This window comes from Erpetoichthys calabaricus, chromosome 4 (genome assembly GCF_900747795.2).
Source record: "Erpetoichthys calabaricus chromosome 4, fErpCal1.3, whole genome shotgun sequence".
Classification (NCBI taxonomy): Eukaryota; Metazoa; Chordata; class Cladistia; order Polypteriformes; family Polypteridae; genus Erpetoichthys; species Erpetoichthys calabaricus.
The window spans coordinates 243,062,130-243,197,865 of NC_041397.2; the positions used below are offsets into that span (position 1 = coordinate 243,062,130).

At 38.8% G+C, this 135,736-nt stretch overlaps 5 protein-coding genes and 1 long non-coding RNA gene across 8 annotated transcripts in view; 4 read left to right on the forward strand and 2 right to left on the reverse strand.

The window, feature by feature from the left end:
* Positions 1–17,771: 17,771 nt before the first annotated feature.
* fam76b (family with sequence similarity 76 member B) lies at positions 17,772–28,364 on the forward strand. Its single transcript, XM_028800502.2, has 10 exons — positions 17,772–18,660; positions 19,760–19,824; positions 20,229–20,283; positions 20,607–20,762; positions 22,805–22,986; positions 23,478–23,525; positions 23,655–23,732; positions 23,913–24,048; positions 26,593–26,694; positions 26,856–28,364. The coding sequence occupies exons 1-10, from the start codon at positions 18,574–18,576 to the stop codon at positions 26,943–26,945; spliced, it is 999 nt and encodes a 332-aa protein (XP_028656335.1). The 5' UTR covers positions 17,772–18,573; the 3' UTR covers positions 26,946–28,364.
* Positions 28,365–37,478: 9,114 nt separating this feature from the next.
* Positions 37,479–55,561, forward strand: cwc15 (CWC15 spliceosome associated protein homolog). Of its 2 annotated transcripts, XM_028800514.2 has the most exons (8): positions 37,509–37,585; positions 37,743–37,832; positions 40,239–40,378; positions 43,500–43,612; positions 51,475–51,569; positions 51,932–52,039; positions 54,790–54,926; positions 55,126–55,561. In XM_028800514.2, exons 3-8 carry the CDS (start codon positions 40,248–40,250, stop codon positions 55,253–55,255), a joined length of 714 nt encoding a protein of 237 aa, XP_028656347.1. In that variant the 5' UTR covers positions 37,509–37,585; positions 37,743–37,832; positions 40,239–40,247; the 3' UTR covers positions 55,256–55,561. The 2 variants fall into 2 exon arrangements, with proteins under 2 accessions (XP_028656346.1, XP_028656347.1); XM_028800513.2 differs by lacking the exon at positions 37,743–37,832 and having other exon boundaries at positions 37,479–37,585.
* A 541-nt stretch (positions 55,562–56,102) lies between these two features.
* Positions 56,103–90,127, reverse strand: LOC114650702 (angiomotin-like protein 1). The gene is made up of 15 exons (XM_028800505.2): positions 90,046–90,127; positions 87,080–87,235; positions 80,692–80,742; positions 77,322–77,459; positions 75,398–76,325; positions 72,996–73,260; positions 70,650–70,794; positions 70,008–70,097; positions 63,764–63,903; positions 63,529–63,678; positions 63,259–63,449; positions 62,846–62,974; positions 61,371–61,585; positions 60,973–61,230; positions 56,103–57,116 (listed from the first exon to the last, which is right to left on the reverse strand). Exons 2-15 carry the CDS (start codon positions 87,165–87,167, stop codon positions 57,022–57,024), a joined length of 2,883 nt encoding a protein of 960 aa, XP_028656338.1. The 5' UTR covers positions 87,168–87,235; positions 90,046–90,127; the 3' UTR covers positions 56,103–57,021.
* Positions 81,835–90,096, forward strand: LOC127527455 (uncharacterized). Its single transcript, XR_007934756.1, has 3 exons — positions 81,835–81,932; positions 85,980–86,115; positions 89,996–90,096. It is a non-coding gene; the product is annotated as an uncharacterized LOC127527455 (long non-coding RNA).
* A 20,686-nt stretch (positions 90,128–110,813) lies between the features above and the next one.
* On the reverse strand, positions 110,814–113,821 carry ankrd49 (ankyrin repeat domain 49). 2 transcript variants are annotated; one of them, XM_028800509.2, is made up of 3 exons: positions 113,750–113,821; positions 112,734–113,010; positions 110,814–112,144 (listed from the first exon to the last, which is right to left on the reverse strand). In XM_028800509.2, the coding sequence occupies exons 2-3, from the start codon at positions 112,992–112,994 to the stop codon at positions 111,686–111,688; spliced, it is 720 nt and encodes a 239-aa protein (XP_028656342.1). In that variant the 5' UTR covers positions 112,995–113,010; positions 113,750–113,821; the 3' UTR covers positions 110,814–111,685. The 2 variants fall into 2 exon arrangements, with proteins under 2 accessions (XP_028656342.1, XP_028656344.1); XM_028800511.2 differs by having other exon boundaries at positions 113,759–113,779.
* Positions 113,822–113,889: 68 nt separating this feature from the next.
* mre11a (MRE11 homolog A, double strand break repair nuclease) overlaps positions 113,890–135,736 on the forward strand; it is a 144,281-nt gene continuing 122,434 nt past the window's right edge. The window contains exons 1-3 of the mRNA XM_028800506.2: positions 113,890–113,977; positions 115,442–115,489; positions 131,532–131,664. Coding sequence (XP_028656339.1) covers positions 115,470–115,489; positions 131,532–131,664 — 153 coding nt within the window. The 5' untranslated portion in view covers positions 113,890–113,977; positions 115,442–115,469. The remainder of the gene's footprint in view (positions 113,978–115,441; positions 115,490–131,531; positions 131,665–135,736) is intronic.

Below are 135,736 nucleotides of genomic sequence, written 5' to 3' on the forward strand. Positions count from 1 at the left end.
ACGGTGTGGCAAAAGTTCAATAACCAGATCTTTGGTTTTGCTAATGTTAAGATACAGACAATTCTTTTTGTACCATGAAACTAAGTTCTCCACCTTATTTCTACAAATGACATGACCGGGTGTTATATTTATAGTCAGAGGTGTACAGAGTAAAGAGAAAATGAGACAGGACTGTTCCTTGTGGTGCTTCAATGTTACTCACAACCATTTCAGAAACACAGTCCTTGAGGCCTGCAGACTGTTCGACAGGTAGTCCATTATCCAGGACACCATAGGATCATCCACCTTAACAGGGTTGGCTGGATGGTATTAAAGGCACTGATGCAATTGGAAAAATATACTCCTCACAGTGTAGCATTGTCCAAATGCAAATAAGCTTTGTGCAGCAGATATATTATTGCATCCTACACTCCAATCTTTGTCCAGTAGGCAAACAGCTGTTGGTACAGCTGATCTACATTTAGAAGACTTGTATAATCCATTACCAGCCTCTTTAAAGTCTTCATGATCTGAGACATAAATGCCACTGGTCTGTAGTCATTAGGTGAAGAGACACCTGTCTTTTTTTTTTTTTTTTTTTTTGGAATACTGTATGAGCATTGCAGGATGTTTTCCACAGCAGTGGCACACTCTGGAGCCTTGGGGACAAACTGAACAGGTGACCGTGGATACCACAAAGTTAGTCGGCACAGGCCCTAAGAACATATGTCCCATTTTGGTTAAATGTGTCTTTATCATTTGATTATTTGACTTTGTACTTGTCTTTGTACTGTCTAAAATTAGAACTACTTTGGTTGACCTTATTGTTCTCTTGTGAAATTTTGCTAACACAGATACAAATTCCAAATGCTCTGTCATTGCATTTCTCTTCGTAACTCTTTGTCAGAATATATCATGGAATGGTCTTCAACAAAGTTTACATTCTTTGATCATTCAAGTTTCAATTATATTTTTCTTTATTACATTCCTAGAAAAAGAAGATTAATAAAGTAAGAAACGTTTATACAGTATATGATGCCATGTTTGATTTCACCAATTTGTGATTCTCCATTACAGCTACTTTCTTTAGAGGCCAATGCTTGTTGTTTATGAAACATGTTACTTAAGTTGCTAATGTGGTATTCCTCTATGGTAAATATTTCTAATGCTGTACAGTTTCGTTTTGTGAAAATATCACCAGATTGCTTTTTGAACTGCACCGGGTTTCTTCTCGGACTGCAGTTTTTCTTCAACATTTTTAAATTTTTTCATTTATTTTTTTAGTCACTATGCATAGAAATAAATTGGACTAGGTCAGTTAATTTACCTGTTCGTTTCCTCTTTTTTCATTTCATCACTTTGATTCCTGGCAGCTTTTAAGGAAAAATCCAAATCTGACTGTAGTTTTTAAAATCCTAACAATTTAACTAAAAGTAAGCCATTGAGGATCTATAATTGGCTTCTGATTAAGAAATTGTCCAGAATTAAAATGAAAATGAGTTTGATCTTTTCTTAGCCCAGTGCACCCTTTTGTTGTTATGTAGAATAGACAACTACTGCCTGTAAAAGACTGGCTTTTGTATTTGTGTTGATTTCTGTGTTAATGTGCTTTCATGCCTTTCCATGAACACACATAAATCAGTTTTCTAAAGTGTGCTGCCAAGGTTGAAGAGTTTGTTTTATACTATCTCTGACTGTCTAGTGGGGGAAATACAAAATGGATTCTAAACCTGGAGAAATGGATTTCTTTTAGCTTCTTCCACTTTATTCAGCCTGAAAGATTCTCAAAGTTCTTGCAACAACTGAGCAGCTTTTTTTTTTTTTAATCCAATCCATTTACATTCCTAAAAATATAAGTTTTCCTAATCTTTTATGGCATGACTTTTTCAGTTATAACATCAATGCATGTGAAATCAGAATAATTGTTCTGCACTTTCAAGAGTATTTACTGTACTTACTGCTCCAGTGTCATTAATTTTGACTTGGAAGAAAGGCAAAGATGTTGATGGCATTCTGGAAAGACTATGCAGTGAAGAGTACAAAAAGGACAGTAGTCATACACTTTCTCCATCTCTGTTCCTTGTATGTCTGGTTCTTTTCTTATCATTTCCAATGCTGTTATTCCTGTTAATAATATGCATTTTCTATTCTTACAATGTAGACCTTTAAGTTTCTGCATTGCCATGTGATGTCTTCTGCATCACTTGTTTACACTAATCTCTTTACATACTTACAGATTTTTTTACAGTCAGTTTGTAGTTTGGTGCTGATTTCTTTATAGGAGTCTACCCTTCTTCTATCTGCTTTGTTTTTATTGGCTCAGCAATTCTGCTTCCATTACCTCATGACATACTAAGCTTACTGTTAAGTGAATGGTGTACTCAGACCATGTTAGTTTTGTACTGTCCATCTTCTCTGTTTCCCATACTTTTTTCTTATTGCCTATCTTGGACACTTTGCTATATGTAATCTGTTTGAGCATCTATTTTAATATTTTATCTATGCCATCACAGAATTCTTAGGGTTCTTATTCTACATTCACCTGTCCTTGTCTAGAGCATCAGCACTGCCTCGTTTTATGTCTAACTTATGATCTCCTTTAATGTCTGCCCCTTGATGGTTTCTATACTTTTCCAGACTTATACGTTTCACAAGCTTATCTTGTCCTTTTTTATATATACACTTTACCACAATTTGTCTTTTCATGCAGTCCTTCTCCACTGTCAGCATATACCTGTTGCTTTCTCTTAATTTTAAAAAATGTGTTCATGATACTGAATTTTCTTAAATGCTTCATCACCAATTATTCATTTGTTATGCATTTTTAATTCAAGACAAGCATGACTCCTCTCTGACTTTTTCTCTTTATGTGCTTATTATTCTGTGATATAAAATCTTGGCTAATAGAATAATGTCTTGGTTAGTGTCATAAGGTCTTTTGTATCAGTTTGGCAAGCAACAGACTACAAATTATGAGTCCTTTTGGTTTGTTTATATTTATAACAAGGCATTCTGAAAACAGCTTAATCCAATTCAGAGTGGCAGGTGTCTAGAGCCATTCCAGGCAGCATTAGGCACACAGCAAGAATCGGCCCCGGACAGGATAGAGTTCCATTGAAGGGCCTAGTCACTTACACACCACATTCCCTCTCATTCTGAGCTAATCTAGCATTGCCAAGCAATCGGCACATCCTGGGGAATGTGGAAGGTAAACCTGAACACTGAAAGAAAACTTACACAGATTATTCATAAATTGTAGCATAGGCCTCATGTTACCTCTCAGCATCTGTTTAATCCCAACCTAAGGTAAATGCTTATGGAGTCTGCATGTTCTTCACATGCTCATGGGAATTTCTTTCATGGACTCCAGTTTCTTGCCATAGTCCAAATATCCCTTTAAGTTAGCTAGTCACTCTAAAATAGTCCTCTGCGTGCGTGATGAAATGGCTTTGCATCTGAGGCTTCTCCCATCTTGTGCAGATTAGTGACAGAATAGGCTTTGGTTACACTGAACGCTGTGCTTTGTACAGTGGATGCAGAAAAATCAATAAGTGAATGGATTACTTTCTGTGAATAAAGTTGGATTAACCTAAAAAAACTAACTCTCCGTATAGAATTAGATGCTAATGTGGACAAGTTCACTTTTGTGAGAAATTAAACTAATGATACTTTGAGAAAGATGAGCCTTATTCCAGAAATTTACTTTTAGTATTTTTTTTTTTATTAAATTGAAATCACAATACATATAGTACAATGAAAGTACCGGCCAGTTTTAAACAGAAAAGTGGCAACCATTGGACACAAACCAGACCTGTACAGTAGGTGTAAATGTGTACTCTACTGAGAACTTCGCTAGAATGGAATCTTAATAACTGAACAAGTTCACTTCGCTCCCACAATTGTATTAAGCAGCATGTTGTTCCTGTGACTTCACTGGTATTGCTTCAGCAACTAAAAGACTTGCATGTAACATTAATAACCTACTTTAACCAATTATCAAAATCATGTTACTGGATTGGCCATTTCTGATAATGATTCAGATTTTTTTCTTTCTTTGTCTCTTTAAAAAAACTTACACTAACTTCCAGTATAAGCAAAGCAGACGTGGCGAAGCCTTGTGTTCTATATTAAAGTCTTAAGTATAAAATAACAAAATGAAACTCTGTAATCTCATTGTTCAGTGACCATAAAAATATGTAAAATTCCCTTAAAATAATACTTTATAACTAGTAAAATATATAGAGAAACTGTTTATCCATAATACATGTGACATTAAAGAAAATAAACTAATTCTCAAAATAACAAGCTGTCATTGTTTAATTTCTCCTGTAATGTACATATCTGAAACAAAGCTGAATTAAAAAAAAAAAAAAAGTAGTTTTGACCATTTGTGTAATAAATATATATGTTTAATTTATATTGGCAGTTACAGTGCTTAAATGTAAACATACATGCCCATGTGTAAGTTTTAATCATTAATTGCACTACAGCTTTTTTTGTGGTTAGAATATACATTTACTATATTTATTTTTTTTCCTGTGTACCAGCTAGATATTCCTAATTTTTGAAGTGTAATTATAAATCTGGATTACCATTTTAATTATGCAGTACTTGTTTCTTACCCAGACTTCTACTGTATGACACACACAAACAAATAATAAACACAGTACAGACCTTTTAAAAAAGCTCAAGCCTTTTAAATATTCATAAGATGTTTATCAAGAAAATGCAAAGCTAACATGCTTAACAAGTTTACAAGTGAAACAGACAAATTTTGCTGTTACGCTAACAATCCTATTGATAACTATGCAGCAGTTTCATATTATTCTTTCTGCTGTACTTAACACAAACATGCTTACTATCTGGTTTATTTGGGAATGCATTATAGAAAAAAGTCAGGCTTCAGTCTCCTTCATCGTGTCTTTGCAATAACACATTCTGCCTTTTCTTAGCATGATTGTAAACATCGATGACAAGTTACATTTGCCTGGGGATCAGTCAAACACCACATAAGCTGGCATTTGATAATGCAAGTGACCAGCAGAAAGGGACAAAAAGGGACAAACCAGCAAAAGCTGAAAAAAAATCCAACTTGTGCAGCAACAGATAGCGATCATTTTAAGGATAGTGAACTACCTAAAAAAATTAGAAACCATGGGTGCTCAGCGTCTGCAAGCAATACAGCCTCATGGGACTACAAATATACTTAAGCGCTTTACATTTTTTGCGCTACGCACTAATCAGGCTACCTTCCTTTAGCCACAGCAGACTTCTTTCTGATGATATTGTCCCTATGTATTGTCCTATATGTATTAATCACCATTCTTACTATCTCAATGGCAATAATTTTAACTGGTCGCTTAACAGCATAGTTTCAGTTATTTTTATGTTAAGAAGGGAAGCAAATTCAATTTCACAATTGCTGGCTCATCACTAATATTAGGCTAAAAGTAGTCTGACTTCTTAAACTGGGTGTCTTTATAAGGGCTAACTTGGGCAATCCCCACATTATTACTTAGCCAAATAATTAGGAGCACAAAAGGATATTAATTCCTCAAGAAAACATGATAGCAGTAAATTTTGTTAATCTAAACTGCATGCTGCTGTTTATTTCTGATTCTTTTGAATAATGAAAGACTGAGGTTGGGACAGCAGCAACAAAGATTGGTCAGGAATGAAGTGAGGAATCTTTGACCACGAACCATAATAAATATCTTCAATTAAGTGTTGAATTATTTTTCCATACACAACAGTCATATATTTGGCCTTTTTATGTACTTTAAATTTTGCATTCATGTCATACAGTTTACTCCGGCTACTATATACTTTACATGGTCAAAAGTGGATCTACAGTAAAGACTGTACACAATACCTTGTTTTTGCTGTGCTGTTCTGCTTTGAGGAATGAGAGGTGAGTATCAGGTTGCAGGTATTGATGTAGTTCTGCTAGGGGGAAGTTGTTGTGCAGGGGAAATGGTAGGCCTCAATATGGCATATGGTCTGTGCCTCTTTGATGTAGTGGAAAGTTATGTCTAGTCATTCTAGTACAGAATGGCTTCCAGAAGAACATCCTAGTGCCCTACCCTTTCTGTGCCAACTCACCTACTGTATATCAAGAAGTTGGAAACAGTACTTTGTACAAAGCAAATTTCCTTATGTTTACAGGTAGACCTAACATGTTGCAGCACCGGGTAAGAAAAATATTACTGTATAAAAATGCTATACAAAATATACAAGTGTTCATCAGTAAGTCAGTGTACATAGTAATTTGATTACATAATTATGTGGCTCCATTCAATACAGCACCAATTTTAAAATTCATTTGAATTGCTCTTGTGAATGCATTTTTATTTATTTTTTTTTACAAGGCAGAGAACGCCAACCAAGTAATTCAGCTGTGCCAGTCTTGCCAGCTATGACACACCATGGTGTAAGACCTTTTAGTTCATTGAAATTAGCTATATACAGGGGTTCCTAGAACACTACCTATGTGCCTGATATAACAAGTTGAGATGAATACTGCCATTAAAAAAAAAAAAATAACAAAATTAATAAAACGCCACCATAATAAGGACATCAATGGCAAACTATTAATGAGTGCTGTCATTTAAAATTAAAGCTTAGTCACTGCACAAGAAAACTTAAATATCCTGGAAAACTTACAACTCCTAGATAAAAGAAATATCATAGCAGTTTACCCAGGTTTGACAAGAATCCTAAAAATGTACATGATTTTGCCAATAACATCCTATGAGGCTGAAAGGAATATCTCTAAACTGTCAGTGATTAAAAAAAGAAAAAAAAAATCCGATTAATCATGCTAGAAGAAAGGTTAAATCATCTTTCTGTATTTTCAGAATAAATTACAAAATTGGTGTGATATGAAGAGCAAGCAAAGAGTATGCCTTCAAAAAATGTTAGAAAAAAGATATTCTAAAAGTCTGTCAGTCAGTTAGTTAATAAAATGAGTTTTGTGATTTCTTTTATTCATTTGTAATTGGTGCTATTTTGATTTTCTCATTGTAAATTAATATTTACTTTTGTTCTTAATTATGTAATTGTACCCACTTTATTTATTTAACAAAATCCTTGTGTCAAATTTGACCCATTCTTGAGTTTGAAATCAGTAAAAGCACCATAAATTTAGTCTGTTTAGAATAAAACATTGTGACTTTTCCTACATTTCCCCCAAATAATCAGAAAAAGGGAAAAGTTTACCATCACATAATTTGTACACCTTCCAATAAATGTTTACCTTGCCATGTCCTTCAGGTTCACTTTGACACACTATTGACTTAAACAGATTTTTTCTCAGCATTTAGGATAGTTTGTTTGTTCAGAACCCATAAAAACATCCCAAATGGGGGGGAAGGAAGGGATAGAAAGAGAGCAAGCTACATCTAATCTATCATTTTAATCCTTACAATTATACCTTCCAATGTAACAATAGGCTGCATGGCAATAACTTGTGGGAAAATTTGAAATTAAGGTTAAAGCTGTTTCACTTCCAGTTAAGACTACAACATGACATCAAAAATTCAGAATCAATGTCTCCACGATGAGACAGTTAACTTTGTGAGCTGGAATGTTAAAGGCCTGAATCACGAATTAAAGAGAAAGAAAGTATTCTCTCACCTAACAGGTCTAAATGCAAAAATAGTATTTTTACAGGAGACTCACTTATTAAGCAAAGATCAGTTCTGGCTGCAAAAAGACTGGACTGGCCAAATGTTCCATTCCAGCTTTACAAAGAAAATTAGAGGTGTGGGAATTCTTATACATAGAACATTTGTCTCATTTGTAGCATCAGATGTAGTATCGGATCCTAAAGGGAGATATGTGATTGTCATGGGCAACTTATTTAACTGTAAAGTGATTTTGATAAATGTTTATGCACCCAATGTCGAATATTAGGGAATTCATGCAAAATGTATTTGCATCTATTCCCAATGTGAACACTCATAAAATTACAATGGCTGGGGACTTTGTGTTTTAAATCCACTCTTTGATAGGTCTCCTGTCACAGGGGGGATGACATCTAACACTGCAAAGACAATTACACAGTTTTTAACTGACCACAACTTATCAGACCCCTGGAGGTTTCTAAACCCAAACTCAAGAACATATTCCTTCTACTCACCAGTGCATCATTGCTACTCAAGTAGTAATCATTTCTTTATAGATAATAATTTCTTGCCTGCGATTAAATCTTGCCAGTACGACGATATTGTTATTTCTGACCATGCCCCTCTGATCTTGGAGCTGAAATCATTATGCCCCACATACTCATCTCGCAGATGGTGTCTTAACCCACTTCTATTAGCAGATGAAAACTGTACAGAATTTATATCAAAACAAATCAGTTTCTTCCTAGAGACAAGTACATCCTCGGAGATCTCTGCAGGAATACTCTGGGAATTCTAAAGGCCTTCATAAGAGGACAGATCATTTCATATCTTTCCCACAGAAATAAATTAGAAACCAAGAAGATATCGGAGCTAACCAGTGAAATTAGTAGAATAGATCAAGAACATGCCAGTTGTCCAAGTGAAGCTCTTCATAAGAAAAGACAGGCTCTGCATTCAGAGCTCAACCTCTTAACAACCAAAGAAACTGAACAACTCATTTTTAAATCAAGACATCATTACTATGAACATGGAGAGAAAGCTAATAAGCTCTTAGCTCAACAAATCCACAAGCAAGAAGTTCACAATACAATCCCAGCAATCACCAACACAAACGGAGATAAAATCATTGATCATAAAAATATAATGCACACATTTAGAGACTACTATAAATCCTTACATTCTACTGAGTTCAAAGAAGACAACACACAATCTAATGCATTTCTGGATACATTACAGATACTACAAATAGATACTTTTATTGCAGAGGAATTGGATAAACCTCTGGTGCTATCAGAATTACTAGAGGCTATAAAGTCATTTCAGAGCGGGAAAGCAGCAGGCCTGATGGCTACCCTGTCAAAGTTTATAAGAAATTCTCCACTCGGCTAGCTCCCCTCTTATTAGCAACATTTACAGAAGCTAGAGACAAATTCTACCTCAGACTTTTTGCCAAGCATTAATCATCGTCTTTCCTAAACAAAATAAGGACTTATTATAATGTGCATCACACAGACCAATTTCACTTCTGAATAATGATGTTAAGATACTCTCCAAGGTCCTAGCTAGAAGGATGGAGAAAGTGCTGCCTTCGGTAATATCACAAGATCAAACTGGATTTATTAAAGGCCGACACTTAGCTTCCAATCGCCGACGCCTGTTCAATGTAAGATATTCACCTGCAAAGACAAACACCCCGGAGATATTATTATCGTTGGATGCAGAAAAACCATTTGATATGATTGAATGGAACTACCTTTTCACTACATTAGAGAAATTTGGATTTGGCCCGAATATTTGTGCATGGATCGAACTACTGTATACCAATCCAGAAGCTTCAGTTTGTATTAACAACATTTGCTTAGACTACTTTAAACTAGAACGTGGTACCAGACAAGGATGCCCCTTTTCACCACTGCTATTTGCAATCACCATTGAACCACTGGCAGTTTACTGTCGAAATGCTTATCAGATAAAGGGGATTATCAGAGAAGGACTGGAACAGAAAATTTCTCTCTATGCAGATACCATATATCAGACCCACAGAATACTATGCCTGCAGTCTTAACAGCACTTACAGAATTTCAAAAGATCTCTGGTCACAGAATAAATTTGAATAAAAGTGTGCTCTTTCCAGTGAATTCTCAAGCATACAATATTAGATTGGACACCTTCCCTTTTATTATTGCAGATCAGTTTAAATACCTAGGGGTAAATATCACAAGTAAACACAAATCTCTTTATCAACAAAATTTCGCCATTTGTATGGAAAAAATTAAGCAAGACTTGCATAGATGGTCAACCCACCACCTCACTTTAGCTGGAAGAATTTAACATTGTTAAGATGTATATCCTTCCTAAGCTTCTCTCTTTATTTCAAAACATTCCAATATACAGTACATCAATAAAACATTCTTTAAGCAGTTAGATTCAACCATAACCTCATTTACTTGGAACCTAAAACATCCACGTACCCAAAGAGCGACCCTACAAAGACCTAAGACAGAAGGTGGCATGGCTCTGCCTAACTTTCAGTTTTACTACTGGGCAGCAAATATACAAGCTATAAAAACCTGGACACACATAGGTGAACATACACAGGCTTGGTCAGCAATAGAAATAAAATCTTGCAGTACTTCTCTGTATTCCCTGCTTTGTGCCCCAATAAATGCAAGTTATCACCAATATACTACTAACCCAATTGTGCTTCACTCACTCAGAATATGGAACCAATGTAGAAAGCATTTTAAGATGGAGAATCTTTTATCTGTAGCACCTCTGCATGAGAACCACCTTTTTCAACCCTCGCAAACATGCAGTTTTTAATATCTGGAAAACATTTGGGATTAAATTGCTTAGAGATCTTTTATATAGACAACACCTTTGCATCCAATGAACAATTACATTCCAAATTTAATTTTCCAGCAACACATTTCTTTCACTATCTTCAAATTAGAAACTTTGTCAAACAGAACCTGCCTGATTTTCCCCATCTCCTACCTTCCTCTATACTGAAAAAATATTGCTCAGTCTCGGACTCTGCCAGCATTTCTGCAATATATAAAAATATTTTACAGTCCCTCCCTTTCAAAGAGCCAAGAGGACAATGGGAAAAGGATCTCTCACTCAACATATCAGAAAAGGATTGGAAGGTAGCAATGCAGAGAATTCATTCGAGCTCCATATGCGCAAAGCATACAATTATTCAGCCCAAAATTATATATCGAGCGCATCTGTCTCGCTTGAAATTGTCCAAAATGTTTCCAGGGCAAGATCCAACCTGTGTACGCTGCAATCCAGTTCCAGCCTCACTGGGTCACATGTTCTAGGCCTGCACCAAATTAACATCATTCTGGACAAAAATGTTTAAGTGCCTCTCAGACAGCCTTGGTGTCCTAATCCCTCCTAACCCATTAACAGCTGTGTTTGGTGTCCTTCCAGATGGGCTTAAAGTGGAGAAGGACAAACAAACTGGGATTGCCTTCACTACACTTTTGGCACGCAGACTTAACTCTCCTCTTTTAAGTCAGTGGGTAACTGATGTTTTACATTATTTGAAATTGGAAAAAATCAAATTCTCACTTAGAGGATCTGTGCAGAACTTCTTCAAAACCTGTCAGGATCTAATTAATAATATTTTAGAATAAGCTCTTAAAGCACTGAGGAAGTAGATTCTCTCCCTATTTCTTTTTCTTCATTTATCTGTATCCGCCTATTAAACTCTTCAATTTATTTATTTTTACTAAGCTTTAGTCCGTTGGCCATGCTCTCTTTCTCAGGGGTGGGGGTGGATTTGTTTTCAATCCTTTTTTTTTTTTTTTTTTTGTAAAAATTGATCTATTTGTATGGAATGATTACAATAAAATCAATAAAATAAAAAAAATCCCAAATACAAAGTACTATCTTTGCAGCTCAGAAAAATGTGTTTTATTAAAGCACCCTGACTTTACAAAAGACAAAACAAAAAAATCAAAATGTCACATTTTTGTACAGCTGCTGCATGTTCTGAACACCACCACATCCTTTGGATCACCATTGACTTTTATGGTGTTTCCACTATTTGTATGGTAGTTTGGCATTAATTGTTTTTTATGGGTTATGAACTTTTTTTTTTTCAGCTCAGAGATGTTAAGACTAAATTTACAAAAAACAATAAAGCTTCCAAATGTCACATTTTTGTACAACTGTTTCATATTTTGAACACTGCCATGTCCTCAATTTTAAACATCATATTTCTATATTTAAGATTATATTTCCCCTTGCAGTATGTATCTATTGTTACTTTAGTGGATTTTACTCTCCATTTAAGGTATAGTTTGGGTATTATGGGTACAACCCATAATAAAAATCTTAATTGTCATTTGTTCTAAACTTTACCACAAGTACAAGGTAAGATGGTCAGTCAATAAAAAAATAGGTTCATGAAAAATCGGTGCACCGAAAAAGGGGTGTCAGACTCTGGTCTCACTTATAAAAAATTCTGTAGATTTAATTGTGAAAATATGCATATGCCAGAAATCAGGAAAATGCATATGCTTAAAAAAAAAAAAAATGAATGTACCTTGATGCTAATCGACCTGATACGTATGCAGTCGTGATGTTGCAGCTATACATTGGCTAGTAGAGCAACCTTCTTCCTGACACGACAAGACCCAGCTACCAGCATTCAAAAGCATATGACTGTACTCTTCAACTTAGAGTGCAAGGTCATGTGCAGTATTCTAGCATTTCTCCTGTGTGTCCTGGGAGTCCGGCAAAGGTGCAAGGTGCCAGCAACTGAGTGGGTAGCCACTATCACCCGACACGTATAATGACATAATTGCTGATACAATGAATAGTAACTGAAAAACGTCACTTAGGCATGACCTCCAAGCTTGGGAGTGTTGCACTGTTTAATTTAATCAAAAACTACTAATGTGAAACTGTTTTTCATCTGCATGTTGACTTTTTCTCTGTGAAAAGAACTGTGAGATACAAGGGGTTACTTTTTCTTTTAAGAGTTTTTGATTTCCTTTTCTCAGCAGCAACAATGAAGCATGGACTTTTATGTATTTTTACATGTTGTGTGTGTTGTACTAGGTACCAATTAAATTACAGAAAGCCACATACAATAGTATACAACAATATGTAGCAAGAATGCAATGCTATTAACGGCCCACCAAATTTTATTTACTTTATATAATGGTGTTAATTTAAAAGTGTAGGTGTCCTAAATAATTTGTTTATATCAACACCTTAATAAAGTGTCATAACTGTCTATATTCTAATGCTACTCCATGATTTTTATTTTTTTTTTGATAGTTGCTCCCACTTTCCATGTACAAAAAAAAAATATCCAAACGTGGCAGTAGAATTGCTTTATGATATCCAGTTTTTGGGAGATGACAGTGTAAAATGAAAAGCTATTCTAGAGGGGAAAAATATTTAAAGTTGAAAACGGTTATAAATCTCGTATGTAATTATCTGAAATATAACAGTCGCTCACGAAAAAGTAGTCACTTAGAAGTCCCCATCACCCCTCCATATAATCATCTGAAGGTGTCCCCTAACATAGACTCAATTAACCCTTCCACTATAATGTCTCTCCATCTGACCGAGGTCCTGGTGAAACTTCTTTCCGTGTTCATCAGAAACCGTTCCTGTGTACTTGTGGAGTAAATCCAAATGTAAGTGTAGGAAATTGTTTTTTTTAAAGATATGTTGCATCCAGTGCTTGGTAAGAAGAGAGACACTCCTCAAATATTTCCTCATGGTTTTCCACCATTGTATTCCCAAGAAAAATGGTTTTCTTTCATTAAAGGATGTGAATTCTTTTACCGTGTGCTTACCTGTTACCTGGGCAAGAGAATAGATGGAAAAACCCAATTGTGCATAATTATGTGCATAAACATAGGAACAACTTTTTCTTCTCTGGGCAATAAATATACAGTACATCTTTTTAACCTTCCAAATAAAAATCCCTGGCTATTTTGAAGGAATAAGATTAGCGAAACAATACTTATTGAGGTCAAAAATGTGTAGCAAATACATGATTTTGAGTTGTTTTCGCATCAACTAACATTAAGAACGAGACAATTGCAATTTTATGCATGACAAATATGTACAGTGCATCCGGAAAGTATTCACAGCGCATCATTTTTTCCACATTTTGTTATGTTACAGCCTTATTCCAAAATGGATTAAATTCATTTTTTTCCTCTGAATTCTACACACAACACCCCATAATGACAACATTAAAAACGTTTACTTGGTTTTTGCAAATTTATTAAAAATAAAAAAATTGAGAAAGCACATGTACATAAGTATTCACAGCCTTTGCCGTGAAGCTCGAAATTGAGCTCAGGTGCATCCTGTTTCCCCTGATCATCCTTGAGATGTTTCTGCAGCTTAATTGGTGTCCACCTGTGGTAAATTCAGTTGACTGGACATGATTTGGAAAGGCACACACCTGTCTATATAAGGTCCCACTGTTGACAGTTCATGTCAGAGCACAAACCAAGCATGAAGTCAAAGGAATTGTCTGTAGACCTCCGAGACAGGATTGTCTCGAGGCACATATCTGGGGAAGGTTACAGAAAAAATTGTGCTGCTTTGAAGGTCCCAATGAGCACAGTGGCCTCCATCATCCATAAGTGGAAGAAGTTCGAAACCACCAGGACTCTTCCTAGAGCTGGCCGGCCATCTAAACTGAGCGATCGGGGGAGAAGGGCCTTAGTCAGGGAAGTGACCAAGAACCCGATGGTCACTCTGTCAGAGCTCCAGAGGTCCTCTGTGGAGAGAGGAGAAGCTTCCAGAAGGACAACCATCTCTGCAGCAATCCACCAATCAGGCCTGTATGGTAGAGTGGCCAGACGGAAGCCACTCCTTAGTAAAAGGCACATGGCAGCCCGCCTGGAGTTTGTCAAAAGGCACCTGAAGGACTCTCAGACCATGAGAAAGAAAATTCTCTGGTCTGATGAGACAAAGATTGAACTCTTTGGTGTGAATGCCAGGCGTCACGTTTGGAGGAAACCTGGCACCATCCCTACAGTGAAGCATGGTGGTGGCAGCATCATGCTGTGGGGTTGTTTTTCAGCGGCAGTGACTGGGAGACTAGTCAGGATAAAGGGAAAGATGACTGCAGCAATGTACAGAGACATCCTGGATGAAAACCTGCTCCAGAGCGCTCTTGACCTCAGACTGGGGAGACGGTTCATCTTTCAGCAGGACAACGACCCTAAGCACACAGCCAAGATATCAAAGGAGTGGCTTCAGGACAACTCTGTGAATGTCCTTGAGTGGCCCAGCCAGAGCCCAGACCTGAATCCGATTGAACATCTCTGGAGAGATCTTAAAATGGCTGTGCACCGATGCTTCCCATCCAACCTGATGGAGATTGAGAGGTGGTGCAAAGAGGAATGGGCGAAACTGGCCAAGGATAGGTGTGCCAAGCTTGTGGCATCATATTCAACAAGACTTGAGGCTGTAATTCCTGCCAAAGGTGCAACAACAAAGTATTGAGCAAAGGCTGTGAATACTTTACAGGTGCTGGTCATAAAATTAGAATATCATGACAAAGTTGATTTATTTCAGTAATTCCATTCAAAAAGTGAAACTTGTATATTAGATTCATTCATTACACACAGACTGATGTATTTCAAATGTTTATTTCTTTTAATGTTGATGATTAGGGCGGCACGGTGGCGCAGTGGGTAGCGCTGCTGCCTCGCAGTTGGGAGATCTGGGGACCTGGGTTCGCTTCCCGGGTCCTTCCTGCGTGGAGTATGCATGTTCTCCCCGTGGGTTTCCTCCCACAGTCCAAAGACATGCAGGTTAGGTGGATTGGCGATTCTAAATTGGCCCTAGTGTGTGCCTGGTGTGTGGGTGTGTTTGTGTGTGTCCTGCGGTGGGTTGGCACCCTGCCCAGGATTGGTTCCTGCCTTGTGCCCTGTGTTGGCTGGGATTGGCTCCAGCAGACCCCCGTGACCCTGTAGTTAGGAATATAGCGGGTTGGAAAATGGATGGATGGATGTTGATGATTATAACTGACAACTAATGAAAGTCCCAAATTCAGTATCTCGGAAAATTAGAATATCAATTAAGACCAATGCAAAAAAAGGATTTTTAGAAATGTTGGCCAACTGAAAGGTATGAACATGAAAAGTATGAGCATGTACAGCACTCAATATTTAGTTGGGGCTCCTTTGGCCTGGATTACTGCAGCAATGCGGCGTGGTATGGAGTCGATCAGTCTGTGGCACTGCTCAGGTGTTATGAGAGCCCATGTTGGTCTGATAGTGGCCTTCAGCTCTTCTCAATTGTTGGGTCTGGGGTTTTGCATCTTCCTCTTCACAATACCCCATAGATAGGTCAGGCGAGTTTGCTGGCCAATCAAGAACAGGGATACCATGGTCCTTAAACCAGGTACTGGTAGCGTTGGCACTGTGTGCAGTTGCTAGGTCCTGTTGGAAAATGAAATCTGCATCTCCATAAAGTTCGTCAGCAGCAAGAAGCATGAAGTGCTCTAAAACTTCCTGTTAGACGGCTGTGTTGACCTTGGACCTCAGAAAACACAATGGACCAACACCAGCAGATGACATGGCACCCCAAACTATTAGTGACTGTGGGAACTTTACACTGGACCTCAAGCAACGTGGATTCTGTGCCTCTCCTCTCTTCCTCCAGACTCTGGGACCTTGATTTCCAAAGGAAATGCAAAATTTACTTTCATCAGAGAACATAAATTTGGACCACTCAGCAGCAGTCCAAAGGCGAGACACTTCTGACGCTGTCTCTTGTTCAAGAGTGGCTTGACACAAGGAATGCGACAGCTGAAACCCATGTCTTGCATACGTCTGTGCTTGGTGGTTCTTGAAGCACTGACTCCAGCTGCAGTCCACTCTTTGTGAATCTCCCCCACATTTTTGAATGGGTTTTGTTTCACAATCCTCTCCAGGGTGCGGTTATCCCTATTGCTTGTACACTTTTTTCTACCACATCTTGTCCTTCCCTTCGCCTCTCTATTAATGTGCTTGGACACAGAGCTCTGTGAACAGCCAGCCTCTTTAGCAATGACCTTTTGTGTCTTGCCCTTCTTGTGCAAGGTGTCAATGGTCGTCTTTTGGACAACTGTCAAGTCAGCAGTCTTCCCCATGATTGTGTAGCCTACAGAACTAGACTGAGAGACCATTTAAAGGCTTTTGCAGGTGTTTTGAGTTAATTACCTGATTAGAGTGTGGCACCAGGTGTCTTCAATATTGAACCTTTTCACAATATTCTAATTTTCCGAGATACTGAATTTGGGACTTTCATTAGTTGTCAGTTATAATCATCAACATTAAAAGAAATAAACATTTGAAATACATCAGTCTGTGTGTAATGAATGAATCTAATATACAAGTTTCACTTTTTGAATGGAATTACTGAAATAAATCAACTTTGTCATGATATTCTAATTTTATGACCAGCACCTGTATGTACATGTGATTTCTCAGTTTTTTATTTTTAATAAATTTGCATAAACCTCAAACTTTTTTCACGTTGTCATTATGGGGTGTTGTGTGCAGAATTCTGAGGAAAAAAATGAATTTAATCCATTTTGGAATAAGGCTGTAACATAACAAAAGGTGGAAAAAGTGATGCACTGTGAAAACTTTCTGGATGCACTGTATGCCATGAAACACTCGGCGGCGTTTTTCACTGAATCCGAAAACATTTGATAATAAAGTTCAAGTTTCCGAAATGGATTAATCACGTGTAAATATTGTAACGAACACCAAAATGGAAAGACTGAGACACACATTGGATGGAACGTTATTCCACAACAAATTTGACGCAGTCGTCTAGTAGAATCAAACTGGCAAACGCCATGTAAAGTAACAGTCACTTCACTAGGTAGGCTGTTCCACTCTCGCAGTGTTCCCACTCGTCGTCCAGCGTCTCGTCTCGTGTCCTTGTTCCCAGTTACTCCGTTATCATCTGCAAGGCTGTATAGCATTTATAATGCCATGGGAGTCTCCACCTGCCTTCTTGACTTGAACGGTATAACGAAAAGGTTCCTGGAACGCAGAGCTCAGCACACCTATGAATACCCTGCACTCAGTCACCTGTGCACAACCCGCCCTTCTCTAGAGCGATAATGCTGGCTGTTACAATATGTTTTTTGTTTTTTTTTTGCGGGATGGTTTTGGTGCAAACCAGTGTATAAGCTCCATTTCATCTGACCAATCGGTGACACCTTCAGCCAATTCCTGTGGTATAAATGTGCCGCATTAACTTTATTACTAAAGGAAAAGTGCGCGCACTCTGCTTCCCCGCTTATTAAATAAATACAGCACGACAATCGTTTTCGTAATTTCAGACTGAATTGTATGAGAAACTTTTTTTTTATAATGCATTTGTTCAGGTAAACTCGGTGAATAATTATGCTAAACATTCTTAAGTAGATAATCTCCGATATTTTACATACGTAAATCTAAATCATTTATAGTAATTTAAAGTAGTCGTGGATTGTTATGTTTTAGAAAACCGCAGTACTGTATGTGTTGCAAGACGAGAATTGTTGTACAACACTCCCGCCTATAGCAATAGCAGTGGGCGTTGTTGAGTTTGTCCCTACCTTCTGTTTGGCTTCCACCAATCTTCGACGTCATCAGCCTCCAAGATGCCCTTGTGAGTGGCTGCCAGATTTCAAATTGTATCCCCCTCCCAACCACCCCAGCGTTCCCTCCCCAAGCCATAGGTCAGGTTGCTCCGCCTTCTACGTCATTGTGCATTAGTTTCCGGTCCGAGTACCGCTAAGGAAGCCGAAAAAAGAGAGTACTCTTTTAAGGATACTAGAATATTTGGTTAAGAAACAGTATTTCGGTCTACTGTGACGGTCATCGGGGTTTACCACGCTTCAAAAGCCTTTGGGCGTCGAAGACGCACACCACGCCTCCAGCTTCCTGTCTGTGGCTGGCCTGCTCTGCTCTTGTTGCTCCTGCTGGGAATGGCGACTACAGCTCTGTATGCGTGTACCAAGTGTCACCAGCGTTATCCGTTTGAGGAACTTTCACAGGGACAGCAGTTGTGCAAGGTGAGTTCGCTCGCCAGACGGTAGAGGTTAAAACAGGGAGATACGCAGAGTGGAACTGAATACCGGTGTGCATAGCACAGGGGGAGGAGGGTGTGTGTGTGGAAGGGGGTTGTAAATTTAAAAGGGGGCTACAGGCCGCGTGCAGAAGGTGCCTCCAGTAAATCTGAAGTAGCGGTTACTGTGCAGCCCGCCGCGTGGTATATTCTCAGTACTCCCAGTAAGTCAACACCTGGCCCAGGAATAATCTCCATGCCAAAAAAAATCTATTCGACCGTCACCTTTATTTAACATATTTTATAATTGAGGAATACCAGATTTTATTTGTATGTAGACATAGATGATATTTACAATGATCGAACTTTTTTATTTTTTTATTTAAAATGTGCATATGCTGGTGTGTTTCAGGTATTTTTCTTGTTGGGTCTTTTCAATTTTTTTTATTTAAGTTAAAGCTTGGATTACTTTTCTGTCTTGTTGCGAAACTATTATCTTTTGAAAATTCGCTGAGTGATAATACTTAAATATGTCTGAAATGGCAAAATCTTGAAACAGTATCAACTGATGAATTATTAAAACAGTGTTAATTGAAACTTGAAATAAAAATCATTTGGAAACAAATGCCTGACCTAGTTATTTTTTTAATATTGTAATATTGCATGCAAATTGTTAATTTTTGTTATACTGATAATCCCATTTTTTATAGTATAAAACGGTTGGAAAATCTAATGTTGGTATAAGAATGTCCGTCGTCAGTTTTGCATTTCTCATAATATTTCTGGCTGTTAACGTCTTACCTTTTTCCTTAGGAGTTTTGTAGTGGTAGTTGCTAACCTTCATATAAAGCTACATCCTTTTTCTATGCATTGAATAATACATTGTTTTAATTTTCAGTAAGATGCAAATAGGAGTGTGTATGACCTATGTTTTGTATGTACATTAACTCTTGTTTTAAGAAAAGTACATTATACTAAGGCAACACCAGAAGAAAAATGAGTTACTTTAAATGTCCACATTTAGTCTGAATATAAATCAAAATTTTCTTTTCTTAATCTGTTTGTTGTTTTTTCTTTGATTTCGATCTACTTGTTGCTTTACTTAGGAGTGCCGGATTGCTCACCCTATTGTGAAGTGTACCTACTGCAGGTCGGAGTTCCAGCAAGAGAGGTAAGTATGACAGCAGTCTTAACTAGAGTGGAAAGTAATCGGCTTCTTGGTTGAAAACTTAACAGGTTATTGTTCTACACTATTGAATCTCCATGGATTTCATTTAGCTTTTCTAACACTGTAATCAACAGAAAAAAGTTTTAATGTCAAAGGTTGATTCTTTAATGTCAAAGTGAAAGCAGATCTTTGCAAAGTGGTTTAGTATTCTTTTTGAATGATAAAGTATGACAACTTCCAAGGATGTGAACATTATTTATAGGCACCCTATTCTGGTTTAATTACTCGGCATGTAGTTGTTTTGGATTTCTGGCTTATTTGTATATTTATAGAAACTGAAGTTGTTTTGTCACCCCCCCCCCCCCCCCCCCCCCCCTACCTTTTTTTTGTTTTAAACTTGCCTACAGTAAAACCAACACAATTTGCAAGAAGTGTGCTCAAAACGTGAAACAGTTTGGAACAGTAAGTGTTTTGATAATGTTTGTTTGAATTTCAAAAAAATTAAAAATAATACCTTGTTCATTTGTGTGTGTTTATATATATATATATATAATTTTAAAGCATTAATAAGTGGGGCAAATTGAAAAGTGAAATGTCTCAAGTTTTGTATCTCATAGTGGTTAGCATTCATGGAAGATGGTTGAAGTGATTTTCTAGTTGTTAGTAATACATTATGTACCTTCTGTATCTTGTGTGCTTATTACAAAGTAGAAACTGATGTTACAATCTTGACACATTCCTTTTATGCCATCTCTTCCCCTTTTCTCTATCTTTTATTTTTGCAGCCAAAACCTTGTCAGTACTGCAATATAATTGCAGCTTTTATTGGGACCAAATGTCAGAGATGCACAAACTCTGAAAAGAAGTATGGGTCTCCACAGACATGTGAACAATGCAAACAGCCATGTGCCTTCGACCGAAAAGAGGAAGGCAGGAGGAAGGTACTGATTTGACACTTTTTTTTTTTTTTTTTTTTTTTTTTTTTTTCTTAATCTATTTATTTTGTCCTTATTTTTGCATTTTATAATTTTCCATCTAGTCCTCTTAATCCAGATTCATAACTTTAGAGAATCTACATCAGTTCCCAACAACATTTGTCACCAGGCAGGAAGCATCTCAAAGTGTGGGAAACTTGTTTGTTTGCAGAACACACTGCCACGCACACAATCATTTGAATTATTTAGTGTCCTTTGTTAACATCATGGATGTAGGGAGAAAGTTGGAGTGTGCTAAGAATACCCTACACAAAGACTGACTGGGTATGGTTCACATCCAGTCTACTGGAGTTGTAAGACAGCATAACTAACTACTGTACTGCCATGTTAACATGCAACCCTATTAAATGTTTTCTGTCAGCATTTTAAGGGCCAGTCAAAGAAATGGTTTTTATGGTAATTGTTCTGTTCCCCCATCTCTTCAATTTTTTTCTAAGAATCTTTTTAGTTGTGTACTTTTAATTTAATTATTCAAATACAGTAGCAAAAACTAGGTCTTGAGCATTTTTATTTTCATGTACAAATAATATTTGAAGAAAAGGTGCCAAAGATACAAATGTGAAAAAATGTATTAATACTGAAAGAAAAAAACTTGGAAGTAGGATTTATCAGCAGTCATGCTTTTTATGTAAAAACTGTAATGTAAAAGAACAAGGGAAATTTATTTACTGTATTTTCTCATTAGACTCTATTTACTGTATTTTCTCATTAGACTCAATTTTTAAATGTTACTTTTCCTAATGAAGACTTAATTCAGATTTCTTTTTTTATAGTCTAAATCTTTGCATAAAGTGTCAGAGCTTTAATTATGAATGGCAAAAGAGAGAACACTTTATTTCACATGTATATTTTAAGTTAACTTCTATCATATGTATACCAAATATATTAAGTGTAAAACCTTACAGCAATTGAAAATGTGAAATGCAGTCATCAGTTCAGTAACCAATTCACAGATTAGTAGCATATAAAGCTGAATGAGGTAAGCAGGGATGTCTCGTGTTTTAAGAAAGCACATCTGGCAGTTGTAGTATGTGTGTTGGGGCCACAATTGATGTGAAACAGGCAAATTGTTACACAATTGGAGTTAATGTGCAGACCACTAATTTCCTTGGAGTTTTAATTATTTACAAAATATTACCAATGTAATCATTGCTTGTTGTTGCCATGACAATTTTATGGTTCATCTGATAAGATCAACAACTGTACAAGAAACTGTCACTGGACTATATCAATTTATGAATGAAAATCACTTGGCATGTGAAATTTAGAGACTGTGCTGACTTTCCAGCATAGTAGAGCTTGCATCATTTTTTGTTTGCCAATAACATGCCTTATAAAGGAGCTAATGCTATACAAAATGTTAACGGGTATGGCAAGTTCAACCTCAATCTCTGCTTTTTCCATTCTGTTATAGTACATAACACATGACAGGTGAGCTTTTCTTCTGTTGGTGCAATCGAAACCACCCACATTTCTTTATTTTCTCATTGAGCATTCATTTGTTTGCAGCTCTCAAGCACACTGAACTCACCCACCCCTACCACTAAAGGCAAAATCAAACTTGTTTGATATTTGGTTGTATTTTGTAAATGCTTTAATTGCACTAGCTCAGCATAGATGTTTATGAAGAGGGATGAGGTAAAAACCAATTTCAAAAAGCAACTTTTAAAAACATTACCACTTTTTCAAGTTAATATATTCCTTTGCACAATTTGAAAACTGCATAAAGTTTACACAATTGATGTGAAATTACTTTTGGAAGCTGGTTCACAATGTGTGTAGACTCAATCTAGCACAAACTTTTTATTTGTATTTTATGTATAAAAATCCATCTGCCTATGAAGTTTTCAGGAGTGCTTTTTTATTTTAATAATCCTGTTGATCATTACTGAAAAACCAATCTCTTTGAAAAATGGGTATAGTTAAACATTTGTAGAGTGGAATCTTGTAACCAGACTTGTTACGTGTCTGAATTTTCATTGGTTCAGGTTGATGGGAAGCTGCTTTGTTGGTTGTGCACTCTGTCGTATAGACGTGTCCTGCAAAAGACAAAAGAACAGAGAAAAGGGCTGGGATCGTCTCATTCCAACTCCTCCTCTTCCTCCATTGCAGAGAAGGATCAACATCATTCCAAACATCACCATCATCGGCACAGCAGTGCTCATTCTAAGTATGTCCTGTTTGCCTCTCAGCATTTTTATTTTTTTTTATTTTATTTTTTTTATATTTGCTATACAGTTTTGTTTTTTTTTTTTTTTTTTTTTTTTTTTTTTATAAAGTTCCCTTGAAATAAGCATGCTAAATGTGCACATATCATACATTCATCAGTCCTTTGCTTTCCTTTCAAAAACTTGTTTGAATAACCACAATGTTCAAAATCTGTTCAGTTTAGTAATTTAACAATTACATTATTGTGACTTTTGCAAATTTAGCTAGTTTACGGACTATTGCAATCTATAAAATTGTTCTTGTTAGTACATGATAAAATGCTAATTGCAACAACTGTTAACATTCTCTCTCCTGAACAATTTTCATATTTCTGCTCCTTTTCTCTTTGTGTTTTAGAGTTTCACTAAAATGTTGTACTCTTCAGGTCGCCTGTTAGGCAGCATGCCTAGTAAGAATATTTTATTGAAATCTGAGTTTTTTTTTTTATTTTAGACTGAGCAGTCTTAGTCCTGAACAAGACCAAGGTCTGTGGAAACCAAGGTAAGCAATATTGTGGCTTAACTGTCCTATTTCAGGATATATAACCCCTTGCAATCAGGGTGAACCCCAAGATTTAGTCAGTTTTTCTCCTTTTTTTCTTTACTAATCTGTTTAAAAATGGTTTTACAGCCATAAATCATCATCTATTCAAAATGAAACTCCAAAGAAGAAGCCAAAACTGGAGACAAAGCCATCTAATGGAGATAGGTAAATGAATAGAATTACTCCAAGCTCATAAACCCCAAACCCCCTGATTGATGTCTGGCAAGACTTCAATCATGAAACACTGCAGTGGAGGTGTGCATGTTGCAGCATGACTGAATTTGAATTGGCTGGGTTAAAAAGGGATATTTGAGCAATGACATTGTGTTTTTGTTTGTTTCACAGTAGCTCCATTAGTCAGTCTATGGATTCTGGAGGAACAGATAATTTTGTCCTCATTAGTCAGTTAAAGGAAGAAGTGATGTCACTCAAACGACTGTTGCAGCAAAGAGATCAGACTATTCTCGAGAAGGAGAGAAAGGTAAGCTTTCCAGTATGCATTATTAGAATTATCAGTGTCTTGTATAAGTGTGTCAACCTCATTTTAAAAGCATTCTCAATAAACTGTGAAGTAAATGAATGCAAGAGTAGGTAATTTGGTGGGCATATCTATTATAGTCCTTGAGGTACAGATAGCATATTTGCTCTTGGGCATTTGAGCAGAAAACATTCTGACCTGTCACATGGTCAAATGATATAGTGTAGATTTATAGTTGAAATGAAAGTTTAAATCATTGAAAACATTTTTTAATACATTGTACATGTAATAGGTTTTAAAATAGGGGAAAAAGCATCAGTATTTGTAGTTTTGAGGTAACTGCAGAAAACATAATTGCTGTGTTGCTAGAACATACATAATGAACAGTTGTCTGTGAACCTCCAACTAAAGAGTTTAGGATCAGACATGGACCTTGTAATTTGTTTTTTTTAATGTAAATCTGGATTGTGTGGTTCTTTTATAGGTCTCTCACACACACACACACACACACACACAAATACACTTGTCCAAATGAGGGTCCTTTTTGTGAGGGTGTGGTGTGGGGTGGGGTTTTTTTTTTTTTTTTTTGTAACAATTACATTTTCTGTCTTTTCAAACCTTCACACATATAAGGACATCTGCCAATTTGTGTTGGTCCTCTTATTAGTCTTAATTTCTTTGTTGGCTATCAATAAAAAAACTAACAAACTTCAGTCTTTGTAGATGTTTATACAGTATTTTGCACTTTTTTGAACTATAAATGTATTCAATCATCTAGGTCTCAGCTTTTGGAAGTGTTTTTTTTTTTTTTTTCTCTCTTTTTAAACCAGTGTGGTCTAGTCCAGCAAAAGCCTTATTGATTTAACTCTATACATGCATGAATTGCAAAGGCCAAAGTACATCTGTCTGGGTCTGTTACAATTGGATTATACATACAGCAGCACTTTGCAAAACAATGACTTTATTGACAAACCATGCACCTTTTTTAAAATGTTACTGTTTTATGTTTAAAAAAAATAATAAGGTGGAAGAGTGCTTTTTAAGTGTCTAATTCTCACACTTGAGTATTTTTGTAGAGCCATTTTCTGTAGGAACTACAGCGTTAATTGTTTTGGGGCATGTGTGTACCCACATTAGAACTGGTCTGCAAATTTTGCTTTTTTTTTTTTTTTTAGGTAAGTTTTGTGAAGTTAGTTGAATCATGCTTGTATAGCACCATTTTCAAACTGATTCTCAATTGGACTGAGTCATAGGACATTTACCTTTTTAATCTTGAGCCAGTCTTGTGGTTAGTGTAATTTTCCTGCTAAAGGATTTATTTTTGTCTGAGCTTTAGTTTTTAGGCAGACTGTAACAACACATCTTGCAGTGTTAACTTGTATTTTTCCACCATTCATTGTGTTTTAACCAGATGCCCACTGTCTGTACTGTGTGACTCCTTCAAAGTAGTTTTTTGGCCATTCTCCGATTTCTTTCACACTTCTGTGTTTGCATGTAGTTTCAGAGGACAGCCTTTTTTTTTTTTTTTTTTTTTTTTTTTTGTAGTGTCTAGATTCCATTTCTTGATAATTGAACCAACAATATCAACTGGGACATCAGCCTTTGTTTTGGACCCTTTCAATAATGTATGCATTTGTATTTTACTTCTAATTTCTGAATGTGATAATGAAGATCAAAGAGCAACTATCCCTAATCTTATCCAGAACATGTGGCAGTCATTTGACTGATTCACTGGTGGAGTCTACTTTTAAGGCAACAGTATCCACTCTAGAAAATGGTTGGAGCTTCCACAACATAGTCGGAATGCTTTCATAAATCTTTTTTTTTTTCTTAAATTATTCTAACAAAACAGCACTGCCAAACCTACTTTGGAGTTTATGTGCTTTGAAATAAAATATTCTTGACAAGTACCTGTATGTTGCAGTATAGAATTAGGTGTTCAGTAAAATTGGTCAAGAGCCTTTTGAAAGGCACTATATCTGACTTTGTTCACAGACATGCTACCCATGGAAATTCAAGGGAATTATGCCAGGGATTGACTGGGAAGACTACCATGTCATCCTTTGTGGGATTCTTGCCTCTGTTTGCATGTGCCCCTTGACTTACCAGCTTTTCTGGTAAATTCCATTGATATCTGAAAGTAGTTATAAAAGGAAAGAGGCATACCTTACTTTAATTTCATTATCCTATTTTTATCCATTATTTCCTTGTGAGTATCTCCATAGAATGTCAAGTTAAATCTCTTTATATGAAATACAGCTAATTGTATTTTTGCATAGTCTAATGCTGGATAGTGTAGACCAAGTGAAAAATATCAGAATGACTCCAGCACTTGCAGTTAATAACCAACTTTAAAATCAATGTTGCCTGAAATATAGCAGGGTATTAAATTCTTGCTAGCATTTCAAGTCCAGGCTTAATGTGCCTATGTACTGTATAATAGAAGGGCAACTGGCTTGATCTTGCAATAGACTATGTGAGTGGTTATTTCTTTGTATACTAGTGTTCGTTACTGTTCTGAATTCATGTGCCTTTTTTATCTTTCAGCTAACAGAGTTAAAGGCTGATTTTCAGTACCAGGAGTCAAATATGAGAGTGAAAATGAACAATATGGAAAAAGCACACAAAGAAGCAATGGAGCAGCAGCAGGTAGGTCTACAAGACCAGAAACTATGGTGGGTGGGATAAAAAAAGTTTCATAACAATTTCATACCTTATGAACATGTCCAGTCTTAAATTTGTTTGTTTGGAATATTATTATTATTTTTTTTTTTTTTTGGAGAGTTAATTTTTTATTTTTGTACTTGCAGGCAAAGAACCGTGAGCTTCTGAAACAGGTTGCAGCTTTGTCAAAGGGCCGGAAATTTGAAAAGACTGGAAGCACATTTTTATCTCCCTAAGAAAAATGGAAGGGGGACAGAAATAAAGTATAAAGATGTTTTAGCTGTCAACACTGTGAAGCTGTGAAATGACCATTCAAATTTGGGTTATCCAGGAGCACAACATCAGTCTGCGCAGTTGAACAGGCATAAGCAAGTTGGACGCCACAAGGCTGGTGTACAATTTTGTTTTTTTTTTTTTTTGTTTTTTCTTCCCACTAAGCAAAGAAACACTATGGCAATAAGTTCACCAGTCACAGCAAATCTACTTGAAACAAGACAGATACCATTTAGAGCTGCCTTCAGGTGTGGCCAAGAAGCAGATGTTCAGCTATCTTTCCACAGTACTCTGCAGGTCAGATTTGGTCATAGCTATATCCTGCGCGTGGTCCTTTAAGGCAAATGTTGGCAGCAACACTGGTTGCACAATGTGAAAGCTGGTCAATTTTAATCTTTTTAATGACTCAAAACAAGCCTGTCTGTCCCCTTTTTTTTTTTTTTTTAAATAAACTTTTTTTAATTTATTGATATGTTTGCACTTCAGTCTTGCCGAACACAAAGTTGAACTTATTCATAGATACATTTATTTTGAGAGAAACCAGCTTAATTTGCTCCAAGTCTCCTTACGTCAAGCCCCCAACATTTTTAATATTATTATACTAATGTATGGCTATAAAACCTAACAGCTCAGTGTTGATCTGTGATAGGAGTTGAAAAAGATGAACAGCAGGTTGTGCAGGCTAAATTGAGAGGAAACACCCTTCACCATCATCTTTAAAAGAAGCACCAAGAACCCAACATCAGTGCAATATTGTTGAATCAGTTATATAATTACCATGTGCAATAATGAGAAATGTTGCGTTTAATCTATTGCCAACACTCTTTAACTGGAATTACAAATGAATGTCCTTGTGTAAAGGGCTGATGCCTCTCATTTTAGCAGTCATGCCTCTCAAATGAAGTGTGAAGTGATGCTTAGGAGATTGAGATCTCCACTGACAGGGAGAGAACTAAAGACTTTAGATGCAGCATCTGTAAAATGTTATGAAAGTCTTCTGCTATGGCTTTCTGGTCATTTTTCTTTTAACCTCGGTTTTCAACTTGAAACCTCCACGGGGGTCCCCCATGCAGGGATGGTGCCTGCTATAAAAGTGCATGCAATCCCACTGCTGGGGCCGTGGCAATTTGTACTGTATTATACTTGTAGACAGAATTTTAATCATGTATAAATGGGATATGTAGGGCCTTTGTGTAAAACTTGTTACTTGTATGGTTTATAGTTGGTGTATGTAAAGAAATTAATGTACCTAGAATCTGCTTTGAAATCTCACTTTTTTTACAGCTCTGATCAGAATGCTGTACCCACCCATTGTACAGACTCACTTTTGTACTTTTTGCAAACCCAGTATTTCAAAATATTAAAACTTGGTAAAATCACAACTGTTGTGCATGTGTGGTGCCATACCTAATATCCTGCATTTTACATTCATGTCCATCTGAATGTCGCAAATCTAACTGATCTTACTGTAATGACTTGTAAGCAGAGAAAATTGAATCAAAATCCATGCTGTTTTGGACATAGTGTGTTTTGGCAGTAAGCTCTATAATGCAATGCTGTTACATTAGAATACAGCATTTTCCTAGTAGCCCCTCAAAATAAGCACGGAGTGTGCTACTTTACAGGATGGGAAGGGGGTTATAAAATGGACTTAACATATTTTTTCATATTTAGTAATTACCATATGTTAAGGGAAAAGCCTGGTATGTGAAATTTGGACAAAGCTCTCTCTAGTAGATCTTGTCCGGTGTGCCTAAAGTTTAAGCAGGAGTGTGAAAATTTAAGTCCCAAAATTTCCAGTAAAGTTCTAGCCCATTTCTGTCATATATTCGCATAGTGCATTTTAATTGCTTTCCATTGTATGTTGTTTTTTTTCCCTTAAACATCATATTGATTTGTGGTGAAGTAAACTTGATTTAAATTCTACATTTTCAGTAATTCAGTTTTATCATATGGTACAGTCTCTCTCTCTCATAATTTAGAGTTGCTAGTTGCCCTAATCTGCACACCTTTGGATGTAATTCTTTTACATTATCCCCAAGATGAATCATACAACCACAGAGAGAATGTAGAAGCTCCACACAGTACTTGGTTTGGGATCTGAGCACTGGATCCTGGAGATGTGAGGCAGTGCCTCTAACCACACTGCCTCAACCTGCAGAATTGAATACTCCAGTTGAATTCACAGTATTTTATCAAATTGAAAAAAGTCACTTTTTTCAAATGGAAAGAGTTACACTAGTTAACTTAATCTAGCTAACACTTTGCACTGCTTATCTGCTAATTTCCAGATGTTTATATAATAGCACAATTTTGGCAAAACAAATCCCCTTTCCAAAGGCAGCATACAAGTACCACACATCAAAATAAAAAAAATAAGTAATTTGCTGCATAACCAAATCTTACAAAAAGGTAGGTTCTGTGTTTCTCATATGAAACCTTTTGAAAATAATCTCTGAAAACTTTCCTAGAGCAGAATTTAAAGATAACTGACTGGTGATTTCTGATGTCTGACAAAGTCCAGTGGTGGTCACCAAACACTCATGCTGGATATTCAGCCATTGTCATTGTCTCAGGGTTTCTATGTTGAACAAGAAACCTTGTTTGTACAATTTAAAAAAAAAAAAAAAAAAACTTTTACTGTAAAACATAATGAAGTGTATCCATATTTTATCTTGTTTGCTTTGGACAACTAGTTATTCAGAGCAATTCAGTTTGTGAGACAAAACACTAAGTCCACGATATCATTCATTATGATTTCAGGCTTTACAATATGATACTCCTACAATATAGCATTTTCTTTAAAGAAATGTACTGTATATTTAGTGTTTAAAGGTGTTACACTGAAACATTTTGGAACTAAAAATATTCTTTTAAGATGTTCATAAATCACTGCAAAATCAAATCTGTGTACAAATACACAAGCTTTAACAAGTTTTTATAAGCCATTTCTATTAACAGAATATCTGTTCTACAGTAACATCCAAATTTTTTTTTTTTTAATTTTATTTTATGAGTTAACATCAAAGATTGCGCTAATAATGGCTGTTCCATAACTTTCTGCCTGAATGCCATTCTGAACTGTTGGTTCTTATTTATCCTCTGTAGTTGTTCACTGGGTATAGATGTACGATTTGGCTTCTTTTTCACTCTTCCATCATGCTAGAGGACTGCTGTTGAGAGCAGTACATCATCTGTTGCTGCCCCTATTTCCGTATTGTTTATGTAAGGTGTACTAAGAGCACTTGAGCACTCATATTCACATCTGTAGTTCTTGATAACTGCATTGTGTGTGTATATGTGAAACAGTCAACCTATTCATGTACAACCATGTCCATGTTGTGCACTGACAACTTACCCCATCACATCATTACATAGACTGAAGAATACTTCTGCCAGGGTGCAGTTGGTTTGTCATTGCATACCTTGGCTCTAGTTTTTCATAATTTTAAATCCTTCAGTTTTCAACAAGATGTTTGTTTTTTTTTTATTTCATTCATGTGGTAATTTCAAGTTTAAGATATGCAATACATGACCAAATTTCATATTGCCCATATGTTGTATCACAAACCTTTGATAAAATTAAATTAGCCTTGTGTCTAGATAATATTCAAAAATATTGTAGGCTTAAGACCATTGAAGAATAAATTCTGTAAAAACGAAAGAATTTGCTGTTACTCATTGATGACCTGATCAAACCCAGTATAGTACTCATAATATCCATCCATCCATTATCCAACCTGCTATATCCTAACTACAGGATCACGGGGAATCTGCTGAAGCCAATCCCAGCCTACACAGGAAACAAACCCCGGGCAGGGCGCCAGCCCACCGCAGTACTTTTAATATCCATCTATTTTTCTGAACCTGATGGAATCCAAAACAATTTTAGGATATATTCTTTTTATATGTGAAACTCTGGAATTGCTGCTGTACAACAGATATCAACTGTCAATTTTTGACAAACTCTTTATTCTTTCCATATTGCACATCACACTTAATTAGGAGACACTATAATGTCAAAATGAGTTATACATGGCTTTTCAATTATGATTCTTCATGGAGCAGACTATGTACGTGCAATTAATTTGCACACTTGATCCTTGTACAGTGTTTGCTTATATGAACAGAAGCACTACATTAAACACATTGAAAATTGCAAAATACCCAGGTAACGGCAGAGGAGAAGCAAACAAAAACTTGAGTCAATTGCATTGCTGGAAAATACAACCCTCGTCACTGTTCTTATGGCCTAGGATAAATTGCTACACTTTCCCTCCTGAAGATTTTACAATGTCATATGCATGCTGAACATTGTTTTTTTTTTTTAAAAAAAAAGATTGCATTCAGTCACTGAATTAAATCCCAAGCTTTCCAATATTTCATAAGCAGGAGCAATACCTGGGCAATGTAGTAGTGGTCCCCAGTGCCAAAGCAGGTTCAGCAGTTGCTCTTAATTTTGGCAAATGCTAAACAAATTACAAACCTAAACACCTGATGGGCAGGCCTAATCATGGTATGCCACAGTAAAGAAATTAATCTTCATCTTGGATTTAGATGTTGAGACTTCTAGCGAATCTCCTATACGAGCAGTCAGATTGTTCCATAACTTTGAGGCCCTGAAGCTAAAAGCCCAGCTTTCCACTGTTGTGGTATTTATCCTTGGATGTCTGACTTAGAAGACCAGCAGCTTGATATTTTTATGGACAGTATTGCTGCTTATGCTGTAGTAGTAAACAGGGCCCAAGCCATTTAAAGCTTTTATATGTTAGAAGAAGAATTTTGAAGTTCGCTACATTACATTAACTGGAAGCCAGTTTAAAGTATAGCAGTTCTGTGGTTATCCTTCCTTGTTTTAATAATGGTCTTTACAGAGGCATCTTAAATTAACTGAAGGGTACAAGTAGTACAACTTGAGCTGCCTGTGAATAATGCATTACAATAGTCAGCTCAACTAGAACCAATGTAAGATTAATATCTGTGTTCTCAATAGTTGGCAAACTTTTTCTATATTTTTTTTAAGCTGGGAAAATGTTAGGGGAAAGTTTTGAGATAGTGCTGTAATGTGTTTTTTAAAACCAGAGTGATGGCAAAGATAATGGCTATTAGTTTGGTAGACTAGTGTTTTATCCTACTGATTTAAAGGAAACTGATGCATCCTTTCAAACGTTTGAGATTTCTGTATTCAAAGACAAGTTATCACTCGACCCGTCTTTAACTTGTTGACACAGTTGATTAATTAGGGATACAACAGAAGAAATGACATATGGTCTTTAAAAAATGATATAGCTAAGCCCCATTTGTAACTGTACGCAGTACACACGGTCTGGGATTTTAAGACCATCCACATTATAACATAAATTTGTTTTGCAGGTGACTTTATGAATCTTGTAATATCATTGGTTGTGTCTGCTTACTCATGTTTTAGTTTCAGCTTTGTTGACTCACAAGATTCAGAAGAGCATAAAGAGTGTGCTGTAGCAGTCAGTCTAATAGCCATACTTAAAATGGGATCAAAATGGATCTGTCATTTGAAACCATTTAATTTATTTTTAATGAAGATGAATCTACACAAATATTTTTTTTTATTCAATATACCGACCACTCCATTAAAAAAGCTTAAATTAGTAATCAATTACAAAAGACCCCAGTATTCTGAAAAATGTTTAAAGTCATAATGGGGGCTAACTAACCAAGCAGTACAGATCACAACTTCATTAACCAATATGTATGCTTTGTATATAAAATCTGTGAAATTTGTAATTGATTACTACTATAATTTTTGAAAATGGTTAAAAGCTCTTCACATTTTTGCTTTTTGGACGAACCACTCGCCTTATTAAAAAAAATCCAGCAAAGTAGCAGTGTGTTCATGATTTTACACAGGGAACACTCAGATAACAATACAGAAAGTGTGAGAATGCATTATGTTCTGTGTGATGTGATTATGGGGGTCTGGACGATCTTTTGGTCTTGGATCCCCACAAATTTATTTTCTCCAACATCCTGTCAACTGGAGTTTTTATTTTTCTGTACTTACTGGCCATCTGACTATAGTGTAATTAGGCTGGATGTTAAAATTCTCTACTGTTATAAATAAATGTTGTTTAGTTTTTACTTTCTTTTTGTAACTATATTAAAATTGTAAGGCACTTTGAACTACTTTTCATGTATGAAAAAACACTATATAAATAAATGTTGTTGGTTAAAGGGTGCAAAGGACAATGTTTCCCCCAAGGAGGCATAAGGCAAGGGAAACCTTCAGAACCCAGTGAGAACCACAGTGCTTTGTGAGAGCACCCATGCATGTCCGTAAAAGACAACATGAGGTGTTTGTGGTGTGAAACCTTGACATCTTATAAAGTTTGAACAAAAGAATCTCAAGATTGACAGGTGATGAAAAAAAGCCAGAAATGCTGTCTTGAAAAAATTAGACAGCAGATGAAACAAATTCATGTCAAATGTATACCAGCCCCCAACCCACAAGAAAAAAAAACTATAAAGAAATAAAAAAAATGAGAGCAGATGATGAGTCAAATAGTTGGCAGCACACGGCCCCTAACTGGGGACACCACAGAGGACTGGCTGATGTAGATTAATTTACCCACCCCTAGAATCCAGTGTTATTTACTTAGCTTTTTGCTGGGCTTCTGTTCCTTTTGTAGCTTTGAATATGTGAAGTGCTTTGAGCATGAGAGAGGACCTATAAAAATAAAATGTACTGCTAATGAGCATGGCTGTGACATCAGTTTAAAATACTTTATATGATTGCTCTACATAATCTTTAGAAACTTTATTTTGATTTGTGTGACATTTTCGCAATGCCATTTCACGGTCTGTTTCCAGTTGCCACTGTTTTTTTTTTTTTTTTTGTTTTTTTTTTGTGAATGCTGCAACACACTTTTTATAGCAATGATGGCAGCATGGTATACTAAATGTCCAAACTTCACAAAGGAATGCATGACAATACAAAAGCATTTACTGACAAAGAAGCTTTCGTTTGTGGGCTGTTTTCAGCTTGTTGTTTTGGCTTTCACAATCTGGGTTTTCAAGTACTAGTTAACAATAACATTTATTTCTATAGTACATATAAGATATGTAGTTCAAAGTGCTCTACAAGAAGTTGAGGAAAAAATCAATTAAAAAGGATAATACATAATAATTAAATATAACTGAACTCGCATAATGCAGATAAACAAAGACCAGTAACAGTTACTTTTACTGAACTTTGCTTTTATGTTTTCATGTTTTTGTTTTGCCTACAATGTAAAAGTGATTTTCATTCAAATACTAACATTTGGAAGAACCAATAAGGAAATCATATCTATAAATAATTATTCTGCTGCCTTGATCCTTGTCCTTCTTGCTGTGTGAGTGTTGATACTCCTGCTGAGTTTAATCAGTTATTTTAGATCTCTTTGACTCCAGGAGATACAAATCCAAGTACAAAAATAATTTAAATGATGTAACAAAGATTGGACCGAACAATTCATAATTGATTGCTGGTTAATATCTAGTGTAATGTAAGAATATTTCATAAATGCTCTATTGAACAATCTACTCTTACTAATTACAAGGTTTTATATACACAAATTCGACAATCTACAAGTCTCCGACTTAAAGTTTAAAGCCAAACAATATCTACATACTTCTTTCATATCACCTATGTCCATATATTCAATCTCTTTTCGCTTTTACCTTATCATCAATATTGCATTGAATTTTGATTCCGTGTTTGGAATTACATCGTGACAATGCAATGTATAACTGCCCGTGACTGAATATCGTTTCTTTCTCTGTACATGAACTGTGTCTGTCAATAGCATTCACACAAATGAGAAATGATTGAACCATGTACGTGGTTGTAAATGTTTTAGATGTGGGCAGGACTTTTCCAAATCTCTTTGCATAAAGTGTTGTCTCGCGGAGCTTGAAATTTTCTCTTGCGGGATTTCACTTTCTCCAAACAACAAATCTTTTAATTCTCGCGGATATGACTCTTCATTGGGAAGAAACACTACATTTCCCTGATGGCAACACGAATTAGACGATCTACAAGTGTCCGACTTAAAGTTTAAATCCCAACAATACATTTGATCTCTTTTTGCTGTTCCGTTATTTCAATGAGTAATAATTTCCGCTTGTTTGCGCTAATGCGATCTTTACTATTGTTTTTTTGAGACTTTTGAATTTTCATACTTCCATTATCTCTAACCTGCTCTGCAGGTGTATCGCGCCAACGTTTTTGAATTCTTTACGACGTTCTACTTTGTCATATACTCTTTGTCTTTTATTTCCAGCCCCGGGCGTGGTTAAATCTCTTGGCACAATGTCTCGTCTCGCAGGACGTGAAAGTGTCTCTGAGAAAGTCACGTCTCTTCTCTCTTCCCAAGATTTTTTTATTGTAAAATAAATATATATAAATTCATTTATTTAAAGCTAATGAAGCTAATTAAAGATGCATCCACTGAAAATTTCATAAAACATTATTACCTGTTCATATTTGGACAGATGATCAAAGCATGTTGCAGATTTGGCAATAACTGAGATTTTATGAAATACTGGCATATAAAACTAGCCATTAAAAACAGAAAAGGAAATTTCAGGATTAGAAAAATGAAACTTAAATGGAAGTCTCATATATTGTTCAGCTGTATTTGAGTGAGCATTTTTCTAACAAAAATTAATGCCATTACAAATTCAAGTTAGATGGCATCTGTGAAGCAGATATTAGAACACAGAAAAATTCCATTTTTTTCATCTAGAGAAGAGAAATCGAATGCAATGAATGGAAAATTATATGGCCATAGAACTTTTTTTTTTAATTTGATATATTATTCATACTTAATGAGTTTTGGCATTTATTCTTCATATGGTATATTCAATGCCCATACACTCCACTCTTTTATTCAAACCTCACAATACTGAACTCTGAAATAAACTATACATAAAATACTTAGATTACAAATATTCAACACAAGTCAAAATCTGAACTGTGTGAGCTAAAACTGAATAAGCAGCCAGCTCTTTTAGGACCTACAGTAAACTTTGCCTTTTGGGAGTATAACCTTCTCAAACAAATTATATAACTCAAGAGTGCTAGGTGTTTATTTAAACCAAATCTCTTTCAAATGTCACCTAAATGCTTAAACAAGCTGTAGTTTTATCTGTTAAATTATTTGATAATTACAGTAGTATCTTTTATGTAATATTAGTCCAAACTGCTAAATATTGATTGAAGCATTAACTTTTTTGCTGATCTAAATTTTTATCTTTGGGTTAATATCTTCATAATGTGCAAAAGTAACTGTTTATTAGTCCAGGGTAATTAGGATCAGAATAGACAATCAGCTTGAGAAAGAAAAGCACTTCGAGATTACTCAGGTAATTATTATTAAATCTGTGGGCCCTTTAAAGTGTTGTATATGCTGCACATCGAAGAGGGAAGAAGAAGAACAGGAGAGAAACAAAGTTTTTCAACTCATAAATCAATTATGTGGGAAAATCTGGGAAAAAGACTCATATTTTAAAAAATATATTTTTTAAATGGTATAATAATATTTGTTGGTGAAGCAATTGTTGTAATAAAAATGGCCAGCTCTATAACAGTTTTGAATTTCTGAACAAAATAGCATACTGCTTATCACAAAAGAATGTACAACTGTTTTTAAATTATTTCAACTGACCTTTTTAAAGTTTTGAAGGGGAATCTGCACATAGAAATGGATGAAGAAAATACAATTAAATACTTTAATATGGCTCTAGCATTAATAATATATGTGATAATCTTAATACGAAAATGTGTATGGGAGTTCTGTCCCATATGCAAAAATCTTTCAGAATTCCTTATAACGATATATGGGAATTTTACCTAGAAATTACCAATAAAATAAAGCAAAAATATCCTTAAAAATTGTTCATTGAATATACACAGTAAATAAAATGATTGCTGGATTTAGGAAAGATGTTGATCAGAAGCATGGGTTGTGTGATACTGAGAAAGAAGTTAAGTTTTTTTATTATTTTGTTTATACTCTTCAAATATTTTTATTTAGAAAAAAATGTGAAGGTAAAATTATTAGAAAGTATTTCTATATTACACACCTACAACAGCTACAGACAGACATGTTTGTTTAATTTTGCTTCGTTTAATTAATTATACGTGAGAAATTTCAGATTTAAATAAAAATGGCGAAATAAGAAACCATTTATTTTGATATTTAAGTTAGAAATAGATATTTAGTGTTTACTTAATAATGAAATACGTGTTAATTCCATGAATTATGTCTTATGTATACATACCTGTATATATCCCTGACTTTGTAAAATACTTGAAAACGTTTTTCATTTCTATGTTTATTTGTTTTCATTATTGTTACTACTGTGATAATAATGATGAAATAGAAATGCATCCAAAATAAGCGCCCTGCTTCCTGATTGGATGGTATACTTTTCTCGCCCGGTGTTATGTGGGATACTGGAAGACGTTTACCGCGCGTTGTTTTATGGGGTGTTGGAGGAGTTGTTGCGCGCGGTGTCTTGTGGGAAGACGGAAGGTAGGCCGTGGTGGTATTTGAAGCGCAATAAACGGGGAGAACCATAAGTAAGATTTACAATTTATTTTTCTAATCACGTATTTTCTTTATCAAATGTATACGTTTGTATCAGTATTGACTCTGACTTTGATTCGCGATTTTTGTAGTTGTAGTTAAGCCTGTTCTGGTAACTGTAACGTCTTCTGCAATTTATCCCATTCTCAGACTCGCCGTATGTAATTCAGGACTCGGGGGGTCCAGTTGAGCATTCCGATTGCCGTGGGTGCATGGCAGGAAACAGATACGTTCAAATAGGTAAAGCTATTTTTAATGTGAATATGTAGTTAAATCCATTTTACCTGAAAAGTTTAGTATTGTAACTTAAATTAACCACTTTAAATAAGATGTAGGAGTCGATAGATGGTATCAAGAGTGCTTTGGTAATTTTGTTTCTAGAGGTTCTATTTTCTGAATTAATTCAGTTTTGAAAAGTCTACCTTTTTACTCTTCATTTCAATGCCTCTTGTGTTTTAAGATGCTTATTTACTTATTTAAGCACATTACTCGTCTTCTAACAATATTGGTAATGGTCTTTATGGCAAAATGATTTTTTTTTTAATTCGAAATGTATTATTGCGCCTCACATTACTACAAATCTGACAATAAATTAAGCATTGATGCCCAGTATATACAAGTATTGTCCTTAAAACATTCATCAACTTCTGGTGCAATTCCTCTACATATGCCCGTAAATTGTCTATGTCTAAGACCGTGTATAATGAAGATTAGGTATGTTATAATATCTGACAGACCTGCAACATTGTGGTGTAGTCGTTAGTCATAGTCACATCCTGAGATTGAACTCTCCACCTGATTATAGCCTGTGTTTCAAAGGGCTTTGCTCACCGGAGATGCTACATATTAGGCAGATTTAAGTAATAAGTCGTCATTTAATGTATCATGGTAGACTTGATTATGAATATATCTGTAGTTTAATATTACAATATAAGCACGCAATACAATATATGAAATATACATATCTGCAGCTTTTGTAGGCTGTTAGATTGTCAAGTATTTGCTGTCCTGTTGAGCAGCTTTCCTGGGTGTACTGGCAAGATTTCATATTGGAGTCTTTTTTTACATTTTTCGGTTCTGTCCAAAATTTAGGTATTCTAAGGTGGCAAGTGCAAGGTGTGACTTGTTTTAGCTGTCTGGTTGTTTATCAAAGAAATCCATGAAGTAACTGGTACTGCTATTGAGTGGAATTATCAAACAGTTCAGATTTTTATTTGTTTGGTTAGCCAGCAGGCATACCACCTGCACTTCAGAATAGGTAACCCACCTGAAACTAAGCATGTTTGGGCCCGGCCAATACTTGGATTGGGGACCAACCAAGTAAGCTTGGGTTGCTGGTGGAAGAGGTGCTTGTGAAACCATAAGGGCTGCTGACCCTGTGGTCTCTGTATGGATCCCAATAGTCCAATGCAGTGACAGGGACACTGTCCTTCGGAAGTGACTTAAAACCGAGATTTTCACTCTCTGTGGTCATACATGATACCTGGACTTCTTTCGAACAGAGTAGGGTGTACCCCAATATACTGACTAAATTGCCCACTATGGCCTGGTCATTCTGCCCCCCCCTATTCATACATTGTCAGGAGATAGTTAGGCAATCACAATCTCTTCATCATCTAATGTGTGATGAGCGTGCTGTTGCATAAATGGGCACCATTGCATCATCCAAATGGATGCTGCACATTGGTGGTGTGGGCAGCACTGTGGCACAGTGGTAGCACTGCTGCCTCGCTGTTAGGAGACCTGGGTTTGCTTCCCATGTCCTCCCTGCGTGGCATTTGCATGTTCACCCCGTGTCTGCGTGGGTTTCCTCCCACGGTCCAAAGACATACAGGTTAGGTGCATTGGCCATCCTAAATTGTCCCTGATATATGGATGTGTGTCTGCGGAGAACTGGTGTCCTGCCCAGGGTTTGTTTCCTGCCTTGTGCCCTGTGTTGGCTGGGATTGGCTCCAGCAGACCCCCGTGACCCTGTGTTAGGATATAGCGAGTTGGACAATGACTGACTGACTGACATTGGTGGTGTTTGAAGGGGCTCCCCATTGTCTATGTAAAGCGGTTTGAGTAGCTAGAAAAGTGCTATATAAATGTAATTGTTATGATTATTAGATTTTTTTGATTTTCTCACCTCTCCTAATGAAAACTTTTTGGTTTGTTAGTATTTTCCATTTGGAATAGGAATGCAAGCTTGTTTTATAGATGGCCACATTGTTTATTATACATTAATAGCATTACCAGATACTTAAAACTGGATATTTTTGGGTCCATATGACACTTAACATTTACATGCTCCTGCAAAACATTTTACTAGATTCTAATTGGACATTTCACAATTTAGACATTAATGATGCCACATACTACATCCACCTCAAATGTATTTTACTTATTTGTAATTGGATATTCATGAGTCATACATTGTCAATATTTTTGTTATTGTTAATCAGACAGACACCAGCCACTCGCACTGAAACCCTGCTAAATAACTCACTTGCAGGCATCACATACCAATACCCGTAAAAAAAGATCATGCAGTTATATTTTATGGGTTATTTCTTGGTACATTCTATCTTAACACATTTTCAGCCAGAACGAGTTAGGTGCTAAACATGCTGTAGCTGCTCTAATTTATTAATTTTTTTTTTTTAGGGTTTCATCATGACAACTGCAGCCAGACCTACTTTTGAACCTGCAAGAGGTGGACGAGGAAAGGGAGAAGGAGATTTAAGTGCTCTGTCTAAGCAGTATTCCAGTAGGGACCTGCCGTCTCACACAAGAATCAAATACCGGTATGTCTGAGTGATCTAGATAGATAGATAGATAGATACTTTATTAATCCCAATGGGAAATTCACATTCTTCAGCAGCAGCATACTGATACAATAAATAATATTAAATTAAAGAATGATAATAATGCAGGTGAAAAAACAGACAATAACTATGTATAATGTTAAATATTAACGTTTACCCCCCCTGGTGGAATTAAAGAGTCGCATAGTTTGGGGGAGGAACAATCTCCTCAATCTGTCTGTGGAGCAGGACAGTGACAGCAGTCTGTCACTGAAGCTGCTCTTCTGTCTGGAGATGACATTATTTAGTGGATGCAGTGGATTCTCCATAATTGATAGGAGCCTGCTGAGCGCCTTTCGCTCTGCCACAGATGTTAAACTGTCCAGCTCCATGCCAACAATAGAGCCTGCCTTCCTCACCAGTTTGTCCAGGCGTGAGGCGTCTTTCCTCTTAATGCTGCCTCCCCAGCACACCACTGTGTAGAAGAGGGCGCTCGCCATAACCGTCTGATAGAACATCTGCAGCATCTTATTGCAGATGTTGAAGGAAGCCAGCCTTCTAAGGAAGTATAACCGGCTTTGTCCTTTCTTGCACAGCGCATCAGTATTGGCAGTCCAGTCTAATTTATCATCCAGCTGCACTCCCAGATATTTATAGGTCTGCACCATCTGCACACAGTCACCTTTGATGATCACTGGGTCTATGAGGGGTCTGGGCCTCCTAAAATCCACCACCAGCTCCTTGGTTTTGCTGGTGTTCAGGTGTAGGTGGTTTGAGTCGGATCATTTAACAAAGTCATTGATTAGGTCCCTATACTCCTCCTCCAGCCCATTCCTGATACAGCCCACGATAGCAGTGTCATCAGCGAACTTTTGCACATGGCAGGACTCCGAGTTGTATTGGAAGTCCGATGTATATAGGCTGAACAGGACCGGAGAAAGTACAGTCCCTTGTGGCGCTCCTGTGTTGCTGACCACAATGTCAGACGTGCAGTTCCCAAGACGCACATACTGAGGTCTGTCTTTAAGATAGTCCACGATCCATGCCACTAGGTATGAATCTAATCCCATCTCTGTCAGCTTGTCCCTAAGGAGCAGAGGTTGGATTGTGTTGAAGGCGCTAGAGAAGTCTAGAAACATAATTCTTACAGCACCACTGCCTCTGTCCAAGTGAGAGAGGGATCTAGCACTGATTGTGAAAATTTTGGGCAGACATAAGAAGGGAATGCTGTTAATGTGTTACCTGTTACAGCATTCACAGAGACTAGGTCAGCATGTGCTCAAGAGAAAACATTGTTTTTGGTTGAATGTAGGAAGTTTCCTACAAGGCTTTCCTACAAGCAAGCCTTGCTACTGAGCTGCTAAGAGGTGAAACTGTGCCTCCAGTCCAAAATGTGGATGTCATTGTGAACCCATCACCAAGAAAAAATAATTAAAACAAGTTACTGTATGTGAATATATTCTTAGCAAAGCAGACATGTAGTACCATCCTTTGTATCTTGTCAGTGCAGAGACTTGGATGAAAAGAAGGAAGAGCAGCTATAAAAGAGCAGTTTAAGTTGTGGGAGTTTGATATTTTCAAAATAACTACCAAACTGAACATTGTACCCTTACTGCTAGTATAAAATAACAATGGATGTCTTAAGATTCCTATTTCTAATTTTTGGAAAAATGCTTCTACAGTGATATCCTTCAAATCAAATAGTTTAAAAACAAAACTCCCTGGGTATGACGTCCTCAGTATGATGTTAATCTGCATCCAGCCCTGCAAGCAGGTCTTCCAACTTACAGGGAAAACTTGGAGGTTGGTGGGAGGATTGGCACACCATCCACTGTTTTTAAAAAAAAAAAAAAAAACAACAAAAAAAAAAAACCTCACACTGTTCCAGTGTGGTGATGAGGTGTCCCCCGCAGCACTCTGGTCCCAATCCAGACGGTTCGTCATGAGGTGGGTGTAGCAACACATACTCCCAACCTTACCCCTGTCTTCTACACTTGTACTGTAAGTTAGTATATTTCATTCATTAACTTACCTCACTGTTGGACTGTTTCTCTGCCCACATTATTTTTGGCTACTCTGTTTACAAATTTGGAGAAAGAACCTGGAGAGATGTTTGCTTCTTGCTGCAACTTTTCCAAAATCTCTCCAAATATATGTCTCATATTTGAAAATAAAATTAAATGATCGCTACTCCCTCAATGGTCAGTCAATATTGCATGCATTCAAAATAATGATATGCTTTGGTCTGCCTGCTTTTGGAAATTCATGGAGATATTCTATAATATTTATTTTTGGCATGAATATTACAAGAAGTCCAACATAATACATGCAAGCAATGAAATCCTTACTAATGTTTTACTTCAGCCCATAGATTTTAAGTGAGGGAAAACCTACTGCCACATGCAGAAAACTAAACAATAGTATGATATGGTTTCTTTAATACAGTAATTAATACATCTAATTAATTGGGGTGGTTGTTCTCCAGAGATCCTAATCTCTTTGCAGACTTGACAGTTAAAATCATTTTTAATTTTTTTTTTTTTTTTTTTGCATGATTAATTCAGTTTAATCTGAGCCAGAATTGGATTATGGGGGAATATAAAAAGTAATGGGCCCAATGTATCATTTGTGCATAAGAACTTATATGCAAATGTCAGAATTTTTCTTTTTTTTCCCATTACAAACTATTCTGATCTACATAAATTTTATAATTTTTGTGTGCCCTTCTCACACATCCTATACCTAAAAAGGAAAAATAGAACAGTAAAGAGGACATTTCTTGCATTGCTCCTGGAAGCTGATATCTTCTCTTTAGAAGATATTTAATGATAAAGTAAGATTCATCATTTAAAAAAAAAAAAAAGTCTTGCATAAAAATATTAGACATTCTCTCAGCTGCTTATATGTGCACTTTAAAGCACCTTCCCATAATGTGTTTGAATATGTTAATAATAGGAGCTAAATAAACAACTACCAGTTGTGTTGTAACTTGACCTTCTTGACCATGCATTGTAGAAAGTGGCTTCAGAAAATTAGTAAATTAATGAGTGGGCAAAGAATTATTGTATGTGATAGCTGAATTGCATATATTTTAAATTTTAAACATGTGTTTGTTACTTAGACAACCTACCCAAGATGCCCCAGAGGAAATTCGCAACCGTGACTTCCGCAGAGAGCTGGAAGAAAGGGAGAGAGTGGCAGTACGTGAGAAAACCAGGGATCGGCCAGCTCGGGGTAAATCTACTTCCCATCAGTCACATGTCTGATGTATATTGTGGATATATCTTTTATGTTAGCATGTCAGATGCACTCAGTGACCACCTTTTTTGTTCACCCATCTATCACCTTTTCCTCAAAACAGCCTGACTGCTTCAAGGCATGAATTCAGCTGCATACTAGAAGCAAACTTTTAGGATTTTGGTCCATATTGGCTTTGTCCTGTTCTGCAGATTTTCCGGTCACACATACCGCACACCTCTGTTTCATACCATCCTAGTGCTCTTCAACCGTGCTGGCTCTCAAAATGTGGTCTGCAATCTTGAATTAAGTAGTCCACAAGGTGACAGTTAATATATTTGATTTAAGTGATGTTTACATGCTTAGGTCAATTAATACTGTATATTCCCACTTACATAGACAACTCCGGAATTCTTGGCATCCGTCATGAAAATAAGATGAACTACACATGCAATAAGTGATATTTTGGACTTAAACAATCATCTTTTATTTTAAAACTTTTATTTCAAAGTAAAATAATTTATTCAGTAGCATATTGTTTTTCTTTATCAAAAAACATACATTTGAAAAATATTAACTACTCCAGTATTAATATTTAGTGAAGCCTCCCAGGCAAAAATAACAGCACTGTAATTTAACTGGGTTGGAGAACACTGGTAGAAATATCTAGGACAACTGCTCCATGTGGTACATTTCCAAATCAACCCCCACCCATGAGAAGGAGAGTTAGGGTAACAGAGTAAAACTTTAATAGTAGTAACAATAAGTAAATAAATAAATGAATAAATAAAAATAAACAGAATTACAAAAAAGAAAGGGAAGAGAATTCGCTTCCTCAATTTAAATTTTTATTCTAAAACGTTATTGATTAGATCCTGCCAAGTTTTGAAAAAGGTTTGTACAGATCCATCCATCCATTTTCCAACCCGCTGAATCCGAACACAGGGTCACAGGGGTCTGCTGGAGCCAATCCCAGCCAACATAGGGCACAAGGCAGGAAACAATCCCGGGCAGGGTGCCAACCCACCGCAGGACACACACAAACACACCAAACACACACTAAGGCCAATTTAGAATTGCCAGTCCACCTAACCTGCATGTCTTTGGACTGTGGGAGGAAACCGGAGCGCCCAGACATGGGGAGAGCATGCAAACTCCACGCAGGGAGGACCTGGGAAGCGAACCCAGGTCTCCTAACTGCGAGGCAGCAGCGCTACCACTGCGCCACCATGCCACCTGGGTTTGTACAGATCCTCCAGTAAAATAATGGATCATAAAAAGGGGCTTCTTTCATTGAACTCTTCCAGAAAGCTTTCCATCATAGAGGTAACTTCTAAAAGTTAAATTAGAAATATTCTAGCATCAAAATTCAGCAAGACCATACAGCTGTGATATTTGGGTTTTTCTTTGCCTAAATTACAATCATTCAAACTGTTTGGAAAGTATGCTGATGTGCTATCTTTCCTGCAGATTTTGCAAACTTTTTATTATGGCCCTGATTGTGCTTAATGTTATTTTCAACTGCCTATTATTTTATAATACCTATTGTATAATTTTAATCATATCTGCGTTAAAAATACTCAATCTTAGTATTTTTTCATATAAATACCTGAAATAAAATATGTGCTGATTGTAACGTGAAGTGTTTGCTTTGATGTGAACCTTGAATATAGTTGTTCCATCTTACCTTTTTCTTTGGAAAAGCAGTCCTTTGTCTGAAACACTTTGAAAATCCCTGCTTCATTGGACACCCTACCTTTTTACCATAGCAGATCAGTTTAAATACCTAGGGGTAAATATCACAAGTAAACATAAAGCTCTTTATCAACAAAATTTTGCCGTCTGTATGGAAAAAATTAAGACTTGCATAGATGGTCAACCCTTCATCTCACTCTAGCCGGAAGAATTAACGTTGTTAAGATGAATATCCTTCCTAAACTTCTTTTTTTTTTTTTATTTCAAAACATTCCAGTATATATGAATAAATCGTTTTTTAAGCAATTAGATTCAACTATAACCTCATTTATTTGGAACTCAAAACACTCACGTATCCGAAGAGCGACCCTACAAAGACTTCAGGCAGAAGGTGGCATGGCTTTACGTAATTTTCAGTTTTATTACTGGGCAGCAAACATACAACCCATAAAAACCTGGACACAAATAAATGAACATACACAGGCTTGGCCTGCAATAGAAGTAAAATCCTGTAGTACTACTTTATACTCCTTGCTCTGCGCTCCAATGAATGTAAGTTATCGCAAATATACTAATAACCCAATTGTGCTTTACTCACTAAGAATATGGAACCAATTTAGAAAGCAATTTAAGATGGAAAATCTTATCTGTGGCACCCCTGCAGGAGAACCACCTCTTTCATCCGTCGCAAACATATCCAGTTTTTAATACCTGGAAAAGATTTGGGATTAAATTGCTCAGAGATCTTTACAGTGGGGCAAAAAAGTATTTAGTCAGCCACCAATTGTGCAAGTTCTCCCACTTAAAAATATAAGAGAGGCCTGTAATTTTCATCATAGGTATACCTCAACTATGAGAGGCAAAATGAGAAAAAAAATCCAGAAAATCACATTGTCTGATTTTAAAGAATTTATTTGCAAATTATGGTGGAAAATAAGTATTTGGTCACCTACAAACAAGCAAGATTTCTGGCTCTCACAGACCTGTAACATTGTCTGTAAGAGGCTCCTCTGTCCTCCACTCATTACCTGTATTAATGGCACCTGTTTGAACTTGTTATCAATATAAAAGACACCTGTCCACAACCTCAAACAGTCACACTCCAAACTCCACTATGGCCAAGACCAAAGAGCTGTCAAAGGACACCAGAAACAAAATTGTACATCTGCACCAGGCTGGGAAGACTGAATCTGCAATAGGTAAGCAGCTTGGTGTGAAGAAATCAACTGTGGGAGCATTATTAGAAAATGGAAGACATACAAGACCACTGATAATCTCCCTCGATCTGGGGCTCCATGCAAGATCTCACCCCGTAGGGTCAAAATAATCACAAGAACGGTGAGCAAAAATCCCAGAACCACAAGGGGGGACCTAGTGAATGACCTGCAGAGAGCTGGGACCCAAGTAACAAAGGCTACCATCAGTAACACACTACGCCACAAGGGACTGAAATCCTGCAGTGCCAGACGTGTCCCCCTGCTTAAGCCAGTACATGTGCAGGCCCGTCTGAAGTTTGCTAGAGAGCATTTGGATGATCCAGAAGAGGATTGGGAGAATGTCATATGGTCTGAAAACAAAATAGAACCTTTTGGTAAAAACTCTACTCGTCGTGTTTGGAGGAGAAAGAATGCTGAGTTGCATCCAAAGAACACCATACCTACTGTAAAGCATGGGGGTGGAAACATCATGCTTTGGGGCTGTTTTTCTGCAAAGGGACCAGGACGACTGATCCATGTAAAGGAAAGAATGAATGGGGCCATGTATTGTCAGATTTTGAGTGAAAACCTCCTTCCATCAGTAAGGGCATTGAAGATGAAACGTGGCTGGGTCTTTCAGCATGACAATGATCCCAAACACACCGCCCGGGTAACAAAGGAGTGACTTCGTAAGAAGCATTTCAAGGTCCTGGAGTGGCCTAGCCAAACTCCAGGGGCCTCATGCATAACGCCGTGTGTAGAACTCGTACTATAATATGGCGTAAGCACAAAAGCAGGAATGTGCGTACGCACAGAAAAATCCAGATGCAGGAATTTGTACGTACGCAAACTTCCACGTTCTTCCGCTACATAAATTCCGATCAGCGTGAAAAGTAATGCACGTGCACGTGCCTTCTGTCCCGCCCCAGCTCCTCCCAGAATTACGCATCTTTGAATATGCAAATCAATATAAATAGCCCTTAAGCTCAGCCTTCTATGAAAAGAGGATGGGAAAAGCACGGGGGAAAATATAAGAATTTCAGCGAATACCACATGGAGGCAAAGGAAAAACGTACTATTTGTTGGTTTAAACAGTGGTATAATCAACAAAATGAAGTTGATCAAGTGACAGAGTGTCACAGAGAAACAGAGACCGAGAAACTCAAGCTCAAGTTCACAAAGTCGCACAGTGCCCGAAATAAAAAATAAATCACATATCAAAGTCGCCGTGAAAAGGCAAGTCGTAGCCCATAGACACAAAAAATAGGCACACAGTGGGGAAAAAATGTCAACTTTAATCTCGAAATTTCCACTTTAATCACGTAGTTTATTTTGCCATTAAAGTAGAACATCATAAACTTCATCTTAAAATCGTTTAATTTACTAGTTTCTCAAATCTCATTGTAACTAAAGTAGCACATTAAATGCTTTGTTCTGTATTTAATCTTCTCTGTGCTCTGTGTGTGAATCACTACCTGCTTCTTAAACGGGCTTTCTTTTTCTCCGACAGGACACAGAATCCATTACATTCGTGATATTACAGCTCTCTGAATAATTAAAATACTGAGATGTATACGTGATATCTTTTTCATGATGATAGGAGTTAAAGCACGTTATTAAACATGGGAACACGGTGGCGCAGTGCTTGTTCATGTCTCATGCAAGAGGCTTACTGCGCCATGCGCAACCTTCGATGAAATAATTTATTGCAGCAGTACTGTCTTTTTCAAACGTACTAACCTGCAATTCCTGTCCTTACTTTTCTTTCTCCAAGTACCCAATCGCCACACAATCAGCTCTGTAATAGACGTGAAGCCATCTGTAAGCTTAGAATGCCGATTCTTCAAAACCTTTAAGGAACATTGAAATATCTTCGTAGTACATGTTTAATTCTATCCGTCTATCCTTCCAGTGTCGCGTCAGCACGAGGAAGAATACAACGCAATGCAGGAACAATCCATGAACTAGCTAGTGCTGCGGCACCGTGTCCTCACATGTTTAATTATTAACAATACAGATTATTTAAATGAAGTTAAAGTTTTATCTGTATAATATAATCAACATATTTTGCTGCATTTCATCTTAAAAATGACATCGTCATCATATGTAAATACGCGCTTTATAAAGTGATGCAGGTTGTGCAATATTATAACTGTATTCCAAGTTTACAGTGAGGTGATTGTACTTATAAGTACAAACAGTTCTACAAGGAGCACTTGATGGACTGATTTAGTGCTTTATAGTTCTTGGAATGAAACTTTTTCTAAACCGCGAAGTCCATACAGGGAAGTCGCTGAAACGTTTTGCTGTGGCTGAGTCAGCATCTGCTTCATGCTGTATACCGATAATTCTCTTTCCGATCAGCTGTGGTGCAGTGAGAGTAATATGGAAAAAGATGATCTGCTGTGGCAACCCTTAACGGGAGCAGCTGAAAGAAAAAGATGCATTGAGAGTAACAACGCTAAAGCAGTTATGGTATTTGGAATACTACCGCTATTCCCTGGACCATTATATTGCTGCAAGTTAATTACAATCGGATGCATTACACTAATAAACAATATGCAGTTAGTTTCAGTGTATTTATAAAGCCGCGTCAGGAATGTGGGTCTAAGAAAGAAAAGGTAACCACACAGGAACAGTAGCACTGCTTTGACGCTGGGTGCCACCAGTCTGCAAAACCGAGTGGAGAAATTGCGTACGCCAGGGCATGAGGTACCGTGGAAAAGTGTGTGGCTTTACGCCAAGTTTAGGTTTTATACATCGTGATTTGAGCGTGGAAACGTTCGTACGCAACATTTCTGTGCGTACGCACCATTTATACATGAGGCCCCAGATCTCAACCCCATAGAAAATCTTTGGAGGCAGTTGAAAGTCCGTGTTGCCCAGCGACCACCCCAAAACATCACTGCTCTAGAGGAGATCTGCATGGAGGAATGGGCCAAAATACCAGCAACAGTGTGAAAACCTTGTGAAGACTTACAGAAAACGTTTGACCTCTGTCATTGCCAACAAAGGGTATATAACAAAGTATTGAGATGAACTTTTGTTATTGACCAAATACTTTTTTTTCCACCATAATTTGCAAATAAATTCTTCAAAAATCAGACAATGTGATTTTCTGGATTTTTTTTCTCATTTTGTCTCTCATAGTTGAGGTATATCTATGATGAAAATTACAGGCCTCTCTCATCTTTTTAAGTGGGAAAACATGCACAATTGGTGGCTGACTAAATACTTTTTTGCCCAACTGTATATAGACATCTTTGCATCCTTTGAACAATTACATTCCAAGTTCAACCTCCCAGCTACACATTTCTTTCACTATCTTCAAATTGGAAACTTTGTTAAACAGAAACTACCAGATTTTCCTCATCTCATACCCTCCACCATGCTGGAAAAAATACTGCTCAATTTCGTGGAATTAGACACCATTTCCGCATTATATAAAATTTTATTAGAGTCCCTTCCTTTCAAAGATCCAAGAGGACAGTGGGAAAAAGATCTCTTAATTAATATATCAGAAAAGGAGTGGAAGGTAGCATGGCAGAGAATTCACTCGAGCTCCATATGCGCAAAGCATAGAATTATTCAACTAAAAATTGTATATCGCGGTCATCTGTCTCGCTTAAAACTGTCCAAAATGTTTCCAGGGCAAGATCCAACCTGCGAACGCTGCAACCAAGCTCCTGCCTCATTGGGTCACATGTTTTGGGCATGCACCAAATTAACTTCATTTTGGACCAGAATTTTTAAGTGCCTTTCAGACAGCCTTGGTATCACAGTCCCTCCTAACCCATTAACAGCTGGGTTCGGTGTTCTTCCAGACGGACTTGAAGTCGAAAAGGACAAGCAAACTGTGATTGCATTCACTACACTTTTGGCACGCAGACTTATTTTGTTAAATTGGAAGAATCCTAACTCTCCTCTGATAAGTCAGTGGGAAACCGATGTTTTATATTATTTGAAATTGGAAAAAATCTAATTCTCAGTTAGAGGATCTGTACAGAATTTTTTCAAAACCTGGCAGGATGTAATCAATAATATTTTAGAATAAGAAGAAATAATTATTTCCACACTTCTTTCCCTTCTCCATTTTTTATTTATACATATATATATATATATATATATATATATTCACGGCATTCGTAGTCTGTGTCACAGTCTGATTGTATGGGTGGTTACCTACCAGGTAACGCTTGTGGTTGGCCAGCAATCTGCTAACATCCGCCACGGTGCCCTCAGTTTGTGAGGAGCAGATCATTGAATGGTTGAAATAGTTTACTGTCATATATATATATATATATATATAAAATATTCCTTTCTTTTTTGTTTATTTTTGCCCTATTAAAAAGCCCTAAGAAATTCTCCTTTGGCCATGCTCTCCTTCTCAAGGGTGGGGTTTGATTTGTCTTCAATTCTTTTTTGTATAAATTGATCTATTTGTATGGAATGATTACAATAAAATTAATTAAAAAAAAATCCCTGCTCTAGTAGATTGATGGAGTCCCCTTCATTTTGTGAGGCCAGCTTGAGATGATAAATGATTTGTGGTGGTGTTCATTATTCTAATGTAACTGTTCAATCAAATAAAGTGTGAACTGCAGTAGAGTTTAAAACATTCCCATTACTATCATCAGCCTGCTGGAAACACTGCATCTGGCACAGTCATGTCAGGGTCAAAGTCTCTTTGATCACGTGTTTTGTCCAGTCATGTGTGGTTGAATGACTAAAGTTACAACTACATAAATACATGTTTGGACTGGTAGGCTCTTTTTGTTAAAAAGGTGATCCTAATAAAGTGGCTACTGTGTGTGTTGTGGAAGAAATGGTGGTTTCACATTGTGAATGTTGAATTTCTGCACATTTGGTATCTTAATTTTGTATTCACACAATTCTAACTAAAAAAAACTGCCAAGCTGGCATCATGCTGTTTGCTTTAGGCAGCTAACGACCTTTTTGTTGTTTTAGAGCACACAACATCTTCTTCCTCTTCTTCCTCCAAAAGACCTAGACTAGACCAAATTCCTGCAGCCAACCTAGATGCTGATGACCCTCTAACAGATGTAAGTCTAATCATTACTTTTTTTGCTAATCTGAACCTGACATGCAGAGGTCTGAAGTACACAGAAACCATTATATGCATAAAACCTTAAGCAGTTCAGGATACATGGTGTTGGAAGTGAACGTTGTCCTTGCACTTGTTACATCTCAGATGATTAATGTTGCTGTTTGACAGATTTAAAGCTTAATTTGCTATGACGGAGAACATTTACATGTTGTGTAAAACACTTCCCTATAGGGGCCTGAGTTGCCTCGAAAGCTTGCATATTGTAATCTTTTTAGTTAGCCAATAAAAGGTGTCATTTTGCTTGGCTTTTCTCTACATGCAATAGTAGTGAAAACACAGGTTCTTGGTTTATTTTAGGATGATGAGGAAGATGAAGACTCTGATGACAGTGATGATGACACTGCTGCTTTGTTGGCTGAACTGGAAAAGATCAAAAAAGAAAGAGCAGAAGAGCAGGAACGCAAAGTAAGTGGAATGGAACATATGGAAACTTGCGGAGCTGACATCTGCAGTTTTACCAAGCTAATAAGGATCAAAAGGCAGATATACTTGGTATTGTGGGTTTGTTGCTTACCCTGTTAAATACGTTTGGACCCTGCTTTGTCAGGTTGAGCCTATTGTTTCCCAGTCCTTCATGGGTCACTTGGGTAGTTTTTCATTTATTTCTGGTGATACCACATGTTAGCTTTAAAAGAGTGGAATACTGTTTTTGCAGTTAAAGCCAATGTAGAGAATAAGAGCGTGAAATTGCATCTTAATGCAGTTAACACTGCCAAACACCTGAAAGCCACACTGGATAAAAATATACTAGTAGAGCACCACGTTTGAACCATTACATCTGCAGAAGGAATTACAAAGAGCTTTTAGACTAAATTAAAAAAAAAAAAATAAATAATAGTAATTTCAGGGCTGTAGTTAGTGTTTTTTGGTAGAAAATTGAAAAGAAGTCCAGTAGTTTTTCATAGGACACGTATTCCTCCCACCCAGACATGAAAAAGGTCTAAGGGTTTAGTTAGTCTGTTGAATGTGTGGTCCTGTTGACCTCATTTATCAACATTCTTGAACTCTTGGCCTTTCAACAAATGATGATAATTCAATGAAGAGTATTTACCAGTTGAATGAGAAAGACCTTTGCCCTCTTCTTTGAACTTGCCTAAATGACTGGTGTTAACATCTATCAATATGTACATGTTTACATGTGGTAATTTCATTGGGAATTCAGTCTAGACATGCCCTTCAGAATTCGTCATTCGTGATGAAAGTATTGATTGTCAGTTTATAATGTTGTATTTTACTTGCAAGGTAAAACTGAAGAGTTAAAGCTTGGGGAGGTGAGAGTGTGGGGTACCCCACACTATGTGAAGATAATACAATACAATAAATTTATTGTACTTGGGTTACTCCAGATAGGAGATAAAATGAGTAAAATTGACACCCTGATCAAAATATTTTATATTACTTATATGTAGTATACAGTATATACATATATATGTATATGGGAAATCGAGTCGGCACAGCAGGTTTTGCAGTTCCTTAGCAAACCATATGGTGGCAGCAAAAACAGTAAAGAACTGTTTTGCTTTTAAGGATCCATCCATTTAATGCACCTACGGAATTATACCAAGCATGTTTGGGTCAAGTTGGGCCAGAGAGTAATTTTAAAAAGATGTATCTAGTTGATAGCGCTCCGCCTCACCCACCAACTCCAGGTGCTTCCCCCAAAGAGAGGGTTGACACTCTGTTCCATGAGTCAGTTTGTGTGTCTGGGTCCCACTTTGCCAAGGCCTCTGTCTTCAACCGCCATCCAGGTCACATCGCACCAGGCCCCTATTCCTCCTGTAAGTGGTGGGCCTAGAGGAGTAGTACCACATTCATGGAAGCATTTTGAGGTCTTGTCTTGTAACACAGGGGTCGCCAACTCCGGTCCTAGAGGACCACCTTGACTGCAGTGCATATCCCAGCAACATGGGATTCAAGGAAAGACCCAGCCCTGTTTTATGTCCATACTGGTGCACTTATTATGCTGAAAAGAAGCAAGCATGTGAAATAATAACATTCTGCAGTGTTAACGCAGTCAGTTGACTACATTCTCATTAAAACCCCATTCAAGAGCTGTGGACCTCATTCTCCCTCTTCTCTTAGGTGTCAAGAAGTCATAAACTGAAGTTCAGCTTTCTGTGTATTTTACATGTAATACTTCTATAATTTAATTCAGTTTTCAGAAGTTTGGGTTGTACCAGTCTATTTCAGTAAAGTGAATTATTCTGTGATTTACCACATATTTTTTTAAAAATAAAAAAAGTAGGTGGCACATGTCTAAGATGAGACTTGAAACGTTAATCATTAATAGAAGTGTTTTTTGAGTAGCTGATATTTCCACACTGAAATGCTACTGCTGGTAGAAGGTGTAGCTAAAGTGAGGAAAGTAGATTGGGTGGTTCAAGTGATCTTGTTGAGTTGAATTGAAGCTGAGGTAGTCAATCTCTTTTCTAGAGGTGTTCACTTGATGGAGTATTGTGACGTTTGTAACAACCTTGTCAAATACTGTCACCAGAATATGCAGTGACTTTATCTCTCTTGTTGCCTCTAGAGTGTACATTTTATGTATATGAGGGATTAATAAAGTATCTAATAAACAACATAGGCATAAGGACTGCATTTCTTTAAGTAAAATACAAACATGATATACATTGGGAGCTGGCCTGGCACTGAAACCGGAAAATGGCAAGTTTTTCTGACTAGGTATTCTACCCTATAGCAGTGGCATGCAGTGCAGAATCGAGTAGTAGCCTTGAAATAGGAAAGACCTCACTAAAATGATTTACTTGAAGAAACTGGATAGCAGGTAATTATGAAATACCATTTAACAAAACCCAGTACATGCGTGTTTGATAATTGGCTGTGGAGTGATTGAGATGACAGTGGTGCAGACAAACCAAAGGGGGCAGCAGCATCTCAGTGCATGCCTCAGTGTTGCTGTGATGCACCCTGCACTTCTGAATGCTAAAAGTAAAACGGGTGTTAAACAGTTCAGTTAATTGAGGGTTTGTGCATACTTATGTTAACTCAGAAGCCAGAGACGAGTAGTCTGGGTATTTAAGAAGGTAGGAAGCCCAGGATTGGGAGTATTTATTGATGCAGGAGTATTGTACATCCTTTTGGATGTCAGATAAAACAAGCTTAATGACAGACCTTGAAATGGTGACTATTTGCAGCAACGTGAGCAGAAAGCTGAAGAGGAGCGAATTCGCATGGAGAACATCCTTAGTGGTAATCCACTTCTGAATCTTGCTGGCCAGCAGCAGCAGCAGCAGCTCATTCAGGCACAAAGCACTTTCTCTGTGAAACGAAGGTAAGTCTCCTCCGTTTTCCTCCATCTGTTCTTGTGGATTCACTTTCCTCATAATAAGAGTATAAATTTCAGTGTCTAGTAGCAAGTCATTATCCTTCTGATAGCAAACATCTGCTAAACCACTTCATAACTGGAATAATGAAAGTAGGGCATGAGATGATTAATATTCATGTTTTGAACATTGCCTCTGTCTTGGCAGGTGGGATGATGATGTTGTGTTTAAGAACTGTGCCAAGGGCGTGGAGGAGTCCAAAAAGGAGAAAAGATTTGTGAATGACACCTTACGATCTGAATTTCACAAGAAGTTTATGGAGAAATACATCAAGTAATGGGATGTGGTTGCCTCAGAGACTGAATATTAAGCCAAGAGGAATGTTGTGCACCCCCACGATAAACCATTTTCCTGTGGTACTTGGTTAGTGTACCAAGTCTTTGTACAGCAAATACAAGACTTCTGGTGCCAAGTCACAGCTGGACACACGTGAACTTTTTTTTTTTTTTTTTAATGAGTTCCACAAATGTGTGAATACAAAAGTAGAGGGAAGTACTGTGAATGGTGGGCTGGGTAAGGCTAGGGGGAGATCTGTAATTATGTTGTACATTGCGGGTATTGTATTAAATGTCAATGGACTTTTGCTGTTCTGGATCTTATTTTGGTGTAGATATGTGTCTGGGAGACTGACTGTTGATGGGTAGAACTGGGTAATGTGACCTGCGGCTTTTATAGCTTGCAATGAGTTGTTACTTCCCGAAGCACAGCTGGCTTCTGCAGCGGATGTGAGCCTCTGCCTTGACTTGCCTGCTGTTTGTCTGAGGTGTGCTGGAATGTTGCTGACGAGTGTTGAAACTTGACGTGTTGGGGCCTGTTTGATGCACTTAGCTTGGGCCGCAGCAGTATAGAGATGGAGTTTTTAAGAGGGGCAGTTCAACATTGCCACAGCATAAATACAAAATTGCAACACCTCTTTGCCTGGGATTCAATTTGTAACTGTAAAAAAAAAAAAAAAAATCTGAAAATACTGCTTTCTCTATCACTCACGGCAGCTGTCACAACTACTTGTCTCCTTTTAGAGACCAGAACACGTTTTAGAGTGATTTGCTTGGCCTGGTTTAACATGCTTCTGCTCATAGGATGCTTAGCATGCAGCAGCAGCACCTCATTAATCAGTTCACTACTACATTTTTAAATTTTAATATTTCTTCCATGTTTATATAAAAATATTATAAAATCACCTTTACCCACAACAGTCACTAGAATGAATTTTGTCAAACTTTACACCTTCATGTGAATTAACAGTATAGTCCGTACATGGCTTTCTGTAAAGATTACAGTGAGATGTAACTCCCCATGTGCACTTAAGACTGCAGCCATTGGACTTGATCATGTAATGTGACGCTTGGTACCCAGTTGTTTTTCCAAATCCTAGTGCTCACACACACACACACACAGTGGCTAGAGCTGTTGATGCCCAGTATTATTGCTATGACACAGACAGGTCTTATGCATTTCGAATCCATTCGGTTTCCTTTTAAGCAAGTATTGCATTGGGCATTTTGTAATGTCTTGTTTGAAGTGAAAGTACTAGGTATGCATGTGTTGAGCCATGGAAACAGCAATTGTTTTTGATTGACTTACAAGCTGGGAAATGTGCAGTATCCATAGATAAGCTCTAAAGTGATTGCAGTGAGTAATCTCTTTTCCCAAACTGGTCCAAATACATGGATGGAATAGTCCCGAGTCCTCTTACGACTACCTTTAATACATCCTTCTCTGATGATCAAACTGCTCTCACAGTAGTCTTCTGTTATTGAAATTACCCCACAAAACTGGGAAACTTAAGACTGCACATAAATTCAAATAAAATAAAATAGTCAAGCGATTCTTTGATTGTCATAAAATACCAATGTCCTGTTTCTTTCTACTCCACCATATAGCAGGGGTCTTCTTACTGTCTGAATCCACTTAAGTTTTGCTCCTCCATGCACCTTCCTCATCATTACCCCAACCACACCTTTACTCCTCTGACTGCTACATCCTCGTGCTCCAGCTTTCATTTACTCAGTCCCTTAAGGAGCTGCGTATCCACTTGGCTTCCTAGATGAGAATCTCCACAACTTCTGTGTCTGGCAGATCAGGTCGTGTGCCTAAAGGCTTACTGTTGGCATACTTCATGAGAGATGGAGAAGCATCTGTTGGGTGCAAAGAAGAAAACATTATACATATAATTTTGACTTAGGGAGAAAGTATTTTTGTAACAATGCTGTTCTGATTCTTTCAGGATAGACATGCACCCCAAAGAGCCTCAAGTTTGACTATGTTGTATTAGGAGATGAAGTGAACACAGTTGAATATGCTTTTAAATGTGTCTCGACTTCTTCACGTCATATGCATAAATGTACATTGACAAGAAAATAAAGGTTAGAATGTTTTTGTACAAGGGTAAATCAAAAAGTAAAAGGAATTAGAAAATTATGTGTTAACCTCAACAGATAAAAGCTGACGGAATAAGTTCGCGATGGCTTAAGGGTAGTTTGACCATACACGGTGCAGCACTCTGCTGTTAGCCTAGGTGAAGTCAAAGTTCAAAGAACATGGACGTTCTGCTACGGGATTGTACCAATGTTCAGCAGCAGCAACAACATTTATTTATATAGCACATTTTCATACAAATAATGTAGCTCAAAGTGCTAGCTGTAGTCAGATTTCTTTGGGCAAAAGAAGTGAAAACTGCTGAAATTGACCTTACTTTAAGATTTACCCTAGTGTAAATATTCAGCAACCACACGTGCATCTTCAATAGGCAAAGATATTTACTATGGTTGTGGGCCTGGCGGAGAAATAGGCAGCATACATTAGCTTGAGCTGCACAACTCTTAATTAAAAGCAAAAATGACCTTTGTAACAGTAATTTTTTTATTTTTCATATAAAAGACATCTGATGATTAAATCTGTAATGGGGATGTGATGTGCTGTTACAATAGGGGAAAAACCAAAAGAATGAAGTGGCAGTGGTTTTTCAGAAAATATGTCCAGTTTTTCTTTTTCTTTGTTAAACTAAAAACTCAGTAGCTTACACTCACCCCATCCGTATATTTAATTATTCTCCAAACCCACATCCACAACTGTCAAAATTTGGAGATCCACAAGCAACAACCAATCTTGGAGAGGGAGCCACAATTTATGGCGACCATGGGCACATTCTTTGGATGTGGAAATGAAAAAGGAAAATAAATCAATAGCAGGGCAACGATTGGAGAGCAGGGGCCTCATGCATAATGCCGTGCGTAGAATTTGCACTATAACATGACGTAAGCACAAAAGCGGAAATGGGCTTACGCACAAAAAAACCCAGATGCATAAATCTGTGCAAATGCCAACTTCCACGTTCTTCTGCTCCATAAATCCCGTTTAGTGTGAAAAGTAACACATGTGCACGCCTGCTGCCCCACTCCAACTCCTCCCAGAATTATGCCTCTTTGAATATGCAAATCAATATAAATCGCCCTTAAGCTCAGCATTTTATGAAAAGGCAATGGCAAAAGTAAGAGGGAAGTAAGAGGGAAAATAGAATTTCAGCGAATACCAAGTGGAGGCAAGGAAAAACTTACTATTTGTTGGTTTAGACAGTGGTATAAACAACAAAAGGAAGTTGATCAAGTGACATAGCGTGTCGGAGAAACTCGAAAGCTCAAATTCACAAAGTCGCACAGTGCCCGAAATAAAAAAGAAGTTGTCACATATCAAAGTTGCCGTGAAAAAGCGAGTCATAGCCCACTGTCTGAGTGTCATATGAAAGCTTATTAGGGTACAGAGAAAAAAAAAAGGCACACGGTGGGGGAAAAAAGCACGAAATGTCAACTTTAATCTCTAAATTTCCACTTTAATCATGTAGTTTATTTTCTCATTAAAGTAGAACATCATAAACTTCATGTTAAAATTCTTTAATTTACTAGTTTCTCAAATTCCATCATAACTAAAGCAGCATGTTAAATGTTTTGTATTTGATCTTCTATGTGCTCTGTGGGTGTGAATCACTATGTGCTTCCGGGCTTTCTCTTCCTCCGACAGGACACAGAATCCATTACATTCGTGATATTACAGCTCTCTGAATAATTAAAATACTGAGATGTATACGTGATATCATTTTCGTGATGATAGGAGTTAAAGCATGTTATTAAACATGGAAACACGGTGGCACAGTGATTGTTCATGTCTCACGCAAGATGCTTGCTGCGCCATGCGCGACCATCGATGAAATACTTTATTGCAGCAGTACTGTCTCTTTCAAACGTACTAACTCCCAATTCCTGTCCTTACTTTTCTTTCTCCAAATACCCAATCGCCATACAATCGGCTCTGTAATAGACGTGATGCCATCTGTAAGCTTAGAATGCCGATTCTTCAAAACTTTTAAGGAACATTGAAATATCTTCGTAGTACATGTTTAATTATCCTATCCATCAACCCTTCCAGTGTCATGTCAGCACCATCAAAAATACAGCACGAGGCAGGAATAATCCATGAACGAAGCGCCAGCGGCTCGTTAGCGCTGCAACACTGTGTCCTTACATGTTTAATTATTAACAATATAGATTATTCAAATTAAGTTAGTTTTATCTGTATAATATAATAAACATATTTTGCTGCATTTCATCTTAAAAATGATAGTCATATGTAAATAAACGCTTTATAAAGTGACTCAGGTTGTGCAATATTATAACTGTACTGCAAGTTTACAGTGAGGTAATTGTACTTATAAGTACGAACAGTTCTACAAGGAGCACTTGATGGACTGATTGAGTGCATTTAGAGTGCTTGGGATGAAACTGTTTGTGAACCGCCAGGTCTGTACAGGAAAGACTCTGAAGCATTTGCCTTATGAGAGCAGTTCAATAGACAGCATGGCTGAGGCAGCGTGTGCTTGATGCTGTATACCGATAATTCTCTTTCCGATCAGCTGCTGTACAGCTGTGATTCACACTCGGATACAGTGATATAAATACTCCGAGTGGTGCAGTGAGAGTAATATGGAAAAAGATGATCCGATGTGGCAACACCTAACAGGAACAGCTGAAAGAGGAAGAAGAAGGTGAAGTGAGAGTATTCACGCTAAAGCAGTTATGGTATTTGGAATAGTTTTTACCATTCTGTGGACCATTATATTGTTACAGGTTAATTACAATCAGATGCATTAAACTAATAAACAATATGCAGTTCATTTCAGTGTTTTTATAAAGCCGCGTCAGGGATGTGGATCTAAAAAAGAAAGGGAAACCACACAGAAACAGTAGCACTGCTTTGATGCTGGGTGCCGCCAGTCTGCAAAACTAAGTGGAGAACTTGCATACGCCAGGGTATGAGCTACCGTGGAAATGTGCGTGGCTTTACGCAAAGTTTAGGTTTTATACATCGTGATTTGAACATGGAAACGTAAAGGGAAACCACATAGGAACAGTAGCACTGCTTTGATGCTGGGTGCCGCCAGTCTGCAAAACCGAGCGGAGAACTTGCATACACCAGGGTATGAGCTACCGTGGAAATGTGCGTGGCTTTACGCAAAGTTTAGGTTTTATACATCGTGATTTGAATGTGGAAATGTTCTCACGCAACATTTTTGTGCGTACGCACCATTTATACATAAGGCCCCAGGACTGTATCCACTGTGCCACTGTGTTGCCCTACAATACATTCTCTCCATCTTTATGGAACTCAGTTGTGTTTTGGGGTGCTGCAGCCTAGACAGACAACATGAGGCACAATTCTGGAACCTACCCCAGATCCTAATATCCATAGTGCTGTGTATGGTCAGCGTCAAAATGACAATTTGTCATTAAGTTCTCCCTGCCTTGTGTCTACTGCTGCCAGGTTTTGTCTCAATGCACTGCCAAACAGGATTTAGTAGGTCAAAAAATAAGCAAATTACACTGTTTTGTGGCCATGGTGAGAGACCAGCAGAATGATCAGTACTCCTGATTTCTAAATTAATTGACTTAAGATGCCAAAATCAGACCTTCTGTACAAGGCAGCAACTGCAAATGCACTTACCCAGTTTTTCTGTAGTCAATTTACCAAGCTGGTGCCTCAGAACTGGGCTTCCTGTAGGTGTGTTGCTGAGCCGAATTCTGCTAGCCATATGGTTGCTCCTGGGGGCTTCAGGACTTTTGTCTGTCTGTGTGCTGTTGTCTTTACTTCCTGTTTTCACGTGAGTTGAAATGAGTGGGCTGGGAGGAAAGGTGGAGGAGAGAGTGGGCAGCTGCGGAACTGGGTGAGGATGATCAGCATTCTCCTTGCCCAGCAGACGACCTATGAACACAGTCACAGGTAGCAATGCTTAAGAAAGTGACAAATAACATCCCTCCACACCCCTCGTGATGAATGGAGTACAATAATAGGCTGGCAGAGCCTGTGCTGCACAGGCCACCTAGCAGTGGCAATTTGCTCACCCACACTGCCCTTCCAAGTCCGTTCTTCTTTCTTCTCCCCAGGAATCTGGCTGCTGGTCTGGGAGTTTTGTCGTAAATGCTGGCCTGCAGCTGCTGAAATGGAAGGAACAGATCTGGCAGGACGAAGAGTAGCAGCGTCTATCTTCCTGGAACGCTGCTGAAGCACCTTGATCATAGCATCCTTCTCAATAATCTGAGCATGGAGGTTCTTGATTCTGCAGTAGAGTAAAGCAAAAAGAAATATCTGAACAATTTTAACATACAGATAAGTACAAAGCTGAGCTTAATTGGCCTGTGACAAAGTGGTAATCTCTATTGAAAACCACCTGGACTGAATTTCTGTATTCACAGGGTTACCCAAGAAAACAAGGATATGAAACCACTTTGTCTGAAATTATGAGTGAGGTGATCAGAGGACAATGGCTAAACCTGAAAATGGAAATGTGTTCCTGAATTGCAAGGCAAAACTTAGAATAAAGCCACACAAGGGGATTTGAATCAAGTAAGTGTCTAGACTTCGATAACCCCAGATGGACAGTGAACAAAGTGAAACTGGGAGTAACTTCTCTTTTCAGGTACTTGATTCAATTCAGTTCAGTTTTTGTAAAGAACACTGTCATTAAACATAAACTTAGTACAAATAAACACAGCAGTGAGCACTTATTGTGAAACATTAGATCAAAAAAATTAGTCATAAAATGAAATCAACATTTAGGCTAGCCTAATGTTTGATGCAAATGAGAGAGCTGTTCATCCCATGCTTGAAGCCTTAACTTGAACCTTGGGAGATAAATGTCTAGTGCACCCTAGGAAATAGGGTTTGACCAATGGATCTTGGTTGACCGAGTTTAGTGGAATACTAGGTAGATATTAGTTCAGCATGAAGTTAAGATGAATGAATGCATAGGGAAGGAAATAGGATGCTCCAGAAATCACACTGAGAAGTGGCGTGAGTCTTGAACACATTAAAAGTCAGTAACAAAACAGCAGGCAGGCACTGGTTGAAGTGGTATGGTCTGGACTACAGAGTAAAATTACTTTAATTTGAAATGTTTTATCCATTAGCCCTTTGGAGGACACAAGGTGAGGTGATATGTCACAATGTCAGGATATGCCATGGGCACAGCTTGTATTGATGGCACTTGTTAAAGTCTATTTAAATTCTGCTCGACTCACTGGCAATGTGCAGTCTTATAGGAAGCATGATTTGAGGATACCCATGAAATCTTGGTAGTAGAAAAGCAATATAATAATAATAATAATTCATTACATTTATATAGCACTTTTCTTAGTACTCAAAGCGCTATCCACACAGGGAGGAACCGGGAAGCGAACCCACAATCTTCCACAGTCTCCTTACTGCAAAGCAGCAGCACTACCACTGCGCCACCTGTGAGGACTATAAATATGAATCATTTGTGTTACAGTCATTATCACATCAATAGGCCAAGTTGGCAGCTCTGGTCCTCCCTTACCTATGCTCCATGTCCTGACAACGGCGGCCAGCCAATGAGATCTCTTCCTCTTCTTGCCAGATGCCACGTGCTTCTTGACAGTTCTCGCTGTAGCTGCCATTCCGAGAGTGATTAATGATCGTTGTGTCCCTGCACAAACACACACACACACATCCTCATTTCAAAGTAGTTTATACTTGTCCCAAAGCTGGTTAGAGCAAGCAGTACAATGAAACTGCAATCTACCCAGAGGTTGGGCCCAGGCTAGGAATAGTCCTGTGGCCAGAAAAACCTCCTGACAGACAAGTCAGCATTTGGCAGAACTACAGCAGGAGCTGACTTAATGTTCTATCTGCTAGTAAAGGCCATAACATAATTGAAAGGGTCGCATTATACATTTCTCAGCCTCTCTCCCAACCCACTGGCAGATGTACCTCTCAGCTGCTGCTGTGGCCGCTGCGTCCATGGCAAAATGCCTCATGGCACTCTCCTCCAGATATTTCTGCTCCCACTTGGTCATGTCAGCCTCTAGTCCTAGGATCCTCTCCTCCTTCTCCCTCAGGAGCTCCATAAGGGCTGGTGCACTGACCTCAGCCGAAGGGAGTGTTGGGGTGCCACCCTGTCGCTGTGTGAACAAAACATGAGCTATTATACTACCACCCTGCACTGTCCACGGACTTGCCAAAGGCTCCCCTGTTCCTCACCTGCTGGGCCCTCAGTGCTTCCAACTCCCTCTCCAGTCGTGTGCGAAGCCTCCTCTCCAACTGCTCCCGCTTCTCACAGGCGGCCTGTAGTTGTGTCAATGCTTGCTGTAGCCTCTCCACCTTGTCCACATACACCTGCTTTTTCCGCAGCTGAGGAGAGATGTGAGTGAGACATAAGCAACCACGTGACTGCTCACTAAGTTTTCTGATTGAAAATGCCCGTCCCCCCTCACACCTCATCCTCTAGCCTAACTACGTTGGCTTGGGCATTGTTTAAGGCCTGGTCAAGAATCTCGATGTGACGCCGCTGGTCTTCATTAGCTGAGCGGAGAGAGGCCACTTCCCACTCCAGCTTCTCCTTGCTGTTGTCCCGGCCTGTAAGACCAAGAAGGAGAAAGAATTTTAGGCCATCTGTTGATGTGTTAATCCAGGGGCATCATTTCTGACAGTGTGGCTCAATCAGACGTCAGGAATAGTGTTGTTCAGAGGTACTGAAATAAAAGTTAGTAGAGTGACCTAGTCATTAGTGTCACACTATCAGGTCATTAATGTGGGGTATAGGCCAGTAAGATCATTTTCTGTATCATTGCCACATGAAAATGATGCCTAGGCATCCGTCTCGACTACCACAGTTTTTGCATTTCAGAGACGCCAATGCATGGAGCAGCTCTATCCCTTCAAAGGGAGTTTCAGTTCAGGGAGCTAATTATAGGCTGTCAGTTCAGAGGGGTGTCATTACGTGCCATGCTGACCACTTAGCTTCCCCCTTGTATATTTAGAGGAAGAATGCAGTGCCATTCTCTGCCTGAGTGTCCAGAGTGCAAAGAAAAGACAAAACACAGGTAGAGCAATTTAGTGGTTGACACCAACACTGCAAAGTCCTGGAAAGGGGAGTGTGACCAGAGGACAGTGGGCAAAGAAGGATAGTATTGTCAAGTTCATAATAAATATAAGTTTCTGAAGTGGAAAATTCCATGTGAACGCACTATGCACTTGAAGCCTCCCAAATTCTCCAAGTTGTGACACAGCACTGATCTTTCAACATATAGTCAATTGTATTAAAGAAAATGTATAACCTAGTCAGCCAGAAATTATATTTTTTTGGTCGAATTGCATTTAAAATTAAGTGATGCACATTTATTATGTTTATTCTGTTCTTTATTTCCACAAAAAAATGGTGTGATTTTTTTGCAGACTAAAGAACTAATCAACAATGACCTTGTGTTTCTCTAAATAGTCCAACCAGAACCCCATGTGTTCTTCACTAAAGTCGGAGGGTGAAACGTCACTATGTGGAGCACTGAATATATTCCAACAACACTGGAATACAAGCTATTTTCCATCTTGACCAAAGGAGTGTCATTGTTATTGTATTATGAACTCAACGGTTCTCAAGCACAAAATCTAAAATAACTCCAAAAATTCCCACTAGAAGGGGAAAAAAACATCAAAACCAGGCTAGTAACAACAGCAAAAACACAGAATCTTTATAAACAAAAAATGCTCTTGGCGAAAATACGCTCCATGGAGTACAAAAGGCACAAAGGAGTTGCCTGAAAACATAAGGCAATCCAAACAAACATGTCCCAAAACAGAATCCACAAAGCAAAGTCAAATGGTCAAAACGTCCAATAATACACCATAAGCCCCCCCCCCCCCCCCCAAAGAAACAAGAATCACTCGCCAATTCCCAAGTACATTTGAATGAATCGCAGAGGACTGTGGGTTGTCCCCACCTTTATAGGGCTGAGGGAAGTCCCTTGCAGTGTTAGGCAGGTGGCCCTAACTCTTGGGGAGCCACTCACAAAACACAAGGAACATAACACAGGCATAGGGAATAAAACAAATAACAAAAGTAACCATTACATATATAAACGACTGGCTGAAATATTAACATATTGTAGGCGTGGCTTACTGGATGGTGAATGGTGGTGTGATGAATTTTCAAAGCAAGGTCGGGGATGGGTTTTTGATGCGGTCATGTGATACTGGACGGTTGGGAAACATGAGCTTCCCAGTTGGAAGTTACATGTGAATTCTATGAATCGGTGCTCACATTCAGACAATTCAGAGAAGACAAAGTTTCCCAGACACTGTCAATTGTGCAGTAACAATGACATTTCACTTCTATCAACAGAAAAATGCAAAACTGTATTTAGAGCGATGTTATGCTTGCCTGTCATATTTAGTTTTGAAATTTATCTTCATGAAAAATACAGCTTATCTTTAGCTGCTTTTTGTACAGACCAAGCTGCAAATCCACAGTCACCTTCCAGAACAATGACTGGAGAGTCATGTGAATACAATGCAATGGAAAGGTGAGAAATCACAGATGATGAGGTTTGAAATGTTCCGCAGCATGGGAACACAGTATTTTTATGTTGTAGCAGTAGGTTTGGCTAACTGACAAGAAGATTGGAGATGAAGTTTTTACTGACCAAGTGATCATCTACCCAGAAGCACATAGCATCAGGGATTTTTAAGTTAGGCATTGTGCATGATTTGCATTGAGTTAAAAAGGAAAGGATGGCCATTTTAATGTAACATTCTCAAACTCAATTCAGGGTCAGGGCAGCTGAAACCTATCCCAGCAGTAGTAAGCACAAGGCCATCACAGGGCTCACTCAAGCACACAGTCTCACACTAATCTTTTGCTTTAGAGAGAGAGGTTGGGGAGCATGCACTGATACAGCGTGCTGTGGTGCCACCACACAGTGAACCACCTGGATTGGGACCTGAGTGCAGTGGGTGACACCTCAGTACCACACTATAACAGTATGAGGCTTTTTACGGTGACTGGAGTTCCAATCTTGCCACACACCCCCAGGCTTATTCATTAATCCTCTTTGTCACTTATGCTCCTTAAATGTCCCTGGAACATTCCTCCAAATGTTTTTGAACCGCCCCACCATCACACCCTGTTGGTTTGCTGTTTTGAATTTCCTCTGTTCAATGCTTTCTGTCCAGATTCATCTCTCACCTCGTATTTTTCTTCTAACTGACCTTTCCACACTCTCTCTCAGCCCAATCCAAATAAGATTGTTCTCTGTAATTATCATCACTACCAAAGTGGCACTAGCTTCTCATTGGACATCCTCCTGTTCTATTTCTCTTGACTCTTGGATATCTTCTTTCTATAATCTAACTCTTCTTGAGCGCTCAACACTGTTAAAAAAATGAAGCATAAACATGAGAAAATGGCTTTCAATTACCAAGCTCATGGGTGATTACCTATCTGGTGGCTCATGATGGTGGGAATTCATCCTCAATGCTGTCTTTCATTTCCAATTTGGCTGTGACCACTGCCATTTTTGACAAGTCATGCAGAATCCATTTAGTCACTTCCTCCATTTATGTTTTACTAGCCATGGTATCCATGGAAGACAGGAAATAAAATAATTACAAATATTTGCTATTTCTTGCCTTCATGAACCTTCAATGCCTTTCCTCTGTATTCACATTTGTGTGAACGGTCCCTCTTTCGAGTACTTTTCCAGTAAAGCCTGCTTCTCAGAAGTCTGTCATTATTTTTGAGGTTCCAGTCTTGCCTTCTGTCTGCTTTAATACTTTCCGTCTTTGCAGGCGACTATCTCAGCATGCCTCCTATGCCATTTCTCCTCCTTGTGTGTTTCACAAACACGCATCCTCTTTCATCATGTCACCGACACCAAACTGACCAATCATATTAGAGCCAAACAGATCAATTAGATTGCCCTGAGGGACTGGACATACAGATCTTGGTGTTTTATTATGTAGTGGAAGATTATTGTTCTTCACATGGCTGCGGCGCGATTTTATTTTTCTCTTATAATTTCACCCATCATGTTTCTTTTTGTAATTTTTTATTCTCATCAATAAAAATTTGTTCTTAGAAAAATAAACACAATAAAACAATTAATCTAACCTGCACATCTTTGGTGATTTGAGAGAAAGAACAGCCACTATACACCCCTAACCCTAACTCAGTCTGGTCAGTCTTTGTGCAATATACAGAAAAATATAAAGCCAAGAGGTTTGGGGTCATCCACTTCACCACATAAACCAGTTAAAAAAGGCCTTCATTGAGAAAGGAGCTAAGTCATACACCATCAGAAAAATAGTCCCTAGGTAGCCCTAAAATAAACCACTACAGCCACCCCGAGAGGCAAACGGTTGTAAAGGCTTACCCCATAAACCTTAATGAGTGAAGTCCCCCAAAGAGAGTTGCCACTTGGTTCAATAATGACAGAAGCTACACAGCCATACAGCAGGGCCCATGGATAGGAGACCCCACAAAGCATTCTGCTTTATCAAGGTATGGGTTAGATGCTTAGTACTAAATGAGTAAAGGAATGTTATTAAGCGACGGCAAAAAAGAAACAAAAATCCCAGGCTGAGACCTGCACTAATTTACAGATAGCAGTCCAATATAATGGACGGTGAGAGACAAGAGAAACTAACATGTTGGTAGAGAGTGAAATCACCTTGCCTTTGGGCAGGTGGGGGGATTGGGTGCAAACCCAGAGATGTAAAGTCCCTTTTCCCAAAGCTAAATAATCCTAACCCAGAAACAGCATGCAAACGCCCCACAGACAATGGCCAGAAGAGTGGATGTGTAAAGCAGCAGCGCTACCACTGTGTGGCCATACTAAATCTTTAAACTGGAGAGTATATGACTAGATAGGCGGAGGTCGCAGGGTGCCACAATGGTACAGTTACAGAGTCTTGGGTTTGAATTCCAGCTCTGGTGCTGTCTGTGAGGAGTTTGCAGTTAATTTATCTTTTACTTAATTTCTGTTCTAATTTTTTCTTAAATTGTGCTTGTCTGTGATGGTGATTGGTTTTTATCAAAAATATCTCTGTGGAATAATCACTGCGTTTCTGTTTTCTTTTACCAGTACGTAGCAGTTGTACCTGGCAGCACTTGCCATCAGATCAAAGTATGTAAACCCGACCTGTGAAGCTAGGAAGAATTTAATGGATAATGGCATTCTAATATCACTGAAACCAGTCATTTATGTTGGCTAGAATAACCAGAGTGGACTGGGCAGTCTTTTGGACATGGGACCCCTATAGCAGGATTCTTGTTCAAACTTAATTAGAAGCCAATCATGGCAGATAAACAGAACTTGCTACTTACCTCTATGGCTTTCAATCATCCATGCTGGGTAATACTTAAGATTGTAGGGTTTTCTTTCCGAGAATATCATCCAACTAATTTTTTGCCTGGAGCAAATTTGTAAATCTCAGTTGTTCACTTTTTCTCTTCTGTTTCTTTACAAATATTTTATTCAAACAGATACTTCATGACAAACGAACACAAAGGCGTAAATGAGATCAAGTTAAAGCTGTGTCACATTACGCAACTAGCTTTCATTTAAATAATCTTAGTGAGTCAAAGGCAATTCGCATAATGTGACTCAGTCCGTCTAGTCTGCAATAAAACCAAACACCACAGGTATGGGGTCTGAGTGTTTCACAGCAGACAATCAATGAATGCTCATCCAGAAATATAATGCATAGAATATAGGAACATGAGTATATTGGACCTCACAAGCCGAAGAGAAACTTTGACTGTTTGATATTTCGTGTTTTGCATACAGTGACAGAATGGAACAATGAAAAAAAAGGGCCGAGATTGTGGTTGAACTCACTGTAGCTCTTAACTCGTTCATACAGCACCAGCTCCACTAGGAGGCAGCACATTATTTGCTATCGTACAAAAAGAGGCGAGCACAACTGTGCTGGAAGGTTTCCATGTGATCACTAAGTGTGACATGGCCAACAATTTTCAGTAATTTAAACTGTCATGGTCTGGCAAGGAGAACAGCGATAGCAGTCGCCAAATGTGACATACCCCAGGACTGGAAATCGCATAATGTGACAGTGGCTTTAGATGGTGTGGCTGCTGGCTCCTTCATCTTATTGGTAAGTGGCCACTGGTTAAGAAAACAAGAAGCAAATAAAAACTAATGACTAAAAGTAAGGGAATCTTAAAAAGCAGGCAATCTAAAATGAAGCACAAAAATGTTGGTTGAGAAATAATTGGGTTCAGTAGCAATTGCTGGCTTCTAATTTAGCAAAATCACTGGAACAACAACATACAGTGACTGTGGCCCTCCAGATCTCTGCCCTAAAGGTTTACTTCTCCAGTATCCTGTCGGCTTGCAATTTTGTTTTCCTCTCATCCATGTCCATCTAACGAAGTATTTGTTTATTAAGCTGGACATTTACGGTGTAATTCTTATATTCTTAAATAACTTTTTATATAATTGCTCCTTAGTTTTTTTTTTTTACTTTTTTTTTTATCCCTTCCTGATGTATCTACTGTAATTGTAAAGCACTTTGGGCTATTTTGCTGTATGAAGATTTGCCCTTTAAATTAATGTATTCATTCCTTTGTGTGTGTGGGTTTCTCCCCACATTTCAAAGACAGGCATGTGCAGCTCTCTGGCTGAGCGTGCCCAGAAGCACCTTATTCATGCTGACCTTGCACTCACCCTGTGAGGGACAAGGACCATCTGTCCACTGGCCATCACTCCCATCATGATCCTTGTTGGCCAGCTGTCTGTTAGCTGTCTCCAGCCGATCTACGAGAGAATTAGACATTGGTTAGAAACACAGCAAGTGACACTGTATACTCTCCAAGCTCTTGATCTAACTTTCTGTTTGAGATGAGGCCACTACAACACTGTTCTGTATGGTGAAGAAGGTCAGATTCTGAATATGGTGGAAGGGACTATCAGTGCTGATACCACATCTCTGTGTGGACGGGATGGCTCTGGAATGAACAGTTCCATTATGGATGGATAGCTATATTGTGAATATCATTTACAGACATTACAGGGAGTGAGTAGCAGAGCAAGACTTCTCTGAGACTCTCCATGGGCTCATTCCTCCGCCTCCTTCTCTTCCCTATCTCTGTAAGCCTGCAGGTCCTTTCCTTCTGCTGTTCTTTACACAGGCAGTGTGGCATAGTGACTGAATCATTGGACCTTAAAACAGAAAGTTTGGCCCTGAGCAAATCACTTAACCTGCCTGTGAAAATACTGTAAAAATGTATGTGAACTATTGTATTCTTTACTTGAACATTAAATGATAATAATTCTCTCGTAAAAACCCTGCTCCTCCAACCACTTTACCTCGCAGGTCCCTGTTGAAATCAAGCAGCCTGCGTATCTCGCCCTCCAGCTTGTTCTTCATGGCAATATCCAGCGACTCTCTCCTGGATGTGCTTCTCACCAGGTTGTCATAGGCTTCAGAGATCTTGGAGATCTCACGTTCAAACTGCAAATGGAAGGTAAGAAATTTAGAGCATCCATACAGCAACAGGAACCTGACCAACTGACAAGGAATTAAAGATGGGGTGACATTATAGAATGTCTGGAGACACACGTGAAGATCTGGCAGGTAGGTGTCTATCTCTGTCTGCACTGTTAGTCAACTGTCATGTTTTTCTTCACTGGTGAACTTGCCTTTTTCTTTTTGGTCACTTAACATACTGCTTTTACTTTTATTTATGTAAATTTGTATTGTTAGTGTTTGAAGTGATAACTGATAGTGTAAGGCACTATATGCATTATGGCAAAACCATGATGATAATTAGAAGAACAAAGGTTTTACATAGGCTGTAGAGTACAAATAGGAGATGATCATGGATGGTGACACATTCCTATAAAGATACAATAGAGACAACCTTAAATCCAGTTGCTCCACAGAAAACAGTGGCATCCAAACCAGGTCCCTAACCTGTACACGACCACAGCTCTGACAGTCTGCCTATAACTCTCAGTATGGGAAAAGTCAACTGGTTACCATGCTGCCTTGAAACTTATACAGTGGTGTGAAAAACTATTTGCCCCCTTCCTGATTTCTTATTCTTTTGCATGTTTGTCACACAAAATGTTTCTGATCATCAAACACATTTAACCATTAGTCAAATATAACACAAGTAAACACAAAATGCAGTTTTTAAATGATGGTGTTTATTATTTAGGGAGAAAAAAAATCCAAACCTACATGGCCCTGTGTGAAAAAGTAATTGCCCCCCTTGTTAAAAAATAACCTAACTGTGGTGTATCACACCTGAGTTCAATTTCCGTAGCCACCCCCAGGCCTAATTACTGCCACACCTGTTTCAATCAAGAAATCACAGCTGCCTGACACAGAGAAGTAGACCAAAAGCACCTCAAAAGATAGACATCATGCCAAGATCCAAAGAAATTCAGGAACAAATGAGAACAAAAGTAATTGAGATCTATCAGTATGGTAAAGGTTATAAAGCCATTTCTAAAGCTTTGGGACTCCAGCGAACCACAGTGAGAGCCATTATCCACAAATGGCAAAAACATGGAACAGTGGTGAACCTTCCCAGGAGTGGCCGGCCGACCAAAATTACCCCAACAGCACAGAGACGACTCATCCGAGAGGTCACAAAAGACCCCAGGACAACGTCTAAAGAACTGCAGGCCTCACTTGCCTCAATTAAGGTCAGTGTTCACGACTCCACCATAAGAAAGAGACTGGGCAAAAACGGCCTGCATGGCAGATTTCCAAGACGCAAACCACTGTTAAGCAAAAAGAACATTAGGGCTCGTCTCAATTTTGCTAAGAAACATCTCAATGATTGCCAAGACTTTTGGGAAAATACCTTGTGGACTGATGAGTCAAAAGTTGAACTTTTTGGAAGGCAAATGTCCCGTTACATCTGGCGTAAAAGGAACACAGCATTTCATAAAAAGAACATCATACCAACAGTAAAATATGGTGGTGGTAGTGTGATGGTCTGGGGTTGTTTTGCTGCTTCAGGACCTGGAAGGCTTGCTGTGATAGATGGAACCATGAATTCTACTGTCTACCAAAAAATCCTGAAGGAGAATGTCCGGCCATCTGTTCGTCAACTCAAGCTGAAGCGATCTTGGGTGCTGCAACAGGACAATGACCCAAAACACACCAGCAAATCCACCTCTGAATGGCTGAAGAAAAACAAAATGAAGACTTTGGAGTGGCCTAGTCAAAGTCCTGACCTGAATCCAATTGAGATGTTATGGCATGACCTTAAAAAGGCGGTTCATGCTAGAAAACCCTCAAATAAAGCTGAATTACAACAATTTTGCAAAGATGAGTGGGCCAAAATTCCTCCAGAACGCTGTAAAAGACTCATTGCAAGTTATCGCAAACGCTTGATTGCAGTTATTGCTGCTAAGGGTGGCCCAACCAGTTATTAGGTTCAGGGGGGCAATTACTTTTTCACACAGGGCCATGTAGGTTTGGATTTTTTTTTCTCCCTAAATAATAAAAACCACCATTTACAAACTGCATTTTGTGTTTACTTGTGTTATATTTGACTAATGGTTAAATGTGTTTGATGATCAGAAACATTTTGTGTGACAAACATGCAAAAGAATAAGAAATCAGGAAGGGGCAAATAGTTTTTCACACCACTGTATATACCCTCAAACTTGAGTTTTACTCCTTCATTCACTCACCTTCTGCAGCTTCGCAGCTTTCTCGTAGTGCACCTCCAGTTCCTGACGTAGAGCCCGGTTCTCCTCAGATAGAATCTCTACCATTTGTTGAGCTCGTGCCACCACTGCAAATGCATCTCCAGGGAGGTGTTGATTGGCTGGCACCAATAATGGAGATGGGGAAAACAAAGAAGAAGGTGGGAGGGACCCCGACATGGAAGAAGCTGGAGATGGCATGGGGCTATGATGACGGAGTGTGACAGTCTGGTACGGGGGCTGGCATGCTCTAGGGTGCAGAAAACCAACTATTAGGAGGCAACAAGTGATCTTTATTGTGGGTTGTACATAGACAGCTGCCAATAGAGAGCCCAGGGTATCACTCTTCTCATTTTTATACTATTCTTACCATTCTGTACAAGTTAGTTGTGTGTGCACATTGGAGTTGTGTGTGTGAAGCCTATTTGTATATGTGACCATGTAAGCACGCCTATGTGTGGCAGAGAAATTCTGAACAGGCTCACACTTCTGTGAATGTGTGTGCATTTGAATGTGTGTCTGTGTGTGTGCACATCTTTGTGGGTATATGAGTCAGTGAGGCTAATGTGTTTGCGTGTTTAAAATAGTGTCTACAAGACTCTATACTTGTGTTTGCCTGTGTACACAGATTAAATGTACCTGTGTGTGAGAGTCTGAATTTGCGTGTGTGCATGTGTGCAAGTGTGAGCCCATGAATGTGTAGGTTTGTGAATTTTAGTGAGACAGTGTATGTGGGGAAGTATGTTTGTTTGGACATGAATGTACAGCATACAAGTACAAGTCTGTCTGAATCTTTGAATGTGTGTATGTCTGTTAAAGTGAGACTCTGTGCAAGCTCGTGGAGAGTCACATATATGTATGTATTTACTGTATATGTCAAGAGACCTGAAAATCTCTCCTGTAAGAGCAAGAAAAGATGTGCATGAATAAGGAAAAATATGTTTCCATATGTGAGAAGTGTGAATTACAAAAATCTCATTGCTTGTGTGAATACAGAGGGAGCCATGTGTGTGCGCGTAAGAATCGAAAGCCTCTACATGTGTGAGAAAGGGAGTCTTCTGCTCTGCTCACATGTTATCAGAAAAATGGAAAATTCAAGATTCCCAAGTGCAAATTTCACATGCACACCCTATGAAGTTGGAGTTCGGAGTCAGATAATTCAAAGAAAACAATGCTACATGAATTCTTCACGTTGTGGCATAACACTAACCTTTCACCTCAGTTAATTGTAAAAAATAAAAAAATATAACCTTGTCAGCCAGAAATAGCATTTTTGTGGTGGAACTGCATTTGGAGCAACATGATATACCAGTAAGTTTAGTTTGCTCTGTATTTTCTCAAAAATATGGTTTATGTTTAATTGCATTTTTGCTCTGGCCCAGGTAATAAATAAATATCAACCATTTCTCCGAAAATTCTGTGTGGAAATTCATGTGTTCACACCGAAGACAGAATACAGAATCTGAGAAGATCAAGCTCCAAAATCTCTGATACACATACATATATGAACACCAATGCATAATCTGTCCGAGAAAATCTACTTGTAGAATGAAATGAACAGAATTGGCCTGTGCACCTGGAAGAGTCAGTGAGGTAGAATGCATGTGCATCACTGAGTATGTGAATATACAGGAGGTCACTCACTTGTACAAATGAGTGTGAACTGCTTTTCTGATTGGCTGTGTGGTACCCTCTGTGGGCATATTGGTGCAAATCTGTGTGAGTGTCAAAGAGAACATACATGTGCTGGGGACAAGCTTATGAGGACAAGCATGTATGTATGTGCACTATAATTTTTCAGGGTGTCTTTACATAAATGTGAGCCTCCAGATATCTGTATGTGTATCATCTGAGGGTATATGTGTGTGTGTGTGTGTCTCTGAGCTAATATGTACAAGAGTCATTAAAAAAAATCCTATATGGCATCTTATGTGGACATGAATATGCATTTCTGTACATTAACATACTGGTGCCTGAAAATGTGAATGTCTGAGCCTCCTTAAGTACAAGCGTGTGTGTGTGTGTGTATATGCAAATAAGAGTAAACTTACATACACAAACTTGTACCATTGTGCAGAAATGGGCCTGCATGCATGTACATTTGAGTGAGTGAAGAAGGGTGAACAGGACAGAATGTGGATACTTAAGGGCACCTGGTTGCATGTCTTCAGTTGCTAAACTGTTTGTGATGTCAGCTGAGTCTGCCCATCTTTGACTTGTGCAACACTGACAAATGCAAATATGTGTATCTTTCCTAATGCAGATACAAACTTATGAATGTGCCTCTTCTAAAGTCTGCATGGAGTCACGTGTGCTCTCTGGATGCTATATGATTCACCTCTGGGTCCCCACTGCATAGGCCAGTGTAATGACTTAAGCAGTCCTACCTTGCTCCATACTCAGGAGGTGACAGACACTTCAGCACAGCGACTCCTGCCTTACTTGGTGGTGGAGCACAGTAGGCCTTGGGGGTTTCTGGCACCAATGCTGATTGTGCTTCACTATAGCAAGGCACCCCTTCCTGGGCTTTGGTCACACTGGTCATTGAAGGCTTGTTCTTAAATGGGTATTCTGGTGGTGGACCACGGGGATCTCCTCCTTTTGCAGCAGTTTGCTGAGAAGAAACAGCAGCTGAGTTCTTCATCCCTTTGGCAGAGGTCGTCTGGGAAGGCAGACTGCTACTACTGCATGCTGGCACCTGCTGACGTGCCCCATTCCTCTCCAGTGACATCTGCATGATCCGCTCACTCAGTGATCGCACATGGCCCTGCTTTAGCTCTTTCAGGGCTTCATCCTTGTGTGTAGGTCCTGTGTTGGCACGACTGACTGCAGATCGTCCCTCTGTCCGGACTTTCTGAGGAGTGCTGGATGCCACAAAGTAGCCTGGCCCTGTCTGTTGCCCTCGGAACAGTTGTGACTGTGCTTTTGCTTCTTCATAGGTGGGCAGCTCCTCGTTATTCTGCTGTGGCTGTGCAACACGCAGAACCTGTTTCTCCATAGAGATATTGTCCACCTGATGCTCTTGGCCTTGGGGTTCCTGACGTGCCGATTGCTGGACCATAGGTACGTCTTCCTGAACGAGGTTTTCTGTGGAAGAAAGGTTGCTGGTGGCCAGCCCAGCGCTTCCTGCTGCTGGCTGTATTGGCTGCTGGGATGACTGTGGCATGCTGTGGAAGCTCACAGAGTCACTGGCTTGGCCACCATACCTCAGGTGTTCCTGCATTAGGCGCTGCAGAACGGTTCCTGGGGCCACGTCCTCAGAGCCTCTCATGTCAGGTTCTGGGACCCGCTGCGAAATAGGCGCCGACTCCTCACCTGCAGGAGCATTAGTCAAGAGATCAAGAAGATGCTCAAGAGACAAAAATAGGGTGAGGGTTATTCTAAAGAAGGGAATCCATCAGACACAATAGATGTGGGCACAGCATAAAATGTAAATGTGGGGTAAATGTCCACAGTGCCAGGAACTTTTGCCAAATTAGCAAATGAATGATTGAAAGCCTTCTTTCACAGGGCTTTGTCACCTAAATCACACATCCTGTCACCATATTTTTTAAGTCTGCATATTTTGCATGGGTGTTTTCTCTCTGTACTCTAGTTTTCCTTCCAAATCTCAAAAAAACACGCAGTTTAGGTTAACTGGTAAATCGAAATTGGCCCTGTATGTGTCTGTGCATGCGTCTTTGTGTGGTGCTTCATGCAAGCTCCAGCCAGTGTTTCTTTCCACTTTCCCTTGATGCTACTGGGACATTGCGTACCCCCCAAAGTGGGCTTAAAAATGTTATATAGCATTCTGGTCAAATCCCAGATAGCAGAATTTAACCTAGAAGTGACCTGATCTGAAGTGTTCTTCTCAGAAACCCTGTGCAAGGTCCTCAAGGGCATATTTTAAAGTGTTCATCCACTGTACTCAACTGCAGTAGAAATTTTACTTTTTATAATCCAGTGTGCACTGAATCAGTCCAGTCAAGATGATCAATACTGTACATGGATAGTTGTGACCATTATTAATCGTTATAAAACTAATAATGTTGCTACAGAGTAATGATAGGTTGCATACTGATTAACACATACAAGTAAAAACTGTGCACATTACAATAAAGACACTATAAACCTATACAGCAGATTAAAAATGCATTGTCCCAAACTATAATACCACTCTGTCTCAGCTGTGTCTGGTGATACCAAAGTCTGTCCCAGTTGATGATTTTTTTAAATCATCTTAAAGCTCTACTAAGTGTTTAATTACAAAGGGGACACAAAATATAACTGAGACTTAGTGACAGTGTGCAAATGAACCAAAACCATCCATACCTGCACGTCCTACTGGTTCCACTGTCAGTTGACCCTCATGACTGCAAGGGTAGGAGTTACTTTGCTCACAGTAGCTATATGGATACCCATCCAGGACCTGAACAGGATGGTGCAAACCAGTGCAGATCTCTGGGGCACCTAAAACCAAGAAAAGGTGAAGAGTGAACCAGCATCAATTCAAGCTTACACTTGACTGAAATGAACAGACCCTCTCAAAGTCTAACTTCAGGCAGACATTCCATGTGTACTTGCACCAAGCTGCCTCATTGGAAAAAGTTGTAAAGTCTTTGATGCCACTTATGAGTGCTTTAGGTATAGGATTTGAATTAAGAAGCTCTTTGGTTCTGATCCATCCTGAAACATTAACTCTTGTTGTGTCCTGATCACCTTGTGTGCTTCAGATGAGATTTATAGCCTTTAGAAATAAAGTTATAACGAAAAGGCTCTCCAGTCAGATTCCACCTTGGCCAGACAGATTACTTAGCATTTTTTGTATCAAGATCTATAAGTAGCAAAATCCCAAAAAATGATGTCACATGCACCCAGAATCCAGAAGGGTTCGATAGCCTTAATGGTCACCTCTCACTTATGTTCTCCGTTGTATGTCCCTTCAGGTCGGGAAGCAGATACCATTTAATCCACTTACACTGGAGGAAGTGAAATCTTGTACTGCTTATCCTGTCTGTGATTTGCCAGGTGAGCTGCTACTGTTGGCATATTCCAGCTATCTGAAACATCCCTCTGCCCCTGCACAGCTGACTGGCCCTATAATTAGACCGGTATGTTGCCTGGTCATTCTAGGCAAGGGTGACGTGCTGTCCCAGAAACCCATCTTCAGCTGGTCAGATCAGCCTTACTAAGCACACCCTGCAGATTGCCGAGTAAAATAAAGCAGATAAACCTATTAATTGCATCCAGGAGCTTCCAAGTTCAATACCATCATGTGCAAACGTGAGGGCTAGCCAACTGTAAACTAAATTAAATAAAGCCTGTGTATTGGACAAGGAGGTGGCTCAGTAGTTTAGTGGTTTACAGACCTGCCTCACAGCCCTAGGAAATTTGTTTTGAATCCCGGTCTGGTCTATGTGGATTTTGCATGTTCTACTTGTATCTGAATGAGTTTGTCTACGGCTCATTATAAAGAGGTGGTGCTCTGGATTGCCTCCCACATCCCAAAGATGATTGGGCCATTTAAATTTGTCTATAATGTGTAAGTGTGTGTCTGCAAACTGGAATCCATCCACGGTAGGTTCCAGCTTTGCACCAGATTCCAACACCCTGTGACAATAAAATTGGATTAAGTGGCTTTGAAAATGGATGAATATTGGATAACATAATCCGGATACACTCATTCAGCCCATCCTATCAGATATGTAAATAGCATGAGTGTCTATTACTCAGTCTTTACTATACTGTATATAGCACCATAAAAAAGCAACCCCATTAAGTATACAACCCCATTAACAAGTTGTATACAAAAGTCAAAAAGATAGTACTGTGGTCATATAAAAGTAATGTCATGACAGTGGGTAGACATATTCAAATGACCAGAAGAATGTCAACATCAGAATGCAAATGAGTAGCCCAGATTTAAATTCTGGAACTGATAGTGGACCATGAAGAGGCAAGGATAATGACTGTGAACTAAAACAGTTGGATTGTAGCTGACAAATCTCAACAAGGTTTATGTTATTCACTTCTAATATCTCAAATGATTAAGCTCTTTTGCTTGCGTTGTGCTTAACTAAACACATGCATGTGAATAACAAAAAATGTTTGGTATTTCAGGCATTCAGCTGTGTGCCACATCAGGGAAACAGCTTTCATGCTACCTGGCCAGAATTATGACCGTCTGAATAAACTGCCAATGTTTCACACTGTGTGTGAGCATGTGCCAGATAACAGATCAGAGATTTTGAATAGTGACCAAACTGGTAGGGCGGAGAAAATGTCAAAAAGTAGGCATCAGAAGGGGGTCAGTGAGGGACAGGCTGTGTCATAGGGGTTAACAGGGTGACCTGAGAAGTAAATTAGAGGGCTGGCGTAAAAGCCAAAGTCTTATTGAGGGTCAAAGCATGAAACTCGGTGAGCAATGAGTAACATGAGAAGTGTATGGGGGGTCAGAGGTAAACGAAACACAGGAGGGGATAAGCGAATGAGAGGCAGTGTCCAAGGTGTCCAGAGGGTAATGTGAGACGTGACTTGGGAGTCAAAGCAAAAGGCAGATTCAGTGGTGGGGGAGCAGTGGAGCTTCCAGGTCAAATGGTTTCATGCTAGGCCTAGAAGTGGGGGGACACGCATATGGATGGTGGGTATGACAGGCAAAGCTCAAAAGGCTGAGGCAGGTCCATTGGAGGAAAATAGTCAAGTAATCAAAGAAACAAAACTATACAGCAGCAAAACCACCAGCGTTAAAGTAACACCTAAACTTTCAAGAGTTGTTTTACCACTCTGAGTTCTTTTAACACTGGCAATCCTGTTGTGTATTATGGTTTCAGCATACTCTTTGGGTTTAAAAGCGGCCTAAGTATTAGAAGTCAGACAGAAAGACGCTCCTAAGTTTCGGATGTTATAAAGACTGAGCCCCCTGGGATTAAAAAGTAACGGGCGCTGTCTAGAAGATAAAAGTTGAGGGCGCTCAAACAGCAAAGGACACGGGCTGTCGGTTCAGAAGACAACAACTTCAATCTTTTGAAGTCAGGGGTAACGGACCGAGTCTCCCTGACGTAGCAAGCCAGCCCCCCTGGCGCCCGCTTTCCAACCACACCACCAGAATAAAGCCCGGGCACGGCGGAAACCCCCTCCCCCTTTCCCAGCCAGAAAGTTTTGGAAGTTCCCGTCACCTGGTACCGATCCCGAGATGTCTCAGTACCGTTCAGCAGCGCCTTTCCCACAGATGCAAAGAGCAACAGCGAGTAAGCAGCCCTTGGAGAGTCCAGTCCCGCACAATCGGGACCATTCATCGAGGAATGAGCGGAATGTAATGACCGACCGCAGGCTGCCGGGTCCTAGTGCCTCTGGCTCTCCGCGAGGGGCGTGACCTCTCACTGCGCGGATGAGCGCGGTCCTAGTGCCGTCGCGCGTAGGGAAAATAGGGGCTTCGAATGTGGCGTGTGGGGGCAGCGCGACACGCCTCGGAGAGCTCACACCGAGGGGTAGGGATAATGGTACCGCTTCCTGTTATCAGCTTTGGTCGGCCTTGTCCTGAACAGAAGGAATCGGTGACTGATACTGACAACAACTGAGGGGAAAGGAGTTAACATCTACACCACAGAAGAATAAACCTTTGTGAATATAGGCGTGTATTTATGGAAAAAGCAATACATTCAGAAAGCTGACATTCCTCTTTTTCCATCACACATCAACTTACCTAGTAAATCCTGGTTGAACTGGGCAGCCAGCTGTTGAGGGACATGGTGATCTGCAATGAATTGGAAAAAAGGTTCACTTATTTAACACAAAATGCATTAACGAGAAAAAGCTGACATATACTCCATTGAGATAGATAGATAGATAGCACTAGGAGGGAAAGCCAGTGTGGATATTTTTGGTCATTACATGGCTCCTTTAGGTGTCTACCTTTTAAATGACCACTTGCCATTGCTGCAGTAGATGGAATTCTGTGACACTGCAGTCTTGTCGTTTCTGTAGGTACCACTGCCACTGGTGATGGAATGCCAGCTCATACTATGAGTGACTAATTCATGACTGATGCAACCTGTCAGCAGCCGTTACACAGCCCTCCATTCGAAGCGGCTGTCCCCAGCGACAACTTCCAGCTTCTTAAAACAGCACACAACTCTTCAAAATGGTGGAATGGTCTTTGTTTCCTCTGCTTTTGAGTGACCAGAAACAAAAGCATATTAGCAGGGGTCTTGAGCGCTTTTCTGTTAGGTGGCACAGCAAGGATGTTAAACACTGCACTTATTGAGCAGGTGATCTGTTAATTACAAGTGAGCAGATGAACCTCATTGTCTCGAGATGCAGATATACCTCTTGGTTGTTTTCCTTCTCTGAACTGACACTGCAAACATTCTAAGGTCCAGATCTCAGCTTTGTGACTCTCCCTCCATTGCTGCTCTGTAATGGCTCTGTGATTTGCCTGTGCATTTTTTTTACCACTAGCTCTGCTTCATTCACACAGCTCACCTGGGCAGGGCCATCTTAACGTATGGGTGCAATGGGCATTGGCAGGGAGCCACAGTAGCATAGGGGCTCACAATGTTTCTGATGCCCATGTATGTTTTTGTTTTGCTACCAACACAGGGGCCCCAGTGCACTGCTTTGCCCAGGGGCCCATGACAGGGGGTCAGTGGCAACATGATATGACACATTGTTTTTCCAGCTCCATAAGTCAGACGCTTTGTGCCACCTGAACACCCAGGCCAATGGACCTTAACAGACAGAGAAGCATTGGTGGAGCTGCAGAGGTAACAGTCTCTCAGCTGTCTTCTTTCTTTGTACTGATGCTGCAAACGACACACCAGATCCTGAATCTCAGCTTTAACAGAAAATCCACTTTTATCACTGTGGCATTCAGCACTTAGCTGAGTCAGAACATAGGTCCTTCTCTTTGTCCTGCTTCTGACACCAATGTAACACTGATGCCAAGTACCAGAATGGATCCTCTGCTTTTTGCATGACTGTTTGAGGTGTCTCACTATTCTTTAAAGGGCTGCTTGATATTGCCACATTAGATAGAATTTTGTTTGCGACTTTGCAGGTCTTTCGTTTTTATAGGCACCTCTGAAACTGGTGATGGAATGCAAGGTCATTCTATGGGTGACTCATCCCTGGGTGATGAAACCTGTCAGCACCATTTTAATATATACACTTTGCTAGAGGATTCATTAGAATAAGAAAAGAATGTGTCTTGGTCCTAAGCCTATGAGGTTCCTACTGCTTTTGAGTTACCCTCTAATGGAGGAATTCCCAAATTCAATCCTCTAGGGCCACAGTGGCTACACATTTTTGTTCGAGTGTAATTTGTTGCTTAGAAGCTATTTTTTTCTGCTGAAGCAGTTATTGTCCAAGCAACATTTTTGTTAACTCACTTGCAGAGCTGGCACATGAAATACCACTGCCTGAGGCAAGGCAAATTTTTGCTGCCCATATATCCTTACTCTAGAAATCAATTCTTCTTCTTCTTCTTTCGGCTGCTCCTGTTCGGGGTTGCCACAGCGGATCATCTTCTTCCATATCTTTCTGTCCTCTGCATCTTGTTCTGTTACACCCATCACCTGCATGTCCTCTCTCACCACATCCATAAACCTTCTCTTAGGCCTTCCTCTTTTCCTCTTCCCTGGCAGCTCTATCCTTAGCATCCTTATCCCAATACACCCAGCATCTCTCCTCTGCACATGTCCAAACCAATGCAATCTCGCCACTCTGACTTTGTCTCCCAAATGTCCAACTTGAGCTGACCCACAAATGTACTCATTTCTAATCCTATCCATCCTCGTCACAGTCAGTGCCACCGTCTCCAACCCATATAACATAGCTGGTCTCACTGCCGCCCTGTAGACCTTCCCTTTCACTCTTGCTGATATCCCTCTGTCACAAATTACTCCTGACACTTTCCTCCACCCATTCCACCCTGCCTGCACTCTCTTTTTCACCTCTCTTTTACAATCCCCATTACTCTGTACTGTTGATCCCAAATATTTAAACTCATCCACCTTTGCCAACTCTACTCTCTGCATCCTCACCATTCCACTGACCTCTCTCTCATTTACACATATGTATTCTGTCTTGTCCCTAGTGACCTTCATTCCTCTCCTCTCTAGAGCATATCTCCATCTCTCCAGGGTCTCCTCAACCTGCTCCTTACTATTGCTACAGATCACAGTGTCATCAGCAAACATCATAGTCCACAGGGACTCCTGTCTAATCTCGTCTGTCAACCTGTCCATCACCATTGCACATAAGAAAGGGCTCAGAGCTGATCCCTGATGTAATCCCACCTCCATCTTGAATGCATACGTTACTCCTACCGCAGACCTCACCACTGTCACACTTCCCTCGTACATGTCCTGTATAACTCTTACGTACTTCTCTGCCACTCCTGACTTCCTCATATAATACCACAGCTCCTCTCAAGGCACCCTGTCATATGCTTTCTCTAGGTCCACAAAGACGCAATGCAACTCCTTCTGGCCGTCTCTAAACTTCTCCATCAACATCCTCAGAGCAAACATTGCATCTGTGGTGCTCTTTCTTGGCATGAAACCATACTGCTGCTCACTAATCATCACCTCACTTCTTAACCTAGCTTCCAGTACTCTTTCTCATAACTTCATGCTGTGGCTCATCAATTTTATTCCCCTGTAGTTACTGCAGTCCTGCACATCCCCCTTATTCTTAAATATCGGCACCAGTACACTTCTTCTCCACTCCTCTGGCATCCTCTCACTTTCCAAGATTCCATTAAACAATCTGGTTAAAAACTCCACTGCCATCTCTCCTAAATACCTCCATGCTTCCATAGGTATGTCATCTGGACCAACGGCCTTTCCATTTTTCATCCTCTTCATAGTTGTCCTCACTTCCTCCTTGCTAATCCATTGCACTTCCTGATTGACTATCTCCACATCATCCAACCTCTTCTCTCTCTCGTTCTCTTCATTCATCAGCCTCTCAAAGTACTCTTTCCATCTGCTCAACACACTCTTCTCGCTTGTGAGTACATTTCCATCTTTATCTTTTATCACCCTAACCTGCTGCACATCTTTCCCAGCTCGGTTCCTCTGTCTAGCCAATCGGTACTAAATAATATACTTAATCCATGCATGATTCATATTGCAATACAGGCTTCATAATACAATACTCAAGCCTCTGGACAAATGTCCCTTTGTAACTGGATTTTGAATTCCCTATTAGAAAGACCAGAGACATTCCACATTGGCAATAACATCTCCAGCACCATAACACTGAGCACTGGAGCTAAATATCTCTGGAGTCTGACCCTGTGCTGTTCTTGAGTCTGTCTGTGGTTGTACTGTCTCAAGCCCAAACCTGCAATTATCTCTCCTTACTTTGGCTCTGCTTAATAGAATCCAGTCATGTCAGGTCTCATATGTTGTTAGCTTAAAGACCCTTGGTGTTCACTCTTGCATCTGCGTCTGCATCTGTACATTTTGAGGCCCAATTTTGTCACTTCTGTATATTCTCCTGTTCTACTCACTAGAGTCAGATAGTGGAAGTTGTCATTAACTTTGATACACATGGAGTCCTGTTTTGTCATATTACTGACTTTTGAAGCCCAAGAGTGTAATTCTGTAACATCCATGCATTTTGCAGCTCTTATCCTCGGAGTCTGATCCTATCATTTCTCAAATGGTGGTAGGTTAAATAAACTTGTGACCTGATCATGTATGAATTGTACAGCTGTACTCTAGAGTCTGATCAGGTAATTTTTAAAATATGTGTAGCTTAAATATGCTTAGAATATGATACTGTCAGTTCTCCGGCTGCAAGTCTTATCCTGTTAGGTGTACTGCATACACTCTGCAGTTCTACACAATAGAGACTGAACCTGTCAGATCTCAAATATCCCTAGCTTAAATAATCACGGTGTATAACCGCTCAGATCTCTACAACAATCTGCAGGTGTCCCATCTAGAGTCTATTTCTCACAGATCTCAAATATTGGCATTGTAAACTTTCTTTATTCAGATCCTGTTGGATCATTGCATGTGTTAGCTCTACTGCCTCAGTTAGATTTATGCATTCCACAGTTCTTCTCTGTAGAGTGCTATCTTCTCAGAGCTCATGTGTCAGCAACTTAAATACTCATAGAGTATGATCCAGTTAGATTTTTTGTCTTCTGAAAGCCTTCTGTCAGACACCAAAGGCCTACAGCTTTGTCTTTGGAGTGTGTCCCTCAAATTTAACCATCTTGAAGCCCAGTCCATTTAGAACTGTGCATTAACCAATCTGGATCTGGAAATAGTCTAAGTGTAATCCTGTCTGATTTCTACATTTCTAACCCACAGAATATGTGAGTCCCTCAGGTCACAGACACCTACTTTTTACTATTCTTGAAAATAACTGTAAATCTCTGTGATTTCTTCCTATAGTTCTGCACTCTGTGGACTAGACTTGTAAATTCCTAGATGCTCAACCACAGTTTAATATTTTCCAGCTTTAAAAAACGTGAACTGCAAACATATTGTTTCTGTATTGTTTTGTTTCCTATAGTTTTGACCCCTTGTTGATGATGATCTTTTAGTTTATCATTTAATATTGCTTTCTACATGCTCTAGTTTTATCACCTCCAGTCAAATGAAATCAAATGTTTATGTCTATCAACTTAACTTTCTAAGAGTCTAATCCTGTCAAATTCTTCTTTAATTTTCATTTTAACCTGGGAGTCTAATCCTGCAAGATCTCAGTATCTTACCAGTTTAATACGAATGAGTGCACTCTTTTGCTGTAGAGTTACTTAAACTTTAATTCTGTCAGATCTCACAACCCCTCAGTTATTTCTATGTTCTTCCAAAATGATCATGTTCATTCTCAGCATGTCACAGCATCATGTGTTTGTAGCTAGCATCCTAACATTTTACAGTAAGGTATCTAATTCAGTTTCATAATCCAATACCTTTCATTTTCTGGTGTCTTTTAATATCTGTTCTTTATATTTTGCTTTTTTCTCAGCAGTTGGATCTGATCGAATTTCTGCGTCATGCAGCATTAAAACCTTAATCATTTCTTGGGCAAACCTCAGCGTGCTGTTGATGCACTTCCCTGATGTCTGATCTCCCCTCATCTCAGTCTCTTGGCAACTGATCACGTATGGTCTCAACACAATATTACCTTCTGCAGTTTGATCTTGTCAGTTCTCAATATCCTGCTGACTTATTTCTTCAGGGGTCTTATTCTGCCATCTGTAATTATTGTGTTGTCTGATCTGCCATACCTCAGCATCCCGCAGTTGTCACTCCTTTGAAGTGGAGTGTCATCTGATCTTGGTGGCCTGCTGCTCTATACAGAGGCTTCTCTACATGTTTAGGCTCCAAAAATGAATGCAGCATATCTGTGTGACAACGCAGTCCCGTTCACACCATTCCATTAATTTTCAAGTCTCCTTTATCACTTCATCAATCATGCAGAAGTATTTAACATTATCTGCCAGTCTGTTATCTTTAGCTACTTTAGTTGACTTTAGGAATTCCTATGATAGCACCAGATAGTGGTGACATATTGCACATTGGCCAGACATATAAGTAAGAATTTCACTGTACTGTGTATAAGTGATAATAAGCTCAAGCTTGACCAGCTATATTTTTATATTTTGCTTCCTAATCTCACTTCAATGAAAAAAAAATTGATTTAAATGTACAAAGTGAGCTAGAATCAGCTACAGAACCACATCCCAGCAAAATCAGGCTAATGTAAGAAATGCAGAATGTTACTGCATGATGGACTCGGCTAAGCAGCTAACACGAGGACCCGGAGTCATTAGTGTGGTTACATGATGAGTGGTCAGCACTAGTATTGTCTGTCCTGTGTCACAAGGTTTACTCCAATTGTAGTTACGTCTTTTTACCTGTAGAGGTCATCCTTTGATGGCGTGTACTGTAAACTTACCAGATCATTAGAATGGCAGTTATGTGATAGGACTGACACAACTGATGTTTAGTTTGGCAACTCTGAAAATATTTCACTGGGAAAATCTCAAATTATTTCATGGTACAGAGTGAAATTACATAGATCAGGTCCATTAGTTTAAGTTTTTACTAATCATGGTGGCTTACCTTGTTGTGTTGTTAAGAAGTGATGAATTCCAATGTGGTAGAGCCATCTGGCAACATCTTCAGGGATCCAGTTGTCCCCTGAGTCCATACCTGCCTGCAGGTTAGAAGTGGAGTCACAATGATATACCCAAAAGAAGCAAGAGTCCTTGGATATTTCTGTGGGAGTAAACAAAGATGATATCACGCTCAATGAAGTTGTAATGTACAGTGATGATTCTGTAAATTGTACAATCTCTCTATTATATAAAAGAATCCTGGGACGAGACGTTTTAGCCTGGGATGAGACGTGACTTTTTCAGAGATATACTTTCAAGTCCTGTGAGATGAGACTTTGTGCCAAGAGATTTAACCATGCCCGCAGCCGGAAATAAAAGACAAAGAGTAGATGACAAAGTAGAACATCGTAAAGAGGTTCCAAAACGTTGGCGTGATACACATGCAGAGCAGGTTAGAGATAATGAAAGTACTAAAATTCAAAAGCCTCAAAAAAATGATAGTAAAGAATGCATTAGCGCAAACAAACAGAAATTATTACTCAGTGAAATAACAGAAAAGCGAAAAGAGATGGAATATATTGGTTGGATTTAAACTTTAAGTCGGAGACTTGTAGATCATCTAATTCGTGTTGCCATCAGGGAAAAGTTGTGTTTCTTCCCAATGAAGAGGCGTATCCACGAGAATTAAAAGATTTGTTGTTTGGTGAAAGTGAAATCCATATACTCGAGCGGCAGAGACGTGATGTGGTTGGAGCATAGCGCAGGCCGGGGGGTTGGCGATCGAAGTGAGCAGGAGGCAAAGCCCCCTAGTTACATGTAAAGAAAAGGTGCTGCAGAGAAAGATTTACTGCAAAGAAGGTCAGTTAAATTTCTTTTTAACTCTTTAGTTTGATGTTTCCAGATTTCAGTGGTCGACATTGCATCCCCCAATTCAAAGGAGGAGACATTTGCTTTGGTGTACATGAGCCACAGTGGTTGTGTTGGGGAAGTTCAAGTTGTAGACATTCTGCTAAGGCTTAAGCTGCTGGCCAGCTAATGTCATGCCCTCTACTCACCACGTGACCAAGGGGGCCAAATGGAATATTTAACTTATCGATTTGTTATTGAACAAGTAACTTTGTCATTTAGTCATTCAAAGAGGCTTTCAATGACTCAAATGTAATTTAAACTAGGGGCCTCATAGTTTTGGATGTCATACTTGCTGTCCCATATGGCATATTAATGAAGTTGGTACATGTTCTGCCAAATAACTCCCTCAAGATCAGCTACCCTTGACGTTTCCAGCAATTTTCATATAGATAATTTTATCAAGTTGTGGACGGTCTCAATGCATGCTTTAGACTTTCAGTCGTGTAGTGTAGCATCCCCAAAAACAGTTGTAATGCTCTGTGATTAGACAAGACAAAATCAAGCATTTAATTTTGTCTCAGGTCGTAGAGTGAGACGTTTGTGTGTGTGAGATGTACTCTCAACAGGAAGTATAAAGAACACAATGCCCACAAACAGAGAGGAGCCTAATCAAATTTACAAGAGAACAATGAAGAGCAAAGGTGACCTGAAGAAACAAAGAAAACAGGTGCAGATACGAGGCACATGAAACTGCCGAACCAACACAAACTTAATTTTTGTTGTATCACACCTAAACGGAGAAAGAAAAAATATTTTCCATAGTGATTGGACTCCCATAATGTGTTGGCCTCATAAGACCTTCACAGTACAGTAGAAAATCTGAAACTGTACTTAGAGGCTGTAAAGCAGTCATGTAATCCATCATGAAACTGTGATTCCAAGTCATGTAATCTTACATCCCAAAGCCGATGAGAACAGGCAACTGCAGTCATTAAGTGTGACAGCTCTCCAGCTCGAAATGTGTAATGCTGGTTCGTGATTCCAAATAGAAACACTCATATGCACTCTAAAAAAATGGCCTCCCCTAGTGGTGTGGCTAATTATAAACTGCGAGTATTGCACTTTCCATACCCATAAATATTGGACTAAATAAAATATCCTGGCAGGTCATCTGTTATTTGATGGTGAACGTCATGTTTTGGGGTTCTGTGTTCAGCCAGTTAAACTGCCATTCAATTATTCACATTATATTAAAACTGAGTGCCCCATAGTTTCAGTGCTCAGTGTGATATGACACTGATAGTTTAAAAGCTAATATTCATATGGGATGCCTTGTGAAACCCAAATTTGTACTCATTCTGGAATTTTCAAGCAGATAAACTAAGATTTGAAATAGGAGCACCCACACCTACAGTGCTATAAGGCGTGAATTTAGGACATTGTAATTTCAGATTCTATGCCCACTGTGCCAGAACCTTTAAGTACTATGGCTGAACTGAGTACACAGTGGTTTCCACATGTAACTCTTTATTGTTTCAGACTGAATTTAAATCAAAAGCATTTCTGCTTCAGATTCTCCATCTTCTGGCCACATGGCTCCATTCAGGAGTCCAGTGGGAATCTGACCCAGAAGGCTTTTGATTTCCCACCTTGCCTCCTGTCTGCTACAACAAGGTAACAGTGGCTGAGATGGGATTCAAACAGACAGCCTAGTGGTTTCAGAATTGGACACGAGAGGCCCATGTCGTCAGACCACTTAGGTACTCACCCATTCATTCAGTTGGTATTTCAACTAGCAACCTTGTGGTTTCAGACATTTACTGCTCGTCTCGCTGTAGTGTTGACTACTGGCTCCCTCAGAAATATTCTTTGCTCTAGTCCTTTATTGACCTCATTTAAGGCTGTTCCATGACATTGGTAAGAATTTTTCTTTTAGGAGGTAGATTCAGTTAATTCCGTTTGCCTCGTTTAATCCGAAAAATGTGCAGACTTCTCATCCAAAATCTATACGCCGCCCACCTTATCGTCGGGTGACCCATAAACTTGAATTAGTTCTCTCCTTTGTTTCCAGGTCTCCTCATCTGACCACAACTCACCACCACCCTCTAGCAGATTCCTTACCTGGAACTGGGTGCCTGATCCTCCTAATATGTCAGCAGCTCCTGGGCAGCATTGAGCTACAGACAAAGACTCTCAGAGAAGGTGGTGCTTGTGACGCCAAAGGTATGTGGCCATTGCCCAGACTTGCCAGCCAGTGAAGCTGAGGCTCTGAAGACAGAATAGAGGAGCTCTAACAGCTAATGAGAAGTGAGCTTGTGGAGGGCTGGCCAGGTCCCACTCAATAACTGGTTATGATGGTCTTTAGCAGCCTATCCTAAAGAAAGTTTGACTTTATAGAAAAAGACAGCACTTCCAAATTTCAATCTTAAATTCGATGTCAGTTTCAAAGGTGCCTTATTAGCAAGATGTAATAGATACATCATTAATGATTGAGAAATGTTATGTTACATAGATTCAATCTGATGTACAGCATTTACATAGGTTCCATACAAATATTACATATTTTATTGTGTAATTTTATTTTTATGGGCTGGAGACGGTGGCACTGACCAGAAAGCAGGAGACAGAGCTGGAGATAGCAGAGTTAAAGATGCTAAGATTTGCACTAGGTGTGACGAGGATGGACAGGATTAGAAATGAGTACATTAGAGGGTCAGCTCAGGTTGGACGGTTGGAAGACAAAGTCAGAGAGGCGAGATTGCATTGGTTTGGACATGTGCAGAGGAGAGTACTTGGTATATTGGGAGAAGGATGCTAAGGATAGAGCTGCCAGGGAAGAGGAAAAGAGGAAGGCCTAAGAGAAGGTTTATGGATGTAGTGAGAGAGGACATGCAGGTGATGGGTGTAACAGAGCAAGATGCAGAGGACAAAAAGATATGGAAGAAGATGATCTGCTGTGGCAACCCCTAACGGTAGCAGCTGAAAGAAGAAGAAGGAGAAGAAGAATTGTGATGAAACCTTAATATATTAAAATGATGTTACTGTGACTGCCTCAGATCTTCAGTATTCAAATCGTGGGCCAAGCACTGTTCTTGTGAAGAATGTTCTCCACAAGTCAGCCTGGGTGTTTCCTCTAAACATTAATCATTCTCCTTCATCTCTAAGACGTGCAGGTTAGGTTTACATGTAACTATAAAGTTCTATTAGTGTAGTGTACTGTTTTCCTGTCCAGGGAAGGTTCTTATCTTGCACTTGATGCCTCCAGAAATGGCTCTGGCATCTCTGATTCTCAAACAAGTCAAGTAAGTTTGATAAGGATGAACTGATATTCCTCGACTGACCTGACTTCCCTAATAACTTCTAATACCTTCTGGGGAATACCCAGATGCTCCTAAAACCACCAAGAGGTATAATCCTTGCAGTGTGTCCTTGGTCTGCCCTCAGTCTTTTTCCAATGGGCCAAGCCTGAACAGTATCAGAGACAGCACCTCATGGGTCATCCTAACTACATTCCCAGATCTTCTCAAATGCATCCTCTTGATCCAGAAATGCAGTGGTTTAACTCCAAGGTCCTTTAATATTGCTATGTTGCAGAGAATGAATCCAGCCACATGAGCAGAAACTTCACTTTGGCACCTTGTACTCATGATGTCATTCTTTCAGTCGGTACCCATAACTGGTGACTTTAAATAAGGATGAAGCTATAGACTGTGATAGTGCGGATTAGCTCCACACTCCTTGTGCTTTCAGGGAGCCTTCAATAACGTAACCAAGATGAGCCGGGCAAATGAGGACACATACACACAGCAAGGGGCAGGTGCAAACATGAATCGGTGCTTTTATTACAAATAATCAGAACAAAGCAGTGTTCCAAAGTGCGGTACAAATTTCTTAATAACTAGTCCATAAAGTCAGTGATGGTGGAGGTTAAAACCAAGTCAAATAAATAATCCATAAAAACAGGGTTAAAATACTGTAAGAAGCTGTCCTTTAAAATGCACGAACACTGGTACATCACTTTAAAACCAACGTCTCCCCAACTTACCTTATTTGGGTCTCAATACACAGACAGACGTCAACCAACAGGCACAGACAACCCACAGTTCCTGCTCGTGTCCCCTCTAACCATCCTGTGGCATTCTGTGGGACGCCACTAAGCATCCACTCCTTCGACTCCTGCTGCCATTCCCTGACCTTGTGTGGGAGTCCTCCGGAGTATTGTGACTGCTCCTGCTCCCTATCTGCTCAGCAGGGGCAACCTTCAACCCCTTCTTAAGCACCGCCCAATGCTCCATCCAAGGGGGCACCATTCCTGTCTGCCTGCTTTCATACATTTTCCCCAGCTCTCTCTCTCTCTCTGATGTGCTGCTGCCCTTCACTCCATCCTTTAACCTCCTCTCTTGAACCTTTTTCTTTTTCTTTGTTTTGTCCTTCTCCTCTCCCGCACCTGCTCTCCGTGACAGTATATGCCTCACATGCAGGTACCTCTGTCTCAATCTGTGGCTCCACCAACCTCCTGCAGCCACGTGAGCACGCACCCCCACGGAGATTGAGCCGGCTATTTATTTAAAAAACGACCACTTGATGCTTAGCTGCGGACCCACTATTTCACATAGACTGATTGATAAATCATCTCCTTTATCTGAGGACCTAGTTTTGCTTTGTCACCACAGTCCTTTACAATGTATACAAAACTGCTGCCACTCCACCAATTTGTTGGTCAGTCTCACAAAATGACCTCTGTCAACACTTCTTCACCTGTAGCAGTTGCTCACTGCTTATCTGAAGTGAACAAGCAACTCTTTTCCAGGGGATAAGTGATTATCTTCTGGTACCCCAGCCCTTTTTATTGTCTCCCTTTACATTAGGCTGATTCTTTTATGTGAGTTATTGAAGTGATGTGTCAGCAAGTAACTGAAAAATTGAAAAACTGAAGGGAATTGCCATGCTGAAAAACGTTTTTAGACACAATGTTTGTTTTCCTTCAAAGTAGACTTACAGTATCACACACAGTCAAAATGTTAGGACTCTAACCTTTATTTGTTAGTGTTGTTAGTGTTGACTTTGATTCTTATACTGTATGACTGCTTCCACCCTCTAGCAAGAGAGAAAGAGAGATGTCCCATCACTCTCAACATTTAATTTAAATTTTATTCTTTTCATATGTTGATGAAGCTATTCAGTTTGTCACAACTGTTGTGACTGCTGTTGCTGTCACTGAACCTTTCTTGTCTTTATCTCCTTGAAGTCTTCTGGGGGTCCCCACTTTGATACATATTTTTCCTTGAAGTGGAACCTAACACTTAATGGGAGATTTCAACATCACTAGTAAACGACTCAGCATCAGCCTGTTTTTTAACTTCTACACCAGGGTTCTCAAACTCCGGTCCTGGAGCACCCCAATAGCTGCAGGTTTTCATTTTAACCCTTTTCCTAATTAGCGACATGTTTTTGCTGCTAATTAACTTCTTTTAAATTAATTGTAATTGACTTGCTCTTGAAGAGTCAGACCCCTTAATTGTTTCTTTTTCCTTAATTAGCTGCCAAACAATAGTGAGATACAAAATGAGCTAAAACATGACCAGTAAACTGTGACCATCAAACAATATCTGAAAATAAAGAAAGATGAAGGTCTCAGGAATGCTGATCTGCTGAGGTCCCCAAAACATTTGAACAGTGCTCTTAGAAAAGAGAAAATCAACAATTTCGGAAATGTATGCTATTGTACAATATGAGAAGACAAGCCATGGAATTAAACGGCTGGTTTAATTAACAACAAGAATCAGCGCTTAATTAAGAAACTGGTTGGAGTGAAATTGGTTGGAGTTTGAGGCCCTCATTTAGTTGGTTTTCTGTTGGCTCCCTCACTTCACATTTCATTTCTGTTTAAGGAAAGAAATGAAGCAATTCAGAGGAATGATGAAGAAATTCAAGGGAAACAAATCTTAAAAAACAAGTCAATTAAAATTAATTCAAAAGAAGTTAATTAGCAGCAAAACCAGGTCACTAATTAAGAAAAGGGTTAATGACAACCTGCAGCCACTGGGGCCCTCCAGGACCGGAATTGGGGACCCCTGCTCTACACCATACAATGTTTTAGAATGTGCAGGGGAGGGCTGGTTAGGAAGCACTGCAGGGTTAAATAGATTTAGACTTGCCTTTTCTTAAGAATGGAGGCCCCAAAGGTTTACTTTCTCTAGAGTTTGTGTAGATTTCAGTTTTGTTTTCCACTCCTCCATTAACAGCTGGACTTAGTTGTAAATACCTGAAATCCCCATCTGATTATATTGTTACTAATTATATTGTTGCTGGTTCCTGCCTTTTGATTAATGTTTGATCCTGGGCTGAATTAAACAGATTTGATAATGAATCGCTGGACTATTTTCAGAGGTAAAAACCCCATTAATCTCTGGATAGATAGTCATGTGTACATATTATATTTTATTTTGCTTTATCTGCAATATATGTGTAAATTTGTACAGTGCTATAGGTTTGTTAATGGAAAGTGCACTATATAAAAATAAAGTGAACTCAAATGAAAAGACAGATTAAATTAGCATATGAATTGTAGCTCCATTCCCTAGACTGATTTTTATCTCTCAATGAGCTGCTCAAAACACATTTCTGATTCTTCGCTCACACACTGATGACACATTATACTGAGGGTGCTATCAAATGCAATGAGATTTTTTTTTATTATTGAGAGAAGGGGGGAAATGTAATTAACTGTAGGAAAGAGAAAAAGCTTTCAGAATCAGAAGAAACTCAAGGAAAGGCAAACTCTTTTGGATGAGAATGAAAGACAGTAAGTACGAGGAACAGAAAAAAAATCCTGCAGGCACATTGCCAACTTGGGTTTTAAAAGCAGCTTTGGAGATGCACAGTAATTAATGACTTCATTTAATTTTTTTCTGAACAAACAAGTTTTTTTGTGTAATTTCGCAGATACATTTTATCTTTTAAATGCAGCACAAGCATAAAGAACGCATGACATTTGCCCACTGACTTGCTAATTTATGGCTTAATTTAAAACTAAGGGTGTTGAAAAAGAAAGCAATTAATGCTGCCTTTATAATTACACACCTCGCGCAAGCCATTGCTTTTCATTCAGTATTACAGACAGCACCACAGGTCAATAGTTTTTTATGTCGTTAAAAGTGTTCTTCCTAAATTCTTAAAGAGTTTCCACAGCTGTTTTGAACTGGAAATGTAAGAACATTAGCATCACAAATGAGGGGGCCATTCAGTCCATCAGATACATCCAATTTTCTTAACCGGGCAGCAGGGTATCCACTTGAAGTATCCAACTGAATTTTTTTCCTGATTCCCACTGCCCTAAATGTGAAGAAGCGCTTCCCCTCGGCTTCCACTGTCATCTTCAAGTGGACATTTTTCTAGTGAATAGCAAGAAACCTGCTGGATTCACTTTAAAGATGCCATTAAGGATGATCTAACAGAGGGGATCTGACCGATTATGTTAAACACAGGCAAATAAACAGCCTACTTTCTTTTAAAAAAAGCACTTAGAGACTCTTTCAAATGATGGTTTCCTTTTCTCCCCCATTGTATATAATTTTATAGTGGTGGTCTGCCTCTGATATTAAATCATTACATTGACACTTTTGTGTTTCTGCAGCTGCAGTCACTCAGGGGTTTTGAAGCTGCCCATCATGGAAATGGCACAAGTCTGGCATTTTTCCAAACTATCCATTCTATTCTGAGGATAGAAGTGAACAACTGCACAGCTGTTTGGCTGTAAAATTCTCAAACTGATGCACTTTTGGTGCAGCCCTGAAGCACAGCACTGTTGAGGTTCTGTTCAGTCAGTTACAAAAGAAGCAAATCTGTCATTAAAGTTTATTGTCAGATGTATGGCAGTACATCCATCCATCCATTTTCCAACCCGCTATATTCCTAACTACAGGGTCACGGGGGTCTGCTGGAGCCAACCCCAGCCAACACAGGGCACAAGGCAGGAACCAATCCCGGGCAGGGTGCCACCCCACCGCAGTATGGCAGTACAATGAAATGTTAATGTGCCTGCTACCTCAGATATACAGAAAGAGAAATGAACAAATGAAATAGTTACAACCTCCAGCAGTGCTTTAATAACAGTCAAATATGCATTATTGTAATCCATCCAAATGATTGTGGTTGAGGAGCCAGCCCTGGATGAGCTGACAGACCACTGTAGGGAATAATCACTCACAATTTCAAGTGGTCAATTAGCTTAACCTGCCTATCTCTGGGATGTGGGAGGAAAGACAGAGAAAAAAGATATATACGTATGTATATACAGTATTTATATATATATTCATTGCATTCGTAGTCTGAATCACGATCTGATTGTATGTGTGGTTACCAACCAGGTAATGCATGACTACGAATGCTATGAATGTAATTACTCCGATCTCCAGGCTGTCAAACAAACCAGGGTTCGATCCCCGCGAGGGGATGCAGCGCAGTGTGTACGCCTGATGAGCTCTAGTAAGGGCGAAACACATGCCGCGTACTCTTTGCATTATTTTACAGTAAACTATGTAATATATATATGTGTGTGTGTGTATATATATATATATATATATATATATATATATATATATATATATAAAAGTACGTTTTTGTCACGCTTTAAATCGGGATTATTTTAAAACCTACATATTTATGTTTGGTATCATTCTTTTCAGAATTTATTGAACTTTAATGTGATGTTGTTAGATTTTCAGATTCTTATTCCATTTTTAAATTATAAACTAAAATATCAAGAAAGTCGAGGTTTTTAGTTTTAATCAAGTAAACTTTCTTTCATAACACCAATGTTTGTATTTAGGTGATTTAGTTATGATAACCCATTGCATACCACTTTAGTTTTCACACGATTTTAAATGAGTCATTTTTTTTTTTTTAAAGTTTTTTATCTATAAGAATGTCAGTTAAAACGAATGGATTATTTATTTAGTCTCTTATAAATACTCATCGAGCATAGTGGACCTCAGTTTAAAGGGAATACTCCTATCGGTAAGAGAGTAAATATTTTATTCTCATTTCATGATTTTTACTCCGTTAAATAATAATTAATTTTTCTTTTACATATTTATAGAATTTCATCATTTTTGACTTCAATAAATAATAATTTTTCTTTTGTACATTTACGGATTTTACTAATATTCTGGCTGCAACTGGGGGTTGGGTGCCAAAGGCTTGCCCCCCCAGTATGTATATATATATATATATATATATATATATATATATATATATACACACACACATACAGTATATACAGTGTCATTCTCAAGATACTGGAAGACAGCTGTGGCTGCAGGTTGCCTTTACCAATTACTGCAGTTATGAAACATCCTTCTTTTGACTTAATTTTAATTCACTTGCTTTTAAATATTTATAGCCCTTAATTGTTCTTTTCTCCTTAATTAGCAAACAAACAACAAAGAGACGACCAGCTAATGCCAGGATTCAGTTTGGTGGGCCACAACTTTCTTTCCAACTAATTTCTTAATTAGAACCTGATTCTTGTTGTTAATGAAACATATCGTTTCATTTTTATTTTCTCCATGCTCTTATTTAGAAATTTCTAAAAGTGTTTTGTTTTTCTGAGAGCATTTTCAAAATGTCTTGTGAACCAGACCAGATCAATACTTTCCATGCCTTCAATTTTTTCTTTTGATATATTTTGTTGAAGCTGATATTACGTGATGTACACACAGATGCACATGGGATCAAATTAGCTGGTCATCTCTTAGCTTGCTTGGCATTTCTTTATTGTTTGACTGTTGGTTAAGAAAAAAATGACTAAGGTAGGTCTGTATCAGAAAAATCCGAAAAACAGCAGTAAGAGCCTCATTCAGACTCAGATATTGACGGTGTGGAGTTTACACATTCTCTCTTTGTCTCATTGAATTTTCTCCAGCTGTTACAGTGTTCTTCCATATCCCAAAGACATGTGTTAGGTTAATATGGGTATTCTAAAATATTCCATTATGAGGGAGTGTGCATTAGCAAGTTCTGTAATGGGCTAAGGCTCTGTTCAAGCTGGGTCAGGAAAAGCAAGGATAGATGGCATATCTGAAGAGTCTGAGTACTTTTATACAGTATATTATATACTGTATATATGTGTGTGTGTGTGTGCATGTGTATTTTTTTCTTTCCTGAGGAACATAACATAGCACATAGAAAGAGTCCCACAGGGTCCATGCGTAAGAAGAGAGACCCATATGGATAATTCTGTATTTCCCTTCTTTGTTGGTGGGCATCATATCTCACCTATCTAAGTGGGTTCCTAAAGCTGTATGTCCATTTTATGTTTACAAGTTGTAGAGATTTTTACATCAGCATCAGGTACAGACAAGGATAGATGGGGTGCCAGTTCATCTCAATTTCCCCTCACGTACATGCCCACATTCACTTGATGCCAACTTAAAATGATCAGTTAAGCTAGCATTCATATGGATTTAGCCCGAAAACGGGAGTACCCAGGGAAAAAACACATGTAGACATGGGGAGAATGTGTAACCTCCATTTGGACAAACATTAGACAGCTAATTCAGACTCAATATATGTTGGATAGCAGTACTAACTAACTACTGTGCCACTAACACGATCAGTTGTTATATTTATTTATGGTGTACAAATGTCTATTTTTGATTTAAAACATAGGCACTTATGAAAGAACAGAATAAGAAAAGGAAAAGTGTTGGATTACTTTCAGTGTTTTAATATGAAATGCATACCTATAGTTGACTATAAATGGAAAGTTTACATTAATTTTATTTTGCACGCACTTTTATTCAAAACAGTTTTTAAATTACAAAAAGTATGTTGAAGCAAATGCAAGGGAGTAATAACTTCATTAAATTCTATTATCTTCATTCTGTTTAGTTTGGTATAGTAATCTTCGCTGAGTGCAGAAACTGAGCACTGTAACAAGTTCACGGGTAAAATGCAAATACAACCTTTGCAAATTACTAATTACATAATGAATACACAGAAAGATGCAGATTTGTTCAAACACACAGTAAAACAAAGCAGCCCCAAACTGATTAGCATAAATGGAAAATATCATTATCTGTCCAATCATTAGTTGTTGAGGAGGAGGAGGCTGGGAATTATGGCTTAATTCAGTCTCTGGACATTGGGTGGTCAGAGCCCATCCTGGCAGAATTGGGTGCAACACAAGGCACTCATTCATAAAGGCCAATCTACAGCTGTCCACTTATGTAACTCAAACACCTTTGGGATCAAGTGCTCTCTATAACAGTCTAGTAGTCTGTCCATCAGTGGTGCTAGCTTCGTGCCTAATGTTGCTGGGATAGGCTTTGGCCTCTAAACACATTGTAAAATGGATGGATGGTTAAGTGACGGAACTAGATAGTCATACTGCTGTTTACTAGGAGGACTTGTTCAATCAGTTTCAGTAGTTAGTCAGTGTTTGTGAAGCCATGATACCTCTGATGTCATCCTTTGAGGAAGAATACATTGTGTTCTAGGTCAGGGGTGGGCAATGTTGATCCTGGAGAGCTACAGTGGCTGCAGCTTTTTGTTCCAACCCAGTTTCTTAATGAGAAGTTGATTATTGCTGATGAAGCACATACTGCTCAAGTGACATTTTGATGCTTCATTTTAGTGGTCTTGCTTGTTAAGGTTCCCCACCTTTACTTGCTTATTTCAACCATAAACAGCTGCATTCAATGTTTTAATGGTGTCTTATTAGCAATAAGGTGTAAATGACAAAGCAGGCAGCAGTTTTTCATCTAACTTGCTTCCATTTACATCTGTGTGTGTTCATCATGCTCTGTTTGATTTAATAAAGCACTTAATAGAAAATTTGACAGACTGAAAATTATCCGTTTTAGGCTTCAAATCATTTGGATGATATCCTTGGAAAGGAAAAAATCTACGATATAAGAACATTACATTGCAGGCTAACAAGCCATAAAATTAAATAAGGTCTACATTTGGCAAAAGACTGATTTCTAATTAAGTAACTGGGTTGGAATGAAAACCTGCAGCCACTGCGGCTCTCCAGCACCGACATTGCCCACCCCTGTTCTAGGTTATCAATAATGGCATGACCTTGTCCTTTGAGAAAGTCTGAAATGTGCTGCAGGATAGCCATGATAACTCAAACCTTTCCCTATAAATGAACTTCTAGAGCTAGCTGACTATACCTTGTAGCCATTCTGCCTTCAACCTTTTTTTATTCTTCTAGGTGAAAATATGAACTCTGCCTGGGTGTGGTAAGTGAATAGTGGAGTAGAGTGCAACAAGCCCATTGCCACTGAACATTGAAGCCGTGGCTGTTGGTCAGTTGTTAGCCACTTAGAGCTGACCGCCGAATATCCTGCAGCTGCCTTTTCATGCACAACAGACTATTGGGAATGCCAATCAGTAGGGTACATTTTTGAATTGTTCAGCACTGAGAATCAAGATGTATTAAAATGAAAAGAGGATTAGATGCCTTTGAAATCCATTTGGCAGTGTGCCTGCTCATGAAAAAAAAAAAAAAAATTAGCTGGCTCTTCAGTGACAAGCTGGCAATGGAGCATTTCTGATAGGCGAGGATTTTGTTAAGGCTTCATGTACTCAGCTGTTGTTAGCGTGTTTCTCCATCATTGCCTTTTTATGACAGTTAGTTTGTCACTTTCTTCTCTTCCTTTACTTTTCCCTCAGCATATCTTCCAGGTACTCACACATCACTTTAAGCTGTAAACCTCCATCATCTATGGAGTCCAGTTACACAACACTGCCACAATGTAAGTAGCAACTTGCCTTTCAGTCATAGTGCAGCCTTCAGTAACCCTAGGACATGACGAAATTGTGCTGGCATAGTGTCTCATACTCAGGTAGCATATACAAAGACAGCAGCACGTGAAGCTGTGAAGTTGAGAATAACCAAGTGCATCTTAGAACTTAAGAACATGTCATACTCTGACAGACTCGGAGGATTAAACATATTTAGTCTTGAGCAGAGGAGACTGCATGGGGACCTAATCCAGGTTTTCAAATTTCTCAATAACATTGATAAAATAGAACCAGTAGAATTCCTTCACCTTAATGGTGAATCATGTACTTGAAGGACATGATTGGAAATTAATGGGAAGTGCACTTAGGACTGAAGCCTGGAAGCACTTCTTTATGTAATTTACTGTATTAGTCGGCAAGGAGTTATCAAGACCATGTAGTTACAGCAGAAACCTTGAAACCCTTTTAAGAAGTATCTGGATGAGATATTAGGACACCTTACTGTAGCTATTAGCTAAATACATGAGGTTGATAGACTGTATGGTCTGCTCTCGTTTGTGAAATTTCTTATGCTCTTATGTAAACTGAGCACTAAGATGTTTTATATACGGCCAGTCACTGAAGACAACAATTTGATTTTTGCCTCTGGCACCATATCTGCACCTAGTGACTAGTAGTCAAAAGTTAAGATGTCAAATGCATTAAACAAGACAACCTGAAATGTCTCTTGTACCTTTAAGATTTTGGCTCCACAGACACAGACACTTTATGATGCACATAAAGTACCGCCACCCTCATTAGGCTCTTCAAACATATTAGTTGCTATTGATGTAGACGAGTAGACATTATTGCAATTGTAGCCAGACAGCTTTTCTACAAGTATTTAGTTTCCAAGGAAACATTCTCGTTCACTTGGCCTACAGGACCATGCTGCTGCAGAAACCTGGGCAACCATGGTGCTAGCACATACCTAGTCATTATTTAGTAGATTTTCTATACATTTATGCCTTCTGTGCTTGAGTTCCTGTTGCTCAGACTGTTCACCCTCTGATAGATCCAAATTTCCCTTCAGCCACTGAATCTGGCACAGATAAAAACCTTTCCTGTTCAGTAAATTATTCATTGGCATTTTTCTTGCTCTACCCCTTGAGCCTAAGATGCTATTTTTCTTCTTCTGTGCAGCACATTTTATCAAGAATATTATCCTAAAATATTTTGTCCAAATAGTACAGCAGGATATACAGTATTCATTGATTTGCTGGCATACAGTTAGGTCCATATATATTTAGACAACTTTTTTCTAATTTTGGTTCTGTACATTACCACAATGAATTGTAAATGAAACAACTCAGATGCAGTTGAAGTGCAGACTGTCAGCTTTAATTCAGTGGGGTGAACAAAACGATTACATAAAAATGTGAGGCAACTAAAGCATTTTTTGAACACAATCCCTTCATTTCAGGGGCTCAGAAGTAATTGGACAAATTAAATAACTGGAAATAAAATGTTCATTTCTAATACTGGTTGAAAACCCTTTGCTGGCAATGACAGCCTGAAGTCTTGAACTCATGGACATCACCAGATGCTGGGTTTCCTCCTTTTTAATGCTCTGCCAGGCCTTTACTGCAGTGGCTTTCAGTTGCTGTTTGTTTGTGGGCCTTTCTGTCTGAAGTTTAGTCTTCAACAAGTGAAATGCATGCTCAGTTGGGTTAAGATCAGGTGACTGACTTGGCCATTCAAGAATTTTCCACTTCTTTGCTTTAATAAACTCCTGGGTTGCTTTCGCTGTATGTTTTGGGTCATTGTCCATCTGTATCATGAAACGCCGCCCAATCAATTTGACTGCATTTGGCTAGATTTCAGCAGACAGTATGTCTCTGAACACCTCAGAATTCATTCGGCTGCTTCTGTCCTGTGTCACATCATCAATAAACACTAGTGTCCCAGTGCCACTGGCAGCCATGCACGTCCAAGCCATCACACTGCCTCCACCGTGTTTTACAGATGATGTGGTATGCTTTGGATAATGAGCTGTCCAACACCTTCTCTATACTTTTTTCTTGCCATCATTCTGGTATAGGTTGATGTTGGTTTCATCTGTCCAAAGAATGTTTTTCCAGAACTGTGCTAGCTTTTTTAGATGTTCTTTAGCAAAGTCCAATCTAGCTTCTCTATTCTTGAGGCTTATGAGTGGCTTGCACCTTGCAGTGCACCCTCTGTATTTACTTTCATGCAGTCTTCTCTTTATGGTAGACTTGGATATCGATATGCCTACCACCTGGAGAGTGTTGTTCACTTGGTTGGCTGTTGTGAAGGGGTTTCTCTTCACCATGGAAATGATTCTGCGATCATCCACCACTGTTGTCTTCCGTGGACGTCCAGGTCTTTTTGCGTTGCTGAATTCACCAGTGCTTGCTTTCTTTCTCAGGATGTACCAAACTGTAGGTTTTGCCACTCATAATATTGTAGCAATTTTTCGGATGGGTTTTTTCTGTTTTCGCAGCTTAAGGATGGCTTCTTTCACCTGCATAGAGAGCTCCTTTCACCGCATGTTGTCTGTTCACAGCAAAATCTTCCACATGCAAGCACCACACCTCAAAATCAACTCCAGGCCTTTTATCTGCTTAATTGATAATGACATAACAACGGACTTGCCCACACCTGCCCATGAAATAGCCTTTGAGTTATTTAATTTGTCCAATTACTTTTGAGCCCCTGAAATGAAGGGATTGTGTTAAAAAAATGCTTTAGTTGCCTCACATTTTTATGTAATCGTTTTGTTCACCCCACTGAATTAAAGCTGAAAGTCTGCACTTCAACTGCATCTGAGTTGTTTCATTTACAATTCATTGTGGTAATGTACAGAACCAAAATTAGAAAAAAGTTGTCTCTGTCTAAATATTTATGGACCTAACTGTATCTTCTTATATAATACGCTACTGTGGCTGCTCGTTTGTCTGTCCAGGATTTTAAATCACCTGTAGCTCGCAAACCGTTTCACCTATTGACTTGAAATTTGGTACACGTATACTACGTGACGTCTACTATCTGCTTTCCGGGTGATGATTTTTATTACTCTTTTTATTTTTATTTTATTTTATTGTTGAATCAACTCTCGGCACCGCGCAGCAGGGCGGCCGTGCGGCACATGCATATGGGCGCCGTTCTCATTCCCCACCACCTTCGCAAATCATTCTACAAAAACGTACTAAGTAATTGCTACACAAACACTGATTTAATCAGTTTTAATGCAAAAAGATGCCAACGAAAGAAGAGAAGCAGCGGGCCGCTAGGGTGGAGAAAAGAAGAGCTACTCAGGAAGCAGCAAGCGCATCAACCTCTGAGCAAGCGAATGCTAAACAGAGACAGAGAAACAGTAGGAAAACTAGGAATGCTCAAGTCAAGTGTATTCACTGCACGTTATCGTGCAGTACAGCGTTACTGGTAGTATATAATACTCTATATATAATAGAAATACCTCTTCCTACTTAAAATAGGAATACTAACCAGAATTCAAATTATAGCATGAAAGTTGGTTAAATTTGCAACTGCAAACTGATCCAGGGTGAGTGGCTGTGTGTGCCCTGCTCTGTCTAGAGGTTGGTTTTACCTGGTGGTAGTAGCATAGGCACAGACCCGCTGAGACCATGAACAGGGTAAGTGCTTAACAACAATGGCTTGTGCAGAATTATCAGTACAAGTTTATCTCGCTCTGTATGGACTTTGCATTCTGTGCTATGTCATATTTGTTCCCAGTGAATAACTAAACTATATGTTGCTTTGAAAATCCTCAAATGTACACTCTACCTCTGTTTTTCTGAACCCATTGTATTCACATCAGTGAAGTAGGGAGCCCTAGGCTATCCTGGCAGGAATCCACTTGAATGGAGTGCAAGTCCATTACACAGCACATCCACACACATAACCACACTTACCCAAAGTGTGACAATTCTCTGAATTATACTAACACAAGTCAAAGGGAAATGGTAGGAAACTGGAAAATCTGGAGAAAACCCACTGGAAGAATGTGCAAACTCAGAATTTAAACCCAAACCTCAAGATGTAAAGCAATAATACATTGAAAACTCTGCCACACATTTAAAGATTTGCTGATGCTAGCCTCCTTACGGTTCCAAACCCCCATTTAGAAATACTCATTAAACTTTGTAGCACACTCCGGAACACTCTTCTTAGTTCTAGACACAAGTTCTTGACATTCAAACTCATCTTTTCTCTTTGACCTTTAATTTGCCCTCCCTTCATTCATACTACTTGAAATTCATAATGACCTTCTTTCCTTTGTAGGGCAGCCTAGGAGTTGCCATCAATATCTTTTTCAGTTTACCTAGTTTTGTTTTTTTGGTGTATAGTCAGTGTACCCCCTCATGTTACTGTGTCCCTCACCATTGCTCTGTACCCTGTTTTGTAATCTCATACAATAGCTGTTTGGAGCTTATACAGTTCCTTCTGATACAAAATCTGTCCCATAATGTCTGCTTGAAGTGCATCTCACATGTTTTTTATCTTTTGCATGAGTAACTTGCTTTATTTAATTATTATTTTGTAATTGTATTAGTCTTGTACAGTTTTTTTCCCAGAAAGCTACAGGGCAGGCAATTCAGCAGGTGCAAAATATGTCTCAGTTTCTGTTCACATTGAGAAAGGGGCCAAGTATGGCTGGTATGAAGTTGCAAGACACCCTGTCTGGCTGCTAGGTGGAAGCAGTGAGACGAAGTTGTCTTCCTGTGTGAATGACAGACACTCTGCAGGTGGAATAGACTCAAAAAACTCTTGTGGCCACTAGAGGGTACACAATCCCAAATTAGAGGAAGGTAGGCCCCTATTTGTATCATTACAGGAATGGGCAGTGTGCAGGCTGACTGAGATGTCCAGCCCGTTAGGGGCTATTAAAGCCTCATGACTGCAGAAATGCCAGACATTTCTAAAGGTGGTCCTAGCCTGGTGATCTTGAGAGGGGCCTTAATGGTTGCTTCATGCCACAATTTTTGTTGAGAAGACAATGTTCAAGAAGCTTAATGTTTTAGACCTGAACTTGCCACCCAAAGCCCCATTATATAAAATTTAGAGTGACTAGAAAAAAACATCTAAGAAAATGTACAAATGGCATAACATTTTAGTGCTTTAACTGATTTGAAATCTGGAGCATTTAATACGTTTTAGTTACTTCAAAGAGTCAGTTTTCACATTTATGTTAGGTTTATTTGTCATATAGGTTAACACAGGGTCAACATACAATGAAATGTGTATGTTTTGACCCTGTGTTAGGATATAGTGGGTTGGATAATGGATGGATGAAATATTTTTGCCATATTCAAGTGATAATAGAATGCAGTTACAGTACATGCATTAGTTGACTACATTTAATGCAAGCTTTTAATAGTACTTTACAATGTCATGTAGTTAATCAAATAGGCTTGTGGTGGCTCAGTAGCTTGACAGCAGATTCCAATTCAAGTGATAACAAAAATGGCATTGATTGATATACTATTATTACTAACTTGTTGGTTGTGAAAGGTCTGTGATTAACTGTAACTCAAATTTCTTAAACATGAGATTTTTGTAAGACATAACTGATGGAGAGTTCAAATCTCTGTTAAAGTCTCAAGGTAAAATTAATGGTTGCTTTGGTCCAAAGGTCTGGAGTTTTGCCTATAAATAAGTTTTAAGTGTCACATACTATAAATACTAAGTGCATATTTGTTCACACCATATTTACAGAGCAATGCTTACATTTATGGTTTTCTTTTACATTAATCTCTACAAAATTACTTTTTTAGTTGTTTTTTAACAAAAAACATTTCCAGTTAACTTATCTCAAGGAGCAGGAGAAATGAGCTGGTGTACTACTAGATGTCTGACTTGCACGTGCACCTCACCTAGCATTTAACTAACTTTTTCTGGGGATCCATTTTACCATCAGAAGCAGTGTTTGGGCATGTGAAAGAGACAAATATGCAAAATACACAAGATGAAGTGACCTCTCTTAAGGTAAAATTGCAACAAAGTCACAGAATATTTCTCTGTTTCTAAGATAGATGGGTTAAAAAATTACTAATGCTTTCAATGGGAGATTCTGAAGTTTCAAACAATTTGAATAGGGCTCTGCATGCAAGACATTTCAGTGAAAATTAAACTTTCCAGACAAATTACTCTGAAAAATAAATGTACCAAACTTCAACAAAATGAGCCCACTTGAAGCAGAGTTGTTTCATGCAGATGGAAGTGCACATCGTGACCTTTATAAATTTAGGGCAAAGATGTCACTGACTGTGCGCTAGTATGTGGTAACAACTGCTCCACAAAATAGTACCACCCACTGTAAACAAAATAGTGACAATAACAACACATAAATCATTCAACTATGTTTAAGAATTTTTATGTGAAAAAATGGGAGACTCAAAAAGCAAATAAAAGAATCAAGAAATTTATCAAAACACAGTGGGAAAGCAACACAAAATGAATATTTGCATCCAAGTCATAAGACTATTACAGCTCAATACAAATATATCAAGATTATTTTTAATGCTATGAGTTTAGGATGACTCTTTATAGTTTCAAGAGACATTATACAATCTCAAAGTCATGCTTTTACTGAATATCTTGAGAATGTAAAGTAAATTTCCAGGTTACACTACTGAATAAGATTTCTTGACTATGTTTAAGAAGCCGTTTGAGTGAATGATAAAGTTATATGCTATTTAGGCTAGATTTTCTAACAGTATTTATCAGTTTGACTCCTAAATAGATTATCTTTGATTGGCATTACCCATACTCCACTTGATTGGTTCAGATCCTACCTCTCAGGCCGCACTCAGTTCATCCAGCTTAAAACTTTAACATCCCAAACCACCGCTGTTACTTCTGGTGTGCCCCAGGGCTCTGTCCTGGGGCCTGTTATTTTTATTATTTACCTTCTTCCCCTTGGCAATATCTTTTGTAAATATAACAAATTTTCACTGTTATGCTGATGACACCCAGCTCTACCTTCCTAGTAAATCCACCTCTTCTTTTCCACCATCTTCGCTTATTGACTGCATTGCTGGAATTAAATCCTGGTTTTCTTCAAATTTTCTTAAATAGTAACAAAACTGAGGTTCTCCTCATTAGTACAAAATCATCATTATCCAAAGCCGATAATCTTTCACTTGCTATTGACAACTCTTTTGTTTCCCCTTCAACCTCAGGTCAAGAGTCTGGGTGTCATCCTTGACAGTACTCTATCTTTCCAGTCTCACATTAATAACATCACCCGGTCTGCTTACTTCCACCTACGTAATATTAATCGCATCCGCCCCTCCCTCACTCCCCATACCAGTGCCATTCTTGTTCACAGTCTTGGTTACTTCTCATCTGGACTATTGCAATTTGCTTCTCTTTGGTCTCACTAACAAATCTCTCCATAAGCTTCAGCCGGTCCAGAATTCTACTGCTCACATCATTACTCGAACCCCATCTATTCACCATATTACTTACTGGTCTTGCAGAAGATTCATTGGCTCCTGATTAAGTTTCGAAATGATTTTAAAATTCTGGTGTTATCATTGAAGGACATTCATAACCTGGCCCCTCCATATCTGTCCGACCTTCTTCATGCTGCCATTCCCTCCCATAACCTTAGATAATCTTCCTCCATCCTTCTGACTGTCCCTCTCGCCCGTCTAACCACCATGGGGAGCAGAGCAATCAGCTGTTCTGCTCCCAAGCTCTGGAACTCATTACCTACTGAGCTTAGAAATATCGAATCATTTTCAACCTTCAAATGTAAACTTAAAACCCATCTGTTCAAAATGGCTTTTTCTCTATGATTACAGTGGCTTTGTTTGGATTTTATTTTTATATTTTCTGATGTTTTAAGTTTTGTTTATAATGTCTTTTTTAGGGCGGCTCTGTGGTGCAGTGGCAGCGCTGCTGCCTCGCATTTAGGAGACCCGGATTCGCTTCCCAGGTCCCCCCTACGTGGAGATTGCATGTTCTCCCCGTATCTGCGTGCGTTTCCTCTGGGTGCTCCAGTTTCCTCCCACAGTCCAAAGACATACAGGTTAGGTACATTGGCAATTCTAAATTGGCCCTAGTGTGTGGTTGTTGTGTGTGTGTGTGTGTGTCCTGCAGTGGGTTGGTGCCCTGCCCGGGGTTTGTTTCCTGCCTTGCGCCCTGTGTTGGCTGGGATTGGCTCCAGCAGACCCCCTTGACCCTGTGTTCGGATTCAGCGGGATGGAAAATGGATGGATGTCTTTTTTATTTATTGTTTGTTCAGTGTCCCTTGAGTGCTTAGAAAGGCGCTGTGTATAAATAAAACATTATTATTATTAAATTAATATTGAAAAGGCATGGGTTATCGCTATTTCATCTTTCACATACATAAAAATTAGTACTGTCATTAATATTTTGAACTCAAACACAGGGTTGTGGCAATTGGCACAATGCAGAAAACAGCCCTGGAGACAATGTCAGTCCATCCTGTACTGCTCAGGCTATGCAATAATGTGTATGTTGCTATGAATAAAGTCATATGACTTTACTAGCATTATTTTTTTGCTATGTTTTTGCAGATTTAGCTTGCATTTAAATAAGTATTTTGCTTACATTACAAGCTATGTATTAAGTCAACACCCTATTTAAATATAAAATTTTGAATCTTTCCTTCAAACCAAACTACATGCATACAGCCGAAGAGCCAAGTTCCTCAATAACAGAGAAGATTCTTGCCCAAGATTATATATTTTTTTGTTCAATCAAAGGATCTTGTTCTGCTTTAGGTGATTTTGCCCAGTACCTTGACAACTATTTAGCTCAAGAAGTATTTTTGTTTCTGTTTTGTCCTTGTGTTACCTATTTTGATGTGGGTTTCTTCTGTTGAAGAATTAGACAATTAGCAAAGTTTGTAGAATCAAAAATATCGAGTGTAGTGTCCCTTGCAAAGTGCATATCCCACAACATAACATATAAATCTGACCTCACTCACATTAAGTCCATTTTCAACAATTTTGAACAAACAGTATGGGTTAAAACAATAAAAGGAAACTTCACATTCCCCTAGGGAGCAAAATAATAATAATAATAATATTACAAATAATATACAACCAACATCAGTCCTATATAATTGTTTTTACAATAAATATTTCATAACAAAGAAAGCACAGCTTTAACATGTGTGAAACCCTACTAACATATTGTTGGTCTGTATGTCTCCTCAACTTGAAACAATTTCACTGTTACTAAATCACTAAATTCTCTACTTATGCTCTTGACAACAGTATTCCTGGACACATTAAGCCTGCTTCACAATTACTGTAAACTTTAAAAGAGTTCCCTATAAGTGTTTAACTGAATCTCTTGTTTAATTCTGCACTATTTTTCCCATTTCTTCATATTTGCAGATGGAAAGGTACATTTTTTGTATTCAGTTTAAGTTAAACGGCCAAGTGGGTAGAATTCCTGCCTCCTCAATAATAATAATAATAATAATAATAAATTTTATTTATATTGCACTTTATATTTTAGCAATCCCAAAGTGCTACAGAGTAAAAATAGAATAATAAAATAAAAAAATAAATAAATAAATAAAAATAAAAAATAAAAAAAAAAAAAAAAAAAAAAAAAAAAGAACAGAAGAGTCTATAAAATACTTTAACAAAATGACTTTCTAAAAAGATGAGTTTTTAGGTTTCGCTTAAAGGCCTCAGTCGACTGTGGGGCTCTCAGGTAATCAGGGAGGGCATTCCACAGCCTCGGCGCCACCGATGAAAACGCCCTGTCACCCATGCTGCTGAGCTTAGTTCTGGGGACTTGAAGAGTGTTAGTGAGTACAGAGCGGAGGGAACGTAAGGAGTTATGGGGGGTAAGGAGTATATGAATATGAGTATAAGAATATGCAGGGGCATTGGTTTGCTGTCTAGCTATAAATATATTGTGTGCTGAAATGAGTGTGTTAGCATAAGTTTGTTTTCACAGTTCAAAGTCATGCCCTCAGATTGACCGGTCCTGGTGAGTGTATGTGTGACAGCACACCCTGTGACCGACTGATGACCTGTCGAGCTTCAGTTTCTGCCATGCACCCATTACTACAGGGACAGGAATTGTGGAACTTAAAAAGCCTTTCAGGATGAAAAAAATGAATTGATATCTTTATACTATTAAAATATAAATTTGATACAACTCTTGACTTTCAAAACATATACAGTATAGTACATCCACAACTATTTTAATGCATTCAAATAATTACAACACTACAGAATCAATATTATAGCTCAAGAAAGCTCTTGAATTAATGAAGAGTCAAAAGTCAAGTCAAGTGACCAGAAGGTTATATCCTTTGACAGCTGTTTTTGATATCTTTGTTAGGTTCTCTGTCTGTACAGCAACAACTGCCTGCTTTATAAATAATTATAATAAAAGAGTAATGGGGAAGCTCACTTGTTAAGAAAACAGAACAAACAGAATAGAACAGTAACCACAATATATATATTTTAACAAGACATTGTGAGCAATTTATGAACCTGGAATCTGAGAAACAATTACTCTAATTAGCAGGGGTTTACAGAAGTATAGATGAGTTTGCTTTCAATTAATAGCTTAGCTGAAACAAAAGCATGTAAATACTGCAAACCTGCAGCAAATGTGTGTCACACACTGTGCCGGCATTAATTACAATACAATGAATTAAACTCATTACTGCAAAACAAATGTCAAAATTCTCTACAAATGCTTTTTCTGTAATTGCTACACTCTTCCCGTTATCTTTAATATTATGTAACAGAAATATTTCACAGTTTCTAACTCAAAGTCTTCCTTATTTATGTTTTTCTTTAATCTCCATGGAAGTCAAAGGCATCAAGTGATCACAACCTAATGCCTGGGTCTATAGCAGCATGAGATTAAAGAAAACTTTAAACCTGTTCTAAAGATGAGGTTAACTCTCACTACCTTCTCTGCTATGTACTATAAGTTATCTGGATCACAAAAGGTTGCGTTCACTAAGCACCAACTACTCAGGTGTTGAGTTAGTGCAAGCATCCACAATTTCAAAAAGACAGTAATGAAGACTAGTCCTTCTGGCAATGTCTAATGCTGTCTCATTGCTGCTACTTTTCAACTGTGGTTGTAAATGCCGGTTCATAAGCAACAATTCTAGAGTTTCATGGGAGTTGCTGCTGCCAGCCACAAGGTGCAGAGGGGTGAGCAACCCATTGGTCTGGGCATTTATATCAGCCCCATTCTGCAACAGATAGGAAGCCACCTTGGCATTATTCCATTTGCAGGCACTGTGTAGTGGAGTCCATCCATCTACTGTTTTTGCATGAATATTGGCATTGTGTGCAAGCAGTTCCTGGACCACTTCCAGGTGCCCACTGTATGCAGCTCGATGGAGTGGTGTATACTGGTCATCATCTGTGACATTGACTAGTTCCACATGAGCAGACAGAAGCCTTTTCACAGTTGACAGCTGAATGAAAGAGAGCAGAAAGAATATTCAGATTGATTGCATATTCTCAAAAAAGACTAAAGTTTCCCTAATGACTAGGAATGACAGTCTTTTATAATGACTACTCAAGCATTATAACGGCAAAAATATGAAAGTCTTAAAAGTTATTTTGGTCCAGTAGTGGGTGCATAAGGGACTGTGGTGCTTCATTAGGAATTCTAGCTAAAGCTAATAATCTTACTTCTTTGCAGGGATGAAGACAGAGAGAACGATGGGTTACTGCTTACACTGTTTTCACAATGGCTAGGCTAAGGACTAAAATGTGCAATGTTTTGTTCAAACTTTCCGTGGTGGAACATTATTTCCTGAAATTATTTTATGCACTCTGCTCCGCTAATTTTTCTAACTAATTTAGTCAAGAAACAGTATGTCTTTACAAAATGTGTGGATCCAATATTGTGCAATTTTTCTCACAGATTTATTCAATGTGACCCTGAATTTCAAAAACATAAAATGACGAATCAATCTGGTCATCTATATTTTCAGTCTGGCATCCTAAAATGAATTTTTCTCTTCTGTCAGAAATCCTTTAGGTAGGAAAAAGACTAACCCGATTTTTCTCACAAGCCCACAGCAACAGCTGATCTGGGTAATTCTCTCTCTTCATTTCCTCTTGCTGGTACCACTCTTCATCACGCTCAGCTTCCTGATAATCATCATCCTCCTCCTCCTCCTCTTCTGGCCAAAGGCTATGTGTTCCCACCGGAATCAAATGTCTGTGCGTGTCCAAAAGCTCCAGTTGATTAAAGTCTTCTGGGAAATCCATTTTAGCCCCACGGGTGGGAGATGGGGAGGCTGCTAACTCATCCATTTTAATTTTCACAACCCTGAAAATTCAATATTTATAAAAAGAAATGAACAGCAGAAAACATTTAAATAAACTGCCTAGTGTGAAAATAGTGTGATTAAGCAACCTGCACAGAGCCTGCTATACAAAATATGCCTTCTTGAATTAATTGGAATGTTAAAATTAATGAAAATGTCAAATAAATAAAAACTGTTTTTATTCTGAACCCTTAGTCGGCTTAGTGCCTCCTCTGCCTTCAGATAAGCAGAACGAGTTGCACCACCACCACCACCCTGGAAATGAGAGTGGAGAAAATAAATATTAAAGCACTGACTTCTGCAATCATTATTAATACAGAAGGGTCTACATTCACCTCCAACAATAAAAGGGATTTGTGATGGAAAGTAGCGCTCACTACTCAAGCAATTTAATTGACTGGACAGAAGTCACACAATGATTTTATAAGATATACGTGTCGCCCCATATCCACACAGTTAAGTATTGATACGGGAGTTGATTTTTAACATTACATGTAAAAATAATAGGGCAGCACAGTGACGGTTTCTGCTGCCTTTAACGTAACAATACGTTGTACGTGTGTACACCTTGTAAATCGCGTACCCTTCAGCTATGCGTATTCCTTTTTTGCATCGTGGATAAGAGTCGTCAGCTCAGTGCTAACGAATCCATTTTAAAAACGTCCAAATAAACCAATTTATTATAAATAAGCAATTAAATAAATAAATAAAACGAAATTACTATGTTCATAGAAACATTACCTCTCTCACCTACGACTAAGAAATATCCGTCCAACCACTATATGACCCCTGTGTAGTCTGGGAATTGTAGTTCCTCCTCTTTAAGACTAAGAGTTATACAAACAAAAGACTACAATACCCACATTTCAACCAATGTCAGACCGGAAGCAGCGTGTGCGCGTTTGACCCCTAGCGTGAGGGATGTTTCACGTGTAACCAGACAGCACTCACCGGATTCTCCACTTTTAAGTAAGCAACTTTTCACAACCATGGTTCCCGGCTTATACAGAGTTATTCTTTACAAGCCTCAAGATGCAACACTTCCGCATTCAGTAAAGTGTCGGTGTTTTTATTTTTATTTAATGCGATAGGGATGTTTTTGTTTGAGTGCTTGCGCAGCGAGTTTATGTACAGACAGCACCTCGCGAGACTCGAGGAAACGCGGGAAAGGCAGGTGTAAAAGTTCGGGTCTGTCGTATTTAATAAATGGGAGTTTGAAACTAGTGTAGATATGATGGGAGTCAAATTCTGCCTTCTGAATATTTGAGCATCAATTTAAATTTAAAGAATTAAAAGTTTACGTGCAACGTCATGTTGAAGCTTTACTGAGCGGAGTGAAAATTTAGTCTTCCATCCGTAAAAGTTCGTTGTAGTGTTGGTCTTCAGTGGCGGTGTTTCCAATTGCTCATTGTCAGCAGTGCTCATCAGACGAAATTATTAAGATGGTTTTGGTATATAGTCATGAAGGACTAATGTAAACAAAAAAGTCTACTGTGCACTTCTAACAGTAGGGGATAATATAAATGGAATACACGCTGTGCATCAGATTGTCGAAAACGAACAAATGGATGCCATTATTGACTGATGCAAACGGGTAGAATGTGTGCACCTGATTGTTAGGTACCAATGCAGACTGAAGCCGCGCTTAGCACCTGATTCTCAGAGGCAGATGAAATGAAATCCCTGCGGTGCACCTGCTCGGTAAAGATGTGTGCAAATGGAAGTCATGCTGTACATCTGATCAGCAGGGACTGAAGAAAATAGAACTCTGTTTTTGCACCTGTATAGCAGTGGTTGCTCCAAATTAAAGCTACGATTAGTACCTGATAATCAAGAGATGTCACAAGTACAAGACATGCTGTGTGTATAAATGACAGATGTACGTACATGTTTAAGCAAAATAGTAAGAAAAAGAGTATTAAACTGCAAGAAGAACTAAATCGTTGGATGCTGTGAAACTGTTATAAAACTTAATGGTAATTTGTATCTTTGTGAGATGCTTAATGTTGAGAATTTAAAATTGGTGCCTTCTGTTTGCATGTTCCATATGATTTCTAATAGGAAACCTAGATAGATGTAGTTATTTGTCACAAAGGGAAAATTAAAACTTTACTAAACAAACAGCCAGCCAAACACACACATAAGAACTTCTGGCTTGGAATATAGAGAACTTTAATATAAAGATAAAGATTTCTATAGATTTGCATTTTGGATGGCTCTAAATGGGAGTAAAATTAATTAAGATTTATTTTAATGTTTAATTTGCTTAAAAAATGTTAATTTTGTCTTTTGTTGAGTGTTGAAGACTATGCAGTTTATTAAAAACTTTTGATGGTTTGATGTTTTTAAATAAGTTATAAAATGTGAAAAAGAAGACGATCCAAACTATGTAGTACTATGATAATAAATGAACTAATGTATTTCTTATTATAGGACCTACATTTGCTTTCCTTTTGGAAAAATGAGTGCTACAGAGACCATGTGAGTTGAACCCAATGGGCATTAGTCTCCTCCTTTCTTTCTTTCTTAAATGGATGCTTTCTTTCTTTCAGTTGTAAGCTTTTCTCCCATGAGACACTGTTAATATCAAATTAAAGGTTGTGGTCATGAAATTATGTTGAAATATTGTTGGAGTACCAGATTAAATGGGATGAAAGGAAAGTGGTGTGTACGATTGGGCTATATGGCCTTACAATCTTATTTTATGTCAGTTGATTTTCATCTGTATAATGTCTTTTCCTATTTTGACTTGAGAGTAAAGGATGAGACATTTGAATGTTATAATAGAAATTGATTAACAGGCCCTACTTTAAAAAAAAAAAAAAAAAAGGTGTTTCTGCTTGCTAATTGTTTGTGGGTTCTTGGTTTAAGGCACATTTTTGAGTCTGTAGAGGCCTGATATAATTCTGTACCTGCTTATCTTAACTTTGTTTTGGCTTTATGTTAGTCCCACAGAGATGGGAACCCACTTTCTTCAGCGCTCTTCCAGTGCATTGTTTTACTAATATCAAACAATATGTTCTTGTAGAGCATACGTACAGTATTTGTCACCACTAAGAGACAGAGGCTATCACCTTGTAGTTTACTTATTAACATTTTGTGTCTGGTCTTAAGGATCCAGTTAAAGAAAGCAGCTTCGAGCTTCTGCTTTACCATTTCCCTCACCAGAGAAGAAACATTATCTTTGCTATTATTTGTATATTTAGATGTTTTGAAGTCCGTTGTGTTTTTTTCTGGGAAATAGGTATGGTATAGATTAATTTCAGCATCGATTGTTTTGCATTTCTAGCTTGGAGCCTGTGATGTGATTGGAGCTAGCTGGATGTGATGATTACTATGTGATTGTTATTCAGTTGCATTTATGATGAAAGATAATGTCTGGTTCCAAGTTTTTTATGCATATGCAGGGCCAAGGAAAAAAAAAGATCCACATATGGAACATTTACAGCAAGATCCATGAAGTATCACAAGTAATTTCACAAGCACTATTGAGAAAAACAGATTCAGGATTTAAAATGAGCAACAGGCTTTGGCTGGTGTAAAAGTGACACAAGTGTTGATTTCATCATTAAATAGTCAATCTCAGTCACATGCACACTGTTTCCATGGGCAGTTTTGAGATGGTATTTGTTCGTTTAGGATATATTTAAGCTAGAAAACAATGCATACTCAGAGCTAGGGAAAAATAGCTCTTTAACAAAGCCATATTTGTTTGACTTTTGCGGGACCGTACAACTGCAGATCCAAAAGGAACACAAAGGTTAGAAAGAAGAAGTTTGTCGTCTTTATATTTTTCTGAGAACTGCAGTTTCCACACTTAGTGGTTAAAATAACATACTATTCCTAATTTGACCTAGGAAATTCATTATCTGGTCTAGCAAATGTATACAGTGTAAACATAACCTATCTTGATTTATATCATATATGGTGTTAAATATTTTTCTTCTTTATGCATTAAATTCCTGGCTGAGTACTCTGGCGAGTTGGAGGGCACTATGACTGAGTCGCTGAGGATGTCCCATTACAGGACTGTGGTCAAGGGTGTGCTTCGCAGCTGTCCATGACAAACATGTAAATGAAAGCTTCACCTGATAAATGCTGGAAAACATTATGCAGTATGAGCCTAATTTAATAGTCAGTCTTTGTTTTTTCCAGATGGAGCAGAGGCAGGTGAATTAAATTTCTCATGGTCACACAGTTGTTAGTAGTAGGATTGAACCCACACAACCTCAGGGTTTGAAATTGTGGGTCCTAAGCCTTAAAAACTATAGCACACTGCTTGACACTAATATTTCCCTGTGGGGTGGGGAGGGTGACTACACATGCCATATAAACGGAAAAGCACTTGCTTTCATAGTGTTTCTGATACACCCGATTAACCAACTGCACTATAACTGAGGCCATTTGACTTAACAAAATTTCCTGGGCACATTTCCCTTCATAGTCCTTTGGAGCACCATATCTGGGGACTGGAGGTAGACAGAGCAGAATGGATAACCATTGTGAGAGCCAGTATGCTAAAAAACACTGCTGGTATACATCTAAAAGTGCCAGTAATCAAAAACAAAAAATTTATATCTGTTAGCCCACTACAAGCACTGATGCAAAAAAATTTGGAGAACAGGGGAGTGGGGCATCCCCCTTCAATATAAAGCAGAAGCACGTGTAAATGTAAATTTGAATATAGGTGGCAAAGGTCTCCTTTCAAAAATCTGCAAGTGCAAATGTATATTGCAATGAAGTAGATTGTGGGCGGCCAGTTAAGTTTCAACTGATTCTGAAGCACTTCTAGAATTTCAGGTATCAGCATCTAAGCTCTTACATGTATATAAAATTGAGGGTGTGGTATTCCTTAGGGCTTTCATTTACATTCAGATAAAAGTGTAACATTGATCAGGGGCTATGTGGTATATGATGGACAAAAACTCCCTACTGGATGCCACTGCATCACTCCTGGCTGATCTTGGCTAGGAGGACACCACTTCCATCTATACTTCTCTCTCTCACTCCCTTTTCGCTTCCCGTGAAGCTACACCTACTCACAGCCATAGTGCCTTATGCTGGAATTTGAAGTTAATAGCATGCTTACTGACCTTTGCATCTTCCTTGAACTTTGCCATATTTTCTTCTTCTATTTCATAACTAGCTGTAGATACCAGGACACCACCTCTTCCTCAGTTGTTCATGTACCCTATTGGCTGATGCTGCCGTTTGGCCTGTCAGAAGCTTTCTGTCATTCGTTTGCATAAAGCACACAGAGCAGAGTATGCAAGTTAGCATAATATTAACAAACATCCAATAATAAAAAAATTATCGAAAAATAAAATAAATGTGGATCGGCTAGTTATGTTTTATCCATAACAGCACAAAATTTCAATCAAATCTGTCAATCTTATTGAGATTTTAGGGTATTTAGCTTTTCTGTTCTAGGGAGTTTACCCGTAAATACTCGAATATTAAAGTGTCCTTTCTTTCCAGATACTTAGTGCCAAATTTCATCTTTGTAATATTAGTATTTTTTTATTGATGAGTGAGTTAAGTCAGTAAGACAACTTTTGAGTTATACGGAACTTTTCAGCTTGCATTTTGTTTTAGTTTGGGAAAATGGTTCAAAGGTTTTAACAGAAAATAAGCAGGCAAGAATCAGAGAGGAAAGGTCCAATACTTCAATTGTTTACTTGTTCAAATATAATATCAGTTACATACAATATAATAGCAATATACATGCAGATATAGGAATTGTACTATTGACAAAGATATATGATTTATACTATTGACTTACAGTAATACAGATATGTGAATTATACTATTGACTTACAGTAATACAGATATGTGAATTATACTATACTTACAGTAATATCAAAAGACCCCAGAGCCATCATCCTAGACCAGTAGACTGAGGGAGCCCGCGTGTCAGTCTCGTCAGAGGATCAACTCGTGAGCCTGGTCCAATACCGGGCGGTGTGCACGTTCCCCACGGTTGAGCTTCCGAAGAAACTGAGGGCGGAACCTTCCCTTATATACTAATTGAGTGTCCTTACCCAAAATGGCTTACGTGTAAGCAGTGTATACAGAAGTGATCAGTTTCTGCACACCTTCTTCCCACGGGACATCTTATTGTTTTTCTTCTACTTGGCCCTCACTGAGATGGTGCCTAGTATCAGAAGACACACAATAACAAGCGTTGCTTGCAATGAAGCCCCTCGAAGTGAAAAACAAGTACATGGCCTTGACTGTATTCCCATAACATTCTGAAACTCTTTATGAGAAGCAAGTTTTTGCACATTCTTTCGCTATCATCCCAAACATTCCAATCTTTGTAGCTGGTTTTGCACTGAAGCGACCAACCCCCCCTCTTACTCCTTTATTTTATCCCTTCTCCTGTTACAGAGAAAACCTTTTTTATTACAATCGGTCCCTCGCTCAGCGCAAAATCAGCAACCTTGTCTGTCGTGCTCTATTATTAATTCGTTTTAAAACACAAAACACATAGCAATTGAATATAGTCATTAAAGCAATAATAATAATAAGCAGCACCAAAGGGTGTCCGTGTGCAACAACAGGTAAAACGTGGTATCTACACAAGGTTATCATAGTGGTAACATTATATTGAAACCAATACCCATTACATATTGTATCATTACACTTAATATTTTCAGGTTTAACCGTTAACCATAAGCTACTGCTAATGTTCCATATATCTTGCCATATTTGCATATTATTAGTCCTTAAAGCCATTTGCATGTTATTTTTCTGTATCTGTGCTTGTAATATGTTAAAAGTGCATACAGTCCAGTTCATGAAAGTTGAGACATTTAGCCATCGAATGTCATTGCTAGCCATGATTATCCACTCTGAAGCGCGTTGTTCCCAGTTTACTGTTTGCTGATGAGAGACCATGGACTGAGGTAACCACCTAGCCATTTGGTCTGCCACTTTGTGAGTATGTCGTCCCACATTCTCAAGCTTGTTTGCAGTTATTTCATTATCTATGGTGTTTAAAGTTCCTAGGGTGGTGCCAACCCCTCCTAAGAAAGTGTCATACCATGCCCGTTTAGCACGCTTACACTGTGGCAACAGTGGAAATGTCACTTGCCATGTAACCTTAGTCCTTTTTGCTGTCATAGAAACAAGTTTACATGTGTCAATTATTGGTTCTACGTGTGACTGTCTCGTTATGGGGGTTCTGGCCCACACGGCTATGGCAAGCATTGGTATAGTCCTGTTAATAATTTCAGTTGCATTGATCCAGCCAATGGGCCCAGTCTTATTAGAGGTGTATTCGCCTGATGTTGCATTGACCTCGCACTGTACCTTGGAGCCGTTCCAGGGCCCCATACACCAAGTTACTTTCGACGTCCAGGTAATATTTAAGTTTTCAGAGCACTCAATCAGATACCTCTGTGGTTTTACCCCCGGCACCTTCAAGTTCGAGGAGTAGATGGTGCACCCATCACCAGTCGTAATTGTAAGGACATTGCAAGACTGATTCTCCGGACACGTCGTGTTCACCTGCCGTCTAGATTTAGTGGAAGTGTTCCACCACCATCGGACCTGAGTCGTCTCCGTTGCCTCGCCTCCTAATGTAGTGGCTCCTACTTCATTCAGAACACCCCCAATTCTGTAAAACAAGAACACAGCATGTTGCACCCACTCCTCACTCCCGTCTATAGCAGTGTTTTGCAGGAACATTTACCCATGCTTCTTCTCCATTGTATAGAACAGTTACAATCAAATCCTGTCCCATTGCGATGATTTCTGCCGGGCGGGGTGGTCCATGGGGTTGTTTAACCCACACCTTCGCCCCATTAACCAATTTAGGAGCATCTGTTGATCCAAATCCCCCCACATTCCGGCCAGTCTTAACTACTGGTGCAGTACTTTCCTGCACTTTTCCCATGTGAACTGGTATTATTAACAATTGCGCTATTCGATCTCCCTTAGTCAATTTGATTGGATCCCCCATTGAGGATTGTAACAGAACTTTGACGGTCCCTTGGTAATCTGCGTCGATTACGCCTGCTAGCACAGTGACTCCCTTTAGCGCTAGACTTGATCTTGGGCATACATGCCCGTAGTGTCCCTTCGGGATTTTCACCCCTTTGTTTTACATGCTGAGCTCCAAAAACTGGATGGTAAGCCACTGCCTTTCATTTACTTATTCCCCAATATGAATGTGCTGCTTGAAACACCAATAAGTTTTTTCATTTCAACTAACTGCTAAAATGGCCATTCCATTAATTCAAATGCAGTACTTTCAAAAGCTTTCATATACAAACACGTGCTTTGCTTTATAATTATTAACCATACACAATCTGTCTGACCAGCAGACAAGTGTAGGTTTTCTGTTTCAGCCGCCTTTGCCTCCACTTGATGCAGAGACGGCTTATCTGCGTCTTTGACTAGCGCAGCTGCTGCAGCTGACTCCGCCCTCCTCGAGGAAAGCACAACGGCCTCCGATTCGACTCTCTCTATCGCTACTGCTACAGTTAACGTTGCCGTTAAAGTTTCTGTTGCAACTAATGCTGTCTCCATTTTTAGCGAAGAAAATACAGCTGTAAAAGTTGATTCTACCGTACACCTAAAAAACTTCAGAAATGCTGTTGATGCACGCTGACATTTGCAGGCTGTATGCCAGCATGCGATTACAGCATATTTGCCACCTGTGGACGATCCATCCCTATTATATACTCTTTCACTGGGGTGATTAGTACGGGGTAGGGTCTCACGGGCAACTGACCAATTTGTAACATCACCGTCACCTGAGTGGCAGGGATGTCCGTTCCCCCAATCCCCTGCACTGTCAATCGTTTCCCCCTTGAATTTAGATGGATTCCCATATATTAAAGTGGCCTCCGCACCCGTATCGATGAGAGCCTTTACTATTTGTTTGTTTTTAGTTTCCCAATGTATCGTTACCGGTACAAAAGGTCGAATGTCCGCATCATGCCAATTTAGGGCTCTCACCTGTGCTTGGCCCCATCCCTAACAATCTCGTGCTGCGCGTTCTAATTCTTCGACGGGATATAAAGTCCTTCCTTTATTTTTCCCTTTCCCTTTGCTCTTAGCTTTCTTCCCTCCTTTCTCATGTTTACTCTTGCGCCGGTTTTTCCCCCTGTCTTCCTCCTCCTCCTCCGAGGAGCTCTCGGAAGATGAAGAGGGGCCAATTTCATCACGCTTCTTACTCAACTTTTCCCACTCAGCGAAGGTAAGAAGTGAATGTACTTCTGCCTTTGCTACTCGTTTCTTTATTCCACCAGACTTATCTATAAGTCCTTTTTTCTTTGCCCTGTCCAGGAGCACTCCTGTAGGCAGTCCATCTATCTCTTCCTTAGGGACTTTAGCATTAATTAACGCTCCCCATAACTCCTTCCTATTCACTCCCCCTGTTCTATAGGCGCTATCCCTTGATGTAGCCCCAGTGCGTTGTGTTGCAGCTGTCCCTGGCGGGGCTCCTCCCCACTCCCCCAGGTCACCTAAATCCCGTAATTTGGCTACAACTTCCCCCACTCCTGCACCTACCTCATTCAGTAAAAGAGTCATTATTATTCCTTTCAAGTTAGCAGGGGCTGTTTTTATTAGGATGGTCCTGGCTACAGATGTAAATGGGAACACATCTAACTGATCCGCTTGGCCCGCTACCACGGCGTCCCTCATTGCCAATTCTCTAACCACTCGAATCGCCTGCTGCAAAGTCGTCCATGGTTTTACTTCAGGCCAATTCTGGGGGTGTGGATATATTTCATATGCTGCATTCGCCGCCAGCGCCAGCAACGTGCTGTCCCCTTCTAACTTAGTCAATTCTTGTCTCATTGCTTGTTTAAAACGGGAATCGACAGCATAATCTGTAAATTCAGTACCATCCCCCCTTATCCAGTGACACATGCCCGGCTCCTGCATCATGCAAGCGTACGAGCCATGTGTCTACTGGCTCATTTCGCCCTTGTGCATAACGTGATCTAAATCCTTCCCTTTCTTGTGCAGTATAATCTTCGAAAACATCTCCCCTCCTAACATTACCATGTGCGTCAGTAAAAAGTCTGCGACGCATCACGGGTTTAGCCTGTAAAGGCAGAGGATCAATTACCGACCCTGCATCGGGTCCGTCATCATCCTCATAATCATCATCCCAAATGTTACCGTCCCATTTTTCAGGATCCCACTCATGGACGTTAACTGCGGCTACAAACGCTTTGATCTTCGCAACATCCGGTCTACGCTTCTTTTTCGCATTCACCTTGGCTATGCAAAAGGCTGCCTTTTCCGCCATCCCCTCGGCTCTCTGTACCCGCGGCAATAATACAGCTACCTGGGATTCGGCCATTGAGGCCCGCCCTAACGCATCCGCCAAGTCCATTTACATTTTCTTAATCTCCCTTTCTTTTTCGTCTATCAGACTATCCAGATTTTTAACCGCAGTTAGCAAAACCCACCCTCGCGTCTGCAAGCCCATTATGGGTTCCTTTGCAGACACCTGACATTTCTTAAGCGCGGCTAGCACATTCACTGGTGTTGGGGGATCCAAGCTCTGCCAATATTGTGCTAATCCCCCCCCACATCTCAATTCTCTGGCGCAGTCTTCCCATACTGTTTCCTCCCAGCCGGGGAGAGGTAAAGGAGCTGCGCCAGGGTTTTTATCCTTCTTCTTAAACATCTCTGATTTCCTTTGCCTCACTTAATAGTTCAATATTTTACCAGATTCCCCAAAATCCTGCAACCGACTACGCCAAAATGTTTTAGTTTGGGAAAATGGTTCAAAGGTTTTAACAGAAAATAAGCAGGCAAGAATCAGAGAGGAAAGGTCCAATACTTCAATTGTTTACTTGTTCAAATATAATATCAGTTACATACAATATAATAGCAATATACATGCAGATATAGGAATTGTACTATTGACAAAGATATATGATTTATACTATTGACTTACAGTAATACAGATATGTGAATTATACTATTGACTTACAGTAATACAGATATGTGAATTATACTATACTTACAGTAATATCAAAAGACCCAGAGCCATCATCCTAGACCAGTAGACTGAGGGAGCCCGCGTGTCAGTCTCGTCAGAGGATCAACTCGTGAGCCTGGTCCAATACCGGGCGGTGTGCACGTTCCCCACGGTTGAGCTTCCGAAGAAACTGAGGGCGGAACCTTCCCTTATATACTAATTGAGTGTCCTTACCCAAAATGGCTTACGTGTAAGCAGTGTATACAGAAGTGATCAGTTTCTGCACACCTTCTTCCCACGGGACATCTTATTGTTTTTCTTCTACTTGGCCCTCACTGAGATGGTGCCTAGTATCAGAAGACACACAATAACAAGCGTTGCTTGCAATGAAGCCCCTCGAAGTGAAAAACAAGTACATGGCCTTGACTGTATTCCCATAACATTCTGAAACTCTTTATGAGAAGCAAGTTTTTGCACATTCTTTCGCTATCATCCCAAACATTCCAATCTTTGTAGCTGGTTTTGCACTGAAGCGACCAACCCCCCCTCTTACTCCTTTATTTTATCCCTTCTCCTGTTACAGAGAAAACCTTTTTTATTACACATTTCAATCAACCTAATGGCTTGGTTTTTACTCATGTACACATTGTCAGCTGTGGAACCTTCTATGGACAGGTGTACGCCTTTCCTAATCATGTCCAATCATTTGGATTAACCACAGGTGGTAGACTCCAAACAAGGTGTACAAACATCTGAATAATAATCAATAGGATGTGCTGCACCTGAACCAGCTTTCAGGTGTCATAGCAAAGGGTCTGAATACTTGGGTCAATGTGATATTTCAGTTTTTTTTTGTTTTTTTTTAATACATTTGCAAAACTTTGTAAAATCCCGTTTTGCTTTATCATTCTGCACTGTAAAAATTGCCAACATTTCACAGGAATTAACTACTTTTTTCACAATAAAATACTGTAATGAAAAATGTATTGTGTAATCACAACAGGCTAAGCCACCTTCTGTCATTAGAGAGCAAATTACTGTAAAATTGGATTTATTTCTTGATGTAGAAAAGCAAGGACAATTAATTCCTATGAATGAAGATAGTGTTTACTCAAAAAATTATAATGAAGTATTTTGTGCTCAAGTATGCTATATAAGCATGCAAGTATATACATCATAACCAATAAAGCATGTAAACATACAAGTTATTTTCTCATCCTTCTTTTGCACGTACACCCATTCAATATTAAGTCCTTCTTTCCAGAGATGGCAAGATGTGCTCTTATGTCTAGTGCTATAGACACAGAAGTACAAATGGGATCAAGGTAGCTGGCAATCTGTTGGGTTGCTTTCCACCTAATTAATATTTCACTGCTAGCTGTAATTAAGGTTTCTGAATCTTAAAAAGCAAGTCACTCATGAACACATAAAGTTGTAGTGGCAGTAATTAGTTACTAATTAAGAAAGTGATAGAAAACCTGCAGTCACCATGGCTGTCCAGGATCTTGGTGTAACACCTGTGCTTTATATACTGCTCAAAAAAATTAAAAGATCACTTTGAAAACATGTCAGATCTCAATGGGGAAAAAATCCTGCTGGATATCTATACTGATAAGGACTGGGTAATGTGTTAGGAACAAAAGGATGCCACATTATTTGATGGAAATAAAAATGATCAACCTACAGAGGGCTGAATTCAAAGACACCCCAGAAATCAAAGAGAAAAAATGATGCTGCAGGCTAGTCTATTTTGAGGAAATTTCATTGCAGCAACTCCAAATCGTACTCGGTAGTTTGTATGGCCCCCACGTGCTTGTATGCATTCCTGACAACGTCGGGGCATGCTCCTAATGAGATAACGGATGGTGTCCTGGGAGATCTCCTCCCAGATATGGACCAGGGCATCAGTGAGCTCCTGGCAGTGTCGGATGGACTGAAACATATTATCCCAGAGGTGTTATTGGATTTAGGTCAGGCGAGTGTGGGTGTCAGTCAATGGTATCAATTCCATCATCCTCCAGGAACTGCCTGCATACTCACGTCCCATGAGGTCAAGCATTGTCATGCACCAGGAGCAACCCAGGACCCACTGCACCAACATAAGGTCTGACGATGGGTCCAAGGATTTCATCCCGATACCTAATGGCAGTCAAGGTGCCGTTGTCTAGGCTGTAGAGGTCTGTGTGTCTCTGCATGGATATGCCTCCCCAGACCATCACTGACCCACTACCAAACCAGTCATGCTGAACGATGTCACAGGCAGCATAACGTTCTGTACAGCTTCTCCAGACCCTTTCACATCTGTCACATGTGCTCAGGGTGAACCTGCTCTCATCTGTGAAAATCACAGGGCGCCAGTGGTGGACCTGCCAATTCTGGTATTCTATGGCAAAAGCAATCAAGCTCCATGGTGCCGGGCAGTGAGCACAGGGCCCACTAGATGACGTCGAGCCCTCAGACCACCCTCATGAAGTCTGTTTCTGATTGTTTGGTCAGAGACATTCACACCAGTGGCCTGCTGGAGGTGATTTTGTAGGGCTCTGGCAGTGCTCATCGTGTTCCTCCTTCCTCCAGTCCTGCGGATGGGTTAAGGACCTTCTATGGCCCTGTCCAGCTCTCCTAGAGTAACTGCCTGTCTCCTGGAATCTCCTCCATGCCATTGAGACAGTCCTGGGAGAGACAAACCTTCTGGCAATGGCACATATTGATGTACCATCCTGGAGAAGTTAGACTACCTGTGCAACCTCTGTAGGGTCCAGGTATCGCCTCCTGTTACCAGTAGTGACACTGACCTTAGCCAAGTACAAAAACTAGTGAAAAACAGTGGCCTGCACTTGTTAAACCATTCCTGTTTTGGGGGTCATCTCATTGTTGCCCCTCTAATGCACCTGTTGTTAATTACATTAACACCAAAGCAGCTGAAACCGATTAACAACCCCCTCTGCTACTTAATTGACGAGATCAATATCCCAGAGGTTTCATTGACTTGATGCTATACTCTGATTAAAAAGTGTTCCTTTAATTTCTTTGAGCAGTTTATAATAAACAGTCTCTGGGTGCAAAGTTAATTTGAGTGAGGGTCTATTATTTTCAGAGAATTTTAAACCTTTCCAATTCACTATCTTGCACCAGTTTCACTTGCACATCAAACTGTCATGTAATTTTTAGTTTGAAGATATTTATCTGCCAACTCATATTTACAAACAGTATCTTGCAGGCTGTCTAATACCTGTATGGCATTAATTAAAAGAATCAGTAACTAATATGTTTTCCGGTGCATTTCTGGGCATATGAATGAATTGGTTAAAAATGGATTCAACTATAAATCAATTTATTCAGCCAAAATATTGTATTAATTTTTCATTTGAAATACAGTAATCCCTCGCTACTTCGCGGTTCACTTTTCGCGGATTCACGACTTCGCGGGTTTTTAAATACAAGTGATTGCCCGCCTATCGTGGAAGTTATGTTCCAGACCCATCAGCAACAGGAGAAAATCCGCGATATAGAAAGACCATATAAATAAACATTTTATAGTTTAAGCCTTAAAATACCCATCCCACATGCTTTAAAACACATGTAAACTTATAAAACACACTTTGTTAACACATATGATATGTGGATGTCGGGCTAAGGATATGAGTAACATCTCACTATTATAAAACATTTTAACTTCACGCAAGACAAGACAGTGAGACAGGAAAATTGGTGATGTACAGGCTTAAAATTATTGACACGCAGAGTGACAAGCAGCACAAAGTCCACTTCTCCTTAGCGTTCATTCAGCTCCCCACCCCCTTGACAATGCGAAGTGGCAGGAGCTACTGCGCTTCAGGGGAGGGGGGGTTTGAGCGAAGGTGCGTTCAGCTCTCACACACCCACACACACACACACACACTCCTCCTTCCGAACGCGCAGAGCGACAAGCAGGCATTTTGGCAGAAGCAGCACAAAGTCCATTTCTGCTCAGAGTGAGTTCAGCTGCCCCCCTTCACAAAGCGAGTGCAGACACATTGACGTCTGATCGCTGCGTGCAGTGTGCAGTGTTGGTCTGAGGTGTTTAAGAATGTAGAAAGTGTTTAAGAGCATAGGAAGTGTTTATAAGAGTGTGGGAAAGGTTAACAAGAGAGTGAGAAAGGTTTATAAGAGTGTGGGAAGGGTTTATAAAGCCTTAAAATATGTATAAATAATAAAATAAATATAGGTCGCTACTTCGCGGATTTTCACCTATCGCGGGGGGCTCTGGAACGTAACCCCCGCGATAGGTGAGGGATTACTGTAAACTATTTTTTCAGAGACCTAAGTAGATGAAGATTTATTTTTTCTTATTTACCCTATTTTTTTTTTCCACTACTGAGCAGTTTGGTTTGAAAAGAAGTGCTTCACAATGTGTGTTTAATTTTCAACAGTACTGGGGGAAAATCTGGAACCCCCTGTCACACTTTATAAGCCTAAAGGGAATCCTGGTAATGTTAGTATAAGTTACTTAGAGACATTAAAAAGCCTTTGAATGGTGATTACTGGCTGAAAGGGTATTTTATGCTCAGATCCAGGAGAGTTAGGAGGGAAGAAGGGAGACCACAAGTTTGGAGAGGCTGAGAAAGTGTGATGAGTGAATCAGTCTGGTAAACAAAGGATTGTGTTAGTGGTTATGTAGACAAGCCACCCTTTGGGGTAGTCAGTCATCCTTTGTGTGCTTAGGGAGGTCAGAGGCCTTACTGTTTATTATTTTCACTCCTTTTGTGTATTCTTCCTTTCACATTTGTTCCTGGGCAATCCATTCTTTGCGAATATCTAGAAACGTCCATTTACACAGTACGATGTGTGGTAGTTTACCCACTCAGTAAGAATCTGGCATTGGTAAAGGTAAAATTTCAAGGTGGTAATATTGTAAACTGCTCTTATATAAATCATTCATATACTGTATCTTCCCTCTAAAAAATGCTCATTAAAATACTGCATACATTTTGAAACCATTAAAGTCTTGGATAGTGTGAGTACATTTTTTAACCAGCTGTGTTCTAAATGTAACATTTCAACAAGAAAACTTCTTCAATTACATCCAAGTCAGATTCCTTTTCTGGCTGTACAAGATATATGCCCGGATTTAGACCTTTCTTGAAATCGATGTGTTCACATGCTAATAGGACTTGGCCCTATATTTTGCATATGCCTTTCTGCTTCTTCCCTTATTAATGAATACTAGCCAACCCGCGGTGTAACATACGCCGCATAATTATGTATTGATGGGTGAACACTTGCTGAACGACACAGTTGTCCAAATGGGGTGGGTTTGTGGATACCAGTGTGAGTGAATGAAAAGATGGACCTCTGGAGAGCGCAACATACAATTGTCTGTGACTGAAAGCGGGATCGTCTGTGACAATGGAGGCCACGCTGGTGAAAGTTACTTCCCAGCCCCCCCCTCTCCCTCTCTCTCTCAGCAGCATGCAAGCCCCCCCCCCTCTCTCTCTCAGCAGCACGCGAGCCCCCTCCCCCTCTGTCTCTCAGAAGCACGCCAGCCCTCTCTCTCTCTGTAACATTGCAGCAGTTGTATAAACTCTTTTTTTTAAAATGAGTTTTAAGCACAGGGGGGAAAAAGGAACATTTCAACAAATCCGAACTTTATTTAAAAGCCAAGCAAGATAGTAACATTGCAGGAGTTCACCATTTTTAATCAGGTGACTGACAGTAGTGGAGTCAGGCACAGAGAAGGTCAGCTGCTGAGAAAGCTCTCTACTGTTGCAGGGCGGTGAAGCAGGTGAGACGCTAATGAAAAAGAGGCACAGGGTTTATTGGTTTTTAAAGACTGCTTCCTTCATTGTGTTTTAACCTCAGTTTTAAAGGATTGCGCGGCTCTCTCTGTAGCGCTGCCCGTGTTTGTGTGACTCTGTCGCGCTGCCTGTGTGTGCGTGGCTCTCTCTTGGGCTGCCTGTGTGTGCCTCTGTCTCTCTCTGGTGCTGCCTCTGTGTGAACCAAGGTTCCACTGAGGTTGACTAATGAAAAGTCAATGTGGCTCAGAGCTGCATGTGCACCGTGGCACAGACAAACAGAAATGACGGCATGTTTTTGGAGGCATCACGTCCGAGTTGGTGGGCGTGGCTCTGTGAGTTGTCGTCGTATCCAATGGGCTTAGAGTTGGTGGGCGTGGCTCCTTCCTGCATGCGCCATGGGTGTCTTACTTGTCGGCAGCTTAGTGAATCCACGCCCCCTTCCGGCGTGCTTTCCATGGTTGTCTTGCCTTAGTGAATTATATATATAGATTTTGACTTGCATGACAAGTACAGTTGGTCTCCTCGTAAACCTGTATCCTTTAATAGCCCTGTTTATGGTAATACTGTTGTAAGTATTACTGCTTAACTTACGATATATCATAATAGCCTTCAAATTACTACCAACTTGCTGTTTCATCCTGCTTTATTAGATAGATAGATAGATAGATAGATACTTTAGAAGCCTATCCTGCCTTCAGTTGTGTTGTGAAGCAGTGAAATACTTCATTTGCATGTGTTTGCATTTCCAAATTAATGTTTTATTCAAACTAATAAGCTGATGTGTAATGTTGGGATTATGCTGATACTTTGAAACTAAGCCAAGGAAAATCATTTGTCAAAAATGAGAAATGTCTACAAATGCAGACTACCTCTTTCTTTCTTTTACTTTTTGTATCCTTCAGCTTTGCTCCATTTTCTATTATTTGCTTTATTTTCATGAGATTCATTTTTCCTTTTACTGAAGTACTGTGAAGAATAATCCAAATATTGAGTTCCGACTCACTGGTCCAAAATGCGTGGAACCAGAGGTCAATAGTGGAAGTCTCTGATGTCTATAACCCTGGAAGTGTTTTTCATGTCTTCATTTGGTGTCTGCTTTGGTTAATTAGTTTTATTATATTTCTCTAAGGTATTGCATAAATTGTGGTTGTGTAGCCACAGTAGTAGTATTATCACATATACAGAGTACAGTGATATTCTTATTTGTACAGTATACTGTATGTGTAGTCAGTCACGACAATCTGCTGAGAGCCATTCAGCTTTGAGCAGTGATAACCTGCTACTAACAGCAGGTTCAGATTTTCTGTTCATGTTGCAGTGAGCATTAATTCTGTTTAGTTCTTTTTTTTATTGATTACGATGAGTCTTTTTTGTTTATTATCTCATCATCAAAGGCTTTCTGTAACTGCAGATTTTACATACATGCTATTTGTGTAGGTAACTTGCTAATCACTCTTGTATTGGTTTACTTAAAAAAATAAATAAATAAATAAATAAGAAATACAAGACGTAAAAATGTGCAAGTCCTGTCACCACAATATGAAGTTAATATGTGCCTCTTTGCTTATAAAGGAATTTATACTTTTGATACTGACAAATCTTGTTCTGATTTTTATCTTTAAATTAACATCCTAATATCTTATACATTGTGATGATTGTTTGCAGCAATGAATTATAGTTTGAATTTCAGCAAAGTAATCCATTTATTTCATAAGAGCTTTGTAGTGAAATTGGCACAATTAAACCTGTTCAATTTCCAGTCCTGTTGCAACTCTATCCAAATACATTGCTTTTTCAGAGATGATGAGAACACCTTCAAGATTTTGATTGCCACTGACATCCACCTAGGCTACATGGAAAAGGATGCTGTTCGTGGAAATGACACCTTTGTGACATTTGATGAGATTTTAAAATATGCTAGAGACAATGAGGTGAGTCATTTGTTTTATATATGCAGTCTGCTCAGCTGTTTATGAGGATTACACTTCCACAAGGTGAACAGTGTAAGACGTTGTGTTTGCTTGTGCTTAAAGAATTCTTTGACTGAGTTTGTACTTAACTACACGCGAGTCAGAGGTATGCAGTGTGACCTAACATACACAATTTATTTAGAACGATACTTATATATTCAAATAAATTAATATATATAGTATATATTTACAGTGATACAAATTTGCTTTCTCAGCAATCTATACGGGAATATAAGCTTGAAAAGTTAATGTAAGGTTATTTTGTTGAAAACTGAATATCTCAGTTTGTTTAAACTTAATATCTCAATAATTAAAATTACTAAACAATTAATATGAGAAAAAAACTTGCCTCATATGTAACTGACTTTAATAAGAAAAAAGATCAATGAAATACCAGCGTAATGTAATCTGTATCCCTTCACAATGTAAGCAGCTCATTGTAAAATATATAATATAAACAGTTAAAATCATGTATAAATTTAATAAACAAAGATTCAAAATAGAACTTATAGTATTGTACTCTGAGTTCTTTCACATGAAATTAAGAAGTGTTTTTAAAGATCCATTGAATCAAAAATACTTTTACTCAGGAGGAAGAAATTCAAATGTAATAAAAATACAAATAAAAAAACAAAGCTGCTGGAGCTGCATCTTACCTGTTTTTGGCTGATGTGATTACATTTTCAGCTTTCTTTATATTTATGTACAGCTCATGGGTAATGCTTTAGATTTCACAGATTTGAATCTCACACATATATCCTCAAGCAGTTTAGAGCATGAAGCTATGCAACATCTGGAAATGACTGCAGTAAACAACAAGCAGAGGTAAATGCAGTGAATATGTAGAGAGTAATAAACACACACACAAGAGACTCAAGTTTGGATAACCCCTGTACAGAATACAGACTTTCAGGCTGATACAGATATATATGTTTATAACAATTATACTGCATTCATTTTCAGATTACAATTCAGGTAAATGCACATGTGCCATTTCATCCATCCCCATTACTTGGCAGACTTTAGATATTTTGCTATTTATTTATTTATTTATTTATTTATTGTTCGTAGTTTTTACATGTGGCCAAGCATATGCTACTTTATCTAGGGCAATCTTGAGCAAAATTTAAAGTAATGTTTGTAATATAACACAGCAAGGAAAACTAATTCCCAACAAAGTGAGATTGTTTATTCAAAATATTACGTCAAAGATTTTTTGCTTAAATGTGTTATTTGATGCAATAATGAATTATAGTACATAAGAAACAGGCTTGTACATAAGAAAGAAAGAAAGAAAGAAAGAACAAACTTTATATGTCCCCTGGAAGGAAAATTGGCGACATGTATAATTTGAAAAATGTAATCATACAAGTTATCCATTTTCACATCATTCTTTCAATATTGCAATCTTTGTTCCGTCAACAGCATGATGTGCTACTATTGCTAGTCTCTGTTACCTTTCTCAGCATTCTGTAGTAATCTGTGGCAGATTTGCTAAACTATATTAGTAGCTTGTTTACTACACTTAGGATGGCCAGGAAGTGCATAGTTGTTTTTTTACTTTTCATTTTCTAATGTATGACATTTTAATGCTTATCTATGGCCATGGCATGGATGCAAAGAACAACGAACAATATTTTCTAGGGATGTTCTGATCAGGTTTTTTTTAGGGCTAATACCAATTTCATGTTATAAGATTTGACCAATTCCGATACCAATTTTTTTCTTTATTGTTTTACATTTTTAATGTTTTTAGTTTCATTTCTGCTCTAAGCTACTGCATAACCAGATGCGTAGAAGCCTTGTATTCTGTATTAAAGTGTGATCTGCAGTTTAATCATAAAAAAACAAGTGTTACCTGCTCATTTTTTATTAAAAAAATGTAACTCTGTATGCTTATTGTTCAGTGACCATAAAAATACTAAAATAAATACATACTCTTTTATAAAACATAAACACAAAGTAATTAGCATAATGCATATGACATGAAAGAAAATAAAATGCTTATCATAATTATAAGCCATAATTCTAATAAAATGCATATAAGATCTTTATCAAGAAGATACACGGCTAATATACTGAACAAGTTTGCATGTGAAATGCTCACATTTTCAAGCTAGCAATTAATTTTAATTTGAAGTTAACCTGCCTAACATTTACTACGCAATGAGGGCAACTACTTGTTTAACTGTTCTTTTTCTGAAAAGTAAGCTGCTTTACTAATCATAAGCTCCCTTACTAGTCACAGTCAACAAGGACTGTCACTTTTAATTAAATGACAAAATGAAAAAAGGTCTGAACTCATTAAATGAGTTTCTCTTAATTCCCCCTAAAGACGCATCTCTCTGTTCCTATTTGACCACATATCGGTGGTTGTTTAATAGTATTCTAGTTTTGTTATATGTGGTTCAACTTCACATTCGCATTTTCAGTACAATATTGGATGGCAGTTTGTGAGAAGTAATTGCATGGAGAAAACGTACATCTCAATTCACGTTTATTGGTTAGTTTTTGAACTCTCTTTGCTGCTCACATATAAGGGCATCATTTCTTTTGCTAAGTAACTATGTATGTGACTAGCGATTGTAATTTTATATCTCCTCCAAGTTTTCTCATATGGCAATAATTCTCTCAAATTCAATGATAGTGTTGCTTGCTTTGGCTCAGTCTCGCTTTTGGGTATGGCATTTTATTTTTTATAAGAAAGGTTATAGTTATACAATTCTGTCATTCTGGACTACTATTTTTTATTCATCTGTTATTTTTTTAATGTTTAAAAGGAGTTTCTAGAGTTTTATCAGATGATGGAACAAAGACATGGTAATAGAGAACTCACTGATTTAATTGAAGACTGTTTTATTTGAACCTATCCTTACTCTTGAACTGCTCGACCATATTCATAAAAAATCCCGATATACACATTAGGTGAAAATTTTTAGAACCACATTACATCAACTGTGCTAAATCTTGTGATAGCCTTGTAAGCTGAGATTGAAACTGGACCACTGCATAATAAAATCATCTGTTGCATTAGAAAGCAATTTGTTAAGCAATTTCAAATTACTTGCAATTGCACTAAATAGGAACAATTTTTTTTAGCACTAACAGGTCTATGTTAATTCATATCTTTGGAGTATGCATTTAATGCACAAATGATTACAATTTCTAGAGATATAGCTTTTAGATGGTCACTTAAACCAGCTAATGTTATCACTTGTTAAATAAAAATAAGCTATATATTACATCATATAAGCATCTCTTTTTGCATACTTTAGATTATGAAGCCATTTTACCAAATGTATCATTAAATAAACCATTGCCTTTGGAAAAAATAGCACAAACAGGGTATGCTGTGCTTTTGGAGCAGTTCAAAGTTTCTGTTTCAAGGGTTAATGTCACAGTTAATTTGCTGTTTTGAAGTTAATAATAATTCTTTATATTTGTGTAGCACTTTTCTCATTGCTCAATGTTGTTTGAAGATTCGCTGTTAATCAATATTATCTAAGCTCACTGAGCAAAAAATTAGTCACCTTGCTAAATTTTACCTAATAACATGTAACTCCTCTGTGAGACTGTAGAACAGATGCGGTTCTGTCTGGCATAGACACCAGCAGATCGCAGATGTAAACCACAACAGTTTTCATTTATTCTTCCAGCAATAAGTTCCACAGTTTGGCAGATGGCTTTGGCGATGCAAGATTCATCTTCAGGACATTGTGAGATGCAAGAATTATCCAGAATATGCTAATGACATACAGTTTATGCCCTGTGCACGCGACAGTTGTCTTCATGGAAGACTGGGGTAGCCATTCTGTGTTCATGCTGGACGTAAAGCACATGGTCTTTATGTCAGTAGGCCTGCATTAACTATCTGTAGCAATTCATTTCTGGTGGCAATGAGGTTTGTTGTCACAATGCATGATACATGGCAATGGTCCCTGTGAGCACTATCGTTTGACCACAGTTCTGGCAACAATTAATGTTTGACTGTGATGTATACCACTTCTTGAAGACCCATTGGACAGTATGCTTT

What these genes read in the sequence shown, in the direction of transcription:
- fam76b (XM_028800502.2), top strand. Translation starts at nt 18,574, where the DNA reads ATGGCGACTACAGCTCTGTATGCGTGTACCAAGTGTCACCAGCGTTAT. An exon ending in AAGAGGAAGGCAGGAGGAAG is followed by an intron (nt 20,763 to 22,804) that starts GTACTGATTTGA and finishes TCATTGGTTCAG; the next exon opens with GTTGATGGGAAGCTGCTTTG. An exon ending in AAGCAATGGAGCAGCAGCAG is followed by an intron (nt 26,695 to 26,855) that starts GTAGGTCTACAA and finishes TTGTACTTGCAG; the next exon opens with GCAAAGAACCGTGAGCTTCT.
- cwc15 (XM_028800513.2), top strand. Translation starts at nt 40,248, where the DNA reads ATGACAACTGCAGCCAGACCTACTTTTGAACCTGCAAGAGGTGGACGA. An exon ending in CACACAAGAATCAAATACCG is followed by an intron (nt 40,379 to 43,499) that starts GTATGTCTGAGT and finishes TTTGTTACTTAG; the next exon opens with ACAACCTACCCAAGATGCCC. An exon ending in CAGAAGAGCAGGAACGCAAA is followed by an intron (nt 52,040 to 54,789) that starts GTAAGTGGAATG and finishes GACTATTTGCAG; the next exon opens with CAACGTGAGCAGAAAGCTGA.
- LOC114650702 (XM_028800505.2), bottom strand. Translation starts at nt 87,167, where the DNA reads ATGGACTCAGGGGACAACTGGATCCCTGAAGATGTTGCCAGATGGCTC. An exon ending in TTTCAACAGGGACCTGCGAG is followed by an intron (nt 70,098 to 70,649) that starts GTAAAGTGGTTG and finishes ATTCTCTCGTAG; the next exon opens with ATCGGCTGGAGACAGCTAAC. An exon ending in ATTGACTACAGAAAAACTGG is followed by an intron (nt 57,117 to 60,972) that starts GTAAGTGCATTT and finishes TGCACCCAACAG; the next exon opens with ATGCTTCTCCATCTCTCATG.
- ankrd49 (XM_028800509.2), bottom strand. Translation starts at nt 112,994, where the DNA reads ATGGATGAGTTAGCAGCCTCCCCATCTCCCACCCGTGGGGCTAAAATG. An exon ending in GGGCTTGTGAGAAAAATCGG is followed by an intron (nt 112,145 to 112,733) that starts GTTAGTCTTTTT and finishes TCTTTCATTCAG; the next exon opens with CTGTCAACTGTGAAAAGGCT.